This window comes from Phyllostomus hastatus, unplaced genomic scaffold, assembly GCF_019186645.2.
Source record: "Phyllostomus hastatus isolate PE091 unplaced genomic scaffold, TTU_PhHast_1.1 phas_contig_17, whole genome shotgun sequence".
Taxonomy (NCBI): Eukaryota; Metazoa; Chordata; class Mammalia; order Chiroptera; family Phyllostomidae; genus Phyllostomus; species Phyllostomus hastatus.
In genome coordinates this window covers 9,247,851-9,390,645 of record NW_025333664.1, presented here as the reverse complement: position 1 = coordinate 9,390,645, position 142,795 = coordinate 9,247,851, and the positions used below count along the sequence as shown (strand labels likewise).

The following is a 142,795-nucleotide window of genomic DNA, read 5'->3' as shown; positions in this document are numbered from 1 at the left end:
AAGGTAACTACCCCTTAACTGCTAAGGAGCTGAAATTACACTGGGCCCTTTGAAGGCAACCGCAAGGCTGATGTGGGCCCCGGTGAAAATGAGTTTGACCTCCCTGGTCTAGATAAAAGTCTGTGACGTGAGTGGAGACAGCAGACAGCTCTGCCCACTCGTGCGCACGTGGCTCCAGCCCACGGTGGCCGACTGTCCCGGTTTGCTCTGGACTGAGGCGTTTTCTTGGCACACAGGATTTGGAATGCTAAACTGGGAAAGTTCTGGGCGAACTGGGATGAGTTTTTCTAGTCTATTTCAGCCACACTGGCCTCTTTTCTTTTAAAGATTTTATTTTTAGAGAGAGAAGAAGGGAGGGAGAACGGGAAGGAGAGAAACACCAAAGATACATCGATCAGATGCCTCTTACACGCCGCCAACTGGGGACTCAGCCTGCAACCCGGGCATGTGCCCTGACTGGGAATTGAACCGGTGACTTTTCGGTTCGCAGACCAGCGCCACACACGCCCGAGCCACATCAGCCAGGGCGGCCTCTTTTCTTTGCCGTAAATGGGCCAAGCACGTTCCTGTCCCACGGCCTCTGCCTGCACTCTCGCCCCAGTCCGGAACGTGCTCCTGCCGCTCCTCCCACAGGACGACTGGGTGCCCGGAGCAGCGTGGGCATCCCGTCCACGCGCCTCACGCCACCAGACTGAGTCTTTCTACCCCTCCGTGCCCACTCCGGGTCCAACCTCTCCGTGAACTAGCAAGTCGTGTTCTCTGCAGCTCCCCTTCCCGACAGGCTCGCCTCCTTCCTGAAGGCTCGACAGGGCTCGCGTGGTGCCTGCTGTATCTGTTGTCCATAGCGGTCCAAGACAAGACCATGCATTGGGTTCCAAGATTATGATCTAGGAAACGAGGAGTTTGAGGAGATGGGTAAGCCCACTAAAGGCAAAGGGTGCATTAAAAGGAAGCGTTCGGTGGAGACACTTTTCATTAAATAAAGCCACACCTCTTGGCACCATCTTTCTGGAGGGCGATTTGGCCACAACGAGAGTGCATAACTTTCTGCCCCATGTTCCATTCACAGGCATTTGTCCCAAACAAATAATAATAATAATAATAATAATAATAATAGGTAAAGACAGGTCTCTAAGACTTTTTAGAAGAGGAAAAAAGTGTAAATGCCTCAATGTTGGTTGCTGAGGCAGCAGAGACTGCTATCTTCTGGACTTATATGTTCTTCAGACGAGGAAACAGGGGCACAGAGAGCTTAAGCAACTTGCCAAAGGTCACACAGCAGGATGTAGCAGAGTTGGGTTTGAACCAGTCGGCTCTGCTGCCTCCTAGGCCTCCAAAAGGACTGAGAATGTCTGTGTGGGAACAATGGCCTCATGATCACTACGCGACACCCCACCCTGGGTGAGACTGAGAGGAAAACCTGCCTTGGTAGGTAAAATCAGGCTAAACCTGGTTGTAAATAAGCTCATCAGGCCCTGGCTGGTGGGCTCATTGGATTGAGTGCTGGCCTGTGAGCCAAGAGGTCGGGGGATTGATTCCCAGTCAGGGCACGTGCCTGGGTTGTGGGCCAGGTCCCCAGTGGGCACACGAGAGGCAGCCGCACATTGATGTTTCTCTCTCTCTCTCTCTCCTTCTCCCTCCCTTTCCCTCTCTAAAAATAAATAAGCAGACTCTTTCAAATAAATAGGTCCATCAGAAACCAAGATGAGGGAACATAAGGATGACGGGAGGTGGGCAGTCCCTCCCGACAGCAGACTCGTCATCCCGCGGAGAAGTGGCCCGTGAGAAGGGAGCCGGTCCCCACGGTGGGTCAGACGGAGCCCGTGGCCCCGTGCTGGTGGGTTGTGTGGCGGGTACTCTGGAGGGTCAGGTGCTGTTTACGGTCATCATTACCGCCCCGGCCACCACCGGCACCAGGCCCGGAGCCACGTTGCACCTCCGAGGGCCACGTGAGCCGGGGTGAGGTGACGCTCGTGGGACCCAGCGCTGGCCGTGGGGAGGCAAGCTGACGGGAACCACAGGGCAGCGGTCAGGGCAGCTCTGGCCAATGGCGTTGGCAGCCGCATCCCGCCTGCTTCTCTGTCTGCAAGCTGCTGAGAGCTGGGACACCGGTTCGGGTCAGGGGATGGGTGCGGGGTTCTGGGGAAGGGGCGGCCGGCCGGCTCAGGGCCTGCTGCCTCCTCAGGGGTGTGTCTGGGGGGCCTGCTCCCTGCTGGGTCCTCAGGGCTGAGCGGCCACAGGCCGCTGCTGCCTGGCTCCGGCCGCCTGGCCTGTGCCTCTGGGAGGGACGGCCCCACCCCGACACCAGCCACCCCCACGGCGCTGCAGGTTGTGACCTGTCAGGGTCTCGTGGGCACAGCCCACCCTGTGTCTCCCCCACCCGCTGTACCCCCTCTGGAGAAGGAGAAGGTGCATCTCAGGTGAACCCGGCCCCTCACTGAAGGATAAATGGCATCTGGTCGAACACTCCCACCTGTTTCCCAGGGCAGAGACGATCGGATCGCAGCTGGTGATGCATTAGTGGGTTTGAGATCAATGCAGAGGCTAAGCCGGCATTTAAATCCATACTAGACTGGAGCGGACTGGATCAGGAAAGGTCAGAGTGCGGGCAGTGTCAGGAACGGGTGTGGGGAACTCTACACGGACACCTGCCCGTGTGCGAGGTCACATGGTGCGACGGGTGTTTCTGACTGCGGGTGCACTAATCTGAACAACTCTGCGTCCTGGCCCCGGTGTCCCAGGACCTGGGAGGCCCCCGGGCCCGGGGTCTGGGCTGTGTTGACTCGGGGAGGAGCGTGTGGAGGCTGCAGAGGAGGAGGGGAGGTGGCAGGAGGGCCCAGCGGGGAGGCGCGTGTCTGGAACAGCGCCGAGCCCTGCACCTCCCCCGCCACTTCCTCCCTGGTGAGGCCGCTCTGACCCCTTGTTGTCACCGCTCTGTACCCCACGTCCGTGCTCTCCCTTCCTCCCGGCACCTGTCCTGGTGCTGGGAAATCAATGGAGGGGCTGGGACAGCAGTGCCCCAGGGTCCCAGGCTGGGTCTGGAGGAGTTGGGGTGACCCTCCGCTCTCCTGGTGCCGGATGGGGTGACCCCGCGGTAAGCCTCTGTGCTGCGGGATCCCCAGTGGGACTGGGCTCCGTTTCCCATGTTGGGAGCTTGCTGGGGGTGTGGACCTCGTGGGGCTGGGCCCCATGGCCAGCAAACAAGCCCTTGTCTGTTTCCCAGAGAAGCAGGAAGGATGCTTATCAACGACATCCCTGCCTCACCTGACTGGTAGTGTGTGGGGTCATCTCCCAAATAAAATACTTGAACTTGAAGTCTTGCTTGGAGGTCTGCTTCTGGGGAAAACAAAACTAAGGCATAGGGTAGAGAGCTTGCTTCTGGCCTGTTTACATTCTGTGTATGCGAGCACGTGTACATACACATGTGTGCATGTGCATGTATGTGTGCACACCCACCCACATGTGTGCGTGCCCGTGTGTATTCCCTTAAGTTGGGTTAATGTGTAAGACAGAAGTGGGCACACACCCGTGTCAGGGTGGTTCCTACAGGACAATGGCGGGATGCGATCTTCCCCTCCCAGGACCCACAGTGGGGGGCGGGGCACCGCAGGACAAAGAAGGGCGTGGCCAGAGATGTGAGCCAGGGAAGGGGGAGGCCAGGAAGGCTCATGGTGGGGGTGGAGAGGCAGGTGCTGATGTCTGAGGGAGGGAGCGGGGAGTGAGGAGGGCACCTGTGGAGCCCAGAGGAGCCGATTACCTCGGCGCCGAGTCAGCAGTCCCCGAACAGAAGCGGGAATTGTCCACTCAGTGACCCCTCAAAGCCTCAGCCCTCGGCTAGAACAGGATGTGTGTCCTGCAGATCTTTGGGGCCATTCAGTTTTCACCCTGTACATGTGGGGTCTGCACATATGTGTGCAAACTGACACACACACACACACACACAGGTGTGCTCTCTCACCCCTGCACACACTGGCACACTCACACAGCAAGTCAGGTGTTATTGAAATGCCAGGTTGTGCCCCGCTCTCAGGTAGAAGAGAAAGAACTCTCTTGCAAATGTGATGACATCTCTCAGAAAACTAAAAATGGAACTGCCTTTTGACCCAGTAATTCCATGGCTGGGTTATATCCCAAGAACCCTGAAACACCAATCCAAAAGAGCCTATGCACCCCAATGTTCATAGCAGCACAATTACAATAGCCAAGTGCTGGAAGCAACCTAGATGCCCATCAGTAAATGAGTGGATCAGAAAACCATGGTACATTTACACAATGGAATACTACGCAGCAGAGAGAAAGAAGGAGCTCCTACCCTTTGCAACAGCATGGATGGAACTGGAGAGCATTGTGCTAAGTGAAATAAGCCAGGTGGTGAGGGACAAGTACCATATGATCTCACCTTTAACTGGAACCTAATCGACAAAAGAAAAAAAGCAAGCAACATATAACCAGAGACATAGAAACTAAGAACAGTTGGACAGCAACCAGAGGGGAGGTGGGAGGGGATAACGAGGGGAAGAGTTTTCAGGAGCTACTGTGAAGGACACGTGGACAAAACCAAGGGGGAGGGTGGGAGCAAACGAGGGAGGTGGGTTTGGCTGGGGTGGGGTGGGGAGTGGTGGGGGGGGAAATGCAGGCAACGGTAACCGAACCACAATAAAACATTATTAAAAAAAATTGATGACATCTCTGTGTAGCCCTGAGCTTGCTGGGGGATGAGGGCTTACCACCCAGGGGTAAGACGCGCAAGAGAATCTAAACGTGTCCCCTGGAGGGTCTGCAGTGACTGGCGGTGGCCAGGCCTCTGGAAATGCGGACTCCCGGTGGCGGGCTCCCAGCTCTGCTGTCCTCGCTCTCGGGGTGTGGGACACGTTGGGTGGAGGGGCTAGGGCGGAGGTAGGGAAGGAAGGCGGGAGAGACAGGGCTGCATCGGGTTCCTCCGTCTGCAGCAGGGCCTCACACCCCAGGGCAGTGACAACAGGAGGGAGGGGCCGGACCCAGGGGGCCAACAGCTGGGACTTCTTGAGGGACCACGCCCGCCAGGCGGGCTCCCGGAGGTTCTGGGTGCTGACTCAGCCAGTCCCTGGCCCTGGGGCGGGGAGGTTTATCAGAGTTTCCGTCTTAGAAGGGGCCACAGCGGGGAGTGGAGGGGCTGTCTCACAGCCGCACGTGCACAACACAGCGCAGGAGTGTGGGTGACAGGTCCTGGGCCCCGTGTTGGGTGACAGTGAGGAGGGTGCATCATGTGCCACCAACTGCCGATTTGAGAGGATGTGGCCCAGGGTGGCCCCATCTCCTGAGGCCTTAAGAGGATCGAGGAATGAGGAATTCTCAAAGGAAATCTCAGGTTTCCTGGGCATCGATGTTGGACTCGTGTTGTTCAAAAACTCCGAAACCAGACGTATCTGCCGACTGGTGCTGGGCCACGAGTCCACGGTGCGGCCTCTGCCCCACGGAGAGAGGCAGTCGTTCCAGAGTGTCCTGGGCGTCAGCGGTGTGCACAGTGCTGGCTGGCTGGCGGGGTGCAGGTGACAGACACAGACAAGGGGAGGACTCAGGGCTCCAGGGGTGTGACAGGACAAGGCCCTGTCCTGAAGGACCTGACCACCCTGGAGTGGAGAGTGACGGCCCCCTTCCTGGGGTTTCCCGAGAGCCCAGACCCCTCCCCTCCCGGCCTCCGCCCCTGTGTGAACCCCCTGCCCCCAGATCATCTGTTGTCCCCCAGCACCCCATGCAGAGCCCCCAGGCCCCAGTGGCCAGGGCAGGGGCAGGCTCAGGACCCTGTCCTCCTCCTGCATTGCGCCCCCCATCCCATGTGGGTGGAGCTGACCCCGGCAGAGGCCAGGATAGAAGCCCCTCAATAACCGTCTCCCTCACTCCCGCCATCTCTCGGTAAAGGCTCACTTCCGCAGAATGCCAGGTGGCAGGCGCCAGGTTTTGGCGTCTGGCCTGCTCCCAGGTGCTCCTGGGACCAAAGCAAGGTCTTTCATGCTAAGCTATGGCCGCCTGCAGGGCCCCATGGACGTCCATAAACGGGCCTGTGCACTCTGTAGCTCCCTGCAGACCTGCAGGGGTTCCCCTGAGGCCCAGGCGCAGCCCCCAGCCCCAATCTGGCTCCCGAGCCTGAGTACAGTTGCCAAGAGAAAATGCCAGTCAGCCAGGACTCTTGGCAGCCATTCAATTCAGCAAATTATTTCTTGCAAATTACTCCTTAAAACCGAAATCCGGGCAGGACTCCGCAAGTTCACAGCGTCTATTATCTGCTGGTTTTCCGCCGCCTGGGCCCATCCTCGGGCAGGCTGCTCACCTGTGTGTGGGAGTTTTGGAACAGTGGCCACCCTGATCAGCCCGCGCCTTTCCCTCCGCTTCTCAGCCCTGGTGGAAGTGGCGGTGGCCAGGAGGAGCGGCACCGAGGCCCCTCTCCTGCCCTGCCAGGAGCCCGGGTGTCAGGGGTGGTAGGAGCGACTCAAGCACCATTCCCTCTGTGTCATCTGGAGGGGCCACCAGCTGGGTCCTGGGTCCTCCCAGTGCTGAGGGGCGTCATCTTCTGAGGCCGTGCACAGGCATGAGGTGGGCCAGGTGTGGGGACAGGAGGCAGGGCCAGGTGTGGGGACAGGAGGCAGGGCCAGGTGTGGGGACAGGAGGCAGGGCCAGGTGCAGGGAACACAGCTAAGGATGCTGGACATCAGGGCACAGGTTGCGAGTGCCCGGGGCTGGGAGCACGGTTGAAGTCCTCGGTGCTCACCCAGGTCACAAAACCTGGAGAGAAGGAGAGGCTGGGAGCCCCCGTGCCTGGGCCTGAGATGTGGGGCTTCAGGGCAGCTGGGGGCTGGGCTGTGGGGTCCCAGGGCAGCTGTGAGGGGGCTGCATGGAGCCATCCCCTGTGGATTCTGCTGCCCTTGACCCGATGTCCTTGGAGACCTCCTGGGAGGGAGCCCACGGGCCATGAACCTGCTGCTCTCCGTCACTTTCTCCCTCTTCAGTCACTACAAAGGCAGATGCTCCCGGCCCCGCTGGTGTTTCCCACTCACTGCCCTCTCCCCGTGCCCCATGCCCTGCTTGTTCCCTCTGCTCCTGGTTCTTGGTGCCTGGGCAGCAACGACAGCCCGGCCCAGCGCCCAGGACTGACGCCCGCCTCCTGCAGAGAGCACCACGGGGACCCGGGCAGAGTGGGGACTGGTGGGAGGGGGGCCGATGGCTTGTCATTTCTGTTTCTTCCCTGTATTCCCATCCGCTCCTCCCTTGGAGCCTCTGCCCCAATCCTGGCGACTCACCCCTGCACACGTGTCGCCTCAGCCCAGCCACCAAGGCCAGGGCACCTTGCTCAGCTCTGCTGCCTCTGCTGAACCCCCATGTCCAGCCCGCCCCCACCCTCCCCTGTGCTATGGGAAGGCGGGGCTAGTCCCAGGGGAAGCCAGAGGTCCACCCCCACAATGCACCAACCCCCCCACCCCCCAAATCTGCACAGACCCCACCTGCCTATTTCCTGCTCCTGTCCCGTCCACAGAAAACACCCCCGCTCCAGGTCTTTGGGTGACACATTAGTTTCCCTTCACGGGGCTGATCTGTGCAGATGGGCCAGGAAACAGCTCAGTACTCAGAGCTGGGGAGGGGCCGGGCTGAGGGGCCTGAACAGCTGGGCTGCGTGAACCCTGCGGCCCACCCGCAGCCCGGCACGGGCAGTGGACACCTCAGGGACCCTCTAGGGGTGTGGGGAAGGCAGAGTACAGGTTAAACAGAGAGCGTAGGGAGGGGCAAATAGCAGGGGTAATTAATTTTTTTGAAGAGTTGCCAGGCTGCCGTTAAATTCCTTGTCTGTGGAAAAATGCAGCGCAGGCTCCAGGAGCGCTAATGTTCCGGCGCCAGCTGTGCTTGCCTTTCAATTACACCCTTGGCTCGTCACTCGGGACACCCCGGCCTACTCTTGTCGGTTTTGGGGGGACCCTGTGCAATATTCTGGACTTTTCCACCCAAGCCATAATGGTGCAGAACACGGACGAAAGACCAGGCTGGTGTTAAGTGCAGGAAGTCATTTAACCCCCCTACAGCCCTGCATCCTGCAGATGAGGAAACGGGCACGGAGAGTTCGGTAACTCACCCACGCTCACTCAGCCAATGAGCGGTGGAGCTGGGATTTGAACCCCGGGGAGCCTGGCGCCAGAGTCTGTGTTCTTAACTACTCTTTGAAGGGGCCCTTAATGGCCTCAGATGCAATTGTAGGGACTTTTGTCTGGGGCAGGTTCAATGTCGCTTCTCTGTGGGTCCCACTGCGGGACGGGCGCACTTGCCTGTGACACAGGTTCCACCCTCCCGCTGTCTCCGCAGAGAGCCCCCTCCCTGGCCCCTCCCCCCATCTGTTCCTCGCCCTTCTTCAGGATCCGGGTCTAATGTCCCCTCTGAGTACCCCCCCAGGCCCCACCCCGGCCCACCCACGCCCGTCGCCCCACCGCGTCAGCCTGCTTAAATGTCTCCCTGCACGTTTCACTCTCTGAAGTTGTCTCGAGGGTTGCTTGGACTTCTTGCTCGCTCTCTGTCTCCTGCCACAAGTGCAAGGTCTGTGGGGAAAGGACTGGGGTCGCGGTCACGGCCGCACCCCCAGGGCCGGGAGCTGGGCCTGGCCGAGAGCATGTGCGCAGCGAGGCCTGCTGGGGGAATTCCACGCCGGCCGCTGAGGGTGCTGGGAGAAATCGCCAAGGTCGCCCCATCCAACTGCTGACTTGACAGAGGAAATGGGGGCAGGTGGGAGCCCCAGAAGCTGCGTCCCTGACCACCCAAATACACTGCCACATGGGGACACGTCTTAGACACATGTGACGTGGTCGCCGTGGAGCCTGATGCCGTTTGTATCCAAGACAAACCTCACCTTCCAGAACCTACTCCATGTGGACACGTTGGTCAGCAAACCATGGCCCTACACCCTCCAATGGGCACTGAGGGGGAGGGGTCAGTGCGGGAGAACCCCCACACCCTTCCATGTGGGAAACTGAACGTAAATGGGGGGGACAGGTCACCCATCCCAGCCAGGATGGGGCTCCCGTCCACCCAGTAAACTTGGCTCCTCCCTCCTGGGAGAAACCCTGGTCTTTCTGCGTTTCTGCCGTTTCTTCTTCTGGCTCCTTTAGTCTGAGGGGTGATGGGCACAGGCTGTGGTGGGACAAGAACCTGGAAGACTTTGTTCCCTTGTCATATCCTGAGCCCAGACCAGGTGGCTTCCTTAGGAGTGGACAGCCAACGGCATCAGTGTGGCTGTCACCAGAGGGACGGTTGCTCTCAGGAGAGGAACGTGTTTGCACCCACGGAATCCTAGTGGGGGGACTCTTTTCTGGAAAGGCCTCAGTGAGACTCTGAGCTCAGCTGCTGGTGCGGCAGGACCTTCTCTGGTCAGAGTCTGGGGCTTCAGGAGCTGGTGCTCGGGAAGCTCAGCTGGGTGACCTGGGAGAGTCTTGCTGAGTCACCGTTTCTTCACTCTGACCCTGTCCTGCTCCTGCGCCTCCGGGGCTGCTGGGGAAATACCTGAACTGAGTAGCACAGAGATGTACCTGAAATACCTGAACTGATGTAGCCAGCCGCTTCACGCCCACAGATCATTCCACACTCTGACACTGAATTTCACTTCATGACACGTTTTCATGGCTGTTTTTAGTGCACACTGCAAGTGCAGTTTTCCATACAGCCAACCCCGTCATTTTACGATTTACTAAACTCTGTGCTTTGTTCAGATTTCACTGTATTTCCCCGACGGCCTTTTCCTGTCCTACAATATCGTTCAGGACACCAAATTATAGCCACTGGGTTTTTCAAAGTTTTTTGAATGTGACTCAGAGTTAGAAATAACATTTTGCATCACAGGACAATGCACATGCTTAACTAACACAAGACTTAACTTTTCCTACCTGTGATACTCCCTGGTGTTTTCTATTCTGTTCTTTTCCGCCCCATCCCATCCATCCCAAACACAGAAAGACCCTTCACAGTGTGATTAGTCGAACAACCCACAAATGGGTCAGTATCTGCAGGATAGGACCTCATTGTGCATGAAGATGCTTTCTGCCATTGCTCTTCCGCAGTGGGTGATAATTCTGTTTATCTCCCGGACCCACTGGGAGCCCCTTGCACTGTGGGAGCGTGCCTTTATTCTTCCTTGGGCCCCCCCAGTAGGCACCGTGCGTGCTGTGCGTGCTCTGTAAGTGCCTATTGCATGATGGCCCCACGTGTGGGTCCTCATTTCCGTTTTCTCACATTTTGGCCTATCCCTGCAGGGTGGCACGCTTAGGAAGCAGCATGCCCTTCCTTTGGAGAGAGGCGTGGCTAGCCAGTAATGGGACATCTGCGGGGACCAGAGCTCAGAGCGGACTGGGCCTGTCACGAGCCTCACCCAGCCAGCGGAGCCACAAGGCTGGGGTGGGGTCCCCTTGGAGGCTCGAGGCAAACCCAGAGATTGGAAGGGCACGCGTGTTTGCTTTCGACCATCACAAGGATTCGGTAAACACGAGCGTCCTTCAGTGCCTCAGGGCGTCCCTTACGATGAATTGCCCTGCACAGAGTGCCCGTGACGGGCCCTGTGGAGACGCTCGGACCAAGACCGCACTGAGATCAGAAATAGAGAGGATGACGGGAGTGCCTGTTTCGTCCTGTGTCAGCTTTCTTGTTTTCCAAATGTCAGTCAGTGGGGTTTCCACCCCGGGGGGGAGGGTGGGGTGGAGGGGGGCTGGCCCTGGGACAACGAGCAGGCACGTTTTCGAGAACTGCCTGGCCCTGGACGGCCTGGCGAGGCTGCAGGAGCCCCGCAGATCTGCCCCGACAGCTCCCGGCTCCCCAGGTTGTGGGTGGAAGGAATGTGCTGGGAGCTCTCATTACTGTGGGGAGAGGGAACCACGGGAGCCCCCGCTCCTTTGGGGTGAATCTGCCGCGGTCACACCCCGGCATGCCTTTCTGATCGCTGCCAGACCACAAAGAATGCACCCTCCTCCCTCCCCTTTGAGGCCAGCCCTTGGCATTGCAGAGGGAGAGAGCCTTCCCACTATTCCACTTGGTGAAGAGCCCCAGCCTTCTGCTGGCTGGGACTCACCCTCTGTGTATCAGAGGCTACTGTAGGCACGTTAAAATGTATCAGCCAGGCCCCTAGGTAGAGTTAGGAGCTGCTGAGAGGGTTGAATCCGAGGGAACGGCTGATCATCCCTCCCCTAGGATACACATTCCTGCTCTTTGTTAAGGAATTAATGCACCATACTTTAATCTTAGCGCAGGTAAATAAAACTGATCTCTCTGTGGAAATAGAACCCTGAGGGAAATACATGTTTTACAGCTCCGCTATCTGGGATCCTATTAATGCATTTCATTTTGTTTGTATAATATGCTGTACTTTGCAAAAATATTTTCTCTCGCACAAGTTTATCGAATGCACGGGAGGTGTTTGCATGTCATGCGTATTTGTAATTGTTCTCCCAATCAAATAAAAAAATGAAAGAAATAAAGACAGTGGCTGCACATCCTCAGTTGCACACGCTTTCTGGTAAGCGCAGTGAACTCACATTTGGGGTTCCCCCTCTATCTCGCTCTTTTCTTTCTCCACGGTGTGTGTCTCTCACTAGAACCCAGTGTCTCCCCAACCTCTTTCATTAGTAAACTCGGGGCTGTAGGGGACTGCTGCTTTTGTGCGCCCAGCATCCATGCCACCTCCTCCTGGTAGGCCGCCTTGATTTTGTTTTGGCCAAGTAGTCCCTCCCCTCTTCAGTCCCTGTGGTAGATGTGACTGGTAGCCTCCAGCTCTAGATTTGACCTTGACAGTCAGGGTAATCTCCCTCTTCGCCCGCACCCCCACTTCCTTAGGTCAAAGAGATTCCTGGGTGGCTGATGAAACTCAGTGCCAGACTTGCTTTGATTTATTGGAAAGGACACCTGTTCTTTCACAGGACTTGTTTCTGTGAGGACGTGAGCAGGGCCACAGAGGAGAGTGGTTCTGCTTGTGTGTGTGTGAGGTCAATGTGGAGGAAAATGGCCAAGAATGGGAGAGAAGTGGAGCCTTGTGCATAGGATTAGAGCTCCTGGATTCAGCCATGCCTGAAGCTGTTGCCCTTGAACAGGTCTTCTCAACCACGGAATCGTTAACAGTTTGGAGTTAGATTGCTGTTGTGGGCTCTGTCCTGTACATTGCAGGAAGTTTAGCACCATCCCTGATCTCTACCCACTAGATGCCAGCAGCATGCTCCGCCCCAGCCTCCTGACAACCAAAAGTGTCTCTAGACATTGCCAAGTGTCCCTGGGGTGGGGGTGGGCAAATACCTTCATTAAGAATCACTACCTTAGACTGCCTTTAAGTCATGTGGGTCAATAAATGTCCTTTTTTTTTCTTCTTTTTAAAATTTATTTGCTTTGTTTTGGTTCGAGTTGGATTTTTCTGTTCTTGTCTCCAAAGGGCATTCTGCCCAATAGAGGGCTGTGCCTTTAAGATTTAGGGTGACACCTAATAAAAGGGGCTGGACGGCTGCAAGGAATGACGGGACCCCCTATTGCCAAGGAACCAATTCTAGACTGCAGCTAAGTGGTTTAGTAGTCCGCTGCAATATTCTGAAGGGGTGAGATGGAGCACCTCCCAGCTCACCTGGTTGGTGATGGAAAACTGTCTGGTGGCAGCTCCCCAGGGAGAGGGCAGTGGTGGGACGTGCCTGGGGGTCAGGAGATGTTCTGCCAAGATGCAGATGAGCTCGTTCCGGCCCTGCCCTCATCCATCTGAGGGCTGCGACTGAGCATGAGGGACCGCCAGGGTGCCAGTTATTAGGAAATGAAGGGTCATGTCTTTTGGGTGACTAAAAGAACATTCTGCCACTATAATAATACCCAGTCCCAAACATGCACAGGGGGGGGAGGGGAGGAAATCACTGATCTGAGTAGATATTTCCAGACACTCACAAATATCTATATGTCAGTGTGTTGGAGGGCAGACACCCAAGAGTTTCGGTGGATAACTTGTGCCGATATAATAGACACTTAAGAACACCAAGAGAGCTTGCTTTGCCGGCACACACACTAAAATCAGAACAATACAGAGAAGATTAGTGGGGCTCCTAATGTGCAAGGAAGACACGCAAATGGGTGATGCATTCCATATTTTTGTGCAAACTAATAAAAAGAAGTTACAGGAAGAAAAAAGAACACCAAGAGGTATAAAGTCAACGTTCACGTCTGTCTCAGAGCCAGGCTGGGATAGGCTGTCGGGGATTGCAGCCGACTCTGAAATTCTCGCCTGGGAATCCCCCCACCTCTTTCCCCCAGGCCTCCCGGGGGATCCAGTGTGTGCACAGTAATGACGCTGGGATCCTAGTATTTTGAGGTTTCATCTGAGGAACGCCTGGCACTCAGTTCTGGTTTGGGATGATGCTGGAGGGGGGATGCTGCCTTGTCTCACTCAGGTCACGAGAATGCAGAGAGAGGGGAGGAAAGAGAGGGGGAGACAGGCGGGGGGCAGGAGCATGGTCCTGCCAACGACATGGTCACACGGCACCTTATTCTGGGATTAATTTCCTGGTGTTTAGGAAGGCACAGGCAAGCTGAGCGTCTGGAGCCAGCTTGAGACTCTTAAGTCTTCCTTTTCTCCAGGGAAGACCCAAATCCACCATCGGTGATGAGGAACTCCCCCAGCTCACCATTTCCTTGGGCTTGAGGTGAACTCAGGGCAGGGCCCGGGATGAGGCAGGCGGGCGCTTGCCTCGGGCACAATCCTCCTGTTGGCGTGTCCCCGACTCAGTAATCAAGTCCATATGATTTTGATGCAATACTTTAACAACCAAAATCGATGCCCAGAAAAGTCTGTGTGGAACAATATATCCCATTTTCAAATGAAGACAGGATGGGTTTTTCCAGGAACTAAGATTTCAGACGTGTGCCCCTGCTTTCCTGATCTCTCAACATTCCTGTTTGGACAAGGAGCAGGATCAGAACTGTGGCTTATTTAAAAAAACAAACAAATGAAAAAAAACACCAACAAACAAACCAAACCCCAGCAAGGCAGTTTATATCAGAAAGCAACCTGTGATGATTCTTCTGAAACAACAGAGTCAGATTATGACAGTATTTTATGACCTGGATAGAGATTATGCCTGTGCCATTCATGGACGAAAATGCCCAGCTGAGTAATTGGATAATGGGAACCATCAAAACAATCAAATCCTAATCCCAAATGCGACTGCTTTTAGGGTTCCATTCATCTGGCCCCTGAAGTTCTTGCAGGCAGCTCAAGACCCTCACTTCCTGTCCCAAAGGACCCCCCCTCTATGTCTTGCAACACATGTCTCAAGTCTGCAGGAGCCCAGGGAAGAGAACTTGCTTTACGATCAGAAGGGACATGAAAAGCATGTCTTAACAGGGTATTTCAAAAGCATTCCGTGCTCATCACAGAAGCATCCAAAGGACACTATTTAGAAAATGGCAGGAGCAGGAATAATGAGTGCAGAATATGAGAACGATTCCGTTCGCTGTTAAAAAAAACGCAACCGAGGCAGAGACAAGATAAAATCTCTGTTGTTTGCCAAGTCAAGGCAGTAAAGAGATGATTAAGCGAAAACCAACCTGAGATCTGACCTTAAAGGAACTGAGCATTTTAATTTTTTTCAAAGGTGGAGAAAATGCCTGAAGAGGGTATCTGAAGGTTAGGGAAACTGTTAGGAAAATGAGAATTACGCGCTCTGAGCTGTTCACAGCTCCGTCCCTGGAGTGTGAAATTAGCGACTGAAGGCGGATTTCACGGGCGCTCGGGGGAGCGTGTTGGTGCCGCCGCGGATTGGCGGAGGGGCTGCTCTGCCAAGTCCCGCCCACTTGCAAGCTGCTGTGGTTATTCATGCAGAGCACAGAGCGTCCTGAGTGTCTGGAGCGGTTCGCGTTTCTATCAAGCGCAGCCTCTCCACTTCCACCGGAGAGAGTCTAGTGCCGCGTGCCGGCGGAGTGCCTGGGGCAGGGGGCGGGGTCGGATCGCACAGAGCAACAGTCTCACCGAAGTTGGGTCTCTCTTTTTAAGGAAAAAAAAAATCCATCCACGTGGATTACATTTACCGGAAAGATTGGGAAAATGTTTAGAAAATGGGGATATGGTTTAAAATGTTAAACCTTAAAACATCTCCAAGGGCGACAAGGAATTCTCTGTGTCTGGGTTTCCGGTCTGAAACAGTTGATGGTACCCACCTTCCCTGTCACACCGGGATTCTGGACAGGTGGGTCGGGGAAGTTTCACGCCAGAGAGAAAATTCAGGACGCCGTGAACTGAGAGAGGAGGTTGCATTACCGATTCAGTCCACATCTGTCCCGGTCTCATCTGCATCACACAGGACAACCGAACAGTGTGATTATGACCTTGCACGCCTTTGCCATAGTCCTGGGGGCAGTCCTGAGCTCAGCCTCCGTTAAAAAGATCCTTGTTAACTCAGCTAACAGGCCCCAGCACACAGTGAACCCAACAGCCCGAGAAAGCAATCGTCTCAGGGGGGAAATCTTGAGTCACTGGAGCATCTTCGGAAGCATGTTTGGGCTGTTTCACTGATTGACTTGGGGGAGCAAATGCGTCTCTCAACACGGCCCCTTATCAACCATTAGCAAATCACTTCCGATGGGATGGAAGCCTCCTTGGCGGTGGGAGGAGTTTGGCCCCCCTCAAACGTGGTTTGAACTTCCAACGGTCTTGCGGAAATTTGAGAGAATGTAAGAACTGGCTTGTAGCTCTGCAACGCACACTGTAAATCACCCGCAGATTGGGGTGCTTTCTGGTACAAATAACAGGAACTCATACTCAGATCGGCTCAAACGATTGTCAAATATGTTGGTCCCCTCCGTCAAAAGGCAAGTCAGCGATCTGAAGATGTCTTCAAGGATCAGATACCTTTCATCCCTGCCCTGGTCTTTGTTGGTGGGCGGGGCGGGGTGGGGTCAGTCCCTGGCTGGAGACTCTCTGGTGTTGGAGGTCATTTGCGTTCAGAAGAAGGCATCAGGTCATCGAAAGCTTTGGAAGTTTCTCAGAAGAGTGCTCCGGCTGAGCTGGGGTGGGGCAGGGCTGTCTTCTCCGAGTCTCATGGGATGTGGAGGGGAACAGGAAATTCCTGAGAAGTCAAGGGTTGTGTTTTGTGAGGGTGGGTCGTGGATGTTGGAAGCTGGTCCCCAGTGTCCACGGCTGCCTGGGAAAAACTCGCCGTTTCCTCTCCCTTGCCCTCACTGAAGGAAAATTCTGCTCTTCCCACTGAGCGCTGAATGTCAAGGCTGCAGAGTAGCCACCAGTGTTTAAGGCTGACGACACCAGGACACGGGGCACCAGGAGCTCCCGTGCATCCGTAGTGGGAGTGTGAAATAGTGCAGCCACTTTGAGAAACTCTTGGGCGGTTTTAGAAAATTAAAATGCACCTCTGTCCTCTGATCCAGTCCTTCCACGCCGAGGTAAGGACTCAAGAGCACGGGAGACGTGCCCACAAAGGAGGCGAACGAGAGCGCTCAGAGCAGCTTTATTCAGAAGAGCCACGTGTCCATCAGCAGGAAAATGAGTAAATGAACTGTAGGCTGTTTGGACAATGGAATACGGCTCAGCGGTAAAAAAGGACACGCTGTTTTAAAGTGCTATCCTAATATTTTAGGTAGATGTTCAGTAAGACTGGGGCAACCTTCTGTTGGTTTTATGTTCACTTTGTTTTGTTTTGTGTTGGGGTAGGGACTCTTTATCACCAATAGGAACTGACTCTGTATAACCAACAGCAACACTTGAAGCTGTTAGAACCAATCAGCTTCGAGTGTTTTTGATATTTTGGTCACATGCTTAAGACACAGCATCTGAGAAGAGAACGCTGATTGGCCAGGGACGGGCTGCCCTGTGGAGGACGGGCGCCTTGATTGGCAGGTGCTCTAGGCTGTGCCCAGTGGGGAAGAAGCCTTTGTTCCCTCTGAGAGAATGGCGAGGCTGTTAGCGGAGAAAGAGAGAAACCTGAGGGCGGTGTTCCTCCAACACAGCGGCTCTCAACCCTACCGACGGACTCAGCCGACACTCACCTTTGTGACAGACACTTTGTATAAGGCTGCCTTACACCCCTGAAACAAAATTCATGACCACTGTCACCTACCTAGACACATAATAAAACCATCAGAATATTGTCCTGGCTACTATATCAAGGAGAAATAAAAGGAAACTAACTTGTAGAATGCTGCTTATAATAAAAATAAGGAGACGATGGAACTGTGCAACATTAAAGTGCAATTCACCATGCGCTTGGGAGAGGCTGCCCAATAAGATTTAAAGAGTCAGTGAGCTGTTTGCTTCTGCTGTTGATGAGTAAGACTGGATTTGAGAGCAGCGAGATGACCAGAAGTCATTCTGTATAAGAAATACAGGACATAAAAGAACAGTTATAAGCCCTGGCTGGCGTAGCTCAGTGGATTGAGCATGGGCTGCGAACCAGGGATCGCAGGTTCAATTCCCAGTCAGGGGCACATGCCTGGGTTGCAGGCCATGGCCCCCAGCAACCGCACATTGATGTTTCTCTCTCTCTCTCTCTCTCTCTCTCCCTTCCCTCTCTAAAAATAAATAAATAAAATCTTTAAAAAATAAAAAAAGAACAGATATAAACCTTTTTACTGAGTAAAACCTGTTCCATGTACATTAACAGATGCAACAAATACTTTTGTTCCTATGGACCTGGGGTTGCATCTCAGTTCATGATTAACAGCTTTTACTTGTGAAAATATGCGCAGGGACATTTAAAGGCCACGGGGACCCGGTGGGGCTGTCTTGCATGTGGCAAGAATTGAGATACACCTGGGCTTCCCTCAGCTGAATGCCAGTAGCCCTTGTAAGGAACAAATTGAAAAGGCTTTGAAACTTCTTGGGTGTCTAAGTGCTCTTTGCCTTTCGTTGTCTTTGCATAGACTGTTTTACAACTTTGTAAAGACAGAAGGCAGTTTGTAGAGAACTGATAGTGAGGCAAACAATTCCTGTCCTTAGAAATGCACATTACGTCCAGTGGGGGGTTAATCGGCTCTCTTCCCACATTAGGGAAGAAGCCAGTTTTGTATCTATTAATCCAGTTCATTCCGGCTTTCTTAATAGCCGATAAATGTCTGCACTCTGGATTTTCCTTTGAGTTGGTTTAAAAACCTTTCTGGTCCCCTTGCTCATTACTGAGTTAAACAAAACCTTTGACACATTCATCTAATGTTTGCAGGATGGTCACGATTTCACCTTTAGAAAACTGTGCCTGGGCAATCCCAGGTACTGGGCAACCCCAACGTGCCCCTCAGCTGCTCAAACTCCCTGTGAGAAGGCACCCCATACATGTTGTGAGTCCCTGTGCACACACACATGGAAATCACAAACCTAAGCCATTTTCTCTTATGTTTGCCCTGGCGCCACAGTTGACCAAAAGCTGTATCATTCCCCCTTCACAGCTATTCCACTGTCAGCTTTTAGGGGTAAAACCCCAACCTCAAGAGGGGCGGCCTTGAGATCACACTTTATTCTTAGCCATTTTTGCCTGACCCAAATCCTCAGCTTTTGGGCTTGTGTACAAGGAAAATCCCAGCTTCAGAGATGACCCACCACCTCCCTTTGACACGTATGTGAAAGGGAATCACCTCCTGTGTAATTCCAATCTGCTCGGTCTCAGTTGTTTCTTTGGTGTCATGGGTATTTTTAAGCATCAAAAGGAAAAAGAAGGAGAAAATCCAAGGAGACCACCCCCGAGTCTGAAATCCTGTTAACCCTCAAACAAAACCAAACCCACCGGGGCTTGACGGAATAAGCGCATAAAGAGAAAAGAACAGGCTCTTTGTGGGCGAGATTCTGCGGGTCCCTTTGTAAACCCGATTCCTTCCATCTGGACCGCAGGCGAAGGTAGGAGGGTTTCCTACCTTCCAGGTATTCTGGTCGGGCTCCTTGGAATGGGAGGGACCATCCTTTGATGTTTGGGTTTTGTACTCCTTTTCATAGCCCTGCTCCTGTTAAGGGGCAGAAATCGTCACCAAAGGCACACAGCAGACACAGAAAAGGGGCTCGGGCCTGTGAGTGCTCTGCTGTGTAAACTTAGCGTCCTGACAAATTAGGGTCATGCCAGTAGATCGGGAAGTCAGGTGGGGAAATGAGATCGTCTTTCTGTAATCCTTGTGCCACAATCAATATGGAACATATTTCCAATACAGAGCAGAGCATCTGTCTAAAGCACTTTTCTGAAGGGTTTTATGATACTAGAATAGTAAGAATTGCTGTCAAATGCTTAGATGCGAAAAATAACCCAAAGTGAAATTGGAGTGCATGGCAGTGTACAAGGACTGCGTTCCTTAGTTCTCACCTCTCTCCGCTCCCCACATCCCTCCCGTTCAGTCTCAGGCTGCCTCCCCAGCTCCACTCAACCACGTGGCTCCTCTCCTCGCCTCCCCCCACTCCCTCAGGTCTCATGTCTACCATCTTTTCCCTTCTAAGACCAGCCCTGACCACTCACCTAAAATAACATCTCCATCCTCCTCCATCTTCCTATTCTGCTATACTTCCTCCAAAGCACTTTTTACCTCTCAACATCATACTGCATTTCTTTTTTTTTAATTGGTTATTGTCTTTCTTCCCATTAAAAGGTCAGGTCCAAGAGGGTGGGGATTTTATCTTGTTCACTGTTGTAGCCCCATGTCTATGACAGACCTTAGCACATAGTAGGTCTTCGGCTAGTATGTGTTGAATGAACAGGCGTCCACCGTTCTTTAAAGCACCAGTCTGGGCTCGCCTCCGCCCTGAGGCTTTGGGGACACCTATCAGAGTCAGTCCCTCCTTCTCACTGTCTCCGTGTTGCCTTGCATCTGACACAGGTGTTTTGAGCCTCTGGGTGTGAGGTTCCATACAAGCCAAGGGGGTTAAATCAGGAAAAACGATTCAGAGCAGGAGAGGATGTGATTGCATCAACTTTAATAGGGCATGCTTGTCCTAGTCTACAGACTGCTTTTGTCTCAGTGACTACTTGGCAACACCTGCCCTCGTTAGCCTCCTTGAATACCCCAAGCAAACTGTCCATGGTGACAGGGACAAGGCCTATTCTTGTCTTGGCAGATACGTCCAGCTTCCAGCATATTGCTTGGCATATGGCGGACACTCCATAAAGGCTTGTCAAGGAAGGACAGGAGGGAGGGAGGGAAAGTTTAGTGCAGACACGAGGGCAGCCCCTTCTCTGCCTGTTTCCCCTTCTCATACGTGTAGCGCTGAGTGGACCCCATGGTCTCCCATGCGTCCGAGTCTGAGGTTGAACATGTAGAACTCTTCCAGGCACAGCCGCATTGATCCCAAGGCTGGCTTCGTGCCGAGGAAGAAGAAGTAATGATCAGAGCTGCACTGATGACAAGTCAGCCGTCTCTTCATTGCTTTAAGGGAAAGAGGCTAAAAAGACAGAGGCTCTTGGGGAAGTGGTGGCAGTGCTGCCTGTCACCAGGGAGGAATGACATAACTAGAGGATGATTTATTGCCACCTTCCGGTGTGGGAAAGCCAGGGCTTAAAGGGAAAGGCGGCTCTTCCGTGGCCAGCTGAAGAGTTGAGTGAGCACTTGTACTTCCGTTAGCTGCACTGAAACTCTGCACCGGCTAACTTGCTGCCTTTTGCTGTGACTCCAATTACTCAGCTAGGGCGGGGGCAAGTGCCTCTGGTTGCACTCATTATCTGTACCCACATACATTTTTTTAAAGGGAAGAGAAGGAGAGAGAAACACACACATTTATGTAAGAGAGAAACATCGATTGGTCGCCTCTCTCATGCACCCTGACATCTGCAACCCAGGCACGGGCTATGACCAGGAATCAAACTGGTGATCCTTTGCGTTGTGGTGCGATGCCCAACCCACTGAGCCATACAGGTCAGGGCCCATATACCTAGGTTTTGAATTGGAATCTTGTCACTTTAAGAAGCAGAAAGCTCATGAAATCAATGCTGGGGCTAGCCCATCCGCGCTCTGAGTGGCAGGAGCTGCAGCATCTGTGCACAGAGGTACCTTCACGTGAATAGCTCTGTGGGATGATTTTTGGACCAAGATCTTAGCTATGCAGCCTCTCTGTCTGGTTTTCCGGCCCTCTGGGAAACCTCCTACCCACCCACTACGTTTTAGTAAATTCCCTCTCTGCTTACATTTACAGGCATGAGTTCTACTGTTTTCGACTATCCACAGAACAGGGTGGGGGAGGAAAGCTAACTAAAGATGGAGAGTAACTACATCCTGACTCCTTGGAGATCACTGGACCCCAACTTGTATCCCAGAGTCGACTCCGACTTGAGGCAAGGGGGCTGGCCTTGATGTCCACGTCCCTCCGTGGTGGGCTATGGGCTGCCCTCGGCTGTGCACAGGGGTCATAACCTCCTGGGTGAGGAAGCTGCCTTCGGTCCAGGGCAGTGCTCTGGTGGCGGCGGCGGGGGCACCTGTGAGCCTTGAGCTACCAGCACTCAGAGCAGCTGGAGTGGGAGGTCAGGAAAGGCGATGCAGGCGGGGCACCCACAGCATCACCAGCCCTCCCCACCGTGTGCCACTAGGTGGGCGGCCAAGGTGGTCTTCTTCCTCGGGTTCAGGGCAGAGTCAGAGATGGACTCGTCCTGGCTTGTGCTGGGGACAGCAGCATTGGGTGAGCTGCTGTACTGTCTGCCAAGGTGTGCGGGGGGGGGGGGGGGGAAGGTAGGAAATTACCCTGGAGGCAGGTTTAGACTTCCGTTCCAGCCACAGCATTCCACTTAAGCACCGCCTTTGCCCCTTGCTGGCTGTGGGCTCCTGGGTAGATTTTTTTCCTCTCTCCGAGTTCATCTCCCGGCCTGGGACCCTGACAGTGGTCTTAGGGGACTAATTCCAGAATCAGCTCCCCCAGCCCCCAACACTTACTGGTTCTTCAGGTCTCGGCACTCATTCTGAATGTCCCACCGGATGTTCGGGTGGACAAAAAAAGCTGCTTAAAATAACCTGAGCCTAGCACCAAATTCTGTATTACATAGACTCAAAAATATTTTTTTTCTGTTTTAGAATAGACTGAGTTTCTCAAGAATAAAACCAGGCAGGGTACACACTCAGAGAAGAAGCCCTCGGCCCAGGACTTCACCGAGGGCTCTGGGACAGTTCGAACCATCTCATTACCAACGGCAACCCCTCTGGAGGCAGCTGAACTGCCCCCAGCAGCGCAGCTGTTAGCGGTCTGCACTTGTAGCTTCATTCATTGGGATTCCACGTCCAAGTTCAAGCATCCGATGACTTTATTGCATCTTCTAGTTAAGACATACCAGAGCATTTACATGTTGAAATGTGTTTTATTTTCATTATAAATTCCTTTCCTCTCCTCTTGATATTATAGTTGGGCTATTACCTTGGTTAAAAACTATGCGTGCAATAAAAAATATGCATGCAGGTAGGTTATATTGTCTCTGAGTTTCATTTCAGCGAAGTGGAAATTATAAAATATTTGTTGTAAAAACCAATAACTGTCTCTGATAGACTCGGGAAACGGACGCGAACAAGGTCCTGTCTTTCCTCGGAGAACCCGCAGCCTCCCGGAGAGACAGCTTTCAGCCATTGGTCAGCTCGGGCAGAACTGTACAACCGCACTGGGTCCTTTCTGTTCTTCTCTCCCATCTGGGCCTCCTTGGCTGGGATAAACACCCCCTCTTAAGGAGTCTGAGGGTGACCAAGGTATTTTATCTCATAACCCTGGGCCGTGAAACTCTTCTGGAATTGTCCCTACCCCCCCCCCCCCCCCAACTGTGAATGCGGCTGCCTGGCTCCCTTTGCCGGAGGGGCTGACCTGGGCTTCCGCCAGACTCAGGTCCCTGCCTGGTGAGCAAGTCATTTGTTCCCTCCGCAGGAGACTCCGCAACAAGCAAGAAACAAACAAACACATTTTTCAAAAAGGCAAAAAAGCTTAGTCATGCAAATCAGGGTGGAGGAGAGAGGGTAAAGAAAGAACCTCATTCGTATTCTGCAACCTCAGCCGGGCCCTGGCCCATGGGCCGATTTCTGTTAAAACCCTCGGCCCAGAATAGCAAACACCCTGGCCCGTTAACGCACATCAATAACAGACTGTCCTCACTGGAGCAAACACCACCCGTTCCCAGGACACCAAAGAAGCAGAAAACTAACCACAGGTCAACTGTGTCATTAGCGGCGGCACAATGTGGGTCCTTCTAGCGGTAATTGAGTCTCTTTAATGGAGGCTCCGATAAAGCCACCAGTTCCCACAGCGGGGGGCAGTGACTGAGCAGCGAGCCCAGGTCTCCTGGATACCAGGACAGAGCAGGGTGCCTCCGACATCACCGGGTGTTTTTGTGCTGCAAGGTTACATGTTGTCTGGACACACACGAGGGGACCCCGGAGAACAGGTGTGTTTCACTGTTACGGGAATACCTGCAAAACGGGACACACGGCGACAGAGTGCTTTAATCAGGGGCTGGGGTCTGTGTTAACTGGTTATGGTGAGAGTCGCAGCCACAGAAAGGGGGGTCATGAAGGAAGTTATGATACTCACGGACCTGCAGGTCACGCAGGGCCACGTGAAGAAGCAGCAGGGTCGGTGAGGAGGCAAAGGCAACCTCGTGGCGAGAGCCTTCATTGTGGTTTCTGCGGAAGGAATGGGCGGGGCAGGATGACCCGGGATTGGCTAGTCTGAACGATTTCCGTGGCTCTGGGCACAGGGGCTGTCCCTGTGCCCCTGGGTGGGTTCCGGCTGGGGCACCGTGGCCCAGAGTGCGAGAGCCTGGGGGCCCGGGCTCCCGATTGTCTGCTTGGTATTTGGCAGGCTCGCCCCAGAGGGAGCTGTGTTCGATCTCTAGAAACTGGCTCACTCTGGGTGGGGCAGTCGCTCCAGAGCCGGCACCGCTCTAAGACATCAAAGCATCAGGACGGAGAAGGAAAACACATGGTTCATACAGAGACACGGCAGGACACTTGTGTGCAATGTGTGTGCACACACGTGCGAGTGAATAGCTGACTTAGAAACGCACACCCGGGATGAGTGACAAACGCCTTCCTTCCTCTCATCCACCCTGGGACAGCGACAGCTTCCTGCCGTTGCTGACGTCTGCGCCTCAGCATCCCTGTTTGCCTAGCAGCCCGGATGACGGATGACTCTGGACACAGAGGCCCTGCGTGAGCACCCTGGGAAACCGTGTGGGCGAGTCTGGCCCCCGTGCCAGCCCCGAGCCCGCCTCCTCCTGCAGGTACTTAGAGGCCTCTGTTAGGAAGCCCGCCACGTTGCAAAGACATGCAATCGGTGGGAAAGTTTGAGGTTGGAGCCATAATTATTTGGACATCAAAGCACATTTACATACGTTATGCCTTTTGCTCTTGCAACATCGGCTCTAAGAAGCATGCAGGGCAGGTGCCGTCATGCCTGTGGTGGAGACGGGGGACCCGCGGCCGAGGCTCGGGAAGAGCAGGGTGCGTGCAGACACAGGGCTGGGCAGGTGTGGGGCTGAGGCCGGAGCCCCTGCGAGGGAAACTCTCTGGCGGGGGTGGGGGGGCCCCGAGGTGGCCTTGGACCTCCGCTGTCCCTCAATACCTGGCACAGCAGCAAGCCACACATCTCAGCACACACTGTGTGGGTAAGTCGGGGTGTCCCTTCCTCTGAGAAAACCCTCACTGGGCACGCCGGGGCACAGGACACTGACGTCCAGTTCCTGAGGGACCAGTGTGCCCCCTTGGAGTCACTCGTCCTCCTTGGAAACAAACATAACTGCCTCTTTTCAGGAGCCACCGAACACCGGGACAGATGAGCCCAGCTTTCCCCGGTAAGAAACGGAAGGCCTCCTGCAGGTGCTGCCCTCCACCTGCAGCCTCCTCGCGTGCCCCCTGGGGACACTCACGTGGGCATCTCCGACATCAGGAGCCCCCGGTTCTTGGGGTTCTCTCGAGGAAACTGGGTCTGTGATGTCAGCTGTTTTTAGAGCTTTTGGGGTCTATTAGAAGGAAGTTCATATTTGCCCTGTATTCCTGGGAAACCTTTGACCTGAGACGAAACCGAGATGGCATTGGATGCTCTACTCAACCTGGCACCTGGTGCCCAGCTCTGTGGGCACCTGAACCAAAGGTGGGGGAGGTGCCTGCCTGGAGGGCGGGGGTGACAGGGGTGAGAGCTGGGACCTTGGACAGGCCAGGTGGAGGCAGACAGCGGGGCGAGACCGGAGAACACAGTCGGGACTGACGCTGAGTGTCGTCGGGTCCTGTGTGTCCTCCCTGGTAGCCACTGGCCACTGTGGCTCTTGGAGTTTACATTTAATAAAAGTAAATAAAAATAAAAATTCAGCTTCTGAGTCACACTGGCCACATTTCAAGTGTCCCGTAATGCTATGGGGCCAATGGTCACCACACCGGACAGGGCGGATAAAGAGCGTTTTCGTCATCACAGAATGTTCCCTTGGAAAACTCCAGCCAGACAGACGAGGCTTCGAGCCCAGCAGGGAATCAGGGAGCGGTGAGGCTCCAGGGGAGGAGAACTCGGGAAGTGTTGGAGCTCTGCCCCAGAGACCCCCACTCCCCACTCGCCCAGCCCCTCCCTCACTCACCGATCCATTCCCATGTGTGGAGCTGCTGCTGGGGCCCCGGGGAAACACGGGAGAGGTGGACACAGCCCGACCTCAGGGGGCTCACGCTCTTGGTCTGGGGACACACCCAGGAGGGGAGCAGGTGAGTCAGTCAACACGCAAGACAAGTTCAGCAAACGACAAGTGTCACGTGCACAGCAGAGTGGGAGATGTAACAGAGGCACCACGTCCCAGGGGGCAGGGCGGGCCTTAGTTTAGGGAACGTCATCTGTGGGCACCCAAATCACGTGGCCTGGCATAGGGCCAGCCTGCCAGGGCGGTGGGTGAGGGTGACCTCCGGAGACCACTGCCCAGCGGGCTGGGGAGCCCTGGTGCGAGGGGAGCACGGAGTCCCAGGACTTCCCACTGCTGCGTGTGCACGGGGCGCGCGCACAGCGTCTCGGTGTCAGCACAGACCGCGGTGAGTTCTCCCGGCAGGCAGTGAGCACAGCGGACCCCAGCCGCGGTCCCCACAGGTCACTGCAGTGAGCACAGCGGACCCCAGCCTCGGTCCCCGACAGGTCACTGGGTTCGGCCAGAGGAAACGACCCACCTGGCGGCGGGGGAGGCCCACACAGGACGGCCGTGAGGGGAAAACCCAGCAGGTGCGAGTGTTCTCTTGGTTTTGGGGCAGGCGGGAGGTTCCCCAGGGTGGCCGGGGGAGTTTCTGTCCGGAAATGAACCTCCCCCTGTGGGATGCTCTCGGTGACAAGGGCCAGAAGACCTGGCTCAGTGGCTCAGGCCGAGGGCAACAACAGGCCTGTGCACTGGTGCTGGGTCGTCGGGCAGAGCTGGGTCTGCGGGCTCAGCGGTGCCCCCTGGACTCGGCCAGCTCCACCCGCCTCCCCACCCCCCTGTGGTGCTTGCTGGGTCCCCTGCAGACTCCACTCAGGCCCAGGCAGCTGGAGGCATCCTGGGCTCAACTCCAATGCAGCTCAGACCACACTCTGCTCAGGTTCAAGTCCAGGGACAAGAGCAGGACACCAGGAGGGCTCACTGTGGGGACAGGCAGGTCCAGTATGTTATTGAGCCCGTCACTGGCGAGGCCTGGCTTGTGTGCCTCATCCCCTGCCCCAGGGCCTGGGGCTCAAGGTCAGCTCATCCCAAACTCATGGGCTGAGGCAGGAAGGTGAACTTCGAAATGACGATCAGGTTCAGTTCCTACGGCCACAGATCTGGAAGAGGCACAGGACTGGTCACTGGTGGAGAGAACACGCACACCCCCGCACATTTCTGAGACTGCGAGGGATCGCAAGGTTGGTGCAGAACACGTCCCGCCGATTCAGGATTCATTATTGGACGCTTCTACCGCATGGGAATTCCTGCCTGTGAAGGTGGTCGTTATGTGCAGGTGGGGGCTACATTCTGTCTACACCCCAGAACAAGCGAGTTCGCACGTGAGTGGACTTCAGGATCTGGTTTGTCAAGGGCCAGCCGTGGACGCTTTCCCAGCCAGGACGGCACTCAGTCCCAGTGCATGGAAACCAGTTGCACGAGCTTACCCGAGGGTGGCTACTGTGGTCCAGGTCCATCCATCCAGGGCGGGGATCCAGGGTGGGATCCAGGGTCGGTGCAGGTGCCAGGTGACGTCCCCAGGAGGCGGGCCTGCTCCTCCTGCCCTCTGCCCCTCTGCCCTCCGCCCTCAGCTGGGCCTCGGCTCTCATGGTGTCCTCGGCTGCCGATGCTGTGCCCCAGCCCCTGTCTGCCCCAGACCAGGAGCAGAGGAGGAGGAGGTGACCAGGAGGAAGAGGCTAACAGGAAACTTTCCCAGAATCCCCAGCGGCTGTCTGCTTCCACCTCGAGGCTAGCACAGGGTCACATGGGCACAGTGGCAGGGAGCTGGATGGGGTCTAGGGAGCCGTGACCTCGGGTCCTGTGAGTGAGGGGGGCGCCTGCCCTGGGGGGAGAGCCGGAGACGGCCGTCACAGGCCAGGGAACTGGCCAGAAAGATGTGCGTCTCCGTGCAGAGGACATGTGGAGCTGTTCTGATCAAAGGAACATAATTCACATCTTCACAAACACAAATTCCTGCTTTTGAGTAATGAAGGCAACCGAGCCCCATGGTCCCGCCTGCAAATATCCCTCCTGGGCGCTGAGGTGCTCCGGTTAGCCATCCTGCGGTTCACATCCAATAGGAAATGTGGAGAGTGCTCAGACGCGCTCCCGCAGCGGCCTGCTTGTCGGTGCCCGGCACGGGTCACCCGAACACCTGGCCACCTCCATGGGTGGAGCCTCAGCTGTCCCCCATCTGCAGGCAGGCCGCCGAGGCACTGAAATCTCCTCGCCGGCCGGGACGCCTGGGATGGTCTCCAGCAGCTCCAGCCTGGACGTGGTCCCAGAGATAAATCACAGCTCTTTAGAAAGCCACGGTGGCCCATCATTTCTGCTTGAAAACACCCCTGGATCTTCCCTTGAGTGCAGGTGACAGGTCCCAGCTGTTGTGCTCAGCTCCGCACAGAACTGCCACCAGCAGGTCTACTGCTGTAACGAGGACACTGGGAGGTTCAGACGAGTGAAATGAAGTTCCTTCCCCGGCGTCCGGAACCTGGACAGAGGTCTCAGAGAGTCCCGTCAGCAGAAGAAGCGGGGGTGTCTGCAGTGGAGGAGTCCCCCCCCCCATGAAGGGTGCCCTGTTCGGGCCCCGTTACCGTGGGGTGAGCCAGAGCGACAGGTCGCTGGTTTGCAACATTCTGCAGGACCCCTCAAGTCAACAGCAGCCTGAAGCAATAAACCGAGCACAACCCATCAGTGGTTGCGGACACTTTCAGCAGGAGAACGTGATGAGCCACCACATACCCGTCACCCAGGCTCAGTCACTGTCAGGATTTGCCCCGCTCCCTCCAGCGCGCCCCCTTCTGCCGTGTTTTAGAGCCCACCCTAGCCCACTCGCGTGGAGGTTGCCTCGCACGGCCACGATGTCCTTGGCGCTTGAATGGTGCAGCAGCCCCAGTTGTCTCGCAGGGACTTTTCTCACTGCTTTTCCGGATTCCGGATGCAGACAAGGGCCACCGGCCCTGGAGGTTCAGGCCCTGCAGTCTCCTGCAGAGTGCGATCCACTCCGTCTTCCTCTCCATGTCCTTGCTGTTGAACTCCCTGACCAGTGGCCCTGGGGGCGCCCACCCCTGGCTGTGTCTGTCCGCTGCCTGTGGAGTCACATGTTCACTCCCTCCGCCTGGAGGACAAGCAGAGCCCCTGAGCGACCCTGGGAAGGGGGCGTGGTCTCATGAGATGCAGCCTGGGGGGTGGTTCTCTGGGGAGCCTGTTGCAAGCGTTTTTTGACAGTGACTGTGCTGCATGTGTTAGATCATTCCCTGGATTTCCGTGGAGCCGGCAAAGCCAGTGTTGGCCCCCAAGCCCCACCACCTCATTCCCCATCAGCTCTGTTCCTGCGGGAGTCGCTTTAATTAGCTGCCCTGCCTTTCCCAGGAGAGACGGGAATTAGAACTCACAGTCCCCACGACCATGGGCCCCCACTGGGAAGAAACGCTAACTGTTGTTCTAGAATGACACACTGATGAAAGGACCGTGTTATTCCGCACATGTACTTGGCCAACCTGAGGGCACTTATTCTGGCCTGAGTTACCTACCTCCTGGGCCATGGGTGTGACGTTGGGAAGGTCAAGGTTCAACTATTATAGTTATAGAAAGACCCTGATGATGCGTGCTGGGCTCCGCCACAGGCATCATCCTATTAAATCCTTGATTGTCATTCCCTGATTCCATGAACAAGGACCCTGAGGCTCAGGGAAGATAAATTTGCTCAAGGTCACGCAGCTTGTAGACCTGGGTTCCGCCTGGATTCCTGGCAGAATTCTACTCTTGTCTCTCCAGTGGCCTCCCCCAGTAGCCAAAGATGGCTCCGAAATGCAAATCGCCCATGAGGGCCAGCCCCATGTAAGCTCCTCCACTCCCCGCCTCCTTCCCGTGAACCCCAGAGTCTCTCTGGCCCTGGAGGCTCCTGCCTCCTCCCTGCCTCCCTGGAACCCACTCTCCCCCGCTGCCCCAGGCCACAGCTTCCTCTCCGTTCCTCGCGCTTGTCCAGCCCGGTCCCGCCGCCAGGCCTCCCCACGGGCTGTGCCCTTTGCCGGGACGCCCTCCTGACGGCCGCTCTCGGGCTGGAGTCCCCTTGGTCTTCCTCTCCGCTCAAACGCCAGCTCTTCGGAGAGGCTGTCCTCGCCCTCCCTGTCTAATGTGGCCTTACGTACCTTTTGTCCTTTCAGCTTCTGGTTTACTTCCTGTACAGTAGTTTCACCCTCTTTACCAACCTTGTCTGTTATTCGCTTGTCTGTTGTGTCTCCTTTACTAGAAAGTTCATCTGTCGGGGCCCACGATCGGGCGTGCCATTTATACCTCAGAGAAGGCGATCAATAGATATCGCTCGGAAAATAGTGGATAAATGAATGAAACGGGGCTGAATAAGTGAATACAATTCAAGGTTAATGTTCTTTCCCAAGAAGTCATATTGTTATGGCCAAAAAGAAGCAATAACTCTGTCTCTGGAAAGCTGTCCTATGACCGTTACTTCCATTCTGCGTGAAGAAGTAGGAATGAGATGCGGGGATTTTAACTGAAGAGATACATCTATTGCTGATCCAGTCGCCGGAGCAGCTGTCCACATTACAAATGACAGGACCCTGCCTTGCCAGTCACTTCCTGTCCCTCAAGGGGCATCTGGACCCTTGGTTGTTGATTATCTTCTTAATCGTTAAGGTCCAAAGGGCCTCGGAGAAACGCTTTATTTTGTCCCTTCACCTCAGGACCTTCCTGGCCCCCTGCCCGCCCCAGGGCATGTCCCGAGGACTCATTAAGTCACAGGGACACTGATAAGTGTCTGGGCAGCCCTGGACTTGAAGGAGACCCCATTGTTCCCAGTCACAGGGGAGCCCGGGCCTGGCAGGCGTTTTCTTTCCTTCCTCCCTGCGAGTCAAGTCTATTAAAAATGCCTTTCTTCCTGCTTCCTTTCAGCTGTCCCTTCTGCGAAGTCAGCTTCACCTGCTGCTTTGTCTCGGTGACCTCACGCTGCTTGCAAGTTGTTTTTATCCCAGAGCCACTCAGCACCTGCGAGGAAGGGGGACCGGCTGTAAAAAGGAAACACTTCTCTTAATGACTCTTCAACTCCCGAGTGACCCGCTCAAGGTCAGGAGCCAGCCGCGGAGTGTCTGTGAAAGCAGGGGCCTCCATCGCACCGGCCTCACTGCTGCCGCTCTGAGCTGCCTGCCGCAGGCCACGTCGCCGTCACCGATCCCTGCCGTGGTAACTCGTCCGTGGCTGTTCCGGGAGCCCTGAGTGATGCTATCTCGGGTGTGATAAGAACCCACCAGCAGCTGCCTCCAGAGGGAATGTTCCAGAGGGGGGCGGGGCCTGGGCTCTCCCTCTGACGGGCAGGGAGAGAGGTCACAGGAGATGCTTTGGTGTCTCTGCAGGTAGACCAGATTTTGTCCAGGTGGGCAGAAAGGGAAAGAGCCTCTGATGAGGCCCCCAACTCCCTCCTGCCCACTCGTGGCCACTGCTCTGCCATCGCCTCTCTGCGAACAGCAGGCTCTTCTTGTTCCCACTTCATTCCCTTCAGGTCAGCCCGAAGAGGAAGCCCTGGACCCCAGTCCTCCCAGGTCCCGACTCTAATCTCCCACAGCCCTGACTCTCAGCAGCTCTGGGAGAGGGAGCAGCCCTGTTCCCACCATTTATAAGTGGGGTCCCGAGCAGCAGGCATTCGCGTGGAAGGGCTGGGGTGGGGGTCGCTGTCGCAGGGGTCTTGCCCTGGCTCTGTGCCAGGCGCAGCTCCGCACACCCTTGTCCCTGCTAACCAGGGGCGAGAAGGGTGAGGAGACACTTGGGTCAGGGCCCACGGTGCGGCTGGCCCCTTGCTTTCTGCACGGGCCATGGGACGGGCCAGGTAGAGCCGCGTGCACGAGGACGTCCCCCGGCACCAGGTCTGCCTGCAACCCGGTTGCTCATTCATGGAAAACTGTATCCGCTCTGGGCGGTCAGTGTGGGGACAGGACTCTGAACTCCTGAGGGTGACTGTGACTGTAGCCGGTCCGGGTCCTCGCCCAGGGGTTTACAACTGCAGACGTTTGTCACTGGTTTTGGGTGTGTGGATATGGATATCGAGTTGGTAGATGAAGCCCCAGTTGTCTTGTCACAGGTGGTCTCTTGTACTGTGTTAACCTAGAAATACGAGCGGCCGGCGGAGGGAGGTCCTGCCCGCCACTCCCTCCCCTGGGGTCCGGCGGTCCACTGCTGTCAGCCTGCCTGCCCGCGCCAGGCCTTTCCTCCGACTCCAGAGTTCGGATTTCAGGAGCCAGGCTGGGGTGGGAAGGTGTGTGTCGCACACACAGAGTCAGCGAGGGAAGTCCTTGGTTCCGTCATCTGCCTCTTTCCCGGGTGACTCTGTGCAAACAGGCAGCTGGCTCGTGGTGGCGAGGAGCAGAGAACTGTCCAGCCTTAGACAGATCTGGAGGTAAGAAGGCTTCGGGGTGGTTCGATCAGGTTCGGTCTCCCCGAAGTTCTCTTGGTTCCCACCTCTCTCAAGGGCCAGCGCTGACGTGGGAGCGAGAAGAGGCTGCAGAGGTTCTGGGAGCCGCACCCATATCCGCCCTGTCCGGAGAGGGCCTCAGAGAGCCAGAAAACCAGGCTGGCGTCTTCTCACACCTGACCGCCCACCTGGGCAGGTGGCCAACCTGGAACCAATCAAGGTAGCAGGGTGGGATGAACTGACTGATTAGGCCAATCATGGCTCACCTGCTCCTGGAGCTGGGGTCGGGGTGTCAGGCCCCCTAGGCTACTGAGCTGGGACTGTCAGGGTCACGACATAAAGAAGGGGGTGGCCAAGAGTTGCCTGTAACCCCTCAGTCAGTGTCCATGGCACAGAGGAAGTCACCAGGTCTTCTTTGGAAAACCAGGAACACTGATAATGAGATTGTCTTATGGCAAGGGTGTCGTAAGAACCCAGTGAGATCATGGTGGGCAGGCGCTGTGGAATCGGCAGCGCCCTGTGACACCGTTACTAGGAGGAGCAGACGTCAGCAGCAAGACTGTTGTCATTATTAATGCACCAACGTGTGTTTGCTCACTGCAGAGTGGGTCCTTCAGGATGATGGAGCGCTAGCTGTGCGATGTCTCAATCAAAGGAACCGAAAATTCCGTCTCTTTATTGTAAAATCATTATTGTGTGAAATTGGTTTTCTAATTAGAATTAATTTTTATTACCCAAGCAATCCATACGTTCCTTTCCTCTGCAGGAAATTCAGAACATTAGAGACGAGTGCACGTCCCTGTCACACCGCCCCTGGCGTCCACCGGCCTGCCCGTGACCCCGGTCACCAGCTGGATGTGATGGAAAACCTCGCGGGGGCTCTTTCCACGCAGGTGTCCGCGTGGTTTCTTAGGTAGAATACGTAAAAATCTTCACTCCTTCAACAAATGCGTGTTGACCACCCACTGTGTGCCAAGCATGGCCCCCATGGAGCAGAAGTTAGATGGAATGAGGCAGAAAATGAACACATGAAATACAGAGCAGGGTAAAGAAATAGAGGGTGAGTGGTCGGGGGGGCCTCTGGGAGGAGGTGGCGTTTGAGCGGAGGGAGCAGGTTGTGAGGCTGCTCCGGAGGAGGACCGCTAACCATTTTTATTTTAGTTTTAATCACTGTTATGCCACCGTGTTTCTTCAAGAGACACTCTTGGAAAGGTGCCACCATGGAGAATTTTCTCAGGCTGCCCAGGACTGCTTGTGCCCTTGGCCTTGGCCTAAGAGGGTCCGCACTGCCCCACGTGTCCCCCTATAACCACTTGATAGTGATAAAAAGACACCAGGACAGGCCAAGAGAGAGACTGCAGAAGACAAGGAGAAGCTTTCTTATCCTGGCTCTTGTCTTGGCATTTTCTTCCTGCTCCTGAGCACGTTTCCTTCTGCAGAGACCCCGCAGACAATGACGCTGGACCTGCCTGGAGAACTGTGACAGATCTCACTGACTCCGCCCCCTCTCCACGCTGGTTCTCCCAGCCGGCCGGAGGGACAGGACGAAAGCCCCGTCCTTGCTCCAGTCTTCCCGCCTCCATGCACAGCAGCCCGTCCGACGCCCGGGCGTTGTCCTGGGCTCCTCCTTCCCTTCCACACTCAGGTTCCCGGCAGCGCCACCTGCCTTGCCAGCTCCACCTGGAAGATACCCGCTCTCACCTGCTCCACTGTGACTGCGTGGCTCAGGCCATCTTCCCCCTGGTCTCCCTGATCCTGTCCTTGCCCTACCCCCAACCTGTGCTTAGCCAGGTAATCCTGTTAACACACAAACCAGATCAACCCCCATGACTTTACCTCCTTCAGAGTAAAAGCTGAAGTCTTCTCAGGGGTCCTAACTCCCGGGACGATTGATCTCCTGGTCTCCACCATCACCTGTCACCTCTCTAGCATTACCTCTTGCCACACTCGCCTCTGCCCACTAGGCTCCGCCCACACCCGTCACCTTCTCTGCCATGTCCCCTGCGCCCAGAGTCTGCACCGGACACACATGTACTGCACGTTCCAGTGAATCCATGAATGGACGAGAAACAGACATTCTCCACAAGGCGACACCGCTCCCCAAAGGGTGAAAGCTGGTTCTTGGGGAAGAAAAGATTCTATCCTCTTTATGCGAAAACACAGACGCACCTACAGTACATAAACCATCGCCCCGTGTTTCTGCAGCATTAAAATTCCATGAGGGACGATGAAGGAAAAAATGTCTGAAACAGCTCCTTAGAGGGCGGTGACGAAATGAGGGCTGAGAAACACTGCACTGGAGGAGAGGCGGTTGGAACTACAGCCGCTTCCTCCCGCACACTGCCCCGGAGTTGGCAGGAGCGTGGAAGACAAGTCACGATGGTTAGCAGTATGTAAAACGGTCCCAGGAATTTCAAGGGGAGAGAACAGAAGGAAGGCCTCATCGCTCAGGAAAAGCATTTTTCTTCCCTGCCCAGGGAGGGGCTTGCAGAGGGTGATATTTACATGTCCCCGAGGCCTCTAATTGGCTCATCCATCGTGTGTCGGAGCCCGAGGCCCTTCCACCGCTTTCCACCGCCCGGGCTGTTTGCTCGCGTCTGACGGCTCCTTTCCCCAAACGTGCGTCCCAGTCCCTGCGAGGAGGTGCGTCGGTGCTGCTGAGGCTGCTCATGCCACCCATCGGTGCTGCACTGGGCCGTCGCAGCAGGGTCTCAGGGCACCTCCTGGCAGAGGTGTGTCTGCTGAGCTCCTGGAAGACAAGGGGGGCCGCGGACACCGCCCCCGGCGCAGGGTGGGTGAGAGGATGAGCCCGGAGGTCGGGCGCTGCAGCCCCAGCCACTGCGCGGAAGGGCACTCGGACAGGGGGCTTCAGCAGCGAGGGCTGGGCTCGGGGCCTCACCCACATCGAGGTCACAGCCCGACCCCCGCTTGCAGACTCACCCAGCGGGGACTTCAAGGAGGGGCTGTAAGCAGCCCCAGGGAAAGGCAGGGCCGCTGGTGCCTCTGCTCCTGGGACGGGTGCCAGGTGCCAGGTGCCAGGCGCCAGGGAGGGTGCACCTCAGGGCCCCATACACCCACTTTCCTTTCCTCCACGGCAGCTCACCCCGCAGGGCTGGCTGAGGAGCCCAGGCCTCTTCAGGGAAATGCAGTTCGGGCCCCAGGGCCCTAGTTCCAGGTCCCCGCTGACCCCGCAGGGAGCACTCAGGTCCTGCTGGGTCCCGGGGTCCTCGTGCCAAAGCGACATGGCGAACAGCAAACCTCTCTGGATCCGTCCTCGTGAGTCGGTGTCAGCCGCAGCGGGCTGACCAGCTGCCCGATTGCACCAGCGGAATCTCAGAACGTGCACAAAACTCCGTCGCTAGGTGGGCACGCGTCCCGGAACTCTGAGAGGGGCTGGAGCCCCCCAGGCTGGGTGTCTGTCTGCGCGTCGGGACAGGTGGGGGCCTTCTCCCCGAGAACCTCTGACCATCCAGAGGGAAGCCCCCCCACCCCTCGTTCGGTGAAAAGCTGAGAGGAGCTCACTCTGCATGAACCGGCAGCTCGGTGGTCCAGCCGCAGCTGCGGGGCCCCGTCCTGGCCTCGCCGAGGCCCCCACCCAGGGCCTCTGACGCGTCCCCGTCCCGGGCTCTCCCAGACGTGGCTTCAGGCACCCGTCTGCTGCTGGAAAAGCCAGTGGCCGTGTGGGATCCGTGCCTGTGAGGGGGCCTCCTTGGCGGTGGTTTGGCCGCTCAGCAGGTCGGCTTTGGAGGGTGACCCGTGGGGGCCGAGGACAGGCGGGCCAGGGGGCAGCAGCAGGGGCTGCGTGTCCACTCTCCCCAGGGCCCATCATCACGCCCATTTCCTGGCCTGCGGAGCCCCCCAGGGTGGGGGCCCAGGGACGCAGCCGTGTCCTTCTTCAAGCTCCGGGGGGGGCCTTTCATTTCCCGCTCTGCCCAGAGTCCAGCCATCAACTCCCCTCCCCCCACACCCGAGTCCCACATCCATGTCAGCACGGCTCACGCGTGGCCTCCCGTGCCCACGGACCTTCGTGTCTGTCTCTGACTCTGACGAGCACACGAGGCCGGTCCGATCCCTGTCCCCGAGTCACAGGTGGAGGAGCACAGAGAGGGAGCTGGCACGAGTCCCCGGGGACGGCCGATGGGACACACGGTCCGGCGTGGACAGACGTGGGGGTTCATATCGAGGGGAGTCCGAGGCTGGAGACCGAGGGGAGGTCGACGTGGCCGTCTGTTGGGGACTCCCCCTCGGTCCCCGGAGAGTGTTGGACAGAGTCGGTGCAGACCCCGGTGTGCCCTGGAGCTCGGGCACAGAGCGAGGTTTCATTCAGAAGGGCACTGTCGTCTCCCCCACGGCTCCGAGGCGGTGACGCAGCCCCATCCCCATCCACGCTGCCTCTGGTCCTCTCTGGACCCTCCGGTTCCTCGGGGCCCAGGCTTCCCGGGGGCAGGCTGGTGTCACACAGGAGCCCGGGGTTGCTGGGACCCACCACTGCAGACGCGGTGGATGCTCAGACGACCCCTGACCCGAGGCAGGCGGGGGGCGTCTGCGGAAACAGGAGGCCAGGGCACGTCTGAGTCGGATGTGGGGGGACAATGGAACCTTCTGTGCGAAGGATCCTGGGGGAGGGGACGGGGCGGGGAGACCAGGGGCTTAATTGCAGGGTCTGGGACACAGGCCTCAGTGAGCAAATTCAGACGGTGACCCTCGGAGGTCAGGCCGCAGCCCAGCAAAGCAGCTGTGAAATATGAACCCAGTTAACCCGGGAGTCAGGTGGCCGCTGTGGGAGGGGCTCGGTCTCTGTCAGAGATGCAGGGGGAGGGGCTCAGCTCAGGTGTGGGGTGGGGGGCTTCGTGCAGAGACCCCTCGGTGTCAGGAGTGGGGGCTGCGCCGCGGAGGCCTCCGTGTTTCCTGGACTGTCGGCCGGTTCCCTGGCGCGTCCCTGAGAGGAAGTCTGTGCCTCCGACCTCTGACCCAGCTGCGTCAGTGCTCCGAGGTCTCTCGTGTCACCTGTCCTCGTGGACGTGGATGCCAAGGACAGGCTGCCCATGGATGAAGCTGAGAAATGGGAGACGGGTCCCATCGGGCCTGGGTCCCCAAGTTCCCGTCACTCAAGGGCCATCACCCTGAACCCGGGGTTCAACCACCGGCCTGGACGCTCTGCTCCGACACTGTGGGCCCGGCCGCGCCTGCCTTTCCGAGCAGCGCACGGCCCGTTGTAAATGCGGGACACGCGGCTGGACTCGGTCGATCACATCCCCAAATGGCCACAGCACGTGCAGTCAGCTGACACCCATGACTCACCGTGTGGGTCACGTGGGGGCAAACACGGACACGGGGCCCTTCCGGGTCCACTCCCCACCGACTCCGTGCCGCCCCGAGGACGAGGACGGGTCTGTGCCTCCTCGGAGTCATTGAAAACCGGAACCATCGGCGGCCCAGAATGACTCTGCCTCTCTCGGACGGGCTCACCAGCACATTACAGCAGCAGTCAGCTGGGCCTGTGCAGCTGTGATTGAGACGGGCCATTGACTGTCACGTGGGGGCATGTCCCTGACACTGTCTCAGCACTGAGAGCTGAGATGACGTCCGTCCATGGAAAACAATGACCGCAGATGCCACCAAGGCGACTAATTGGCCAAGATGTGTCAATCTCTGCATGGAAACCCGTGTCACAGAGACGGGTCTGAAGTGCACCCGGGAATTCCCTCCCTCCCATGACAGCGAGAGACGCGCACCAACTGCCCTGTCCCTGGGTTTCCGAGCGGCTTGTCGTGCCAGCCTCAGGCTGACAGGTGGGCAGGGCCGCCTGGGCAGCCGCCCCTCCTCCCAGCCCAGGGGCCGTGTGCGCGCCTGGAGCCCCCGGCAGAGAGGCCCGTCCTTCGCTCCAGTGGCCAGAGTTTCACATCACAGAGCAGCGGGAGGACTGAGCTGGTGGGGACCCACAGAGGCGACAGGAAGGGGTCACAAGGCCGGTCAGTCAGGACCCACGGGCATTCAGGTTTCTCTTCCCGAGAGCCACCTCTCAGCCACCCTGAAACGGCGTCCCCACACCTCCTTGGGCGCCTGCACGGGGTCCCCGGGAGCCGCTGCGCTGGGCGGGGATCCGCCTTTGCGACCCTCCCCCTGTCCTGCCTCCCTGGTCAGTGAGTCCCAACCCTGCCTCACGTCCGGAAGCTCACTGAGACCCTGGGACGTGGGGTGCAGGGGGGCTCCGGGCAGAGAGGAACCAACTGTGGTTGTCTGCGTCGCCATCCTGAAACGGACCATCCTTCTGCCTCAGCAAGTTCGTTTTCAGAGAGCAGTTCGCAGCCCCTTTAGAATTTGGATCATCACCCTGGTGTCACAGGTCCCCGGGGGAGGCTTCAGTGGACGCGTGTCTGCAGTGGCCCCTGTAGTTAGACCCGTGTGTCCTGCAGTCCAGGTGGGTCCCTCGCGTGGCCGGCCGGCCCGAGTCCCGGAGCCGCAGCTGCAGGGCTGGGCTGGACGTCGGTCTTCAGGGGCCGCTCCACCCCTGGGTCCCTCAGTCCCTGGGCACACGCGTCGCTGCAGGTCATGGTGGTCACACTTGCCCGTTAGTGCGTCCTGTGCTGGGAGGCAGATTTCACACACATGTGCTGCTGTGTGGGTGGGTGGGCTGGTGGCGAGCCGGCTGGGAGAACGCAAAGGCCCGACTCCATGTGGTTCCACCTTGGGGATCAGAGGCCGGGAGACGGAAACCTTCCCTTCGACGGTAGAACAAAGCTGAAGGCCAGGCCCCCGGAATTGGTGGTTGACTCTGAATCCCCCCTCTCTCCGGTCTGGCAGAGAGAACCTGTCCACGGAGGTCACTGTGGCTCAAGGTCAAGTTCCTGTCTCCAAACCGGCCTCGAGAGCCACAGAGCTGAGGTCTCCTTGTCCCCGGTGCGATCCCGGGGTCTGTCTCTCGGGGTCTGAGCCAGGAGCGGGGCGGGCATGTGACTGTAGCCAAGTGACACAAATGACCCTTGTGACCGGACCCACTGCGGCCCTCGTAGCCCCTGAGTCTCCTCACCTCCAGCTCCAGGGGAAGCAGCCCGTCTTCTTCGTGCCGGACCGTGGGTCCTGAGCCCCGTGTCGCTTTGTCACATGTTCTGGGGAGGGGGACACAGGCATCTGAGGGTCCGTGTTCGGTGAAGCCCCAGCTCCGTGCGCACACCCCGCCCTGGTCTGTCTGTCTGTCCATCTCCTCTGATCCGATCTCCAAGGCTCAGTGAGCCCCTCTGGCGCCGAGACTGTCTGTGTGGGTGTCGTTACGTCAGCTCATCGCTGCTTTCCGGTCGATTCTCACAGCACGTTTGTCAGCCCTGGAGGTGGCCTCTGCCCGGGGACCGGGGACCAGCAGCGCAGGCCTGTCTCCTCTGAGTCACACGTCACTCTGGTTCCTGTGCTTCGTCCTGACGTCTTCGCTGGAGAGACTCCCACGGTGTCCCGTCCCGACGACTGTTGTTACTGTGGAGTTTGTTATCGAATCACCATCAGCGTCACCGCCGTGGCTCCTCTTTGGGGGCAGAGTTACCCGGGGGGAGGGGCAAGCTCTGTTCCTGGCCCTTAGGAGTCGAGAGAGAGTGGGCAGGACCTGCCCACCAGTAAGTGCTCCCCCCGAGGCAGAGCGTGCTGGTCGGGCAGGGCGCTCTGTCTGTGTGGTCTCACGGTGTCGGCTGTGACAGTTCCACAGGACATCGCTGTCAGCCACTATTCCCCCTGGACAGGAGTGGGAAGTGAAGCGCAGAGAGGTTATGCGACTAGTCTGAGGCCACACAGCTCCTTCTAAGAGGAAAAGCCACGTGGGAAAAGTCATTCAGGGTTAGCTCTATGAAAGGGACAATTCAGTACTAAGCTATCAGGCTGGAAGTTTCAGCTTTTATATCAAATCAAAATGAGTTTAAGAAGGTGTGAGCTGATTTCTTAGGGCAAAGACCTAAGGCCTATGTCAACTTCAAACGGGAGATGTCCACCGAGTTTCCACCGCCTGCCCCCCCGTCTGCTGCAGGAGAGTGGGAGAGAGGCGGGGCCCTGGGAGGCTGGCTCCCACCCAGCAGCCCTGGGAGCCCCGCGGCCCCTCCAGCTGCTCACGGTGGGGACGGAACGGCCAGAGAGAGGCTGCTTCTGCCTTAGAGGAGCTTCCGTTCCCGGACGGAGCCCAGAGCCTCGTGGACCTGCCCAGGACAGACACTTCCTTACACTGGGCCAAAACGTAAGGGAGGAACAGATTCTAACAAAATGAAATTGTAGCAAATCATTCAGCATTTCCCATGGTCCAGGGGTTCCTTGTGCTGAAAGTTCGGATCCCGCAGGTGCCCCACCCTGGGTGTGTCCTTGAGGAGGGGGCACCCACCAGGGGATGGCACTGGGCAGAGGTGGGGTCCTGTCCAGGTGATGCCTGCGGCGCACAGGTGGGCACCTGGGCGGCTTCTCGGGTTCTACACGTCTCCCCGCCGCCCCCCCTTCCCCCCCGCTCCGAGCCTCTGCAGACGGAACCCTGGGGAAGCTCTGAATCCCCCTCCAGTGCAGGCTTGGGTTTCCCTCTCCCCCAGGAAGGTGAAGGGTCACCAGAGAGAGGGATATTCCCCGAGGGTGTTCGCCACCGCGTTGTTTGTGCTGACCACGGACAATGGGGACAAAGCAGAACAGAGAGAAAATCCCCCCGCCCAGCGCCCGGGGCTCAGCACACGACCAGAGGACGGACACTGTGCAGCTGCTGGCGCTGACGTTTCTGAGGACGCCTGGACAGTGATGCTGCGTGGGGTCAAGGTCAGGCGGGGTCTGAAGGGCACATGGGCAACGGAATCCTGAGTGTGTGTCAGGTAGACTTTTTGTATGTGCAGCAATACACTGGAGTTGAATTTTGTTTCTCTGTTTTCTAGGAACATTTTGTAAACGTTTTATTACTTTTAAAATCGGAAAAAAGATGGGCACCGTTAAAAATAAACCCATTGCAAAGGCACCGAGCAGCCTTCAGCCACGACCTGGCTCTGTCTCTTTGGCTGCAGCATCGTTTCAGCCCCATGAACCGTCCCTTCCTCCCGGGGAACCGCCCCCCCCACTCCCCGGGCAGGGACCCCGTCTCCTTTCTGCCTCGGTGGCACCAGAGACACAATCAGGGCTCGATAAATAATCGATCATCACGGAGACGCCAGTAGGAGCCCGCGCACGTCAGCCCGGCAGCCCGCTCACTCCCGAAGACGTTCTCCCGAGTGCGTGTCGTTTGTTTCTGGTTTTTCTTAAATGGATGGAAGCGGAAGCCAGGGGAGCGCTGTGGGCTCGCTGGGAGCCAGAAAGGGAGACACACAAGCAAATGGAGTGGGCCCCCAGGGCCCCCGTTCAGAGTCTGAACCCCAGGCACCTGCGGTGACTGACGCTAAGTCCCCTCTCAGCAAATGGAGGGGCCTTTCGTGTCTGTCCCCACACAAGGCGATGCCACCTTCCAGTTTCCGCGTTGGAAACGGGTGTTTCCTGCCCAGCAGGGCTCCGAGGCTCCGAGCCCAAGAATCAGTAAAGAGCGTGGGTGACGCGTGAAGACCCAGTGCCAGCCAGCGCCAGAGGGGCGGGCCCGTGAGGGTAGAGGGGAGGGCTCTGCTCCGAGCCCTTCATTCACAGGCATTCCAGAGCACTTGTCCCTGCCGGGCTCTGGGTGCTGGGAAAGGATAGGGGACAAAACAAGCCCCTGTCCTCCTGGAGGTTACTCTGTCATCTGAGGACAGGCAATTGAGCCATCCACGGTGCGACGTCAGGGAGGTGACATTGCTATGAAGGACAGTAGGGCCGACAGAGGCAGTCACATCAGAGGCCAGGGTGGGCCTGTCCGAGGAGCTGAGCAAGGCTGGGCGGGCACACCACGCAGAGGGGACAGCAGGTGCCAAGGCCCGGAGGCAGGAGAGGCCTGGTGACCTTTGTTGCTGTCATCTCCTCCTGGAAGGCTTCCCCTCCCGTCTCCTCCCAGCCCAAGTTCGAAGCACTCCCCTGTCCAATGAGCACCCATCACGTCTGCTCCCCCGGTCTTGGCTCCCCCCACCAGCAACGCGGGCGCTCTGAGCTGCCTTGGTCCCCACTGTCGGGGGCTCTCCTGTGCATGGCGTGTTAAAATGGTTGTTTTAAGCTCTCACAGTTTGGAGTAATTTGTTGTGCATCAATAGTAAGCGGAACTCCTGGGTTATTTTCTACCGGCCTCGCAGCCCAGCCAGAAAGAGGGTCTTTTTTCCATTGTTCTAAGGCCAAGTGGTCCTAGGACCAGGCCGGGTCACATTCCACCCCAGACCAATAGCTACGGCAGGAAAACAGGGTGTCCTGATGGGCTGGGGCTGGGTCCCTTGCCTCCTAAGAGTGGGGCCAACACTGGGAATTGCCATAAGGTTTGGGAATGAGGAGAAGGAGAAAGAGGCTTCTTCAAGGAAAAGTGGAATAATGTGTACCCTGGCCAGTGTGGCTCAGTTGGTTGGAGTGTTGTCTTGTAACCAAAAGGTTGTGGGTTCGATTCCCAGTTCAGGGCACATGCCTAGGTTGTAGGTTCGATCCCCAGTCAGGGTGCATGTGGGAGGCAGCCTCCTGATGTTTCTATCTTACATTGACATTTTTTGTCTCTCTCTCCCTTCCCCTCTCTCTCAAATGAGAATAAAATTAACGTTAAAAAAAAGAAAAGAAAAGAAAAATTGAAATGATGTGGGAAAAAAAAGTGGTGGCTGGAAGCTGGGCAGGCAGAGACAACAGCTGTTCCTTCAGCAATTTACTATGATAAATGAGTTTAATTTTCAGAATGAATAAAAGCCATCTCACCACGTGGCTCTGAGAACTGCAGCCGGGGCTCTGGGGGCTCCGCACTTGGCAACTTCGCCACGATCCCGCTCCGAGCATCCCGCTGCTGGAATCTCACTGTCCCCGAGGGAGTCCGGGGGAGGGATGTCAGTCTACCCATTTGGCCGACAGGGAGACCGAGCTACAGAGAAAAGGGGAGTCTTGTGTCAACCCTGAGTAGAGGGGGTGGTGGGTGGGGGCTGAGCTCCAGGGGCTGACTCAGGAGCCCCACTCGAGGCCAGGCAGACGGTCAGCCACGGGGACCTCCTGACCACCAGGACATTGGCAATCATCGACGACCTTCGTGTTCACCCTGCTGTTGGGCCAGTCCTGGTCCCCCTCTGTGGGGAGGGTCCCCTAGGCCCCCCAGGCCCCCTAGGCCCCCAGGCCCAGGTTTCAGCAGGTCCACAGAGCCGTCACAGCCACACCCTGCGTGGAAGGAGGCTGGCACGCTAACCCCCAGGGGAGGGAGGGCTCTGAGACAGCCGGAGGAGAAATCGATGCCCATCGCCTCTGAGATGTAAGTGCTAATAGTCCTCTGAATGGGCCTTGGACTCGGCCGACTTTGGGGCCCCTCCCTGCTCCTCTCCGCTTCCCAGACAATCGTCTGTTAATAATCCCACCGACACCGAGAGGATGGGGAGAGAGGCTCCCAGCACCCGCCTCTCTGGCTGGGCTGACGCTCGGGACCCGCTTCAGGAAGACAGCAGCAGCCCCTCTCCAGGGCGTCGACGTCAGAGACACATGGACGGGTTGTGACATGTGCCTGGACACCCCTGCTCATTAAATCACCTCTGATTGTGACCGGAGTCGATGTGACACGGGGCTGCGATCACAGTCCGCTCAGCCACCTGCCCCCAGGTGCCCCTCTGGCATGTCCGCCCCCCCCACCCCGTACCCAACCCGCTGGCCAGGAGTGCAGACAGGGGCGTCCCTTCTGACCTCCCCCAGGCTTTGGGACCCTCATGGGAGAGGGGGCCAGCAGGGGGCATGGGGGCGTGCTTTGGGGAGCCTGGGAAGGCAGCCGGGATCTCAGAGAGGGATGATTTCAGGTGAGCTGGGGGTTTGGGAACACGGGACTGGGGACAGCAGTGACGGAGGAACGGTGACTTGGCACCATGCTCGGCGTGAACACGGTCTCCTTTCTGTGTGTTAATTTTTTGTCAGCACACACCCCCTTGTTGCCAGGTGTATATAGCACAAAGGGAAAGGTTGATAGTGTTTGCTTCCTGTGCGTAAGCTGCCTAATAGATATTCTGGTCCACAGAGATCTCCTGGGGCTTCACATTTCTGCTCATATGACTTAATTTCTGAGATATGATATAAATGCCCTTTTTTGGCAGGCGTTGGAATAGGGGGATTGCACATAACAGCATAAACAGGTCACTTACTTTTTTCACTCTTAGAGATTATAAATCGTTTGGGTCTCTTTGGGGACAAGGCATTTTACAAGTACAAATTGCATACCAGTTCAAGTTCAAGCGTCCTTCATCCTTGACATTGATGTAAAACCATGCCACATTTCACTCAAAAGCTGCATGCGTGTAAGCAATGTCAGCTTTCAGGGAACCGAGCCTCAGTTAAAGGCAAGGTAGCTATTGCGTGAGTCTGCTAGGGATACCAAAACCAAGTTCCACGGTCTGGGTGGCTGAACAACAGAAATTTAGTTTCTCATAGTTCTGCAGGCTGGAAGTCCAAGGTCAAGGTGTCAGCAAGGCTCTTTCCTCAGAGACCTTTCTCTTTGGGTTGTTGATGGTCATCTCTCCCTGTGTCTTCATGTGGTCTTTCCTCTGTGCACGTCTTAATCTTATATAAGGACACCAGTTGCATTGATTAGGGCCCACCCTAATAACCTCATTTAACCTTAATTACCTCTTTAGAGACTCTGTCTCCAATTACAATCATATTCTGGGGAACCGAAGGTTAGGACGTCCACATGAATTTTTGGAGACACAATCCAGCCCGTAATAGTTATTTTTCATAAAATCAAGGTTTTCTCTGCCCCCGCCGTCCTGGTCTATACCCAGACCTGTCATTTCCTGATTCCCAGAGTCATTCATCAAGCTGTCAGCAGGAATTGACTGAGGACATTTTGTTCTCGGGTTCAAGGGATAATGGATGTTGCTAAGACCTAGGAAGGAGACGTTGAATTCATAACACATTTGGTCTACCTGGAGGGACAAAAATATTTAATGACCCCTCCCCCCAACTCCCTTTTCTTATTGCCAGGAAAAAGCTACAGGAGAACGACCATTCTTGGGGAGTGTTGGAGATTCCTCTGGTCTGCAGCGTTTATCATCGCTAGTCTCCTAAGGCATATGCTGAATGTTGCTCGCGTGCTAGTTCCAGAGTTCCCATTTTTCCCACGTGTAATTGAAAATGTGGCCATTTCTACCCTAGTGACTCAGCACTAAAGGAGTCATCAATCTCAGGTTTTTAAATTAACTCCAAAATGTAAAAGAGACAATTCAGCATAGGGGGGAAGGTAGGCAGTAAGCTCATTTTAGCAAGCTTAAGAGCATTTTGGAAGGAGAAATCATATTTGGAAAGTTGGAAGCTGGAGGCAAATTCTGCCAAGTTGGCTGTAAAAAAAAAACCCCACTTCATTATGTAGCTTAAAATTGTTTAGGAATATTTTATCCAATGATCCATTCCCAGCAATGTTATTTTAAGGATCCATTTGATACCAGCTGACATGCTTCTATTTAGTGTTTCACTGACTTTGAAAATCACAGCAGCCAAATTGCAAGTCTCTAATGAAAGAAGGTGGCGCGTCTGCCACTGGAGCCTGATTAATATATTCATTTCTTTACCCGTCTCATTCTTGCCTTAGATGATGGGTGAACATCCGTTAGCTATTTATTTTGGAGGAAAATAAGGGAAAACGAGAGTGCCGTGGCTGCCAGGTGAGCGCACACTCTATCTATTGATCTTCCTCCGGCCCATCCACATAGAAGCAGGTCACTGGGTACTGGCCTGGCTCGTGGAGATGGCTTATGAACTTGGCTGATCTGTCTTAGATGAGAGAGGTCCTGTGGTCCCTTGAACCAAGGGCAGGAGCAAGTCTCCACAGGGTGAGGCCATCTTGAGATGCTTTTGTGAAAGCTGATGTCTACTCATGATGTATGGGCTACTTTGCAGTGGGTTCCTACTCAGAGCAAATACAGAAGTGTTCATTTTTTAAGAAGGAGATTTCTACCTACCCGGTGTGCCTTTAGGCAGAGTCTTCCTTCCCCAAAGCTCTAGAGTTGACCCAACTCAGGAACGAATGGCTCCCCTTAGGCTGAAACAAGGCTTCTCCTAGAAACCTCTGTGACAACCCCTCCTGAAACAGCATTCAAGGAGAGGCCCAGCTGGTAACGTGACCTCGATGTTGGGTTGGCAGGACCCACCTGGGTTCAGGTGTTTCTGGCTGGCGAAGGCTCTCAACTTCGGTTCTTAAGTTTTCTATGAATACTTGAATACGGTTAAAATTGTAAGCACATGCACTAAGGAATTAAAATATGAAAGGAGTATTTTGTATTAGTAACCTATCTACAGTTAATATCTCCTGTCTTCAATGAATGTTTCCCGGTGTGTGGGGAACAACCACCACCACCACCACCATCACCATCATATTCATCATTATCATCAACAGTGTCACCATCACCTTCACCACCACCATCACCATCAACATCCCCACAACCAATAGCATAACCACTACCTTCATCACCACCACCACCTTCATCACCACCACCACCAACAGCACCATCCCCACCATCAACAACATCACCATCCCCTTCATCACCACCACCACCACCATCACCATCCCCACCATCAACATCATCATCACCTTCATCACCACCACCATCAACAGCACCGTCCTCACCATCAACAACATCACCATCACCTTTGTCATCTTCATTGCAGGTACAAGCTCAGTTAAAAACTATTATTCTAGTTGGAAATATATAGGCAAGTGCTTTTATAAAGTAGACTTCAAATGAAGAAAACATATGGGTAACAAAACAACTGGTAACTTTCTCGGACATAATTCTAACTCAGTGAAGATGTAAAGTATGCTAAGCGCTTTTTATTATGAAAACGCTGCAAGCTACTACTAAGAAAGGGCAGGAACACGGAGCCTGCAAATGGCCCTCATTAATGGCGAATACTTCAAAATGAATTGGTGCTATGTTTGATGTATGCTGAATTTCATATGTTCAAGATGGATGAGAGAAAAATGAATCACCTGCAGCGAAAACAAATATAAATTTCTAGAGGACTTTTTTCCAAAGAGAGGGGCCGCTCAGATGTGCTGAAGTCGGAGTCAGTCCAGACCTTTCCACGTGGTCACAGGGTTTGTGAAGCCAAAACAGAAGAGAGGGCGTCTTGCACCTCTGTGAACACTCACGTACCCATCATCATTCTCGTCATCAAACAGAGAATTGAAAGGCCATTACAAAGCTCTCCTGTGTATTGTGCTGTCTGGGGAAAGCAGACAGCTGCTGAGTGGTAGAGAAATAAAGCTGGAAGACCCAAGTAGTGCTAAGAACGAAAACAGAGCGTGTGATTACGTTGGAATAGAGCCTGAGGTGAGTGTCCTTGGTTTCCAGAGACCATCACAAATTCTAGTAGGAGTGGGCTGAAACCCACTTGCACCTTATAAGCCTGGTGGGTCCCCAATATTTTTGAGGTTGAAACTATAAACAGTGTCATTGCTTGGGTTGCCCCAGAGCAGAACCAGAGACAAGGACCTTTCTCTCTCCTTCCTGCTCTATTTACCTCCGTGGTGTCTAATGCCCTCTATCAATTTTTATTTGGGTTGCTTCTTTCTGCCCCTAAGTAAAATAAGAACTCCACAAGGGCAGCAATGTTTGCCCATTTGCTTCATGCTTTATCTTTGGTTCCTAGAAAAATGCCGGGCCTATGGTTGAGCATGCCACAAAAACTTGTTGGATGAAGAAGACACAAAGTGAGATGGAGAATGTTGGGAGGGAGTATACTTTAGACATGGTTATCAAGGACATCTATTAGAGGAGGTGGCGATTATGTTGGGCTTCGAAGGATGAAGGGGCTAGTTGACTGCAGGTGTGGAAGATAGGGTATTTCAGATGGAAGGACCAGCCTGTGCAAAGGCCCTGAGGTAGAACAGAACTGGTCACATGCAATCCCTTAAAGGTGGCCAAAGTGGCTGGGGTTCTAGGAATTGGGGGGTGAAGGGTAGGGACGTGAAATGAGGCTGGAAAGATGGCGGGGACCTCCTTGTGCAAAGTTTTGAGTCTATCCATGATCTACTAGAAATGTATATTCATCTTTATTGCTTAAGTATTCAAACAACTCTTCCTGGTTGTCTTTTAATCACTCATCCAATTCTAACTCTCAGGTTATACATCCGTTTTCCCCATTGTCCTGTGAGACCCTTGGGGACAGAAGACCTTGCCTGATTCCCCTGCACCTGTCAACTCCGAGCACACACCCAGACCCGCTCATGACCCAGTTGTGTTTGCGGGTCCCCTTAGGCAGTATCCCCCCACTGCCCGGGGGAACACTCCAGCTCTCTGTGGACTCAGGGCTGCGCCAAGGAGCAAGGAGATGAAAGGTGTTTGACGGCAGTTGTAACGGGTTTGGGGAGCTGGTGTAGCGTCTACTGTGTGCCTGCTCAGCATCCGCTCCCTTTTCTTCGAGCATCAGTCCCTCTGCTTTCCGCCGGGGCCCCGTGACGCCTCACCTGTCCTTCCGCAGGCAGTGCAGGTGGCAGCTCTTCCCAAGGCCCTCGCCCTCCACCATCGAGAAAGTCCCATGCCCCATGTTCTACAAGTTAAAGGTCTCAACTAGCAACGAATTCTTAATTCGTGTTCCCCTTGGCCAAGTACTGAGACTTTTATAGATTTTAAATGTGTTCCCAGAAAAATATTGCAACTTCCTTTCAATACACATTGTCAGGGCGCTCTTCAAGCCTTTACGAAGACGCGAGTCTGTGACTAGAGGGCCACTCTCCCGTCCCCTGCTCTGCCTTCTTCCCCACCTGACAGCCACGCCCCTCCTTTCCAGGTACAGGTGGCAGGGTCTTGGGTAGACTCAGGTATAGAAGAAAGCGTGATGTTTTGCTGTATCAGGGGACAGGGAGTGCTTGTCCCTTCCTCCCCGAGATGCAGCTCTTACACCGAGTCACATCCTGTGTTAGACGTTGGAGACTGAGGACCTTCCACCCCAGTGTGAACGGTCAGCACGCTGCCCTCTTGGCCACTGGGCACAGAGACAGACAAAGATTTAGTCAGAGTTGAAGAGATTTGATTCTTCCATCCAGACTGCGGGACACAAAAGTCGTGTTTCCGTGGGGGCTGCTGAGGCTCAAACCTGGGCCTTCCAGGAGACGGGCCCGCAGAAGGGGCTGCCCGAGAAGGGTGCCCACGGAGGGGAAGGTGTGCCAGGGGTGGGGAGAGGTGCCACGCGGGTCCAGACACTGGCTTCAGCCATGCCTGAAGCTAGATAGACTAAGACTCTAAAAAAGACGTAAGCTAGTGTGGATCCGTTTGTTTGAGCCATTGGATGCAATGTCTGTCTCTTATAATCGGGAGTCCCGACGAACACAGAGACAAACCAGAAAAGATGGGACACGCAGAGAGAGAGGCCACTCTGTGGTTTCAGACTTCGCCTGTGCGGCCTCGTAGACGAAACCAGAACATCGCCTTCCCGCCGGGGTGGCCGCGGGCCTTCACGCAAACGTCGTTCTCGCTTCTGCAGGGCTCAGTGTGGGTCGAGGCGGCCTGGCCGAACCCTGGGTCCAAAAACCCGGCAGAAACACAGGGACTTTCAGACTGAACCAAGACTGAAAAATCCTTGCCTCGTTATCATTAATCTCTCCCCAAAAGACAAAGAAAAGAGAAACACAGCGTGTGTAATTATTCATGGTTGGCAGAAAAGACACAGCATTGAAATTGAGATTGTACATTGTTTGGAAACTTCAAGGAATGTGGCTCGATCCAGACTTCCCCCTCTGTGTCCACACGGTCCCTTCTCAGTTTAACTCCGTGCCCCTTCCCCGGCACGGCTTTCACGCTGGGTGGCCCCGTGGTCCGCTGACGACACTGCAACACGACCTGTTCAAGGTTACCGACGACGCGTTGAGTCTTTTCTTAAAGACTGTTTTGGTTTTGGCAAGACTGAGAATCCATAAACACATTCTGTTATGTATTCTCTTCCTGACTGTTTACATATTTCTTTAAAAAAAAACACACAAACCCCGACTTCCCTTCTGTTGTCAAGTTATGTTCATGCCCTTCTTTCTGGGCCCCCTCCTGGGCTGTCACAACACGCGAATTTGTTTACGAGGAAAGAATGATTCCTATCTGCTTCCCCCATGGCCCCTAAAGAAGTAATTTCCATCGGTTGCTATCTTCTGCTGTTAGTATATGAGATCTGCTTTTAGCCGGGACATGCAAATGAAGCTTTGCAAGGCCAAGCACGACACGTGCGTCTTAGGGAAGAAAAGACCGTCACGCACTCCTACCTGCCCCACCAGAGGTGTCCGTAAGCCGAAGTCACAAGGACCGGGGTTGTCTGGAGGGAAAGGTCAGGCAGGGTCTGGGCAGAAATCATTTTTTCACTGAAGCCGGCATTTGATTAACGTGCATACTGACGGCCCACAGCTTTGTGGAGTTGTACACAGGTAACAGAGAAAGAAACCCTGTAAGAACATAATGCACTTTTTGGGGGTTTGTTTTAATTGTTTGTTGCCAGGGAAGATCTCACAGCGAGGAGGCCTGAGATTCTCACATACAGGCCGGCTTTCGCTCCTGGACGGCGGCGGAGCTCATCTTGAGGGCCGGCTCCCTGTGGCTGGGATAAAGAGGCCCCTCTGTGTGCAGCGTCCACTCTGTGCCTCTGACGGGGGTTGGGGGGGCTGCTGTGCAGGGCAGTGGTCGGCTGGGCGGGGTGGGGGCAGTGAGGAGCCAGAAGGATCAGCGCAGCGTCTCACCTGGGAGACAAGGGGAGCTTCCTGGTGCCAGGTTCCTGCTCTGGCTCCACCCAGAAGTGGGCTTTTCAGGGAAAGCCAGACCCACCCTCCTTGAGCACCCTTTACGTAGGTCCAGGTTGGGTCCTCCGAAGGCCAAAGCCAACTGGGAACGAATCATCTGTTTGCCCAGAATATGAAACAGCCGGCTCCTTCATGTTGCCTCTTTGGAGAAAGAGGGGCTGGTGGGCGGGGAGGCGTTGGTTCCCCATCCCTGCTCCCAGGGCAGGTCCGACCCGGGAAGGTCCTCCAGTCCCTGGGAGTGGGGCCGAGAGCAGCTCTTGCTCCGCAGAGGTCCTGGGGCGGGGCTAGGGAGGGGGCGGGGCCAGGGGAAGGGGGCAGGCGGTGGCGGGGGGGGGGACACGCACCGCGCGGCCCAACTGTGTGGCAGAGCCTTTCACAGAGGCGCCGCGTGCCACTGCCAGGCCTGAGGCGTCATTCTGCTGTACCGACTGCAGGAAGGATTGCTGCCACGGAGGGAGATTCTGATGCCAACGTGAGAAAGTTACCAACGTCCCCAAAGGGGGAATGCAGACAACCCTCGCTTCTTAGCAGCCTGTGTCTCTGCCCAACGTCCGACATCCGACATCCGGCAGCGGCTCTCCGTCTGGGAAACTGAAACCAGCAAGACGGGCTGAACGTGTGCCCTGCGAGCGCAGCACCTACACAGACCCCGGAACCTAGCGTTCCTCACCTGGAGGCTGACAGTCCTCCTCCTCCTGCTCGCTTTTCTTTTCCTCCCCCTCCCTCTTCTTCCCCCTTTCTTTCTGTCTCTAAACTGCGCGCTCGCGCACACACGCACGCGCACAAGCCAGTGTGTAAGCTGAAGGCCCAGAGTCTTCTGCGAAGTAGTAGAGCACCTGGACCAGTGAAAATTGTGCCCCTGATTAAGCCCAGCATCTGAAATTTGACTTTTTTTTTGGCAGTTCAATTGATTTCCCAGTGTCTAGCAGGGACTCAGGGTGGAGGCTGGGGCTGGGACGCAGCCCCGCTCAGATCCAAAGGGCTGGCCTGCAGTGCACTGTGAGAAGGCAGTGCCTGGAGACTCCTCCTCCCATGGTGTGGGGTCACGGAGGATGGTGGCGCGCGAGGCACTCTTTGAAGGACCGCAGGCCCCTGGGTTTCCTCCATGAATCTCGGGCTTGGCTCTGGCCGGGCTGCAGCCAGATGCTGGCTGGACTCCCTGCTGCCTCCGCATCTGGATGGGGTCAGTCCCCAGGCCGAGGCGCGGTGCGTGGTGACCGGCATGTGGGTCCCTGCGTGCTCAGGCTCCAGTTCCAGATGGCCCTGCGGGAGGGCTCCCAGCTGCTCCGTGGGCAGGGCTGTTCAGGCCTTCAGGTCTGGCAAGTTTCCAACAAAACAACAGAAGACTCAGTGTTCCCTTGCTCAGCAAGTGGTGCCACCGAACACCCAGGCACTCAGGCCAGTGACCCAGCCTGCGTCGTCCTTGGATCCGCCCTCCATTGTATGCGGGAAACACAAGACCTGCTCCTAGTCCATCTGACCCTACCATCCCGGTGGGGATGGTACTGTCCCCTGAGTGGGACACCCCCCTCCTTCCTTGGGTCGCTGCAACAGCCCCTGAGAGGGGCCCCTCCGCCACTCCTCTCCCCACCCGAAGTCCACCCTCTGCATGCACCCAGAGGGAGAGTGAGCTGTGTGAAATCCTAATGAGACCCTGTTGCCCCTGAGTAAGCGTTCCAGTGGTTTTCTGTAACACACAGGAGAAAACAGACGCCCCCTCCTCACCACGTCCGAGCAGGCCTGGCACAGTGACTGCAGGTCCCCCCAGACTGTCTCCCACCACTGTCCCCTCACTCCCTCCACTCCGGACACACCGGCCTTCCTCCACTGTTCCAAGGCTTCCTGCCTCGGGGCCTGGGCACGCGCTGCCCACCCCCTTCCTGGGATGCTCTTTCCCCAGCTCGCTCTCAGACCTGCTTCCTCACGCCCTTCCATCCCCTTCTCAGGCGTCACCTGCAGAGAACAGTCCCGCCCGACCACCTGCGTAAAGAAGCCCTCGGCCCCCCCGTGTCCCCATGTCCCCCTGTCCTGCACAGGACTTGTTCACCGTCTGACATTGACTTACTCATATCACGCCCTTCTACTGTCATGTGTGCCCGAGGAACGGCAACCGTGCGAGAGAAGGCAGCCTGTTTGCCTGTTTGCTGCTGGATTGCTGCTGTGAGAACAGAGCCAGCCGCAGACGAAGTCACTGATTTGTATTTGTTGAGTAATTTAAAAGAGCGAGCAGAAGAATAGAATGGAATCTTAAAAATTCTACAATAAATGCTTGCATCATAGGATGTTCCAGTCACCCGCGGCTGTTGGAGGCCACCTAACACCCGCTCGTTCTGCGCGTGGTAAACTGAGGCTCAGGGGGAAGGCGACTGTTGCCACATCTCAGGCTGAGGGTCCTGCCCGGTTGGGAGAGGGACCCGCTTCATGTGTCTTGTATATCCGCTGATGTGTGGCTGCGAGGGCTTCTTTGCCCTCCACGCAGTGCCCAGGAACACAGTGACAAGAGGCACCGATACGTCAAAGGATCGATGACTGGACGCAACGCGGTTCAGCCGGCGTTCGCATGGAGTGCGACACAGAACGGCTCCCCTGAGGACAGGACGAGGAGGCTTACAGAGCAGGTGCGCCCCAAATTTGGTGGTCAGCTCGGGGGAGGGCCTCAAGCAAGAATACAGGGAGGTGGACCCTTTAAGAATGTAACTCCAAGATTTACTGCGTGCCTATCCCAGCTAGAAGGCCTTTCAGAATGTAAATTACATCGTGTGCTCCCTGCCTGGAACCTTCTGCTGGCTTCTGTATCAGGCGCCTAAGGCTGCGTCAACAAATGACCACACACCAGGTGGCATGAAGCAGGGGTGATCTGTCTCTCCCAGTTCCAGCCTGGCATCGAGGGGTTGGCCGGGCTGGTCCTGCCAGGAGGCCTCGGAGCATCTGTTTCCGCCTCCCTTTCTGCTCCTGGCACTTCCACGACGTTCCTTGGCTTGTAGACCCATCAATCACTTCCTCTGTTATTACTGCCTGTGTGGTCACATGACATTCTCTCTGTGTGTCTTCACCTGGCCTTTGTATTTAGGGCCCGTGCCTTATCTTAATCTTAACCGTTCTACCTGCAAAGACCCTCTTTCCAAATAAAGTCACTTTCTGAGTTTCTTGGGGACATGGAATTTGGGGGAGATGCAGTTGAACCCAGTGAAGTTTCCCATTGCTCCCAGGTTAAAATCCAGACCCCTGCCCAGGACTATGGGGCAGTGCTGCCTAGTGGTTGGTAGTGACGACTGCGGAGCTGGGCCGCCCAGGGGAGCACCCAGCTGCGTCACCATACCCTGTGCCTGTGGTACGGGGGTCGCGGCTCCCAGTTCTTCACCTCCCTCTTTGCCACATGATGTCACAGGGCTCCCCAATGATGTGGGGTGACCATGTGACCTGTTTTGACCAATGGGGCACTTGCGGGCTTAATCTAGGGAGTGCACTTGTGGAGTTTGGCTTGCTTCTTGGCTTCTAGAAGGTCCTATCCCAGTGAGCTGCCTCGTAAGGCTGATGACAGCTTCACAGGGCTGATGTGACCCTGCTCCCTGCCCTGGGGCCAAGGCCAGGGCCCCTCAGCAGAGTGCCCCAATCGAGTGCAACTAGGATGAGCGGAACCGAGAGGACCGGCAGCTCTGGGAGCCGAGATGTGCGGATCATTGCCAGTCACCGTGTCGAGAGCATTGCCACATCACAGAGCATTATTGCAACAGGCTGAGTAACAAAGACGAGTGACAGTAGGCACTTACTTAACACTAACCCGTTTCTTCATCTGGAAAATGGGGCTGATAACACCACCTCCCTTCTCAGGGTGTTGTGAGGGTTACAGGAGGTAAGCATGTCAAGGCACGTGGCCGATATCAACGAGCATCAGCTGCTATTGTCATTGCCCAGCCCAGCACGGCCCCCGCCACCTCACACGGTCCCCCTAGGTCATGGCCAAAGGCAAAGGCCTCCTCCTCGTTTTTGGAAAAGGCTAAACCTTTGCACTTTTTACCCGGTCTTCCAGCGGGTGGATTTTCTGGTTCCTCGGAGCTCCCTCAGGTGGCTCCTTTGCAGATGGGTTTTCCCCACGGCTCGGTCCGCAGCTAACGCTGTTCACCTTCCCGCCTCCTCGTCTGGTGTCTGTCCGTCCACATGCCGGAGGTCTGGTCAGCCCGTGATGGCAGGGCTCTTTCTCTTTTCTTCTCTGGTGCATTCCAGGAGCTAGAACCGGCCAGACCTATAGTAGGTGCTCAATTAATGCTGGTGAACTTATTCTAAAAAGCGCATGTCAAGCTTTTCTCTTCATGTATGTCTTTACCCAGAAAATCACGTTGCATGCATGCCCGGCACTAAGTCCTCTTCTAGGAAGCAGAGAAGAGAAGCACACAAGGTCCCTGATCCAAGGAGCTCACACATGGCCGGGGAGAGAGACCATGAACGTGAGTATGATTAATGACCGGGGATATACCGGGCCAGGGCTGATGACAGCTAGAAGCAAAAGACAGCAGGGTAATGAGGGAGCAACAGGAGTGGTTAAGGGGGGGCACCCAGAGAGGGACTGTGGTGATGGTGACATGGGTCAAGTGTCCTGAGAAAAGGAGCCAGGGGCACATGGACCCAGGGGGAGCTGGTTAAGGCAGAGGGCACAGCTAGGGCACAGCTAGGGCACAGCCGAGGTGTGAGGAGCAGCGAGGGCCAGAGTGGCTGTGGGGAGGTGGGAGATGGGGGGGCCAAAGGGCCCAGGTCAGGGAGGTGACAGAGCCCGGTCCATGGACGACCTTGTGGGCCACTGCAAGGACGTCGGTGTTCACTGCATGACCGGAGCCATTGGACAGGTCTGAGCAGAGGTGTGATGTGGTCTGAGTTTATGTACATGGACTCTCAGGCCGTGTGTGGAGACAGACTGTGGGGCCGAGGGCAGAGGCACTGGACCCACGAGGAGGCCACCATGGGGTGGGGACAGCAGGTAACACTGCTGGGTCACCACTGCCAGCCTTGGGATTTATCTGTGAAGGTCGGGCGAATGGATGGACTAGAGGAAGTAGGAGGACAACCCCAAGGATGAGGCCTGAGCAGCCGGAGAAGGGAGGTGCTGCTTGGTTGGGTGTGGGAGGCCTCAGGAGGAGGGGAGGGTGGGGACAGCCAGGGGCTGAGATGCAGAGAAACAAGGGAGGGGCTGCGACCCGGGGCCTGGAGAGAGCCCCGGGGCCTGGGAAGGGCTGGGGTGCTGGGTCGACTTGCACCCCTTCCCGCCCCGAGATCTTCCTTCATTTGAGCTTCGAAGTGGACCACCTGGGTTGTCCCTGAGAAGGTGAAGTCAGCCAGAGTCTGCACTTGGGCCTCCCCCGAGGGACAAAGGTCAATGTCACAGCAGTCTGCTCTGAGGCTGGCTACACGCCAAGACCCTTAATATTCAACGAGACATCTGCATTGATGAAATTTTCATTAAAGAAACATTATCCCTTTCGCTCCCCTTGTTATTCCGCGGCTTTGAGGACCAGGCTAATTCGGGTTTGATTGCCTCGACGATCTGAAGATTGGAGCATTATTAAAAATTTAGATGAGCAATGATATGTCTGGGCCTCCCTCTCCTCTCTCCGCCGGAGCACAGGGGCCCTGCTAATGATCAGGACGAATTCGGGGCCGACACGCAATTAGAGAAGCAGCTACAGTCGGAAGGAGCGCCGACCTCTCTGCCAGCAACGGAAACGAGCCGCTCGGCTTCCAGGGCACACGCACTTAATTGATGAAACGCATCCAAAGGAAATTCCAGTCCTGGACCCAGTTTCAGGGCTAACGAGCTGCGTGCATGCCCGAGCAGGCCCCTTCCCCTTTCCGTGCCCCAAACGTGTCCCCATCTGCAGAGTGAGGAGGTGGGACCCGGGCAGATGCGAAATGCAGCCCGTGGGCTGAAATCGGCTTAAAGAGGGAATCTGTCCTGCAAACTGTTTTGTTGGTTTAACGAACATTTCCCTAGGCACGCGATCTCGGGCTCTGTGTATTTCACGCATATTAATGGACTAATTCTCCCAGCCAGTCCCTGAGGTAGATGCTCATTACACCCACTTTACAGATGGGGGAACTCTGACCAGGGGGTGTTGCATGACTGACTCTGGGTCACCTGCTGGGCAGGATTCAAGCTCAGGTGTCCTGGCTCCAGAGCCCGTGCTCCAAATGCTCGAACTCTGCGCGGGACTGTTGTTATTCCTGCAAATTTTGGAAGCATAGTGTTTAGGCAGTAATTAATGCCAGAATTTTAGAAGAATGTCTTTTCATGCAAAACATAGCTTCTGTGTTAAAATGTTTGAGTTCTGTTAGTATTCAGTTCACTTTTCCAGCTTGCCACGGCAGCTAGTACAATGTCTCTCAGGCTGGGGCGTCCTTCTGGTCTACCTCAGGCCCACCCACCCAGTCTGCCCTCCACCAAGCCTGGGTGCCATTCGTTTTGGATTATTGAATTGTCCCTGGTCATGATGCTCGTCCTGCTTTGCTCCTTGACTGCCTGGGCCTGGCAGACATTTGGGCTTGGACCCTCTAAACTAGATACACTCCTAGTCCTTGTCTTTGCTGGAACCCTGACATTTCTGGTTCCGTGAAGAACTAGTAACCAAAGCAATGTACTATTTATCTAATTAAGAGGTATGGGGGAAAAAAAATCTCTCCAATCCCAACTTTCTAGGAATTTCTGTCTAGGTTGGTGTGATACTATATTATCAATATGTTAACAAAAACGATGAGCATCTGAACAAGCATGAGCAAAAGAAGGAGCATTTGATCAGAGAAATGCAATCCACAAAAAGAATCAGATGAAGAGCCTCACACTGAAAAAAAAATAAGTAAGAGTTAAAAACACAAGAGATGGGTATATCAACAATTTAGACAAAGGAGAAATGGAAAATATCCATACGGAAGCATGGAATAAAAACATTAAAAATTTGGAAAAGGGCGCTAGAAAATAGGGACTATTGTAAAAAGGTCTAATAGCGGTGGATGAAATTCTAGCAGTAGAGGAAAGAGAAAGTATTGCAGGGGCTCTATGGAAAGAGGCATTAGTCGAGGAAACACCAAGGCTGATGAAACACCAAGTCGCAGCCTCTGCAATGCGTAAAGACGAGTACCCGCCGTTGCACTTTTACACAGAACAGTGTCACTGCCCTAACACCCCCCTGAGGTCTGCCTACTCCCCCTCCTTGCCCCAGTACCCCCGGCAGCCTCTGATCTGTTGCTCCATAGTCTCCAGAGTTTTATCTTTTCTGCAATGTCACTTAGTCAGAATCACACAGTGCAGCCTTTCCGGATTGGCTCCTTCCACTCCGCAATGTGCTTTCGAGGCTCCTCCGCGTCTTCTCACGGCTTGGTAATAGTCCATGGTCTGGAGGTACCGTGGTCTTCTCATCCGTCCGCCGACTGAAGGGCGTCTTGGTTGCCCTCAGGTTTGGGCAGTTATGAGTAAAGCTGCCCTGAACATGTCTGTGGAGGATTTTGTGAGGACTTCAGTTTCCGACTCCTTTGGGTACGTGCAAACAGGACAGTCCCTGGGTCACCTGGTGAGGGACCGTTCAGTTTTGTACGACGTGGTGGAAATGTCTTCTGAAGCCTGTTGCCTTCTCTTTTTGAACTTTAAAATTGATTTATAATTACACTTTCTGTCCTCCCTCCCCATAATTCTCTGGACAATGAATTTTAAAAGACGCTGTACTGGAAACACCCTCATGAATTCACAGAAATCCATGAAGAAGAGAAAACCCCGGGATCCCCCCTGAGAGAGGGTATTGATCTCAAAGTCAGGACCACGGCTCAGAATGGAACTCCGCAAGGGGAATGGAGCCAGGCCTTCCAACCTGTTGGGAAGTCTGCTCCCAGTGTCGAGCGTGAGCCCTAGTGGCCTTGTAGATGGAGGGGAAGAATGGGATGGAGACATTCAGACCTGCAAGGTCGCAGAGTCCTCTCCTCCGTGCCCTTTCTCAGGAAGCCACGAGAGGAGGTTGTGCTCCTCCAGGGAGGGGTGGGTCAAGAAAGTCCACACTGTGGGGTCCCACGCGAGGCCGTGGGCGATCCTTCCCAGGGGGAGGGGCAGTCTCCAGGTAAATCAGTAGCACCTGGGCAATGTCGGGGTCGCTGCTGTGAGGCAGGTCTGGAGAGCAGCCCTTCCCTGCAAGGTGGTTCCAAGAAAACATAAACCTGTCCCCTTACCTAATGATGCGGCCACGCTGAGAGATGAGTCACAGGCCGGGTTGCGACTTTAAGCACGGGTCGTGGAGCGATGAGAAATAAGGAAGTGGGAGAAGTGCAAGATAATGACTCAGTGTACGGAAACAAAACCAAACCAAACAAAAATTTGTGCAAGGCGGGCAAACGTCACATCACACGGCTCCTCCGTGGATGCTTTTCACCCAGGGTGGCTAGGGTCGCTGCCTGCCTGCTCCTCATGGGCCAGGAAGTGTAGCCACGACTCTGCCAGGATGGTGGGGTGGGCGAAGGCGTGAGCAGGGCTGGTCTGAGAGCTAAAGCCCCCTAATGTTCTCTCATAGAAGGAAGGCGGTAGGTCATGACCTTGAGTGGCGAGCAAGCAGCAAAACACATTACTGAGAAAGACAGAGGCAGACGTTCATAGAAACATTAAAATTGCTAAAAATGGTTATTTCTGGAGGACAGAAATCAGTGGTGAGTGGTGGGGCAGGGACTTGCAACTTTTTTATTATCAACCCCATAATCCTACAATCCTACGATTATGACTTTGATACAAAGTATAATTATCGATAAATAAAAAAGAACAGGTATTTTTTTTTGGTGTAGGTTTTACATGTAAATGGCAACATGCCATGTCATGTTCCTAATTGCTTTCCGCACTCAATGGTATGTTTCTGAGGTCTATGTTGATATATATGGCTTTGAACTTTTCTTTTATTCCCTGTACAGTGTTCCTCCGTAACGTCACTGCCGAGGTTATTTACTCATTTGCTTGATAACAGACACCTGTGTTCTTCCCAAGTTCTGCCTCTGTGGGCAAGCCCACAGGGAGCCCCTCTGCAGAGGTGTGCATGTCTAGTGTCTTCTGTCCCCGGGCTGGGGTCCTCGGAACTGCTAGACCCTCGCTGGATGGGTGGGATTGATGTTTTAGTGCATAATGCCGAGTCACCAAGCACTCGTTCCAAACAGCCATAACAACAACAACAACAAAATGCTTTTTAAAAAAAATCTGACTTAAGCTAGATTTCTTTCTCTCTTATTTTTTTTTTGCTGAGAATTTTATAGTTGGTTGCATCCACTACCGGTCTACTCAGCCTCTCTGTGCCTGCCGTTTATGTCTTCCACAAACATGGATGGCTCTATTTTCCAGGCCCTGGTTGGGACACCAGCCACGTGGCAATGGAGGGCACAGGTCCGGTCCTTGAGAACCCACAGCTGGGAGAGACACGTGAAGGGACGACCACGGCACAGGGCAAGGGAGGACACGGCGGAAGAGCGGACACTGGGCGGAAGTGTCTAGTCTCCACGCTGCTCCTCCAAGTGCCCAGCCTGCTTTTTGCCCTTCGAGGTTCTTCCTTCATTAATGAATGTTTTGTATTACGTAGAGCTCACTTAGGACAACACAGACATGTGAGATTTTGGAAGGGTGTTTATTTTTAATTTCATAAGTAATATCAAAATATATTCTAATTAAAATGGAAATGATTTGGAAGTGTGTAGTGTAAAAATATTCTCTTTCGCAATCATATTGAGCTCCTCATACTAAACACTATGACTGTTTCAATATGAATTATTCTAGACTCTTTCCTCTACACATATGTACACAAAAATGCACATATGTGTAAGATATGTATATACATAAATATTCTTTTTCCACACAGTAGACGTTTTGGATATAATTGTGCACATTGGCCTACCTTATTTCTCTACATGGTGGCATTTAGTACACAATATACGTAGTATGTAGTATACAGTATGAATGGGCCGTATTTAATGTAACCATTGTGTTGTAAATACGTATTTTCCATTTGTGTATTCATTCATTTAATTTTGCTGTTAGAAATATTACTGGAGAGAATAACTTTGGGCATATATCTCTAAATTTTTAATGGTCCTTTACTATGCGGAAGGTTTAAATTTTAATGCAGTCAATTATAAGAAAAACTCAACCCCGATTTAAGAAAAAGTACAATGTGTTGATTCGTGCACCTGAAGGGTTGATGGACTCAGAGGTTCAGACGATGCCGTCAGGTCCTGTTACGTCAGCTCTGTTCGTGACAGCATCATTCTTGGGCTCTCGGGGGTGGTTACATGGCTTGCAGTAGCTCCCAAACCATCCATATCTTTATTTCACTTAAGATAATTTCACCGGGATAATAAAACCTCAATCTAGAAAGTAGCTTAAATACTAGTTTCCTTCCCCCTGCACCCACTCCACCCCACACACTAACATGAGTGATTCAGAAACTCGAAAGGTAAGGTTCTGAGTAGATTTCTTTGTAATCCTGTCAACCTTTTTGGCATATCGCCAGATTGCTGCATCTCTAAGCCTGTTGTGTTTGCGAGTAGCATCCAGTGAAAGTAGGAAACAAACCCTCTCTTTGGCAAGCACATCTCTCTTTTTCCAGATCAGGCAACTCTTTCCCAGGAGTGCCCCCATCCCACTCACTTCCCCCCCTCCCTTGCGCGAGATCCCCCAGGTTCCACTGGCTGGGCTAGGTCATACGACCACAACTCACTGCAAAGGATGATGGGAGAGCAAGTAATGCCCTCTCAGCCTCTAGACTTGGGGTGGGGCTCTATAGGAAGTGGGGGGAGGGATATCCAGCAACACCTGCGCCAGGGAGCATCTCTCCCAGTCACCCCCACTGCAGACACAGGATTCACTCTGTTTGGATCAACCCTTAGGTGCTCATCCTTCCGGGTCTGGGGAATTTGCCATCTGATTGGCCGGGCCAGGTCACATGTTCTACCCTTAGACCCAGATCTGAAGGTCATCCTGAACCCCAAGAATGAAGAGTGGGAGAATGACTTTATTGATCAGGGTATGGTTACCAGATGATGGGGGAATGTGTGCGGGAAACTCAAACCAGGAGGTTTGCACATGAACCTGTCATAATCACTGCTCAGAGTGATGTCAGTTTCTGAGAACGAATTTCTGGGAAACTTGGGCTTTTGCTTTCTCTCCACTCTCCTGTCCCCTTGGAGTGAATGGTGAACGGACCCCTTAATGAGCGCTCTCCTTTCTCTCTGCACTTCCCGTGTTCTCACTCCATCCCCCGGAGCCGATTGCCCACTTAGAAGTGATGGTCTTTTAAGCGAGAATTTAGGGAGCCCTCTCAGAGTCTAGTGTCAGTGTTGGCCAGGTTGAGTGCCCATTAAAACCGGAGACATCTTTAAAGACCGCATTCCAGCCTGTGTCTGCCCAGGGCCCCCACAGCGCTGGGTGTCATTGTGAAGGTTAATTACATCCCTCCATCTTCTAGCAGACGTCCTTTTGCTGCCGTCTGAAATGGAAGACATCCAATCATGCCTTCCTGTCCCCACGTACCTATCAGCAGGCTATGAAGAATCAGTGCTGCTCAAAGGCTCGAAATTGGTGTGTTTCAGCACGGGCTCGGCCACGAAAGCCATTTGAATGTTCCCAGCTTTCAAATGACTTGACAGTCTGTCTATAAAATGTCCTGTAGTCTGAAAGGGGTGGAAACATGCCCGCATACATTAGTGATCCATTGATTGTTTCTGGAGCTCGGTAACCTTTGTCACCCAAGTGAGAGGACAGCTCAGACCTGATCAATCAAAGCGGCCATTGGGAGTCCTGCCTCGTGCTCGGCCTGCTCCAGCTCGGGGCTCCTGGAGGGAGAAGGGAAACGGGAAGGGGCTCAGCCACCCGTGCAGGGGATGCGAGGACAGGCTGGACAAAGGCTGGCGAGGCTGGCGAGGCTGGGGACCGTTCTTTGTGCTGGTGGTTTGTGACTCTCCCTAACCCCTCCTGGGTTGCATGCAGGGGAGCAAAGGGCAGAGTGACGCTGGGGCTCTGAGACCAGGGGCCGCCCTGCCAGGTGACTGACTGCCTCGCTATTTCCTGCAGCGGCAGCTCTAGCGGCAGCAGAGCTGCACGCTTATGTCAGGTCAGATACGGCGGGGGGCGGTTGCGGGGGGGACCCTGAGTTCACAGAGAGGGCCTTGTCTCTCCGAGGTCCGTCAGGCCAGGACCGAGAGCTCTCACCCCCCGGCCAGCCACCAACTGTGCCCGTGCCCAGTTCAGCCACAGCGTCACAGGGAGGACGGACGGCAAGCCCCCGCAGCTTTGTATTAAACTGGGGCGATGGATTCATAAGGGGCACCGTGTCTTGAACCGCAGGCATCCAGACTTCTGAATGAAATTTTCTTCAAATTCAGAGAGCAGAATTTTCATTTTTCAGAAAGTTCATTTTCGCTCTTAGGAAGGAACGTTTTATCCAACACGTCCTTTGTTTCAACGTCTAAGTGTGGGAAACACCCACACGTGTCGGGGGAGGCGGGGAGGAGCGTTCCCCGGAGCTCCGCTGGTCTCACAGAAAGCACCGGGAGACGGATCAGCTCCCTGTCCGCAGGGACAGAGGGCCCTGCACCGAGGGCCCCGAACACCAGTCTGTTCGCGCACAGTTGTGGGGGTTGGACGTCTAAGGGGGGGCCGGCAGGGCCACTGCAGGGACGCGTCGTTTCCTCGCCTTTTCTGGCTTCCAGAAGCTGCCTGCTTCCCTTGACTCGTGCGCACCCCCGTGCTCACCCCAGAGGCGCAGCACCTCCGCCCCCCCCCGATTCTGGGTCACATCCCCTTTTCTGACTCCGACCTGCCTTCCTCCCTCTTATGAGGGCCCTCGAGGTTATGCTGGGCCCACCTGAATAATTCAGGTCCATCTCCCCACCCCAAGACCCCTCACCATGTCTTCAAAGACCCTCGGCCACGTAAGGTGGTGCATTCACAAGCCCCGGGGGTCAGGGGTGGACAGCTTTGCGGGGGGGTGGGGAGTTATTCAAGTGACCGCAGGAGGGTCTGCATTTGTCAGGACAGACGAGATGCTGCTGCGGCAACAAATACCCCCCCCAAATCCCCAGGGCTTAGCCGGCAGCAAGGCTTCCCTTTAGTGGGGGCCCCTGTTTGTGAACCAGGGAGGGGCCAGCTAGGAGCCTCGCCAAGGGCCGCACAGCTGCAGAGTGGGCAGCTGGACTCCCACCCGAGTCCTCGACTGGACCCTGTAGCTGTGACTGTTGGCAAACACGAGTTCTTTCCGTCCCCCCGCGTCTCTCCCTCGCTCTGAACGAACAAGTAAGTGACAGAGTCGGGCTGGGCCGGTTGGACGCCCTGCGCTCTATTTACTTTCCAGCATCTGCTTCATAAGCCGTTGGACGTCCACGTTAATTCTCCTCATGGCCGTTACCCTCGCCTTCCAATTATGCAAAATGTTCCAGCACAGCAGCCCCTTAGTACGTGGCCGTCTTCGGCTGACATTTGAGTCTGTGTATCTTGGCCTTGACCGACAGAGGCAGCGACTTCTCACGTCGGCCTCGTTGTCTCCAAAGGGCACACGACCCCGTGAGCAGACGGGCGTCTGGGGGCCCAGGGGCTCCAGTGGCTGCCGAGCAGGCAGAGAAACGCTTGTTAAAAGAGAAGTCAGGACTGACGGAACTGGGCTCGCTTGGTTTCTTCAAAGAGCATGGAGATTGGGGGAGGTAAGGAAAATTCATGGAAATCTGTGGTTTTGGCTTTTTCTTCTTAGGGACTCTTTAAAGTTCATGCGGCCCGTTTCACTTGGCACTGGGGCCTCCGTGAGTGCTCTGTTTTGCCCGGGTTCCCAATTAAACCCTGAGTCATTCATTCATGACCTAGTTGCTGAGTGTCCGTTACATCCCAGGAGCCGTTCTGGGCTCGATGCACGGAGCAGGGGGATCGATGAAGGTCCCGACACTGTGGAGCTCGCCCTCTCGCCGGGGACAACCAACAGAAGCGTCAAGTGTGTCTAGCATGAAGGGGGGGGTGGCTGGTGCCGAGAAGGAGAGCAAGGCAGGAGTGGGGGGCGGGGTCTGGGTTCCTCAGAGGATGCTGACCTGGAGCAGAGGCCTGAAGGCCCAGAGGGAGGGGGGGCAGTCTAATTTCTGGGGAGGGTATGCGTCCCAGGCAGAGGGAACAGCAAGTGCAAAGGCCCTGAGGCAGGAACGCGCCTGGTGTTTCTGAGCAGCAGAGAGTGGCCCGTGTGACCACAGCGGAGTGAAGGAGAGAGGCAGGTGCACGGGGAAGGCCAGAGCAGTGGGGAGACTGGACCACTTCTAGTCTGAGCCTCAGTGCAGGTCTGGGTTTCGTCTGAGTGAGGCAGGCGGACTGGGGAGCGTTTTGAGCAGAGGAGAGTGAGTGTATTCGTTTCCTATGACTATGTAATAACAACTGATCACGAGCTGAGTGACCTAAATGAGCTCATTATCTCACAGTGTCTGGCGGGCCGGGAGTTGAGCACGCTTTAGCTGGGTCCTCTGCTCGGGGTCTCACAAGGCTGAAATCAAAATGGAGGCTGGCTGTGCCCTCATCCAGAGGCTGTGACCTGACAGTATCCACTCCCGGACTCCCTTGGGTCATTGACACAACTTGTGTTCTTCCAGCTGAATGACTGAGGTCCCTGCTGTCCTGCAGTTGTGGGCTGGACACCACTCTTAGCTCGCCCATGGCCTTCTCCATAGCTCCTTCAGGAGGATCCAAGTGCCTTAAAAGACTCACCTGATTAGGTCAGGCCCACCTCCATAGCTTTTGATTAGCTCAAAGTCAACCGATTACTCCCTGGTCACCAGGGTGACATCATAGTATATTTCCAGCTTCTGCCCATATTTTAGGATAAGCCATTATAGACCAGGGAGCAGAAATCTTGGGGCCATCTTAGGATCCCGCCAGAGACTGAAGGAGTGATTTGACTTGTTGGTAAAAGGATCACTCCGGACATTGCGTTAAGAACAGGCTGCAGGATGGGATAGGGCAGGCGCAAGTGCACATGCTGGGAAATCCGCGAGGAGACTGTTCTAATAGTGGCTTTGACCAAAGCGACAGCAATGCGGGGGACCAAGGCGCTTGAAGTTTGACACAGGCCTCCAGTGTGTCTCCATGCTGGCTGGTCTGAGCACCTTGGATTTTGAGCTCTGACAGCTTATCAGGTTTACCGAGAAGTATAGTGATTTCCAGAGAATTCCTCTGTGTTCGTGGAATTAAAAGAAGACATACTCTGTTTTGTGGTTTCTTAATGAAGAGAGCAATACCCGATGTATGCAGATGCAATGTATTGTCCCGTTCGGATCTCAAATTGTCATTTTTATCTTTTAAGAAAATGACACAGAGAAGAAAATGCGATCTCCTTCAACCCCATCAGTATTTTTCCCCAGCTATTGATTCCTGAAAAAAAACCATAGCACAAGAGAATCAGCGACAGTAATTCGTGGCAGAGTTACAAATAGGCCAGGCATTGGCTCGCTTTACCGGTTTTGACTTGAATTCGATGTAAGACAGATGAGCGGAATCAGGCTGTTATGCGGCAGGAAAAAATCGCAATGTCACATGGAGCAATGAAGGTGTAAAAACTGAGCAGAAACATATGTTCTCCAGATATTAGCTGTTAGGCCCGCGCCTCTCTCTTGTTGATGCTATCGGTATGAAATCCAATATTATCCCGGGGACAGGAAACAAGGCCACTAACTGTTGGATGACAGGCTGTCTCACACTTCATCAAATCCACTCGTTAACTTGACACATGGCTCGCCCGGCTCAGGAAGACAAGAGAAATGATATCTCTGCCTTCCCTCATGGCGTGTTACGGAAGAGATGCCAGCTCGGCGGGCTGGCCACGGGGCGTGCAGTGGTCCCTGGGGCCGGGTCCTCGGCCCAGTGTTCTGTGTTTTTCCAAACACAAAGGACGAACTGATAAAGCCACGGCACCCCGACAGATGTCAGTGCCCGGAGCTCCCTCCCACGACCACGAGAGGTCTCCTGGCAAAAAAAAAAAAAAAAAATGGTGTCTTGCTACTCGATGTCTTTCTCCCCTTTTCAAAATAATATTTCTGTTTTAACTGTGGAATAAAGGTTGTTGAGAATGCCCCCTGGTGATCCACTCCGTGTCAAAAACAGGTCTTATCCTCAGTCAACACTGCCAGGACCCACTGCCCCAGAAGCCTTCCGTGGGAAGTCACCCCGCTGTCCTTATCTGACCCAAAGGTGAGGGATTTCCATTTCTATGGCTCCTGGGATGAAATCCTAATGGTAGAGGGTCAGAAAGGAGCTCGAATATCAAACCTCAGATAGCTGCCAGTTTTACTTGAAATGCTGGAATTTTCCAGTGAGTGCCGGGGGAACGGAGGGAGGAGGTCAAGTCAGTTGTCGTGCTCCGCAGTTCGCCATCGCTGGGTTTCACTGAACAAAGGCAAACTCCAGCAACGTGGTCACAACTCAGAGGGGCAGCTGAGCAGGGGGGCTTCCCCCGCGGTCCCCCCTCTGCATCCTGCGCTGCAATTGTGGTTTTGGGTATTTATGACTCTTACTAGACAGCGACTGTCTCCAGGAAGGGCCCCACGCCTTGTTCGTTCCGGAATCCTCTAAGCCCAGCGTGGCGCCAGGCACCCAGGACACGCCGCACTCAGGGCGAGCACCGGTCCTGGTCTGAGTGGGGAAGCCCAGTGTGGCCTGTTTGCCTACCGACTGCGCCTGTCGCTAAGCTTGAGAACTGCCACCTAGCTAATTTGAACAGAAGAAATTCAATGCAAGGATATGGAGTGCCTTTATCAAGACATGATGTTTTGGGTCTCATGTGGTGAAGAAAGTCAGTCACGAGTCGGGGCATCGTAAGCCCTGTCTGCCCAGGGTGGTTCTCGTTCATGCCTGTTGTTCCAGCACAACTGTGGATAACGTCCCCGACCCTCTCCCACGTGCCCAGGGTGGCATAGTGAGTTACACGGTCATCTTAGACGTGACCCAGGTACAGCCAAAGTCAGATATCAAATCCAGTAGTCACCAGGCCTTACAGGTGTTGGCTTAACTCTCTGGGGAACCAGGTGGGGGTAACATGGCCCCAGCAGTCATTTTATGGAGTTTTTCGAACACTGTAGCTTTCACAAATCCGGAGGTAAACTCTGATTGGATCAACATAGGTCAATGTGACCACCTGGTAATGAATTCCTGTTGTCAGGACAATACCTGTGCACCTGGTTGAGTTTAACCCGGATGGTAGGTCCTGTCTCCCAAGTCTGGGGTGCCTTTCCCTGAACGCTGCCTTGACTGGGTGTCTAGTGGAGGGTGATGTTTTCTAAATGGAAATTAAGTCGTTGCCATACACTTCCCCCAACAGAATACGTGCCTTTTTGAAATGGGGACTTTTGTTCATGTTGTGCAATACCCTATTTTGAGCATCTACAATAGTACCTGCTCATAGGAGATGCTCCTGGAGCACCTGTTGGATGGATAAATACGGGAAGACACGTAGCGAGTTTTCCAGGGGCAGTCTCGCATGCAGATACGATACCTGTCGTTGCTGCGGATGCTCTGAGAAGCAGCCTGGCAGTAAAGGGGAGATCGGTCATCCGAGATAATCATCCTTCGGTGTTGGAAACACATACCTGGGATCACTGACTTACGTGGGTCTTTCATCGCTGATGATACGAACCCTCCCGAGGTCTCAAGCACTAGATCGGGTGGAGCCTTGCTTGTAGGAGTTCTGGTGCTTCCTTACAAGGTGGTGTTCCTTTTCCCAGTGAAACTGGGGTCCTGGCTATGAGAGAGCCCAGAGGCAGCGGATCTCCCACAAGCCTCTGCGGGACTGAGTCAGTCCCCCACAGGGACCCTTCCTTCCCTTGTGAAGTGCACACTACGGGATTTTGTCAGCCGTGCCGATGCTGATGAGCTGGGATCTGCTTACCACAAACCCATGCACCTGTCCTGCTTGGCGTGTTCCACGGGTGGCCGTGTCCATCAGCCAGCATCCACTGGCTGCAGACAACAGGATGCGGGCTTTGGCCAGCCTCATCACACCAGGAATCTGTGGAACAACGTGAGGTGATTCTGGGAACCAAAGGAAGGGCTGGGCTCTGGAAGGACAAGACTAGGTGTCACCTCCGGGGCCCAGGGAGCCTGGGAAATCTCTTCAGGGCTTACGTTTTAGGGTGATACCCAGTCATGCCTTTCCTTGTGTCGCTCATCTCAAGACAAAATGTCCCAGGGGACAAGTCTGACTTTGAGCTTCAGGCCCACCCTCTGGCCAAAGCACTGTGACTGTTGGTTTCACCATTGATGGCAATAAAGAGGACATGGGATCCTCAAGGGAAAATGAGGTCCCGGGGCAGAAAAGCGGGAAAACGGATGCTGGCCAACCCCCAGCACCAGAAACCCACCCCGGCTGATTTTCACATGACCCGTCTTCGGGCTCTCACAGCCTGGAATGTGCCGGGCGCTTAGTAGGTCTTCCGGAAATGTTGAACTTGCCCAACTCCCCTCTACCTCTGCTCCCTGCACTTGAGGCGCTGTTGCCTCCTCCTTCCCCTCCATCCACAGCACTTCATCGTGACTTCTCTCAACCCGATTCACGTGCCTTGTTGGAGCCGAGTTCGGGGTTTCCTCCTCTGAGTTGGAGTCGTGTCTATTTGACTTGTCCCCTCCACGCCCACCTGAGACCCTGACACAGACGGGAGGTCCAGTAAGTGGTTGCTGAGTAGAGGAACGATTGGATACATGCGTTCAGGGTGGATATGGGCCCCTATCAAACCAGCAAACATATTTAACTTTGAGGTACAGGAGGAAACTTTGTATATGTTAAGAAAAAAAATATTCAGAACTGGAAAATAAGGCATCAAACGATTGTGAGACCTTTAAGGGCAGAGAACGGTGTGACAAGCCCATGAAGGGGACATTGACTCTAAGGAAATGGGACTTTGGCTGGTTAGAGCCCAGACATGGTATATCACTCTGGAAAGTTAGAGGTTAACACAGAAAAATTGCAAAGTACAACATTTTTCTTTTCTGATGGCACTAAAGATAATCCAAAGGTTCTAGTTTTATTGCCTGGGGAAATACTGAAGAGGTTGTCTCTAACTAAGTAATTGTGTTAGAACATTGCTTCTTTTTCATGGACTATACAGAACCTTCATTCTCATGTCTTATTTTAAGTCATCTTGTCCATCTTATTAGTTCCATCGTTAATTAATCAAGTAGATTTGACAAATTCTCACCACCTAGTTCATAAGAATTATGTTCTTTAACATTTTGAGAATTATACTTTGATATGTCTGTATAAACACACCCACCCACCCAGGGAACCAGCATCTTTCTCTTCTAAAACTGAGTGGTATTCGCTACATTAAAATAGCAAGTTTCTGCCAAAAACACCTTTTCCTGGAACGACATCTGGAATTTATATTGTGACTTTTCTCTACCAAGCATCAGCTCCTTTCTCCCGATTTCTCTACCAGGGAGCTGGGAATTTAACACAGCACTTTTTCTGTCCCTTTGCCAATGTAAAAAATGATGTAACCATGGTTAGGAACAGAGCTAGATAGCTATGCTGGGAGAGTAACTGGATGCGGACATTTGTAGTGATTTGTGGTTTTGCAGAACCTTCTGAAAACCCTTCTGTGTTCAGGAGAATGTCTCCACTTATGTATCTGCACACCCTCCCCTCCTCGAAGGAGAAGCAGAAACACACCTTCTCGGCTGCCCACGCAGCTGGAGAGCAGACACGAGGCGTGGACTCCACACGTCAGAGGAAGACAAAGAGACACCATCTCAGAAGACAGAGCGGTGCAAAAGGGCACCATGCAGGGTGCCTTCTGGGGAGGGTACTGAAGCCATGTGAGACTTTCAGAGGCCACTGGGAGACAGTCACCGTGTCCCCTGTGCTTACTGTCAGTAGTGGGAACTGCGGGGTCTGTACCCAGCACCAGTAGCAATGAGCCTGCCTTATTCTCCGTTATAACCTTCACATCTGATTCTCTGGCCTTGCAGAGATTCTAGGAGGCACTAAATAAATTCCTTTTTGGCCTGAGTAAGCAAAGGGGTTCAGGACACGCCATCTCGAAATGTGTCACTTTATGATATTGATTAAATAATGCCAAAGGCACTTGAGAAACTGCAGGTGCGGAAGGGCTATATGGTCCCCCATTTCCACCTAAAGCAGGTCATAAGATTTCCTGAGAGAAAGGTGCTCTCGCCTTTGAAGAGAAGGACATTCTTATCACGAGACTGGGAGTCGGTGCCCATGTGGACCTGCACAAACAAACCTGCCAAAATAACCCTTATCTTCCATGAGTTTCCCATGTATTTCCTAGTCAGTGTCCCAGAATTTATCACCTCTAGCCCAAGCCACTTTTTCTTGTCACATCCCTACAATTTTTTGTTCTTTGTTTGAAGAGGTATATAAGCTTTGGGGTCTAACAGTTTCTTTGGGTCTTAATGTCCTTCAGAAGATGCTCATGTGCACATAAAAATGCTCAGTAGCGTATGTATGCTTTTCTTGTGTTAGTCTGTCTTCTGTTAGCTCAACTCCCAGGCCCAGCGACAGAGTCTAAGAGGGAAGAAGGAGGTTTTGCCTCCCTTGCACGGCTCGAGTGGATTCCCTTGTTCGCAGTTCGGAGCCATGCCTCATGCAAACTGTGAATAATCGGGGCTTGGGAAACCCAGAGACACTTGGATCCGAGGTAGTGGGGTGGAGGGACAGGAGGCTGGCTCTCCTGGGCATGTGCTTGAATTCAGCCATTTTTCCAAGGACTGAGCGAGGCTTTGCAGTGCCAGGAGACCACTTTACAGACAGTGTCTGCAAACTTGTGCCCGATCACCGCATTTTTGGACTGTAAGACGCACCTCCCCAATTTGGGAGGAAAAGGGGGGTCCGTCTTATAGTCCCAGTGTAGCTTCCCTGGCTCGCTGTGGGGTGGGGAGGGGGCAGCAGTGGAGCAGGGTCACAGGTCATTAAATATTTTACCACATTTTTTGCTTCAAAATTTTTTCCCCTATTTTCCTCCTCTAAAATCTAGGTGCGCCTTATAGTCCTAAAAATACGGCACATTAGCAATGTTTCAACTCTAATTATTCTGGAAGTTGCATCCAGCTCTTTGATCTCGTGATTCTGTGATGCGCCTTAACAAACGCACACAATGGAAGGTTACCTGGAGTATGACTTGTCTCAATCTTAGGGAAAAAAACAGCAGTAAAATCGCCATTGATTAGCATGCCCACCAACTGGCATGCCAGCGGGAGCAGCAAATTAAAGATATATATATTCAAAAATTTGATGATGAGGAAGTGACTCCTGGGATGAGCGTTCTTGTTACTGACTTCAAAGAAGGATTCGTGAGTGTGGTGCAATGAAAAGGATACATTATAATTTCATGCAAATGGAAAAGTGTCAGAGATAGCTCTCATTTCAGTTCAAGGAAGGGCCCACCTGTAAGAGAATACCAAGAGGTGGTTTTTATGGGTGGTTGAAAAATAGGCATAACGATTGCTTTGGCTACAAGTTACAGAGACTCCCTAACCCCTCCTCAAATAATTTAGAGCTTTATTTTCCCCTCATGTTAAATAAGTCTAGAAGCAGGGAGTCTAAGCCTAGAACAGTGATTCCATGAGAACATCAGGGACCCAGGCTCTTTCTGGCTTTCCACTCTTCTATTTTTATTTCAGGCCCTGTCCTCATGCTCTCAGTATGGCTGCCAGAGCTCCAGCCAACACGACAGTGGTAAAGGGAAGACTCAGCTCCCTTTAGAGGGTTTTCCTGGAAATCCTACCAGAGCTTATGTTTAGTAACCATTGGCTGGATCTGTGTCACGTGAACATTAGATGCAAAAGAGCCTGGTTGCTTTTTTTAAAAGATTTTATATATTTATATTTAGAGAGACAGGAAAGGAGGGAGAAAGAGAGGGAGCAAAACATCGATCTGAAAGAGAAACATCGGTTGGTTGCCTCTTGTACTTGCCCCGACCAGGGACTGACCCTGAACTCAGGCACGTGCCGTGACCAGGAATCAAACGAGTGATCTTCTGCTTTTCGGAATGACGCCCAAGCAACTGAGCCACACAGCTCAGGGCTGAATTTTTTTTTTTAAAGCTGGGAATGGAACCTCTCAAAATAACATCGAGGTTCAGTGAATAAGGAAGAAAGATAGACAACTAGGGGTTTCTGACATAAACCCGATGGTGCCTCTTGATATAGAGTTTTCTCAAAGAAATGGCTTTTCTTGAAGATGCTCCCTTCCTCGTCTCCCTCATTTAAAAAATTATCTTTCAATTTGCATTACAAAGCATAAAACGCAGCAGAACCCATTCCTGTCCTCCTGTACCTCCTCCTTCCATCCTTGGACGACGATATATAATGGGGTCTGGCTAACGTGCACCCTGTGATCTCTCCTCTAAGAGACACAGCAGGACCATCATTAAGTCTCAAACTCCTGAGAGCTCCGTGATAAAAGCCAACCTTATAAATCAACCATCTGCATTTCAAAAAATTGCATTTGCATATTTTCTGAAATGTGGCTCCTTTACATATATATTTAGTTATATAAATACATAGTTTTAGTCACCTGAATTGAACTAAATACTTGAATGAACTAAGCTGATTGTGATGGCCGGTGCGCCATCAAAATCAACACTAAATGTTAAATTTTATTTCCTGATCCTGCCTCCCCTAAATAATCGGCTCATTCAAAAACTGAATATTCATATTTTCTTTAAAGAGTCAACTTTCAGAAAATGGGACCATCCAGTTATTTTCCAAAGAGCTTCTGATCCAGAAGATTGATTTCAGAGCTCAAAAGCCCAATTTAAATCAAGAATTAAAAAAGTTAAAAAAAAATCCTCACCTGATTATATGTTTATTTAATTAAGACAGAGAGGAAGGGAGAGAAAGAGAAACATTGATGTGGAAAAGAAACACTGTTTGCTTGCCTCCTGTACACGCCCAGACCTGGGATTGAACCTGCAACCTAGGCATGTGTCCTGACCGGGGGTTTGAACCTGCAAACTTTTGGTGTACGGGACAACACTCCAACTAACTGAGCCACTGAGCCTGGGCTAAATCAAGTATTTTAAAACGTAGATTGTATTTTTTTAAAGATATTTATTTATTTATTTATTTATTTTTAGAGAGGGAAGGGAGGGAGAGAGAGAGAGAGAGAAACATCAATGTGCGGTTGCTGGGGGTCATGACCTGCAACCCAGGCATGTACCCTTGCTGGGAATCGAACCTGTGACACTTTGGTTCGCAGCCCGCACTCAATCCACTGAGCTATGCCAGCCAGGACTTATAGATTGTATTTTTTAAATGCTTATAGCAAAATGGACCTTTGGCGGGTGTACAGGTCCATGAAGTGTAGCACTTATGGATACATGTCTTCACCACCACAAGCAGGATACAAAACGACTCATCACCCCCGAAATTTCTTTGTACGGCCCCTTTGTCGCCAACCTCTCCTCTCACCTCCGACCGCTGGCGACGACTGGTCTGACCCACAGACTTGAGAGTTCTCATCTCATTCATTTCATACCGATGGCATCATACAGCTTACGGCCTTTTCAGCCCGGCTTCTCTTGCTGAGCTTTATGTCCGTGCGAGTCGCCCAGGTGCTCACCTGGTGTGTGTCCACGGGTTGTCCCTTTTTGCTGCCGAACAGTGTTCCACCCTGTGGCCGCACCAGGGCTGTCTTGTGTCTCTAATCCATCCTCCAGTTGATGGATGCCTGGGTTGTTTCCATTTCTTGGCTGCTATGAATCATGCTGCTGTGAACACTCACATGTACAGCTTTGTGTGGACATATGTTTTCATTTTTCTTGGCTTGCAACTGCGGGGTAGGGGGTGGTCCCCTGGAAAATATATGGGGAACATTTTATTACTAAAAATAACGTGAGTGGATGTGTGTGATGGGGCCAAAATGAACACTTGTCTACTATGCTGAGCCAAGTTAGCTTTTTTTTTTTAATAAAATGGAGTCAATTTTGGTGTTTCACACTTGCAGTTTACCAAACTTCTCGTATCTCTTTTTAGCTCATTCTTTACGGGAACAAAAGATGCTGTTTTGGTTTCTGTAGGCGTGGTTAACCCATGTTGGTCAGACGGTGAAGAACATATTTTATCCATGTCTTTTTTCCTCCCACTTCTTAATAGATTGACAACGAAACAGACTCACAACGTGGATGACAGCAACTATGCAGCTCCAATAGTCCCCAAATGGCAGCACACACCCAACTCCCTCTGGTTCCTTCCCACCTGTCACTAGACCACTTCTGTTTCTAAAGTTAGATCTCCTTTGACAAAGCCGTTCCAGGGTTCCTCCCTGATGGCGGCACTTTTCAATGTTTGTCTCCCTTCCCTCAGATTCAATATCAGAGCAACAGTGTCCGATCTGCTGAAGTCAGCAGCTATCTCATCCATAACACTTCTGATTTTTTTTTTTTTTTTTGGCCTGGAGAAACTTCAGAACCAGTAATACTTTGAGTGTAAGTTTAGAAGAAGTTACAGGTTTTTAATGTGTCCTTTGACAGGATATTGCGGTGGAAGTTTTGGGGGATGTTCATCAGGATTGACAAGGTTATGTCGCAGTAACAAGTAAGACCCAAATCTTGCTGAGCACAATAACAGTGTTTCTTACTCTCACTTTATGTCTCAGGAGGGTCATAGGGGGAGGGGGTTCTGTTTATCACAGTCATTCGGTGGTCCAGTCTGAAGAAGGCTGCGCCATCTCAGTACCTGCCCCAGGGACCTTTGGGACAGGGGAAGGGAGCACAGAAAATCACATTTCAGTTCTAATGCTTCTCCTTTGCACGCAGTACCTGCTACTTTCTTTTGGATTTTATTGGCCAAGAGTGGTCACGTGTTCATCCCTAAGGGGTGGAAAGTCTGATCCTCCGAAGGGCCTGGAAGGCATGGGGACCCAGGGATGTTAGTGAGTGAGTTCTAGCAGTGTCTACCGAGAGGGCCATGGGGAGAGAAGAAAAAATTGATTCAATAAACAACTTCGTTCATGTGATAGTTTCTCTTTGACACTTTGGATCTCGGCAAATTATTGGCTTTCTGAGTGGACGGATTAAAGGGAAGCATTATTTGAGGTTGGGCACTTTTTGGCACTCAATATCCCTACAATCTTATTTCTGTCTGCATGAAGGCATTAGCATACGTTTTCTGGGCTCTGACCCAAGATGAGTCATTTGTCTGTTTCCTCGTCTCCATGGTGCCCTGGTCTTTGCCAGGACCAGCCGCCCCAGTCAGAACCCGCTCCAGGGATCCCGAATCCCCCCAGCCTGGTGCCCAGTCCCCCCTCCTGCTCGCTCGGTGGAACCCACACTCAACAAGTGCCACCGGCAGGGCGAGGCGCCAGGCACAGTGCCGCTTGGAGTCTGATAAGTAACGCTTGGTGCGGTGCCCAGATCAACATTTCATCACCTTCGAAGCAAGACGGCTCGTGACATTTCGGTCTCCACTGAAACCCGCAGGGGGGCCCTGGTGACCACGGGGCGGGGTTGTTGTGTGCGGCTCTGCTGGACGGACCCGCCCCCACCCCAGGCCCCGTGAAGATCAGAGAGCGGAGTGAAATGTCAGGTTTCTGTCCAGGATTAGGGAGCACTCAACTCCAGCTAAGCTTTCTTTTTCTAAAGGAAGGAAAAAAAAAAAAAGGTGTAAGACAAATTCTCCCACTCAACATACGATAGAGGCATGAATTAGAAGGGGGGAGAAAAACAACAAAAAGAAATCATTTGGCCAAACAGCCAAGATGGCTTTGCCCGAAACAGTTTATAGTTTTCTGAGACTCTGAGGTCAGCACACGCACGAGTTTCTGGGACCCGTCTCTGGTACGAATGTGGGCTGACTCCAAGGGATGGAGATCCCCTAAAAGTGGGAAATGGAAGAATGTGTGGCCACAATTTATTCCATCAGCTCTCAAACTTTGGTCAGAATATTTGCTGAGCAAAACAATAGGTGGACTGATTGTTCTCCCCCCTGAAAAGCGCAATTTTGACTTCATGTAACTCCAGCCTAGACTCAAGGAGGCATTCTCAATTCTTTCCAGGGGTTATCATTGTCTTCCAAGAGAAGATTTCATAAACACTCCATGGGTACAATAGACCAGACACCCAACCACCCTCTCTGAATCTCATGGGCCCAGTTTATTCATTTTACGAGTCCTTGGTATCAACTGGGGACAGTCCCACTCGTGAGAGAGCCTCTGGAAACACGAGGGGCATTTTCGGTTGTCACGGTAACTGATGGCTGGCGTCGTTTCCAGCGTTTGGTGCGTGGGATCGGGGATCTGCTCTGTGGCTTGCGATGGACAACCCAAGCCCTCACAACAAAGAACTGTCCTCTACACAAATGCCCTATGGCCGCCGTGATGAAACGCTGGACTAAAGGCCTTAGTTGCCTTTCTGGGGCAGGAGGTAAGAAGCGCCTATTCAGTGCCAGCCTTAGCCCCTGGTTCCGGGTCCGAGGAAGCACGGCCCTTCTCTCACCCCAGAGCACAAACACGCCAGAAGCTTCTCACCTGGGCTTCCCTGCAGCCATCCCCCCTGGGAGAAGGGAATGGTGGGAAGCCCAAAGGGAAGGAGTCTCTGACGATGGAATTCATTCCAGGCCCAGGGCAGGCTGGTGGGATGACGGGCAGATGCGCCGCCCCCATCAGCCTTTCCAGCCAGAGATGGACGCAGGGCAAGGGTGCCGGGTCCCCTCTGTGCCTGCCCCTGTGCATGTCAGAGCCCCCTCGTCCTCCAGCCCAGACCTGGAGGCCCATGTGGTCCCAGCACGATCAGACCTGACAGCTGATCTCCTGCTTCCCCGCGGCAGGAGGACATCCGGGTCCCTGTGGGGAGATGGCTGTGCCTGCAGCGCATCCCGAGTCCCGACTGGTGGTCACTGTGTTGACCCGGAGGACATATTCCTCACCCTTGGAGAGGCCCAGGTAGAAGCTTGCACTGAATGCTCACAAGGGACCACAGGTCACTGTCTCCCTTCCTTCCTCTGCAGAGATGCTCTCGAGGGCTGGGTTTCCACCCAAGGACTGTTCTGTGCTGGGCAGGCCTCAGGAACTGGGGAGAAGGTAGGGTCCCTTCTTCGGGGGCAGACGAGGTATTTCATGAACACAGGGCCTGACCTCGCCAGCGCACGGACTCGCTGGCCGTGACTGGTGAGCTCACGCGTCCAATAAATCAAGAGACCCCATAGACAAGGTCAGCGATTTCAAATTGATTTTCCAAACACAAACAGATGAGTCTGGAGACAGATGACACGCTCGGCAAGAGGTCGCTGTGGGTTGCATGCATTTTGTTTGCTTCTAAGTAAAATAAAAAATAAAAAAGAACTTTTCTCTCACAGGAGCCTGGGTGTTGTGCACGGTTGTTCCTGATCCCCTGCATCTCCTTCACTTCGTTTTGAACACAGATCACCTCCCCCCCTCCTCCCACTTTCACATGGAGAGCCTTCCCTCCCCAGCTTGAATCCGTATGCTCTGGGAGTCAGGGGTCGGCCCCAGACCAGGGCTCCCTGGCAACAGCGAATCATTAGGCGTGAGCGCATGACCTAACAGCTTAGACCCAATCAGAATGAGTCTCAGGTCTTCCCTGGAAGCTTCTGGCTCTTTTCCCCTGGACTGAACCTGGGGATGAGGCTGGAGGTGTTGCAGACACCTTGTCACCCGGAGCCAAAGAAGGAAGTGATCTCAGCTGAAGACAGCACCCAGGCACCGGAGAAACCGGGTCTCGGTGAATTGAGTCCAGAATCTCACCGTGCCTGAAACCAGCACCATGCTCTGGTGCTTTGTTCGGAGAACAAACAAATTCTCTTCTTGCTGAAACAAGTTAGGTTTGCACTGTCTGTCACTCGCTACCAAAGGGGAGGAGCCCTGAGCAACACCCTGGGGTGGCGGAGTAGCCAAAGTATCGAGGCCTCAGTTTCCCCACCTGTCACTAAGAGGGCATTGATCTAATGGGCATCGCCGTTCCCTTCCAGCAGCACCGTCCCAGTTCTCTGGTTCTGGGCGGCTCTTCGCTGCCCCTTCTGTGCGAGTGAACTGGGGGCACGTCTGCCTGCTTCCAAATCTCAGTGTCACCACCACGAGCTGTGGCTTCGGACAATGTACTCAAGCCCTCCGTGTCTTGGTCGTCTTGCCTGTAAGGTGAGAGGAGAGGCAGTCTGACCTTCATAAACCCACCGCGAGCTGAGCCTGTGGGTGGGTAGGACAGGCCCTGGCACACGGTGCACGCTCTGTCGGTGGTCGTTCCGGCATCGTCATGTTCTTCTTCAAGTTGACGGTCTCTGTCTAGACGTCTCCCTCCATCCTGTGGGATGGTCTCCACCCTTCCTCCCTCCCCCTGTGCCCCAGGGCCTTGCTGTTTTGATCAGTACTGTACCTTGGGGCCTTTTTATTCCGTCCACCTGTCCAAACTTCCCTGCCCCGTGTCCCCGCACTGGGAGGGCTCCTCTGCCCAAGGGCACGGGCCTCTGATCTGAGGGGTCAACCCGGTAAACGGGTCATGGGCTTCACCTTCAGGCAGAGGACAGTGCGACTTGGTTTCCGTGCATCCCGCTTCAGTTTATGACTCTCTTTAATAAATTTGATTTTTGTCATGTACACCATTTTTCTGGCTACCCAGAATTAATTTTGGGGTAACCAAACCCCGATTTCCCTGGTAAATCATCTCCCTAATTCTTCCACAGAAGGCTTGCCCAGCCCTCTGCGCCAGGTGGACTAGGACCTCAGGGCTTTCCTTCCCCAGCAACTGTGATTGGTCCAGAGACAGGCATGTGACACACCAGGGACCAATGAGATGAAACCAGATTGCTGTTGTAGTGCCTGGGGTTGTGGCAGAGACCCTCTCTCCCGTCCTGCAGCCATGGCAGGAGATGCCCTCTGAGAATGGACCTGAGAGGAAAGGAGGGGCTGAAGGCCAGGGGACATGAGTCAGGACCTGATGATGTCATTTGAGCCTCTGGATCCCCCTGTGCCTGAAACCCACAACTACTCCCTGCACTGCTTAGTTATCTGATGCTCTAAGTCCCTTTGATTTAAAGCTATTTAACTCAGATTTTCTGTTGCATGCCACCAAGGTCCTCCTGACTGATGCAACATTTCAGTTGTGTGATGTGTGCATTTAAAAGGGGGTGTTCAGTGTCTCAGCCCAGAAGGAGCAGTGAGGACAGGATGGCAGACACGTGGCAGTCCAGGGAGGAAGGCGATGGCTGGCAGAGGGGCTCCGACACTGTACTGGAGAGCTGGTTGCTGCCCAGTCTCTCGGTTCCGCTGGTTCTGCAAGAGGGGTCACCGCGCTATCAGTCCTCCCCCTTTGTTCCTCCAGCATCTGGCCCTCTGTCCCTTTAAGACAATGCGCAAGTAGCCGAGGATAGCTTTAATTAGTCCAACAGGGAAGAAATGGAGAAAAAGTCAAAGCCTGAACCATTGGAATGTGGTGATGTGGGGCTTAAGGATCGCCTAGGTGGGGCTGACTGCAGCTCGGACTTTGATGCTGGGTTGCATGGCCTGGTTTCCGTCAACTTGCAAGAATGTTGGACGCCTGCACTGCCAAGGCCCCAGACAGATGGGGAAACATTTGTATGCATGAGGGGGAAATATCTTTCCATCACAAAGTGAGAATTTCAGTTGCTTTACCACCATTGACCCAGAAGAGCTAGGTCTGAAATGAAGGTTTGAAAAAGCGTATAAATGAGCTGCTTGGTTGACTTCATGCAGCAAAGGTTGCCACGAGGCTCCAAGGCCGCCCATTTGTCAAGTGCACTGGCACCTGCAGGATGGGGTCTGGGTCTGGATGGGCTTTGGTGGACCAGCCGGTCGTATCCTTTTGACTCGCTAATCAGTTTCCCTGAGTTTCCTGGCCTAATGAATCACTTTCTCTGGTCTTCATGGGACGTGGCGTTGCTGTTGCAAAGACCTTCATGGTTTTGTTCTTATTTGATGCCAGATGTTGATGGACACCAGGCCTGCTTATTGCTGCGAGCCTCTGGCCCTGGGTCAGAGCAGGAAATGGACTTCTTGAGCAATGTCACAAGGGTCATCGAGGCAAGCGTAAAGACGTGATCACAGAGGCAATGCACAAAGATCTATGGGAAGTTGCAAAAAACCAGCTGGGTGTTGTGTGAGTCAGGGCTCTCCAGCAAAACCACACCAATGGGAGACGTGTATGTGAGTGTGGGCGTATGCACAACATTGTAACAAATTGCTTCCCATGGTTCTAGAGACTAAGGAGTCTCATCTGTACCATCTGCAAGCTGGAGACCCGGGGAAGCCAGTTCCAATCTGAGTCCAAAGCCTGAGAAGCGGGGGAGCCAGTGGCCCCAACCCAAGGGCAAGGGAAGACCGAAGGCCCAGCTCAACCGGTCAGGCCCAGGGAGCAAATGTTCCCTTTGCCAGGCTTTTTGTTCTGTTCAGGACTTCAGCAGATTGGATAATTGCCCATTTACATTAGGAAAGCAATCTGCTTTCCTCAGTCCACCGATTCACATGCTAATCTCATCTAGCAACACCCTCCCAGACACGTCCAGAAATAACATTTAATCAATTATCTGGGCACTCCGTGACCCAGCCACGTTGACACGTAAAATTAATGATCACAGCGGGTCCTTCCCGACGACGAATCAGAGGAGAGAATGCAAATTTGTCAGTTTGTGGGATGGACTGTAACAAGGCAGAGACAAAAATTTGACTTGACAGAGGGCTGCAGGTTTTAAAGATGAAAAAGAAATGGTTACAAAGATGACCTGAATGTAGAATAACTTAGCGTTTCACAGACTTAACATCTGAAGTTCCAGCTATGTGCAGATGACGCTCGGCACCGCTCCGGATGGGTGAGGCCATGCTGCAGTAACGAGCAAGCCCCGAATCTCCGGGGCTTCACATGAGACACAGTTCATTCTCACAGAGGCTGCCTGCCCAGGTCAGGGTCAGCTGGCCCTGCTGCTCCCAGGTGACTCCAGTCCGGACCCAGACTCCCAGAGGCTCCACCTAGGCACATCCTTCTACAGCCACTGCGGCGAAGGGAAGGTGGCATGGCTTACCAGAGACTGGCTTGTGACAACATTTGCCCGCGAGGGACACTACCACTTCCTCCCACGTGTCACGGGCAAAGACAGCCACATGGCTTCCAAGACGAGGGTCTGGAAGGAGGCTGGGAATGTTGGGTGGACAGCACTTGCAAACAACACCCCCTGTGACGCGCAGCGATGTGTAGCTTCGGGAGGCATGGATCCCTCCCTCTTACAGCACAGCTCGGGGGCGGCCCAGGCCTCCGGGCTGCCGAGCAAAGCCCGGCCAGCTGCCCACTGCTCCGTGTCTGGATTCTGGAAAGACTGAGGGTCTCTCTCATCCCCTTTGTGTGTAACTCTCATGAACTGACACAAAGGCAGATGCTTTGTGACAAGTTAGTCCTGAAGAGAAAGCCAGAAGTAAAGAGCAAGAGAAGAAGTTTAAAGGGGTTGGATTCCTGGGAAAAAGCACCTCTGGGGGAAAAAATACAGACAGAGATGTAAGGGACAAAAATGACAAAGTTGTGTAAATGCCAGAGCAATGCAAATGTTGCTTTTTGCAATAAAACTGTTGTGTCATCCTTTTGAGTGTATCCAATTAAAGCTGAATCTCACAGCTGTTTAATATCCACTATCCATTTTAAAAAATACATTTAGTTTTTCTTAACCATGAAACATGTATCATTCCCTTTTCTCCTTCAAAGATCCTTTCCACTTCCCCCTGGTAGTTTTATCTTATTTTAATATATTTTACCCTGTCAATTATTCTACTTACAAATTAACTGCATTTGAAATTTCATCGGGATTGAGTTATTGTCGGAATTATTTGTAACACCCAAGTGATCAAAACAAAATAGATAGAGAATACATTTGGCTAAGTGATTATTAAACATCAAGGCAACATTTTATTGGAAATGCATGTCTTTATGAGGTGGACAGAGGGCTCGGGGAGTCTTATTAAAAGACTCTCGCCCCAGACCCCAATATTACCAACTGCCCCCTTGTCGAATGTGTGGGAGTCTTACCTGCCTTGAAGCAAGGCACTGTGGGAGATCGTGGCTGGGCGAAGGCTGTGCCCTTCTCTCTAAAATGGGACAAGGCCCACTGTGGAAGGGGAAACGGGAACCAAGGGCGGGGAGTATGATCTCAGGAACATCCACACAGGAGTGGTAACACACGGAGGAGTTTGCGGTCCGTGCCCACGTGTTCTTGGAAAGCGGGCGCCTCCGGGAGCTGGTTGGTCTCCGTTTGGGAACCCTTCCCTGACTTGCTGGTGTGTTTCCCTCCCCTGGCCCCTCGGGAAACGGTAGTACTGTGCAGGCAGCTCTGGACCCTGCCCATGGCGGCCCTTACTCCGTGTCTTATTTGTCCCCTGGCAGCAATGCTAGGAGGTGCTCTCAGCAGGGACTGTCGCCAGCACCACCCGCCATGTGGAGGCGAAGGAGGTCTGTTTGTGTTTGCTCATGGGTGACCACATGCGGCTCCCTCCCCACACTCTCTTCAAATCTCTCCCCTTCCTTTCCAGGACCCCTCCTCACCACGTTCCTCTTCCCTCCTTTCTTTCTCCCCCTCTCCCCCACCCTCCCACGTTCTCTTCCCTCCTCCAGCCTTCTTTCTCCTTGAAATCATTGCCACAGAACTCAGGCTTGGATGTTATTCAAAGGGGACGAGAGTGACATTGCTTTGTGGGCCTGGGTCCAGGCCTTTGGCAAATGGAGCCGATATCAGAGAGAACAAATTGTGAATGCCGTATCGAAATTTCACTGCGAGCACTGGGTATTTGCATGGGGGGACCAAATATACTCGGGTTGGAACAAATACATTTCGTTCCAAACCCGCTAAAATGAAAAGCCAACTGCAAATTAGGTTTGAAATGGACCTACCTGTCTCCAGAGATTGCGCGGTGACAAATGAATTTGTCCCCAGGTGGAACACAGACCTACTTCGTTTTCGTGGAAACAAAGAAGACTAATAAAGGCGGTGTCTCTGAGCGGCTCTGACTCAGCCGGGGCTCCGCCAGCCTCTGTCTAATCGTCTGATGCCTCTCAGCTGCGCTTCTTAATTAAGTCGCAATAAAAGGGTTGACCCTTCAGAAATCCCCAAACACCGGAGTCCTTGAGCTTACTTGTTAATATTTAATTTTCTCTCATTTGAAATTAAATGCGTTTAATTATTGTATTATTATTACTTTAATTAACAGTAATCCCAAGGAATGGCTCAGAAAGGGATGCTTTAGTGCCCTCCCAACACCCATCGCCACCCTCTCAATCCCAGCGCTGTAACAGAGCACTAAGAAGAGTGTGCAAGAAGGCAAGTAAGGTCATCTGTAGGAAGGTGTGTTGCTACATTTTAGCTGGGACATCCTCTCCGCCTCAGGCCAGTATCCCGACCTCCTTCCTTGTCAGTCAGGAAGGACTGGGCTGCGCTGCACTAACAAATAAGCCCCGAGTTGCAGTCATTTAGCACACTAAGATTTATTCTTCTTTCTCACACAGACGTGGCTGCTGGCCCAGAGGACCCTTGAGCACGAGCTCCCGTGTGGACTCGGCCATCCAGAAGGCTCCACCTTGAAGTGTCAACCTGGCCACCCCAGCGACTGCCATCACAGGGCAGGGTGGGAGCCCTGGGGCTCCTGCCCCTGCCGTGAAATGCTTCCATGAAGTGACATACCACATCTCTTCCATCTACATCAATTGTCCAGAATGTGTCTCTCTGCCCCCCGACCCCAGCTCCAAGGGGACAGGAGGTAGGATCCCCTGTGATCCCTGAACCAGGGGAGAATCAGCTATGCATGAAAACTCAAAATTTCTATCACTCCTCCTCCCCCCAAATTACCACCTCAAAGATCCTCCTGTAGACAGAATCCTGGAGCCACAGATGCTTGTCACAATAAGCAGCACACATATTTCCCAAAAGAAACAAGCCCTTAGTCTCCCCACCCCCACCCTCCTTTCTTGTATACAGGGCGGGGCCCATGTCCTCCTACCCAGAACAGGGCCTGATACTTGCTGGGCAGCAGAAATGTTTGCAGAGCGAGGTCGTGAGTCAACGACTGGCAGAATGAATGAGTAAGGGCCGTGTGATGCCTCCCTCCCGGCGTCAGCTCTCCTCTTGCGAACCGACAGTTGTGCAGGGCGCAGCCCCGGGAGGATGGGGCATCCGGGATCCAGCCTTGTCCTGCCGGCAGCTCTGTGAGCTGGAACATGAGGCCGAGCCCCACGGATGCTGGGCGTGAAGGACACTGGGCATGTGCTGTGCACACAGGACCTGGAGCTCTGTAGCCACTGGCTGCTTAATAAGGGACACCAGAGGGGACAGTGCCAGTGTGGAGGGTGGGGGCTGGGGAGGACAGAGCAGAGCAGAGGGAAGCACCACAAAATGATCTGGGGTTAGGGACCCAAGGAAGGACTGGGATTTATTTATTTTATATTTATTTTATTTATTATTTTATTTTATTTTGTTTTGTTTTATTTTATTTTATTTTATTTTATTTTATTTTATTTTATTTTATTTTATTTTATTTTATTTTATTATCTTCTCCCGAGGACATGCTCGTTGACTTCAGAGAGAGAGAGGAAGGCAGGGAGAGCGATAGGGAGAGAAACATCCTTCGGTTTCCTCTTGTACGCATCCCAATCAGGGACCGAATTCCCAATCCAGGCATGGGTCCTGATGGAGAATCGAACTGGCAACCTTCTGCTTTGTGGGACAAAGCCCACCCAACTGAGCCACACTGGTCAGGGCTAGACAGTTGTCTTTTCAACATGTCCTCACGTGGCAGAGGATGAGGGCTTTCTCTGGGGTCTCTGTTGCGAGGGCACTGATCCCATTCCTGAGGGCTCCACCCTCCTGACCTAATCACCTCCCAAAGGCCCCACCCCCTAACACCATCACCCTGGGGTAGGATCTCAACACATGAATCTGGGGGCACACGGACCTTCAGTTCATAGTACAGCTTTCACCATAACTCTTCCTGTTAGGCTGGCACCAGGATTAGCATCTCCCCATTTTACAGATGAGGCAGAGAGGAAACTGAGGCCCAGAGAGGTGAACCCACAGTGACACACCTGGGTCCCCTTTTGGATGGAGGCCTCCACACTCCAGAGCCCAGGCTCGCAGTGTCACCCTTCACCCCAGGTCAAATGTCATGACCTCCATGTAAATATCCTTGACCCTCTCAGGCAGAATTCAGGACTACCCCCGGGGCTCCTTCGGGTCACTCTCATTCCTCTTGGAGGGCGCTGCTCACATGGTTCTGTGGTTTTATTTGCATGTCCACCTTCCCAATAGGCTGTCAGCTTCTTGGGCTTTAGTTCCCAGGGACTGGTGCATGCTGGGACCTCCCCCATGTCTGTGCGCGAAGGAACGACCGGATGGGTGGGCTGCCCAACGTCAGTCATTTCTCTGAGTGTCTCGGGCACTTCCTGCAGCCCAGGCTTGTGCCCCTTTACATGTGCCCCTGAGAGAGACACAGGGCGGTGTAGACGGAGACAGAGGGAGAGAGGCACAGACAGAGCCCCAGGAGGAGAAGGGGAGAGAGCCACAGTGGTGGGAGAGGCAGGGAGGCATAGGGAGACCCCAAAAGAGAAAGAAAAGGGGGGAAAAGGAGGGTGGAGGAGGAGCCTCCAACTCAGATTGAGCCCCCAGGGCAGGGGCATGCATAGAAAGGCTCCTCTCCACCCCCCTGGATTCTCTCACCTCACCTCACCCACCCTAGCCAATCACTGCACACGCAAAGCCACTCCCCCAAGACTGCATAGCAATCTCCCTGAGGCCAGTCGTCATGTGGTCGATTCTGACGACAAAAACAGTCCATTGAAACCCTAAAATTTGTTTACTGTGAATGCATTAAGGTACCACTGATCAAATTGGAATGGTATCACCCCTTAAATTACCTTGAAAACAAAATCAATAGTTTATTTAACCACAGTCCAGGAAAAAAAAAGTAGGAGAAAAATGGCCCAGAGCAATCGGTGTTAGAAGATTTCCTGGGAAGGAGATGTGCGCAGAGGCGGAGGGCAAACAAAGTATGTGGGAGCTTGGAGGAGTAAACCGACCCCCAGCTTGCGATTGCTCACCTCTGGGCTCCTTCTTGCAGAAGTGCTCCACAGGCCATCGCCAGGTCTGAGCTTCTTCCTACGCACGTGATTGGAATAAAAGCGCCGTTGACCTCACAGGTGGGCAGTGTGCATATTGATGCTCTTTCTTTTTTTCAATTCAATGTATTCAGGTGACATTGGTTACTAGCACGACACACCCTCCAGGTGTACAATTAATTCCGTGCACATCCTCTGTGTGTTGCATTGTGGGCTCACCACCCAAAGTCTAGTCTTCCTCTGTCACCACATAGTTGACCCCGCACCCTCTTTGTCTAATGCTATTTCCTTCACATTTGAGCTCATTGATACATTAATACAGGGACCCTCCATGTGGATTCCAGGAGGGAAGTGTGAGCTCGTTTAGATACTACCACCTGAGCTGCTTTTATTTCTTTTCAAAAATCTCTTCTTTAAATGTGAAAGTTCCCATGATTCTTCGGCCTATAGCGGGTTGGCAGCACCCCATGGGACAGTGCGTGCAGCAGCACTCCCAGTGGCGTAGACTCCAAGGAGCCTGCCCTCCAGAAGACAGTTTGTTTTTGGGGTCCCCCCTCATATAAATGGTTCTATTTTTTGACATGTAAATATGGATATTTTAAAAGAAAACTGCAGGACAACTTTCAAAAGGTGTCCAACTGAAGTTCAATACCACTGTGCTTTGACCCCCACCAGCACAGATTTAAAATATATACACAAACATCACTTTAATTGGCAGGGATTCTGCATTGTTCTCTTTTCTGCCAGGGGAGCTTGCACTCCCCTGGCAGAAATTTGGTCCTGAATTATTATATGTTCATTCTTAAAAAAGCTTTTATTAATCACTCTATCATCTATCACTGCCTGCAACACAAATAGGCTCATAAATAATTTAAATTTAAAAAATTTCATTGACTACAAGCCTTTCCATTTCAAAGTTGCTTTTAATTCAATTATCATTATGGTTGTTAGAACGCAATTGATCAAAACAATGTCAGTGTCATAGCTTGCGATAAAGAATGATTAATCCAAAAAAGAGTAAAATATTTTGGGAAATACTTCTCCTCCTATGACAGATGGGGCTGATTTTTCAATTAATGTATTCACGGATGAATACTGGTATTTTACAGAGACAGGTCTGGGCATCAATTCCACTCACACCGTGTCGTTTTCATTGGTGCCCGCACGGAGGGCCCATTCGCACAAACCAGCAGATGGGAATAAAGGGCTCCTGCTGGCGGCTGCTCACGTGTTGGGGCTCCTTTCAAGTTACGTGCCCAAAATTACGTAGTGTTTTTTGATCATCCACGAGCGGACATCCACACGACGTTCTTCCATTTCAGCGACAGGGGAGAACTGAGCCATCTGCCTCGTACAGGGACGCGGTTCCCGGTTATCAGAGACGTATTTCAAAAGGTGCCTTTGCTTGGTGCCCTGAAGGACCTTTCACAGAAGGAGGGGTGGCTTTCTCTGCCGGAGGAATGGGCGGCGCCTTTTCAGTGGGGATGGTCTCCACGCGCCACCCTACCCCACCCTTTCTCCGCCAGGGGGAGGCCGACTGCGTGGTGGACGGATCCCTGCGCTCTCTTCCCCTGTGGCTTCTGGTTGCGTTTGGCCAACGGGAAGCCCCGGGCCACGGGAAGAAGCACCGTGAGGACAGTAAGGTCGGGCATTTATTCCCGGGCCGTGCAAGCGGAGTGCCCCGGGGCGCTGCCTTTTCTCCAGAAGGCCACCGCTCCTTCACATTTTGCACAGCCTCTGCTGTCTCCAGATTCTAGAAACCTCTGCTTCCCCTCACCCAACTCAGGGCCCCACCACCCAAGGGGCTGCGCTACCGTTTGTCATATACTGATCGGGAGGTAAAGGTGGGGTATACCTCCACCCCATCCACACCTTTATCAGTATTCCCTCTGTTGAACCCTCTTCCAAGGACCCAATTGGAGCGCACTTCCTGTTTTATGCTGACACTCTAATAAACCTGTTTTTGTTTTTTTTTAATTGATATAGAGTGGAAAAGGACATTCGTGAAGGAGTAAGTGGCAAATAGGACACATGTCAGCGGAGGGTGTGGAAATGGATCCTCTGAAAACTGCTTGGGCCAGTGAACCCTCAGAAAATCTTCATGGCCCCCACGGGGCTGGGGATTCCGATTTGATGATGGCTCATCTCCTACCTGACCACCCATCTCTGTCCCCTCCCCTGTTTAATGACAAGGACTTGGGAAACGAGTAGGCTTGAAAGAAATCTGGCAAGTGCTTCCTCATGAGTGCCGACGACACAGGCGAACCCCACCTAGCCACGCGGTGCGCCCAGCACCCGCCATCCTCTCCTGCTGCCCAGTCCCCTCCCCGCACTGGCCTCATATGCAGGGGAAGCACGAGTCCTCCCTTGAGCTGATGTATGAGGTGAGGGCTGGTTTCACGAGGCCAGGACCCCATGATCACCTGCCGGGGTCTGGCATCCATCACCCTGGACAGGGAGCCTGCCTGCCTTATCTGCCAGCCTCTCTGTGGCGCTGATTTAGAAATTCCAGACAGCCGGCCCATCGAGAATTCTTTATTGCAGCAGCGGGCAACTGATGTACAATAACATGGAAAAAGATGAGGGTCCCCAGGCAACCACGGCAGCTGCAGTTTAATTTGAAATCGGGGTTAAAATGTGTGCTGTGCTGGATTCACCTGCTGGAGAAGAGCAATGATCTCTCGAATCTTCCATCCTGGAATTGGCTAGAAGCCCCCTGGGGGGCAATTGCCATTATTCTTGGTGCCACGGAGCCTTGGGGCTGCTGGCAGATGGCTGTGGGGCGTGTTTGCATTAGCTGCCTCTGTGATAGTTTAACTTCAGGAGGCTATTTCCGATCCCAGCATTTATTTATTGTTTGTTTGTTTGTGTGTTTGCCTGTTTAGGGCCATGGCTTATGCAATCGTTTGAATTATTGTTCAGCAAATGTTCCCTTTCCTCCCTTCACACTGGAAGGGGGGAGTGCTTCACACCCCAGGGATGAAAGTTTAGCCCCGTGAGTTGCTTTGACCTGTTGAAAGTTGGTGGAAGTGACAAGAGCTGAGAAATATGTTCCTGCTTTTGCTTGTCCCACTCTTGCTCTAGGGGATTGGACACGAGGAACCGAGGAATCGGGCTAGGGAGAGCAAACAGGGAGCAGACCTGAGTCCCAGCCTGTGTCTGATCAGAGCCGTGGGGGCCCCGGGGACCTGTGAATGTGGGAATTGGTGCTTCTTGTAAATCAATAAGGTGGGTTGGCAAAAACTGACAAATGACTGAATTGGCAAATTCTGCTCTGCAGAACCCAAGGGAAATCGTTTTCAAAAGATCTCTCTGCTCAAAATCAGCTTTCAATCCATTCAGGCATTCATTTCTTAATGTACTTGTTTATTCTGCAAATGCTTTTTGATAACCCCAGGTATCAAGCACGGTTCTAGAGAGACTCATCTATCTCTGTATATCTGGGTTGTCTCTGGATCTCCGTGAGAGGAGCGAGGTCATGGAGGTGCACATTCTTAAAGCGCCTTGGAAGGCAGGGTATAAATCAGCCCGTTTCCCAGCTCCCGCCTCCTGCTCCGCTTGCCGCAGGGCCTTCGTTGAGGCCAGGCTGGGATGGGGGCGGGGAAAGGAATGATCCCCTGCCTCCTCCCCTGCACGAAATCAGAGGCAAAAGGCAGAAAGGGTGGAGAAAGGGGGTGCTCACTCCCGCCCCTGAGGGGCCCAAGTGTTTGAACCTCTTGCCTGGGTTCATTGGCTCAGCCACTTGTGGTTGACCTTGATTCCCTCTTCAGATAAAGAAACTGAAAGAGAGAGGGTCAGAGAGAGAGGCAATAACTCACCTAATTATTGGCACAGAGGAGGAGCAGTAAGTGTTCACTATTATTATGCTGAGTCCCCATGATCAGAGAAGTCAAAAAGACCCCAGCGCAAAGACCAAACTCTCCAATGTCTGTGCAGAAGACCGTGGCCGTAGGAGGTCTGGCTGCTGTCCCTTGGAAGGGCTTGTTTGCGGAACTGGCCTTCGGTGGTGTCTGAGAACCTGACTGATAGGAGGCGCTCCTTGTAGGCCTTCACTGTTTACAAAACAATGTGGTTTATGCAGAACACCTGCTTTCCTTCTGGGAGTCTAGAGTTTTGGTTTGTGCCAGGCAGAGGCTGCCATGGGACCAGCCTCCAATCAAAACCCTGGGTCTCTAAGGAGCTTCCCCGGTGGGCAGCATTCCACAACAGTGTTGTCACAGCTTGCTGCTGGAGGAATGGGGGGAGTCCTGTGGCCTTGCAGTGGGAGGAGCCCCTGAAGTTTGCTCCTGGTGTCCTCTGGGCTTCACCCTGTGGCTTCCTCTTCCCTTGCGGATTCGTTGTGCAGCCTTTTACTGTGATAAAGTCACCCGAGCATTTCATCTATGAGTATGACCATGCTGAGTGCTCCCCGTGCATCCGCAAACCCGAGACTGGTCTTGGGGACCCCCAACACAACACCCCTCCCCTTTTCTTGACTCCAGGCCTTTGTCTGATAGGCCCTGCATCCCGCCTACAACATCGCCCTTGACTGGTAGGATTATCTCACTGATCCCTGGGACTCTGTTCAAATGTCATCTTGACCGTGACTTTTGAAGGGTTTTTACCTTGAGATTCCATAGCATTTACTTCCAGAATCACCCATCAGGCGCTGTGTCTGAAATAATTATCAGTTCCTCTCCTAAGGACTGTCTGAGTTTTGTGACATGTGTCAGTTTATTGCAGCCCTTAGCCTGGAAGCCGAGATAAAATGATATAAAATGAATGTTTTGACATTGGTTTGCCCTGTCCTTAATGCTCTGTGTTCACTGAAAAAAAAAAACTTTGGAAGATAGAATCTTAATAGATACCAAATTATTACCTAACTTCAAAATATTTTGACAGTCCTTCCTAGACACAGCTTTAGCAAAGCGTGTCTCTCGGCTGCAGAGTCTGCCGCTGAAATTGGCCCCAGGACTGTGAATCCTATTTTTAAATGTGATCAGGGTTTTATTTCCTGTAGCCTGATGGCTTTAACTCATTAATCCAGGCATCAAAATTTGATTGAGTGCGTACAGAGTGCCATGCATTGGGAATTTGTGGAAATTCAAAATGAAGACACTCTCTGCTTTGGAAAGACTCGGTTCTATGTTTAATATCTTTTGTGGGTATTTTTCTGTGCCCACCCAGCCCATTTCCCTTCCATGGAATACCTTCAGGGGATGCTCACCCTTCTCCCAGGCAACCTGGATCTCAGGAACCCTGACCCCATGCCCAGCTTCAGCAGTGGGACCTGAGTGCTCCAAGATAACTTGCATAATCCCATCCTCTTTGCCACGTGATTGGTTCAGCAAAACCAGGCATAAACCAATCAGCATACAATACTTTTGTTAGGCACAAGGTGGCCCAATCAGTGCAGAGTTCATGTTTTCCTTGAAAACCTCCTTCTGGATGTGGAAGAAGTGCGGATTTGAATCCTAGAACTGCTGGGTGGTTTGGAGAAGCCAGGCTGGGCAGAGGAGCAGAAAGGCACCCAAGGAAAACAAAATATGAAATAGAGAGGGATATTAATCAAGGCACTCCTGATGTTCAAACCTCCAGAAAGATTGCTTTCGTGAGCCAACACATCATTTAAAATAATTAAATAAAAATGAGTTAGCACTTCGGACGTTTGCATTCAAAATTAAGTGATTTAGCTCCATGGCATCTATCTAGCCATCTGTCTTTTCCCTATTGTCTCTGCCTGATTTTCCTTTGGGAAAGTCATTCTTCCTGTGTTCCCAGACGCGTTTTGGAGGGGACTGATGCCACACTCAGAATCAGAGGGGAGCTCGAGTGAGCTTACACCCAGCAGCCCTCTCCACCACGTCGGCTTTGATCATTGGCTTGGGAATACGTTCATAACCCAATTTGGGGATAGCATATGGATAAAAATTTTAAGGCTAAGAGACCCCCTTTCTTCCCCTAGTTTCTGTGCCATCAAGATCTATGTTCCAGATACCTAGGGACAATTCTGCCACCCAGTGAGAAGCCAGAACTGCCAGGAGATGGAGTCACGGGTAAAGCCAACATCAGAGGAAGCAAAGCTGAACGGGGGGAACTGAGTCACTGAAGATCCTGGATCAAACCTGCCCTGAAGCACGCTGCCTCTGGGACTTCTCTCATATGGGCACCAAACCAAACCAAACCAAACCAAAGCACAACAAATCCGTCTATTAATTAAACTAGTCTGGGCTGGAATTTCTGACGTTTGCTACGTACTAAAGTTAGGTTCTGCTTTCAGTGTCTGCTCCCCATCCCATCCTGGGCGTGGTCCTGGAGCAGTCTCTGGGACGAATGAATCCAGGCGCTCGGGTGGGAGAAGCTCCCATCCCAATGAGACAGGCGGCAAACATGTGTGGGGCTGCGGCACAAGGAAAACTGTAGTGACCATGTTGAATGGGTGAGCGGATCCTTATTTAAAAAGAAAAGATGTTATCCCTTTCTGGTTCCGGGTAAGATGCAGTAGACACTACTCTGTCTCTCCCACGGAGTGAAGCTATCGAACCCGGAAAGGTCCCACGGAGCTGCGAATGGAGGACTCAGAACAGAAACTCGTTGTCGGACAATCAGAGAGGGAGACCAGAGTCCAAAGCCCCAGCAAGGCGGTGGTGAGTTTGCCACATTTCGCCTCTGGTATCACATGACCCGATCTGAAAACCTGGAGGGTGGAGGCAGAGAGAGCTTGTGGAGAAGCCCAGAGGGACCCCTAGTCTTGTTCAGGGAACCAGTCCTGGTAAAGGTAACGCCTAGCTCTTAGAGGGAATGTGGACCTCCCCAGTTTTTCCTCCCTTTCCTCCGTTCTCTCATGCCCAACTTCTCTAGCAACCTCGTGGTGTCGGTTCCCAGGGTTTGTACAAGGCTCCGAGTCTCCTAACACAAAATACAAACTGGCCAGAACAGTATCTAAAATTACTTGGTGTATAAAGAGCCAGGAAAATCACAACACTCATGCGGGGGGACAGCAAATAGACACCAGCCGCAGAATAACACAGATATTAAAATTTTCAGGCAAACATTTGATTTATTTAAATTTATTTCATTCTCATGTGAGGACATTTTTTCATCACTTTTGGAGAGAGAGGGAGGAGAGGGAGAAACACCAATGCGAGAGAGAAGCATTGATTGGTTACCTTGTCTGTGCTGGAACTGGGGGTCATACCCCCCAGGACCACATGCCTAAACCATGCACCAGGACCAGGGATCATGTCCACCCAGCCAGGGGATCGGACACATAACCTTCTGGTTAAGGGAGGTTGCTCCAACCAACTGAGCTAGCTATAGCAGCCAGGGCCAGATGAAGACTTTGAAACAGCTGTGCTAAAAATCCTTCAATAAGCAAGTAAGCATGCATGAAACAAATAGAAAAATAGAATCTTAGCAAAGAACAGGAAAAACTTTTGTGATCTGCAGTTAGGAAAAGATTTGTGGAGAAGATAGCAAAAGCATAATCCATAAAAGAGACAATTAATACAATTGACTTTAATTTTAATAAAATTAAAACTTGATTCTGTAAAAGATACTGTTAAAAGAAGACACTGTCAAAAGACTGTTAAAAGAAGTCAAGTTTGTTACTGGGGAAAAAAGTATTTTCCAATGACATGTCCAGAGTATGTAAAAAATATTCTCAAAACAGTAAGGAAACAACCCATGAAAGAATTGGCAAAGACTTGAACAGATGCTTCATGAAAGAGGATATACAGGTGGCAGCCGCACATATGATAAAATTTTCTATACCATTAGCCATTAGGAAGACGTAAGTTAAAGCCCCAGTGATATACCACTGCACCTCTATTAGAAGGACTACGGTCACAACCTCACAATGTAAGTGCTAGAGTGGATGGAGCAACTGAAACTCACATGTTGCTTTTAGGAATGCAAGGTGGTCCAGTCACCCCGGAACACAGCTTTTCAGTTTCTTATAAAATTAGACGCCAGATGACCCAGCAACTCCATTCCTGGGCATTTTCCCCAGAAGAAAGAAAACTTCTGTTCATGCGAAAACCCATCCACACACACTTCTAGCAGCTCTCTTCACAGTGCTAAAACCTGGAAACGACCCAAATGACCTTCAGGGGGTGAACGGTCCAACAGGGTGCGCTGCACCCGCAGGACGGGATACTGCTCAGCAGTAAAAGGAACGCAGTATCGACGTGCACAGTGACGTCTTTGAATCTGGAAGGCATTATGCTGAATGAAAGAAAAACAGTCTCAAAGATTACATATTATACTTTTCCACTTATATGACTTCCTAAAAAAGAAAAAAAATAGCGATAGGGAACAGTGCAGGGTCAGCCAGGGGTCATATGGTGGTGGGGGCGCGGATTGTGACCACGAGGGAATAACTGGGTGTTAGACTATTATTTTGGTGGGGGGGCAAGTGATAGAACAGTGCTGTGTCCTGTTATTGGTGAGGGTACACAACACACATATATACACCACAATTCATGGACGCATACACCACAATAGGCTGGTTTTAGTGTATAATATTTTTTAAATGACATTTAAAGTGACACACAAAATAATCGATGTCTCTAAATGCACTGGTTGGATTTCCCTTAAAAAACAAACGAACAAAACACAACCCTCCCATAGACCTGCTTTCGTCCAGGCATGGCCTGACTTTCCAGACTCAAACCCCAGCAGGAGGGCGGCTCTGGGAGCCCTTCCTCCAAAGACACCCAGCACTGTGTCCGCCCATAAAAACACAGTCCACGCAAAGTCCTGGTCTTCGTGCCCAGCGCTTTTCTCTGCCTCCTCCCAGCTTTGACAGGCAGATGGAAATTATGTTAGAAATGTAAACTTGGGACATGAATGGGAATTCTATTTCCAGGGATGTTTATAACTTTTTTTCTCGTGGGCTGAAGCCCTTATTCAGATCCAAATAAATTATTTGAGGGTGTTGATAAGAGGATAAATCTTAGGGGATTTTCACAAAGGTCTGTATTCAGAAAACCTGCCCTTCTTGGGGCTGTACTTTTTATAGGGAGTGAGGATGGGGCGGGGGGCTGTGTGGCAAATCTCAATGTGCTGTGCTTCCCCCCTCCTCTTATTTACATGTTCACAAAAGCCTCTGGATATCCAGCAACCACAAGTTCAAGGTGGGAAGAGAGATAGGCTCTTCCAGAGACAATTGCCTTTCAAAGCACATACAAGGATTCAGCTTGTTCCTGGAGCCCTGCCAAAGGAGACAGCAATGGAGACAGCAACGGGCCGAGCCTTTGTTTGCATTTTCTAAGCCAGCATCTGGGAAATATCAGTAGTACGATAGGGGATACCTGCTATCTAAGTTTAGCTTTGCGTCTAGGTGGCCAGGGCCTCTGTTGAAATGGCTGATGAGTGAGGATGGCAGAGAGAGGAGTGTCTAAGGAACTGCAGTTTTAAGATTTTATAGAATAACTATGGTTTTTGCTTTTCTACATTTCTCCCCAAATTTTGACAGCACGTATATGTACACTAGGCGTTGGCTGCAAGCGATAGCAATCCAAATTAAATTAAATGAGAAGGGGAATTGGGTCAGGATGATTTTTTAACTGGCAAGTCTGGGGGAGGACTGCAGGCATGGTGGGATCCAGGGGTGCTTGTTGGTTATGAGTTCATTGCAAACCGGAGAACCCATCTAAATCTTGTTTAAGGGTAAAAGGGCTTATTGAACGTGCACACGTGGCTCACAGAAGCTCTGGGAAGAATGAAGCATCCGACTTGGTGGCTCTGAAACCAGGAGTGACATCCAAACTGCAGTGAAGAGCTGCAGCAGAGCAAGCACTGCTGTCCCCACCCTTGGGGACACTGAAGTTGAGCCCAGGCCTCAGCACGAGAGCCTCCTACTTTGATGCCACAGGAAAGGTGTGTGTCCCTGTGGCCTATTCCAACAAGGATCTGAACGGAGCCTTCTCTAGGTTACAAGGTGCCAGATCACGTGGTGCATCTAACTGCTTGAGCACGGTCAACTCCCAGCACTTTAGCTGCAAGGGAGTCTGGGAAACATGTTTCTGACTTCTTCTGTAAAGAGATATGAGCCCATGAGATGGGAAATTCTCTAACGTGGGAGGAACAGTAAAGGCACTCGGGGGAAAAGAACAATGAAAGCAACAACAACAGCATCATCATCAACAATATCTAACACATTTCAGTAATTTTTGGTGCGCCTGGAAGTCTTCTAAGTATTTCACACGTCGATTAATTTAATCCTCACTCTATCCCTTTGGAGACTGGTATTCCTCAGATTAAGAATCTGAGATAGAGAGACCTAAAGTAACTTGCCCAGGTCTAGGGTGACTACCCATCCCAGCTTGCCTGGGATAGCCCCCAAATAATGATTGTAAGCACCCCCATTTACCTTGGAAAGTGGTCTGATTTGGCCATGAATTCATCTGGGAAGAAGAGAAGCTTGGATGATAAGCAGCCACAAGCGGGGTCCGCTGATGTCACCAGACTCGGTCTCCCTTTTTCTCCATCTCTCGGCATTGCTTTCTCTGTCTGGGTTCTCCCGTCCACGCCTCGGTGGGTCAGGTGGAGACCCTCCCACTTCCAAGGCCAATGGACAGATACACAATCTCCACACCTGCTCCACCAAGTTTTCCATCAGAAATCACAGCATTCCAGCTGACTGGCCCAGTGCGGGTGTAGAACTCCCTGCTCGAACCTGGGCTGCTGCCCCAGGAGCCTCAAGTGCCAGGAGCAGGGGGCGCCACCAGACGGACACCGTGGTGCCGGGTCCGGAGAAGAGGAAGGGGTGCTGTGCAGGGGCAAGGGCACACGTCACGCTTCACTGCCAGAACCAACCGTTCGCTGTGGCCGTTGGATGTGAAGACCCGATGCAAAGGTCTGTTCTCCGCGTGATCTCTAAAGCTCAGGGCGTGTGCTGGTCATCGTGGAGGTCTGACCACAGCAAGAGGCCGTCAGACCTTGCCACTGGACCGCACCCAGTTAGAGACATAGAGGTAGAGAAAACAGAAAGCCCTCCCTAAGATGGCTAATCATTGGCAAACCTATTCTGGGAAGCGCCAGAGAGTAAGCATTTTAGGCTTTTCAAGCCAAACGTGGATTTTGCTGTACATTCGCGCATGTGCACAGATTTGTGTGCACAGAATGTGAAAAACCACCGTTAGCTCGGGGGCGGCACAGAAAGAGGCCACGTGGGCGGATTCGGTCCAGGGCCCTTCGTTGCCAACCCCTGAGCCCTCAGAGAAGGCAAGACGTAGATGGGTGACTAGAGAGCACAGGTGTCTTATGTCGCCCACGCTGACCCCACGTGTGTGCCTGCAGAGACCAAGTGGAGGGACGGGCATCAGGAAGGTGGCTGGCCGTGGCACTTGAGAGTGGGCGTGAGGGCTGCTAGAGAGGACCCCCGCCAGTTCAGCCATCAGGAACCCATGCATCTTCTCTTGTTGGCGGTGCTTGAGAATCCCTGTGCCCCCCAGCTCAGCTCAGACCTCAGCCTACCAGCGCCCCCCACCGCCAGTCCCAGGAAAGAGCCAGGAACGAGCACGTGGCCCCAGAGACCCTTGAGACTTACTGCCGCCACAGGGTCCTTGGGTGCAGATCCGAGCTTCTCACGCCAGCTCTCCGCCTTCCCCTGGCTGCTCCTTCAGGCGCAGGGTGAAGCTCAAGCTCCTCCCACAACCCGATCAGGATCCTGCTCGCCTCTCCAACCTCCGCCACTCCCGCCTTTTCCGCTCATCTCCAGCCACCCCCACCTCCTGGGTTTCCACGAGCACACCCAGCTTGGTCCTCCACGCTGTCTCTGCTCTTGCTGGTCCCTCCGCCCGAAATGGGGTCCTGCCCAATATTCACAGACAAGCCCTGCTTCACTAGGTCTTGTCTAAGAACTGACCTCCTCAGGAAGACTTCCTGGACCAGTCAAAAATAGTCCTGTCTGCCCCTCTTCATCGCTCTGCCTCGCCCTGCTTTTCTTCATTTTGTTTGTCCCTATCTGACATTATTCGTGCATTTATTTGTTAATCCACTTATTGCCAGTCACCCTCCGGGCCTGTGAGCTCGGGCAGGGCAGAGATTCATGTCTGTTTTGTTTCAGGTATCCTTGGCACCTAGAAAAAATTCTGGAACAAAGTGATGCTCGTTTAATATTTGCTGAACGATGAAATTAATATTGGCAAAAAGATGCTCACTCCTTCCCACAAGCCTTGAGTCTGAGATGAGATGAAATGAGCTACAGCTGCAAAGGGAAAAATCTATCTGAGAGCAGACCTGAGAGAGAGAGAGAGAAACCAGACCTGCAGAGACAGCCTTTAGACAGCTTGATCAAACTGTACCTGAAGCCAGAGGCCACTGCTGCTGTTTTCAGTGACAAAAGCCAGCACATTCTCTTTATGCATAAGCCATTTTGGATTAGAGATCTTATTGCTTGAAATAAAGGAGACTTCAGAGTGTCATTTGGCTAACCAGGGAGGAGAGGTCAGGGGGCAAAGGAAGGGAGAGAAGGGAGCTGAGTGGTTAAATGCTACATCGGGAGAGGCAGCAATTCTGGCCCCTAAACAATCAAGTTCTCTGTGAACCTCAAAGAAAACCTCTTTATAAATGTAGCAAAGCAGGAGTCAAAAAGGAGCTTAAAGGAAGTGTTGCAAAATTTAGGACTGAGCTGGGCCTATGTGGAACACGTACTCTCTACAAAGCAGGAGGAATGTGGGTGGTGGAGGAAACACAGGTGCTGGGGTCACGTGGCCTGTGAGCGGTTTCGAAATGCCGAAGCCTCTTCCCCGCAGTGTAACCTCAAGCAGGTACTTGAGCCTCGAGTTCCCACCCCCAAAATGACCGATACAGATTTTAAGTGTTAAAATGAGCATTAAGTAAGGACACATACGTACAGGCACCTGGCATAGGAGGAGGCCCATCGCTGGCCTTCAGTAAAGGCCCGCCGTGATTTGCATGACGGGGTCAGGACTGCCTCGCCTCTGAGTGGCACTGCAATCCGGAGAGTTGCTGAAACTCCGCCGCCACCAGCATCGAGGGTCAGAAACAGAGAAAGCCAGGGATGTGGTTTACCCAGAGCTGGTGTCCCAGTTAGCGCCGTGAAACAGTAACAATGACCATAAAACCACTCACATTTTAACATTGTGAGTTGTCCTGATCCAGCTCATGCAAAAGCCCGGGGTGGGTGGTGGGGCTCGCACGTCCATCCCCCTGCCCTGGTCGTTTACACAGTGCTTCGGCATCCACTCTCAGGGGCACCCAGGGAGAGAGTTGAAGTGACGGTGGATCACACAGTGACGGAGTGACTGTCTGTCTTCCCCTTTCCTCTCCGCCCTTCTGGGTAAGCCAAGGACAGAGTCTCAGTTGGGTGCTAAGAATGACTTATCATCTCTCCAGGGCTTCCTAAGCTCCATGTTGGGACAGAAATCCAAATCACTGATTGCACAGCCAATACATTTATTTTATTTGAAAATTTAACCTCTTTTTTTTGGAGGGAGGTGTCTATAGCCCACTTTTATTTATTTATTTAATTTTTTGATTGTTGACACTATTACAGATGTCCCCCATCCCCCCATTCCCCTCTGCCAAGCCCTGCCCACTCCCAGCCTCCACCACATTGTTGCCTGTGTCCACAGGCTTTGCATACATGCATCTACGTTCTTTGGCTAATCTTTTCCAGCCCCCCTCCCCCACTCCTCTGAGCACTATCAGTCTGCTCCATGTATCCATGCCTCTGGTTTTATTTTGTTCGGCAGTTTCTTTTGTTCATTAGATTCCACTTATGAGTATGGTCATACAGTATTTGTCTCCCTCTGACTGGCTTATTTCACTCGGCATACTAGTCTCCAGGTCCCGCCACGCTGTTGCAAAGGGTAAGAGTTCCTTCCTTTTTACAGCTGCGTAGAATTCCACTGTGTACCACAGCTTTCTTATCCACTCATCTACTGATGGGCACTCAGGTTATTTCCAGACCTTGGCTACCATAAATAATGCTGCTATGAACATAGGGGTGCAAATATTCATCATTCTTTTTGATGAGTATTTCAGGATTCCAATGCACCTTTTGCACATTCATCGCCCAGATTAGCTAAGCTCCAGAAACAGCGTCTTCATGGATGAGATGGAATAAAATGCAGAGTTCTCGATGGGGAGGAACACGGGAGACTTCCCCACCTGGGGTGAGGAGCCCAGGTGCAGTGCCAAAGGCTGGGGCTCCGGGGGAAAGAGGGGGCGGAGGGAGCAAGGCTGTTAGAAGACCATGGGATGTAGCCATCAGGAGAAGAGTGATGGGGACACGCTGAAGCCACAGCCATTTTCCGTCCCAGTTTTACAGAGGGAAATACAGAGTGATGTCCAGATCCTTCTAGAAGCTTCTGTTCCAGTAGGAGGGTGTACCGTGGGGACGCATGCCGGCCCCGTCTGCCATTCTGAACCCCTCCAAGTCTCCTGCAGCTGGCAGAGTCCCGGCTCTGCTCGCCATCCATCACTAGCTGGTGGTGGATCCAATACGTGGGGCCTGCATGCGCGGCGCTAACAGAGCCCATCTGTGTGCCCTGCTTGGCACCGGGACACAGGCCCGAGCAGACCGCCGATGGAGGAAGGGCCGGGGCTGGCAGCCACCCGTGTTTTCCCTCTGCCTCGAGTTTCTCCATCCAGGAGCAGCAGACAGCCTGGAATGCACCCCTCCGGAGAGCGGGGAGAGCTGGTGCCCCCTGGGGCCTGTCCCCCTCCCTGGACACATGGAAAGGAACCTCGAGGAGAAGCCTGGAGAAGAAGGTGGGTATTTATCAGGGTCCCGTTCACCTCTTCCTAAGGACACGAGACAACTTGTTCAGCCACTGCTGCAACACCTTCCCATTCCACTGGGAGAGGCTTCCAGAAGCTGTGTGTTAGCCAGCTGTCCACGAGTCAAGGTCAATGCTGGATCATTCACCTTCCTTCCTTTTGCCACCTCCTTCGGTATCAGCAAACCCCGGTGGCTCCGCCTCCATAACAGACCCTGCATTGCCCGCTTCTCCCCATCTCCACCAAGACCACACTGGTCCACGCCACCACCATCTTTAACCCGGACCACTCAGCACCCCGCAGGCCTGTCTTCCATTCGTACGCTCCAACCCATCTTCCACGTGATGGTCAGAGAGGTCATTGAAAAAGATCCATCAGACTGAGCCACTCCCCTGTAACGTCCTCTGGGGAATCGCTGCATCCACAATAAAATCTCCTCTCCTTCCCCGGCTTCACTCCCTGAGTTCCTTCCCACTTAACATGCTTGCAGCCCTCCACCCAGACTGAGATTCGTCTCTTCCTTGAACATGCCACGCTTGTTCCTGTCTCAGGACCTTTGCACACGGGAGCCTCTCTGCCTGGGTAGATCTTTCCCTGGAACTTGAAAGGGTTCTCTCATTCATTTTCCTTCCTAAGAACCCTCTTCAGTGGACACTACAACTTCATAAACTTCTCTCCCAACATTGAAGCTCCTCTCCAGCTGCCACCATATTATGCTCTTGCCTGAGGGCTGTGCCTGCTCTGGTCTTGATGGCTCCTAATGGTCTGGCCTAGTGGGGACACCCTAGGACCAGGAGGAACTTAGAGCAACTTGCCCTGGATCCCACCGCAGGTAAGCAGTGGGGCCAGACTCTGAACTCTTCTTCTCGCTTCCCCTTCTCCATTCCCATTTTACTGCCAAACCTTAAATCTTGCAGTGGGTGGAAGTGTGGGCAGAGCTAATGAGGACGGGGCCTTCCCATAATTCTACCCCAGCCCTCCTCCCTCGGCTGGATACGCGAGGAGACGTAATCAAACATGGCTGCATGCACACGTGAGCACAGGGAGTGTGGCTCCTTCCTTCAGCAGCAGCCTTGCCTCAACGCAGGGCCGGGAACGCGAATGACTTCTCTCTCCTTGCTTGTTTCTCTCATGGACGTGACCTTCTTGAAGTTCTAGCTCCAGCAGACATGGTCATTCCGTGATCAACAGTCACCGCATGCGCGAAGTGGGTCCACCCTACGCCAGGACCCTGGGGTTAAAAGGAGTGGCAAACCGCAGACTTCAGCCCCGGCAAGGATCCTGAGGCTTATCCCTGCCAGGCCTCAGCAGCTGCTATTTCCTTGCAAAGCAATGCCTGAGCTGCAGAACAGTAAAGGAGTGCCGGCTCAGGAGCAAGTGTCCGCTACGCGTAGGGCTGTGACACCGCCCCCCTCTACATGTCCCGCCCCAAAAGTCAGCCGCCCCGAAGGTTGGCATCCTTCCCTACGGTGGTGTGTTTGCATAAGTGAGGTGAGAATGCTCTCAAACGCTGGGGTCGCCTTTGGTCCCATCCGCGCGCTCCTGATGGCCTGAAGTCCTCATTTTTAAGTCCTACTGATTCTGCCTCCCGCCTAAGCCTCAGGTCCACTGCCAGCAGCCAGTCCCCTGGCGTTCCTCGCCGCTCTCCCTCATCTTCAGTCTGGTCCTTCTAAAATCTCAACCCCGCCTCCTGCTGGAGAGCTCCGACTACAGTGCCGCACGCCTTCCGGACGCCCACCCTGTGTCTGGAGAGTTTCCCATAGTGCAGTGCCCGCCTCCCCGGGGGCATCCTCCCAGCCTCCCTTGCTGCGGGAGGCGGTCACGTGCCTTTGGCTTCTCCAACCAGATCCTCTGCTTTAGAAAGGAAAATGCAGGGGTGAACAGAATGGAGGTTTTGTAAAGCAAGGCCGTGGGTGCGTCCGGTCCTCCTGGGGGGCTGGGGTACACTTTCCGGTGTCCAGTGCCACCGGATCGGGTGCAGCTCCCGGCTGCGTGTATCCTGACCTTGGCTTTCGGGCTCTTTGGAAGATTCTCCGTGCTGCTTGTTATCCATTCATTGATTCTCAGTTTTGCTTGACCCGGTCGGAGAGGAGTTTGTTGTTTGCAGTTAAGAAGCCTGATCGATACAGACCATGTTACTTGCCCACCTAAACAGTTCTCCCTGTTTTTCTGCCCCACCCCCCGCGGCCCTGCTCGCCCCCCAGCTTCATGACCTGGCGCCCCGGTTTACCCTGGGTACCCCAAGTTTACACCAAGCGTGGACTCCTCGCTTCTCACTCTTGTACGATATCCGGTGCGTGGACCTTTTCATTTTACTACAGATCCATTTCCCAGAAGAGAAAGCTGAGTCTCAGTGACGTGGTCACATGTTCATCACGGAGCCAGACCCAGAACTGAGATTCATGGACCACCCACAGCCCGCACCCTCACGGTGCCGTGCACCCTGGCCCATTCCCCAGCCAGGCACAGGCACCATGCCACGTCCCGTCCTTTGCCCTGCAGCCTCCTCTCTCCCTGTGCCTTCGGTCCAGCGGTGAGGTCACAGGCTCTGAAGCCAACCAGTCCTTGATGAGAGCGCTTCTCATGCCTCTTCTGAGTGCTACAGGCATCGAGGGGTTAAGGGCCTGGACTCTGGAACCAGATAGCCTGGGTTCGTATCTGGCTCAAGCTGTGTGACCTGGGGCAAGTGGCTTAACCTCTCTGTGTGTGCTTTAGTTTCCTGGGGAAATGGCAGTGATAAAAGGACCCACTTCACCAAGTAGGTGTGGGGACCAAATGCATTAGTCCTGAAAACAGTGTCTGGCATGTGGGGAGTGCTGAATAATGGTTCTCTTATTTGTTGTTTACTGTCTGTCCCGCTCTCCAAACCGTGAGCATCTTCAAGGCAAGAGCCAAGCTGTATTTATCTTCGTGTTCTTGGCACCTCCTATGGTGCCTGGACCCGGTAGATGTCACATTAGTGCCCTGTGCTTGCGGCCGGGTCTCAGGACAGTTATTTTATTCTTACCTCCTGCATGAAGGGCCCTGTTCCAGCCTGAAGCAGAAAGAGCGCTTCCATCCAAGTCTGGCGTTTGGGAGCTGTTGGCCCTAGAACCTAACAAGACCCAGGGCGTAGGGAACCTGTCAGCTGTGGGGACTGGCAGTCCCCAGCAAGGGCTCTGGGGACCACCCGCCCTTGGCAGGGGGCATTTAGGATCTCATTTGGAGGCACTGGCAGGGGTGCGGGGACGCTTCGTGCAGAGGGCCACAGCACACGCTGTCTCTCGGGCAGTGCCAGATGGTGGCGGTTTGGCTGGGTTCCCTCTCTATCTGTGAGCCCGCTGACCCATCCAGCGGCTCCAAAGCGCAGAAGAGAATCTATAACGGTGCTTTGAAATGCCTGGAGCTGGGAAGCCTCGGGGAGCTTGGCACAGAAGGAGCGTGGCCTCGTCGCTGGTCCTTGAGTGTGTTCACGCACCAGAGGAGCCAGCTGGCTTCCAGGCCACTTAACGACCGCCCTGGCTAGCTTTCTGGCTCATGCCGTCTGACCACCATGCACAGGGTCTGCCATAGAATGCTGGTGAAGAGACCGGGACCTGGAGCTCCACTGGCTGGGCTCAGATCCCAGCGTCTCCGCCCACCGGTTATGCAAACTTGTGGCCGATAACCAGCATTCTCTGTGCCTCGACCTTACCTGTAAAATGGAAGTATTGTTGCCATAACAGCAGAAAAACACATTTGGAATCAACAATGTTGTCTGCCTGTGTACCAACATGACGACAGCTCACTCTTCTGTAGCATGTAGCAGACGCCAGGGAGTCTTCCTTCCCCGTATTATCTCATTTAACGTGTACAACCACCCCCTGAGACAGGTGCTCTTGTTAAATCTACTTTTAAAATAAGCAAAGTCCGGAGAGTTTAACTAACGCACTCAAGGTCATGAAGGCAGAAACTGGCAGCCACAGGATTCAAACGTAGGCAGTGTGGCCCACGGGCCGCGTTGTGCTGCCGGACGTGACACAGTATGAATCAAAGGCAGAGACCGTTGTCCCTCGAAGGAAATGTTTATGACCCACTCCAGAACATTAAAGAAAGAGTGTGTGCAATGATCAAAGGCAACCACACAGGATCAGCTAAGCTAATCGATGATGACTGGGCAATCTTTCTCCCCGTCACCTACAAGGCATCCGTTAGGATGATTTTGGGCGCAAGGCACAAGCCAGCTCTGGGTCAGAACAATCACTTCAGTGATTCCTACTTTACACCTAGCAGTTTAGGTGGATGCTGTTTGGTTAACCCAGTGGCTCAGGACATCATTAAGGAAATCTTCGGTTCTGTGGGGCATCAGCTCTGTCCACAGGCCAACTCCCCTCTGGCGACAAGGTGGCTGCCCACAGTTCCAGGCAGTCCCACACGTGAAAAAGAGTGTCTGGGAGAGAGGGCCAGGGAGGGTTTTCTCTTCGTGAGTCTTTTCTTTTTTTAGGAGTCTGAAAACATTCTCTAGAATCTCCGGTAGACTTTCCCTCAGGTCTCATTGGCCAGTAGTGGGTCATGTGCTTCTTCCTCAGCCGATCACCGGTGGGGGTGGGGCTGCCAGGACTGGTCGTCTGGAGTCGACTGGAAGGCGGAGCAGCAGCAGCCCCGGCCACCGCGCAGACTCCGTGCTCCTCCACTGTACCTCACTCACTTCGGCCGTCCCTCCTGTGGGAACGCCTGTCCCATTCCTCAGTGTCATCTTGGCAAACCATTTGTATCTTTTAGGAATCCTCTCAGTTGCAGATGATAGGAAACCCAACTAACAGTGACTTAAAGGAAGATAGGTTTGTTTTTCTCACATCGCAAGAAGCCCGGAGGCAGGCGCTGCAAAGCCAGCTCTGTGTCATCATTGACGACCGAGGGACCAGGCTCTTTCTGTCTTTCTGTGCTGCATGCTCAGCACACCTGTTTTTCATCCACAGGCTCATCCCCTTCTGGGTCTACAGCAGTGGCTTCACTTCCAGGCAAGAAGGAGAGAAAAGGAAGTAGGGTTGGTTCATAGGACTGTCCTGTAGACTTCCATTTATATCTCATTGGCTGGAATGGGGTCATGTGGCCACCATTAGCTGCAAGGGAGTCTGGGAAAGTGAGTGTCTTAGCTGGACCCCATGCCACCTTGAACAAAGTCAGGGTCCTGATGGTTAGGAGGGAGAAGCGGATCCTGGGAAGGCAACTAGTAGTGTCTGCCATGCCCTTGCTCTGTTCACACTGTAAATCATTCCCTTTTTATCCCGAGTGAACGGGCTCTCCCTCCCCTTCTGAGAAACTACAGTGAAAAAGGAAGAAGGGAAAGAATCTGATGAAATGTCTTGCAGATGTCATCTCAGTCATACCTCAGGAATTCTCACAGGTGGTGCTGACATGTCTGTTGGCCAGGCAGACAGGCTCAGAGGGAGCAGTAATGGCTTGCTCAAGGTCATAGCTAAGTATGGAGCTTAGCAGGAATGTGAACCTGGGTCTGTCTCGCTCACAAGTTCACAGGGACCTCTGGTTAGCCTATGTGGTTGCTGTCTGCTCACCGGCAGGTCTCCTGCCCATCACTTCATCTCTCCCAATTATACGACACGTTCCTTAAGGTCAGGGCCGATGGCTGCGGGGTTCCCTGTGTCCCCATGCAAGAGGGAGAGCACCCCTTCATCGATACTTCCTTCCTGGCGGAGGACAGGGGAAACCACGTGGGCTGGCGCTGGCACGTGAGCACCACTGGCAGCCCCTGTGACTCCACAAACACTTCTTCCAGCCCTGGGGAGAGCGCTGAGCTTTCAAGTGGGCACGGTGCTCCGACAGGTGCAAACGCCGAGCGTTCCTCCACCGCCTTTCCCTCCCCGGAGTTCTGCCGCCGGCAGGTTCATGGGAAGTTGGGTAATTGGAAGTGTCCCTGCTGCCCCAGTGAGAAATGGGACGTTGCACACCATGTCCCCTGGAGAAAGTCTCCCATCTGTTCGCTCTACGAGGATAATTATGTGTATAAATGACCCGCCTGCTCCTCCCTCGCCTGCCTGGGTGGGAGGGGGCTGCGCTCATGATGAAGTTTCCCGAGTGACCTTTGAGCTGGAGGAGTGTGACTCAGCCAGCTGGGGGAACAGCCATCTGCCCTGGGCACGACTCTGCGGTATCGACTTTCTATTCTAGGGGTGGGCGAGGCACATTTATTTTGAAATATTTTCTGTAGTGAATCTGTGATTTGGGAAGAGTGCATCTACAGTTATTAATGTTGAACTCGGTGTGACTCCCGGCAGTAGAGACAGTCGCTGACTGTCCCTGGGCTTTCTTTGACCCCTTACTACCAAGAGGGAAGAACCTGGGCTAAGCAGCTTGGGAAAATATGCCAGGTGCTTCCCCCCACAGCAATGCAGTAAATCTCTCTCTCTCTGAATGTTTTAGCCACAAAATACTTTGCACAGAACTGTCTGCAAAAGCCTTGGAGGTGAGGATTTATGGGTGGAGTCTGGTCACTGCCACCAACCAGTGATAGTGCCTTGGGCAGATCACTCCGTCTTCAAGGGTCTCAGTGTGCCCACTTGTAAAATGGGAGGACATTTGCTTCTAATTACCCCTGTGGTGAGCAGAATCCTCATCTCCCAAGATGTCTGCATCCTAATCCTTTGAGACTGAATATGTTAGACTGTGTGGCAAAGGGGAATTCAGGTTGCAGATAGAATTAAGATGCTAATCTGCCAACCTTAAAGCAAGGCGATTATCCTGGATTATCTGGGTTATTCTGGATTGTCAGGGTCCGGATAAGTAGACGAGGGAGGCAGAAGATGGAGATCCGGAGAGACGGCGGCGGGAGAAGGACTCTGCCTGACGTCACTGACTTTGAAATAGAGGAAGGGGGTCCCCAGCCGAGGAGTATGGAGCCTCCAGCAGGTGGCAAAAGCAAGGGAACAGGTTCTTCCTCGGGGCAGCCCTGCTAACATGTTCGTTTCTGGCGTTCGACAGCCACCTCGGGCCCGCGGTGGTGAGAACCAGCCCTTGCAGGGTGCAGACCAAACGCCAGCAGCTCGAGGAGCTTCCCAGGCGCCGCCTCGTCGCCCCTTCAGACAAACCCTGAGAGGCAGGGATTATTGTTGTCCCCACCACTCGACAAAGGAGGCCACGGAGTGTGTACAACTTGTCAGGGCGTCACAGAGCCGGGACGGGTGGAGCCTGGGTTTCCACTCCAGGGGGTCATCAGCCCACCCCCGTTCTTTGTGCACCCAGGGGGCATTTTCTCGGTCTGATGTACAGTGCTGTGCAAACATGCCGCCCAGCTAGGGTGACCACAAGTCCCAGTGTGCCTGGGGCCAGCCCTGTGCCCTGGAATAATGACTCATGTGCCCCCGTGCGTGCCCAACGGAGGCCCAGTTTGGGTGTCAGTCAGATGGTCGTCTCAGGCTGAGCCCTCGCTTCCAGTGGTGACAGAAGCCCCAGGGAAGGGTGTACCAGCTGGGCTCGGGAGCATAGAAGAAAGCCCTGGAGCTGGGTTACTTGTGTCTGAGTCTTGGTTCCTGGACCTTGTTGTTCTGTGACCCTGGGAAACAAGAGCCCCCATGACCAGCCCTCATCCCCCCGAGGGCCACCTAACACGTCCTCTGTCTTCATCTTTGTTACTCTTCTCCCTCCCTTACCGGCTTCCTTGGGGAAGCCTGGACATCAGGCACCCACCTGGCCCAGGCTCTTCGCTCTTATGCATGCATACCACCTCCTTTTCTCCCAGAATTCTCTGCTCAGATGTCATCTGCTCAGAGAAGCCTTCCTGACCACGCTGTTTAACATTGCAGATTACTCCTTGCCCCAAACATACCTCCTTCCCTTTTTGTGTTATTCTACACAAGTCCAAACACAATCTGACACGGTATGTATGTTCCTACTTACCCTGTTCATACTCTCTCGGCCCCACTCAAATGCAAGCTGCAGAAGGTAAGGATTGCTGCTCCCCACTTCCTTTTCTGACTACCGTATCCCTGGCACCAGCAACAGAATCTGCCTACAATAGGCATAAATGAATAGTGAATAAATGAATGAGCGAATGAATGAATGAATGAATTCAGGAAAGGCACACCATCTTGGCATCAGTTTGTGGAATTGAGGAATGAATGAATTTGAGAATGAAAAGTTTTTCATTTGTGTTTCACATTCAGCCAACTTTTCCCCTGTGCTTTTTTTTTTTTTTGCATTTATTGTCTAGTTTACATGTCCCCCGATATTATATAAACATTCATCTATTTTCTTCCAGGACTTTGATGTTTTTTACGTTTAATTTACCAATGCCTCATTTTGATGAACGTAATGAGATATGCATCAGATTTAATATTTTTGTCTAGATCATTAGGCACTTTCCAAATGGGCTGAATATCATTTATTGAATAATCTATCTTCCTGCAAATAATGGAAATGCCAGCTTTATCAGACTGCGAAGTCATGTCTATGCGATCTTTTCCTGAACTTTCTGGTGAGTTCTGTTGCTGTGTTCCTGATCAGCCCCACACTTCAGGTCTGCAATGCCGTGTGTGAGAATGCCGGATACAGCTAACTCCGTATTTCACTTGTTTCCAAAATATTTTTAAGACTTAATTTTCCAAATTCACTTTAGAACCATGTTTCTCGTGATAACTTCCTAGAGCTTCACATTTTATAGATTAAAGTCCAGTTAGTCAATGTTAACTCTCCAGGAGTATGCTATGTATCTTATAATTTGAGTATTTCTTTCCCTAATTTATTCACATGGATCTTAAAGACTTATTATAATAAGATCTAATTGTTGTATATTACTGCTGTTGAATATTGGATTTATTCCAGTTTTGGGTGTAACCACTTATTCTCAATGCTTAGGATACATTGATTTCTGCATCTGGATTTTCTCCCGTTAAACTTTTCCCTTATTTCTGAATCAAGACCAAATTTGGTAGAAGAAATTTCTCTTGAATGTCCTTCTTTTTCAACACACTTCTACGTGTTCTCTCTATGGAAATGTTATAATTGACTTGCTTGGCTCCCTAAGTATATGCTGATTCCATAGTTCCTGGCACTTCTGGACACAATTATAAGCTCTGAAAGTTCTAGTTGATTCTCGTGGGTTTTCCAATCAGATGATATTCTAATCCCCTGTGCAAACCCCTGTCCCTCTCACAACCTTTCCCAGTGTCTGGTCATTAATCATGTGTCGCCCTTTGATACTACCCCTGTCACCATGCTGCATGTCCCTTGCACCTCTCTTCCTGTTCATTAAGCCACACGTGCGTGTCTTGGCTCCACGTCTTGATTGGAAGGCCTGTGCTCCCAGCCCAGCGCCGCCCACACCGCAGGCCTGCAGGAGTTCACGCTCATGCTGAGTCCAGATGTGTCCCGGGTGGTTTTCCAAACAGTAGGCTGGAATTTGCCTAAGGGCTCGAGGTGCCCCAGGCATCGTCCTAGGGACTTCCCACCTGTTTACTGATATACGGCTTAGAACAAACCTACAACATGGGTACCATCGTTGCACCCGTTTTTGATCTGCAGCTTCTAAACACATAGAGGGTTAAGTCACTGGCCTAGGGGAACACAGGAAAAGGAAGTGGGTCTCCGGAATGCTCACTCCCAACCAGCACACCCACCACTCCCGGAGGGCTGCAGGCCGGCCGAGGTCTCCCTGCTGGTCTCGTCAGCACAAGTGCGTGGGCAACTTGCCAACTTGGACCTTTTGGGTGCCAGGCAGTTAGTTTTTTCAGTCCATTCCATAAAAACCCACCCAACCTATTTCTAGTCCCCATTTCATTCCACTCTTTCCGAAAATAGCCTGCATGACCCGGAAACAGAGGATTCCCCATTTCCAGGACCCCATCGCTGAGGCACCAGGTAGAGACACCACCCAGCTCGGGCGGATGTTTACCCACCCGACACGACCCGCTCACCGGCAAGGTCATGGAAGGAGAGCAGTGCCCTTGTTGATGAGGAAGGATGTGGCCAGCAGGAGGGCTCCGGGTGCATCTGTAGCCCCCCGTTTTCCTGCTGGTGGAGCAACAGGCTGCAAACCATCTCCCAGTGATGTGATCACAGAGAGGGCTTACCCCGCCGGCCACTCCAGTTCCCCTGGGAGTCTCAGCTGGACTGATTTTTCTGATGGTTCTGATTTCATGTTGTGGAAAACTGGAGACGACCGAGGGCTTGCTTACTGATGCCACCAGCTTTGCAGCTTGGAGAATGGGGGACGTCTGACTTCTCGTGGTAGGTGCACGAGCGTCTGTGGAGTCTGGTGAGAGCCCGTGCTGTTACCACCGACCAGGAGAGAGGACGGGAGGGCCCTGAACCAGGGTGGTGGCAGTGGAGGTGGGGAAGTCTGGAGGTGGGATTCTTCTACCTGTGGTGGACGGCAGGACCAACGGGATCCACTGCCACTGTGGACTGAACATGAGCGAGAGGGGAGCAAAGTGATGCCGATGCCTCTCTCTCTGCCATGATCCTGGTGAACATGGTGGCCAGCCAAAGGCATTTGTATGGATGGGATGGAGGTTTCACAACAGTGCCAAAGAAGCAGCTATTGCCTGTGGGCGGGTGATACCCATCCAGGAGGGAAGAAATGATGGTGGGGGGCACCCTTTGCTTTGGAAAGCTGTCATGCCTGTCACCGAAGCCCCTGGTGGGAAGTCACCACCAGGGATGGGCAGTTGCTGGAGGCAGCACAGCCCAGAGGTACTTCACGATCTCAGAGACTTTGAAGAGCACAGAAATTGTCAACCCAGCTCGTTAGTTCTGTGTTTCCCTAGAAACCGTGGCCTCCAGATACCGCCCCCCCTCCACCATCCACAACACACGCGTCTATCTTTCTCACTTCTGAAATTCAAGTTACACAAGGCGACCCTTTTGCTGGAGCTCATTATCCAGTGGTTGACTTGAATAATGTAGCCTGTGTCCTTAAATGTGTCAAGTTCACAAAATGAGGGATCCAAACACTTAGATAATTTAAGGGAAAATATTATCAATAACCAACTCCCTTACATTTATTTCAGTAAATGCCACACCTAGATCTGCAAAATAGCAATGTGCAAGTATGTGTCCTGTGACAACCTGCTCTGTGGCAGTTAGAATTCTAGTTCTCCATTGTCTTCTGTGAAGCTTTCTGACATGTGTAACTTCTCTTCTGCTCCCCTACTAGCCATGGCGTTCCCCAGGCCTGCCCTTCCACATGCACTATCATCTTGAAGCCAGGATTCCCATGGACCAGGGGAGTTGTTAGAATCTAGGTCCCCCCGTCCCCACCCCAGGAAGGCATGCACTGGGAGCTGAGTTCCTTGCAGAAAGGCTGCCTGCCGCTTTAAATGGGTTCCCCGGCCTCGGGTTCTGGGAAGTGTGCAGCCAGCCGCACTAGCAGTGAGTTATGATTCAGTACCCAGAATTCCTAACGAAGTCTCCTGAGCAGAAAGGGCTCTTATTCCACCTCCCTCACGTCACATTTCGAGTTGATGCATGAGCAAAAGCCCAGGAAAACCGCTGGCTGTGGGGCACCGAGGAAGAATGAAGTCATTGCTGTTTTAGGAAATCACCGTGCCCCAATTATTTTATTTAAGAAAAAGCAATTTCATGTTCCATGTATTTTCTGCCCTAAATCTAGATTCAAAGCTCCTTTCCCCCCAAAAAAAGTAGATTTAGATCTATACCCCCCTCCTTTCCACCTTCATCCCTGCTTATTTGCTTCAAGATAGAAAATTCAGTCACGCCCTTCAGGGGCCAGCTGTCTCAGCTCTTTGGGAGCTGTTTAAATCCCATCTAGTTTACGTGAAATAAATCTGCAACCCCCTGATGACAGCTGCGGCCTCCTGGCTCAAATAAGCAGCCCCACGAGAAGCCTGGGCTTGGCTGAGCCCAGCCTGACCCCTGCCTGGTTCATCTCAGCACGGGGACGGCTGGGGCGTCCCGGACAGCTGATCCTTGGGAGGAAGTCGCTGGGCACCATCCGCTGCCCGATATTGGTGCCTTTTGTGGAGAGGCCTAGGCTAATTAAAAGTCTCGCTGTGTGTGATTTTAATTAGGATTCACATCAGGCCGGGCGAGGCTTTCAAAGGGAGAGGAAACCACACACTGAGCGTTCGGAGGGTGGGGGCCGCAGGGAGGCGGGGAGGACACTTATTTATAACCCTCCCTGCCACGTGCGCATGGTGGAGGCCAACAGACTCGTGTTCCGTCCCGCAGGGCAGAGGAGCTGGAACGCGGGAGTCCAGTTTGGCCTGCTTGGTTCAAGTCTTCATCAGCTGGAGTTTCTGGAGCTTCCTAGAATTCCCCCTCATTCCTGCTAAAGACTGCACACTTTGTTTTAGGAAAGACAAGAAAGAGTCAGGGCTTTGGATCCCAGGCCCCTGCGGACCCCCAGAGTTCTCACGCCCTCGGCGTTCAGCCTGTAGACTCACCCTGGACGCGGGTTTGGTGTGGTGGTGCTCTCTCGACCAGCGGCGACCGCCCAGGGCCAAATGAGTCACCCCACATCGAGTGCTCAGCACAGCGCTTGACACGCAGTGCTAGGAGCTGTTATGAATACCACCACTGTGCACGTTTCCTCTCTTGCGTTTTCAGTTTCCATGAGATCAGAGATGGGGTTCCATTCATCGTTGAGTTCTGAGATCCTAGAGAATTGCTGGTCCGACATTGTGGCTGGATGAAACGTTTGTTGATTTCCCCATGAGGAAATGAGACCCTCCGTCGGGCAGATGCTTGCATCAACGGGAGAGCCCTTGGCTGCTGTTTACAGAGCACCTGACTAACTCTGTCTTGGGCTTTAAAGACGCTTTGTCTCATATGAGCAAGACATATGCCGCCAAGAGACCCCAGGGCCAGTGGGTCAGCACTGTGGCATCACCACAAATGCAGAGTCTTTCCACGCTTCAGCTCTGCCTTCCCCAGCTTGTCATCCTCATGGTCACAATATGGCTGCCAAGATCCTGCACTTGCATCGTTAGAAGGGAGAAAGAGTCAGGGTCAAAAGATTTGTCATGAGGCTTTGTGCATTTTTTTCAGGGTGAGCAGCCCCCAACATCCTCCTTCTGTCTCATGGCCAGCTCCCAAACCAGTGGCTGGCAAATGAAAAAAGGGGGGACACTGATGGCGATAGCCCAGATTAATCCTCTGGGACTGAGGGTAGGTTAGCATCCCTGAACTCGTGAGATCACTGGCTCCCTCAACACAAAACCAGGGATCTGTCTGCAGGGAAGTCAGGTGAAGTGATGGCTATTGGGTAGACAACCAAGAGTCTGCTTTTACTGTTACCGTTGTAACTGTTACTGGGATATTTTGCTAACTGTATGGAAACTTGAACCTTATCTTCAGTTCTACTGTAACAAAGTAGATGATCACCATCTAAGGAGCTACGGGAGGCCTGGCGGGGTAGCCTCGGCCCTCCAGGTAAGTAGGTTCCACACTGCCAGTGGGGGAGAGAAGTGCCTTCTCTCTTCCCGTCCGGCATCATTAGCTGCGTGTGCCCTGTCAGCGTAAGGTGGCTGCTGCCGGGCCCAAAGATGAATCTGTGCCCTTCCCCTACTAGCAACGTCTGATTCTGTCTCCTCGGTCACCGGCTTAGCTCTCAAAGACAGGGAGGCTTTTAGAAGCGTGCTATTTAGATTTGAATACCAACCTCTTCAGCAAAAAGAGTTGAAAGCAGACATCCTAGGGTGCGAAAAGATTGGGGCAAAGGGAATAAGAAGATGCCTATTCCGTAATAACCCTTCTAAAACGATTTGATTATTTAATCTGAGCGCACATGCCTTTGATTAAACGCACAGAAAAAGTGAAATCGGGGTCATCCGTGAAGCGTTCCAACCTGACTCCACCCCCTGGGAGGACGGGCCCTCATTCCGACCCAGTTCCCCTCCCCGCGCCTGCAGTTTGGATGCAGTGTCTCGGCTGGGGCTTAAAGCAAGAGAAACGATTTCACCTAATCACCTTGGCCATTTTCTCAAAAATTGATTTCATTTTAGCGTTTTTCACGAGGGTCAGAAAAAAAAAAAAAGAACCTGAGAGGCAGCCAAATTGCCGTCCCCAGCGGCTCTCGCTGGGGAGAGGAGGGCAGCCTGGAGAGGGCGGCCGCCTTGGGAGCAGGCTTCCATTTGCACGGCGGCCTCAGTGCCGCTTCGTGAAATGAAATGGCTACTTCGAAAGAGGCACGTAAATTGGAGTGAAATGCTTTTGACGCAGGCGGGAGAGCGGCTGTTAACCTGGGTGAGAGGGCCCCGAAGCACCTCCTAGGAGCTCCTGGGGCGCCAGTTCTTTGAAAGCGCCCTCAGGCTCCGCTCTGGAAACCGGGAGTCAGCGCGGCGGAGGAGGGCGGGCGTCCGAGCCCACCCCGGGGCTGACCGTGAGGTGGGGACCAGGGACAGCCATTCCCCCTCTCTGAGCCTCACTGCGCCGTCCGTCCAGCACGGCAGAGTGACTTCTACTCGGACGGCTCGAAGGGGCCTTCGTAGGAAAAGCAAATAAAATCATAGGCATTGCCCCACATTGTAAGTTATTTTATGGGATATATAAGACATTTTCTTGGGGTTTCTGCTGCCCAGTCCTACCAGCAGCCCTGTAAAGGAGCCAATCCGCTGACCCCGCCCCTTGGGACAGGGGGCGTGTCTGCACAGGAGAGGGTGTGCCTGAGCAGGAGAACCACGCAGTTGAGGGGGCGGGCTGCTTCTGCCGGGACCGAGGCCAAGCGTGGGGGTGGGGGATGCCCAGGGGGCTTCAACTCGCTGCTGATACCTGGGAGGCGGCCACGTGGACTCCATTACAGTAGTTTTCACACCTTTTGCGTGTTTGCACCAGACTTTCTTAACCTCTGTGCTGTTGACATTCCGGGCTGGATGATTTCGCGTTGCAGGGGGCTGTCCTGGGAACCGTCTGATGTTCAGCAGCATGCCTGGCTTCTACCCATTAGATGCCAGTAGCTCCCTCCCCCCTCCCAGTTGGGACAACCGAAGGCACGTCTCCACACAGCCCCCAACGTCCCCGACAGGCACCACCGTCCCCAGCTGAGATGCTCGCCTACGCACAAAAGAGGACCTGTGTCTCAGAAATAGTAGATGACTTCCGCGAAGTCACACAGCACGCACATGGACGAGACAGGTCCAGCATCTGGGCCGTGTCCTCTCATCCAGGGCCCTTTAATGTCTATCGAAGTGTCCTCTAGAGCAGACATTTTTGCTGTTAGGGTTACAGTGGAGTTGCATCAGGCGGGCGTGCAACTGGATACACGGGACAGAAAATGGAACACGGGGAGATTACCTTCAGTTTTACAGCAAAGGAAGGAGCCCTGATGCTTGCTCCAGCCTGACTGACGCCTCCCACCGATGCATTAGACACGGGAACGCTGCTTCTGGTTCACGATGTGGCTTGGCCTTCAACAGACTTCTAATGGCTTTTTAATCTGACGTTTGCCAAATGCATCCCAGGTATGCGCCACGGAGAACACAGTGGGTAATCACACCAGAGCTCCTCTAACTCACCGACAAGTTCAAGTGCCCTCGTGGCGGGGGAGGTAAGTGCAGAGAAGGGCTAGACATAGGTGGGGGTTCAGCCTGCCTATGGGCTCGCGGGGGTCTGGACCAGCAGGGAAAGCTCGATGCCATGATGTCTGAAACATGTGGGAAATCTTGAAAACCTGTAGAAAGTAGAAGCTAGCTATCGCTGTTGGGTTGCCCTTTAACTTTCACAGCACAACTGACTTCGCATCAGATGGGACTCCATTTACAAAAGGGAGAAATTGATTTGTCCCCGATGTTAGGGAAAATTTTTGAGGCTGGATATTCTGGGATAAAAAATTACCTAAAACATTAGACGAACAAATGCTCATGTAAACAATTACATTGCACTAAGGAACTATGCCGTAGAGAGACGGGGTCACCTTGGGGAGAGATCAATCCAGGGGGGCTTCCCGGAGGAGGGAGTTCCCAGCTTGTCTCCAGGAAATTCAGGGTGTGGGATGGGAGGAGAGCTGGGCCAAGGACACCCAGGAAGAAAAACAGCACTGTGGAAAATCCACTTAACTGCAATGGGCAAATCCTGTGCTAATACCGTGAGCAGGAGATGGATGGCCTCCTCTCCTGGGACGGGCCATCAGCACCTGACAAGGCCCCCTGGTGTCCATGGGCAAGAGACAAATCAGCAATCACAGGTGTGAGCAGTTGCGACATGCTACGATCATGTCAGGGCCAGGCATCCCAAATGTTTATGAATATTAATAACCATTTGTTCCCAAAGGACCAGAGATCAGTTAATTAGGGCCCTGTCAACCTGTTTATATTATCTATAAATGGAAACCCATCAGCAACCAAACATGAAATTAAGCAGGCCGTGTGCGGGCCGCCGCCGCTTCTGGATACATTACACAGCCCTCCCCCTCCTGCCCGAGCCCCCGCTGTTGGCACGGAGGCAGGTATTTCTCCTCCCGTTCCCATTTTAATCGAGTCGGTGGTTACAGGAGGCGCAAGATAGATGGTGCCTCTTCTTGCTTCGTGGCACGGGAGGAGGGGTGATTTAAGACTGTCGGTAAATTAGCTGCAATCCAGAGCCTTGGAGGAAAATTACCTATAAATCAAAGTTCCACAGACAGGTCATCAGGCCCCCAATCTAGCACTGATCAGCATGGGCCTGGGTCCATCCGTCTCCTTCCTGCAGTGATGGGCCTGGGTGGGGGTCCAAGTCACAGCCCCAGTCTGGTTCATGCTCCATCTGGACAGCTCAGCGCCAGGGGTCTTGGGCGTGTTCCATGGAACAAGCTTCAGGGAGTCAGGGGCATAGAGAAGGAGAGAAGGGAAGGGAAGGGAAGGAAAGGGAAGGGAAGGGAAGGGAAGAAGAGTAGGAGAGAGGGGAGAAGGGGAGGGGAGAGGAGAAGAGAGAAGGGAAGGGAAGAGGAGAGGAGAGGAGAGGGAGAGGGATTCTTTCAACCACCAGTCCGTGCCCCACGCTGAGCTCTAAGCTGGAGACGTGTCTGTGAACGAACAGAGAAGGTGGGCACACGGACGGGAGCAGAGAGAGACGGAGCCCAGAGCACGTGCTGCTCTAATAGAACTGAAAAACCCAATCACCCCCTCATCACACAGGTGACTCCTCCCGAAAACCTCCTCATTCCCCAAAAACTCCTTGTAGGGCAAACTCTTGTGATATTTTTCCCTTTGGGCAAAGAAAAAAAAATGTGATCGGTGACTTCCTGATCACACTGATGCTAAAACAACACTGAATTCCATGAGGTCGCATTAAAACGTGCACACTTACCTGAAGAGTTAGGAGCAGTTACCAAAATAACCTGACCCCTCAGTGGAAGTGGTAGAAGACTGGGCCCTTCTGCATGGGTGCTGGGGGTGCGGGGGTGGCCTTTCTGGTTCATACCCTGGCTCTGCCGCTCATGAGCTGTGTGACCTTGAGCAGGTTACTGAGGCTCTTTGTGCCTCAGTTTCCTCATTTGTAACAGGGTACTAGTAACAGGTCCGACCACTTGGGAGAGTTAAAGGTGTTCATACATGTGAAGTGCAACGTATCAGCTCTCTGCCAATCGCTTGCCTGAGGGGAAGGAGCTAAGCAGCCCATCAAAGCCAGCTGTGCATCCTTGGGAGGTTGCCTAACCTCTCTGTTCCCCTGCTCTCTCTGCGGGCTCCACACGCCCGTGTGCACTGGGTCCTGCACATGGGCTGGCTGGTCCTGCCCCCACGCAGGGACTGGGTGCGTGAACCAGGCCGCAGCAGGAAGCTGCTCTCACGTCTTCCCCAGCACACGAGCAGCATCCCCCACCTCTTCGAGTCTGCTCTGCTGTGCCTTTCTGCCAGGGCCGGGAAGCCCCCAGCCCTGTGCTCTGGGTCCCGCATGGTCTGCCTCGCCGAGGGCCCCTCTGTCCCTCACAGATGTCCGTAAACACATTTCCCAACTGAAAGTGCTCCAGAGTCAAGCCCGCGGGTCCTAGTGCTAACGCACCAGGTCAGGGACGGAAGGCAGTGGTACCCACCTCAGAGGCGACCACCTTCCCGCTGCTGGTTTCCTGGAGCTGCTGCAGCACAGGACCGCAGACCCCGTGCCTGGAACTGCAGGAGTTATTCTCTTACAGGTCTGGAGGCTGGTGGCTGCCTCACTCCCATCTCCACCCCCACCGGCACGTCGCCTTCTCTTCCATGCCCTTCCTCCTCTTCTCATAAGGACACTCATCATTGGATCCGGGCCCACCTGGTTGATTCAGGATGATCTCAAATTGAGATCCTTCACTTTACTACACCTACCACAACCCTTTCTCCAAACAAGGTCACACTCACAGGGACTGGGGATTCGGTCGTGGACATATCTTCTTGGAGGGCACCACCCGCCCCACTGCGCCACCCCCAAGGGTGAGGGGATGGTACGACACCCAGATGAACGTGGGAGCAAGGTGGTGACAGCTCCCAGGGCGGGGCGCTGCCTGTGTCAGGAGCCATTCTAGCCGCCTTGCGTGTACACGAACTCATTTACTCTTCCCAGTTGCAGGCCCTGTTAGTGTACCTGTTTTACAGATGAGGAAACAGAGACACGTGACAATAAGTCATTTGCCTCGTAGCCGGCAGTGGAAGCTGGCGGTCTGCCTGCAGAGTCTGGGCTCTGAGTCACTCCCACTCACTCGCTGCGCCAAGAGCTGGGCTCCCCACCCAGGTGGTGCTGGCACAGGCAGGGGACGCGGGGAGTAGGAGGCCTCCAGGGAGTGGAGAAGGCCGGGTGTGGCTTCTGGGCAGCAGCCAGCGGCAGGGTTCTCAACCTCTCCTATTTTTCAAGAGGAGTCTAAGAGGCTGACTTCATGTGGAAATGCCCAGTTATGAGATTTGGTGACTTGTCCACTTAAAACAAACAAACAAACACATGAACCGCATCAGCAGTCTAAACCAGCAGTGTGCCCGCCCCCTCCAGGGCGCGGGGAAGGGCCACCAACCCGACTGTGGGAGCCCAGGGCGAGGAGGGCAGCCCCGGCGCCCCCTGTTGGCAGAGCCCGCAGGTCCTTGCCCCTCTCCACGACAGCTGCCTCTGACACCCCGCTCTCATCTGTCCCTGAAGGAGCCATCAGCGGGAGGTGACAGCGACTGTAATTCTGTTTTCATTCTCGTGGAGCGCCGGTCATTTCTGGTTGAGTGGCGCTGAGTGACGGGCGGTGATTTAGGAATCTCACAGAGGGATTAGCGAGGTGAGGGTAACGGCATTTTCCTCCGGGGCCCAGGCTGGCTGCAAACAAGTTTCTGTGGAGGATGCTGATAAAAAGCAAATTATTTTATTCTGTTCAAAATCAATTTCAACTCCAGACTGCAGAGTCCCCCAAGAAATAAGGTATTAACACTTATCGTGTGGCGCTGAATTCTTCGAGGAATAGTAATCCTTAAATAGACGGAGAAGTCGTTTTTTAAGCATTAAAATCTAGCGGTGTGCACTGTTCGTCTCTCTCTTAACAAGCCGTGTCCTGTCTTGATGTGTTTGGTGTGAGAGGTGAATTCCAGTCACATACCGACTGCCTATCGTGATTGCAGAAACACCTCTCCTTTCTCCAGAACCTTCCGCACGTCCTCATCGCCACCTGAAGTGCCACTAGCAGAGAGCCGCAGCTCGAATTTCCAGGTGAAGAAAATTGCCTGGAGAAAAGCGCGTGTTCAACCTTATAGTCAAGCCTCTTTGATGAGGAGATGAGAATGTATTTTCCGTGAACGTTTGTGAACAAGAGAAGACTACCACGGTGGTAGAGTCCACTCTTCGGCCCAGGTTTAAGATATTTGGGGAGCATGTCAATCTCTGGGGATGGGACCCAGCAAGCAGTATAGAGAGATCACCGGAGACCTGATTTTTGATTCATTCGCCCAGCAGCGTTTTAGAGAACGCTTACGATGCACGACACTGTGGGCTGTGGGACTTTGGGCGGTGCGCCTTTCTGAGCTGGAGAGGTTAGGGCAGGGGCAGTACACAGCGTGATTCGTGTCTTGTGGACGGAATGATGTTGTCCCAGGTAGGACAAGGGTGCGGCATCTGAGAAGGAGGTTTGGTGGTGTGAGTGTGTGTGGGTGTGTTTTACAAATGTGTGAGTGTGTGTGTGAGACTCAGTGAGTGTATTGTATTTCATGTTTAAAGTGTATGAATGTGAGTGTGAGTGCAACTGTGTGTGGGGAGAGGGGTGTGTGCGCACACACACACACACACACACACTCACTCCTAACACTCCCAGCCTGACTGGCTACTGTGGTCACTGACCGCAGCAACCTGCTGGTGACCCAGAAATGCAGAGGAGGGGTGGCTTTCTGCCCCGGACTCAGAAGGAGAGGAGGCACCTGCCCCAGGAGCTTGTATCTGGCCTTCTGCATCGCCGGTCCCATCACGAAAGGCCTGGATGTGCCATAACCCGTCCCGGCCAAGGCCATGCTTGGGGCTGCGCAGACCTGGCGTCTGCCACGCTCCCTGTCCACCCCCTTCTGTGTGAAGGGGCCTATCAGCCCACGGAGCGTTTGCCTTTGGAGAGGCCACGCCAGTCGGGGTTGAGGTCCGCAGAGGGGGCAGAGCGGCAGGCTACCCCGCCAGACGCCCGCGCCGCCCTGGCTGCACGCGGTCGGACAGCCCGCTGGGCTTTCGGCGGCCTCATTCACATCAGGTGCCCGTTACACAGAACCACCCGGCTCAGAGTGCTTCTGGGGAAATGGACGGTGTTCATTCCGTAAAGCATGTAACCGGTTCTCGGTGGTGTTGGCTGTCCGTGCCACCCTATCACGGGGCGGGTGAAGCTTCCACACTCAGGCCCAGGCGACTCCCGTGGACAGCCACCCCTGCCTCCCACCTGTTCACAGGCCACCTTCTTCTCAGTCTCCTGACACTTTCCTTGGTTGAGAGTCTGCTCCTCCCTCTCTCCCCACTAAGGGCTGAATCTGGCCACCATCTTAGGGATTCTAAGAATCCGGGGTGGGGGGGGGGCAGCTGCTTCTGCCGCCCACTCTGGGGAACCCGCCTGGCTTTGGCCAATGACTCCTTCTTCTTGACACTCGCACTCCGTCCCTTAGGCTACCTCTGGTTGTCCCCAGCCCCCAACACTGTACCCCAGGAGGCCTGGCCACCCCTGCTATGTCCCCATGTTCCTGCCTCCTCCACTCACCACCAAACAGAACCCCATTCCTTCTGCAGAGCAGTGAGGAAAGCGGGAAGGAGGGAGGCAGAAATCAAGAGCTGGGTTTGGACCCGCTGAGCTCCACTTCGGGGCCCTCCGGTTCCCTGCCGGGGGGCCTGGCTGGTTTCATTCCACACGCCCGCCCACTCGCCCAGCCCTTGGTCACTTGCCTTTCCACGTGCAGCCCAGGGCTGTAAATCTCCAAGAAGATTCTAAGTTGGAAAAGTCCTCCAGCTTATACCCTCTCTCCAGGGAAGGGTAGGCTGCAAGGATTTATTCTTGACTAAATAATATATGTTAATCTATGCCCCACGGGAGGCTCAGGGGACCCTGGGCTGCAGTCAGAGCTTGTCCGTGCCCCGGCGGGGTTGTCAGACTGGCTGATGGATGGCTTGATAGGTTGGAGCCAGGCCCCGTGCTTGGGTGACCCAGCCCCTCTCTCCTGGTCCGCCCAAGTCACAGCCAAGGTCAAAGCCTGTCTCTGACCTCCATGCTTCCAGAGAATGGGGAACGGGGCTCCACAAGTGGTTCCAGATGCCGCAGGCCCCATGCAGAGAGGCTGCTGGAAACCAGATGCCTCCAGGAAGCCAGGGGCCTGCCCCCAGCACCGCCCCCCGCCCCCCCGCCATCCAGCACTGACTTCTACGGAGGAATTCAACCCCGGTCAGGCAGGATTGCACCAGAGACTCACCCTCCTCCCCTTGCTGACAAAACCTTCCACTGCTCGAGATGCCTAGGCAGAGGCTGCCCACGTAGGCTCCGGCCTTCTCTAGGTTTGTGTTCTTATACATAAATCCAGGCCTCTGACTTCCCTTGCCAAGAAAGACAGGGCACCTGACAACATCAGGCCGGCATCCCTGGGTACCCACTGGGAACTCGGGTAGCAGCCTTCTCTCGGGGGAATGGCTCCGCCAGGGCCCTCAGGCTGCTGCCGTGGCACCCCTGCCCGAGGCCATGTGCCTGGCCTTCATAGAGCTCAATGTGCAGCATCAGTTCCAGGGGAAGAATGTGAAGGTACAAAGTCTGTAGTCTGGTATGGAAACCACTTGTGGTGGCCCTGCTCCTCCCTCCCACTCTGAGTCAGGACCCCACCGCAGGTTCTGCCCCCTCCGCGTGTTCCTGTTTTCCCAGTGTGTGCCTGGGATGCCCTCCCTGTATCTTCCACTCTCCCAAAGTCCAACGGTGAGTCCTTCAAGGATAGGTTTCCAGGCCACCTCCTCCATGAAGCCCTCCCCAATCTGGCAAAGCCAAGCACCGACAGAGTTGAAAGTCTGTGTGGGCCAGATTGGCAATTCCTGGGGTCCTCAAGGATGCATAGGCATGTTTGTTCCTCTGGAAAATGAAGAAAAGGCGGTCTCCAGGACCCAGGATTTCCCGTCCCCAGGCCTGAGCCAGCCCCTCTAGACCCTCGTACTCTGCCCCTCAACCGCCAAGTTCAGGATGCACCCTCCACAGAGTCCACAAACCAGAGCTACCACCCCCATGTGCCTGCTCCCACACAGCTGCTGAGAGAAAGAACAGGAGCCTGTGACACCCCCGTCAGCCTTTGGCAAGTGGGACCCTTAATCACCAGAAGAAAGACCAAGGTCAGCCAACAATCTGCAAAGGCTGTGGCAGTGACCGGTTCCACCAGGGGCATGGCTGCAACAAACCACTTTCAGTGGCTTTGGAACACCAGCCAGAGGTCAGGAAGCCAAGGCCTGCTCGGCTGCAGCCATCCACAGGGAACGACACCTCTGTCCCACAGTGTAGATGAGCTCGTCCTCTGGACGCTCCAGAGGCACTTCCAGAGGCTGGGCAGGAGCTGACCAGGCCCATCATGGGGCACGCTGACCGGTGACCCTTCGTCGGGGGGCCATTGGCCTAATGACTCTTCCAGGTTTGTCTCCTCCCAGCTGTGTGACTTTGGACAAGGACTGTGCCTCTCTGTGCCTTGGCTTCCCCATTGGTCCACAGAGAGAGATCGGTACTGAGTCCCTGAGAAACAGCAGGCAGAGGACGCTGTAACCCCGGGGGGAGTCGTGACCTGCTCTCAAGTGCTAATCTCTCTTCTGAAAACAGAAAGCATCTGCCAGGAATGGATTAAGCGTATTTATTTTTATGTTTAGGACTCCGTCTGTCTCCTGGGGAGGATCTGAGAAGCCCGCAGGCCCTTAGTCGGGTGGAGTCCAAGGGAGGGTCTTGAGGGCGGGGCCCGCATATTTCTCTAAAGACAGGGTTAGGGCAGAAACCAGGTGTCTAGTTAAAAACACCCCAAACACACCTACATTATTCATAAATTACAGCCGGCATTATTTATTTATTTTTGTGCACATACGCAGTTGCTTGCTTTCAGGGGCCCTGTTGAGGAAAATACTCCTACACGTTTAACAGCTGAAATGATACTGCAGGAGGTGAGCCAGAGGCTCATCATCTGACTCGAAGAACAACCGTGCGTGTCTCCGTCTCCTGCTCCGTCAGGGCGCATTGTCACCGGGTTTGGAAACAATGACGACAGTGTCACGCTGAGTGCCCCATGTGTGCCGGCGGGCGGGCCTTCCGGGCATTTTCAACGTGGCACGCTGCTTCCTCCGCCCACCGCCCCCCAGCTCTGTGCGGCAGGGCCTGTGAGCGCCCCCGTCTCCCAGACGCGGACAGGAAGGCAAAGGAACGTGTGGAGACTTGAACCCAGGTGGTCCAGCGTCAGCGTCCGTGGTCTTAGCTGCCGTGTTAATTAATGGTGCAAAAACTCAGGTGTGCTATTCACATTTTGAAGGGTTATCTTTCCTTTTTCCTTTATTTCCCTGTGTTTTTCCATCTGTCTGTGTGTCTTGGTATCTGCTGAGCATATATGGGAGTCGTGTAGGTTAACTGCACCTATGTGTATAGTGGGGTCGCCAGTGTCAGGCCCAAAGACCCCTCCCCCCCCACCACCACCCCCGTGTCCCTGTCCCGGTCCCAGCTCCGTCTCTAATGAGGATGAACCATCCAGCCCCGCCAGCTGTTCCCTCCTGTGTCAGAAGCAGCAGCAGCAGCAGCAGCGGGGCTTGGGGGGTGGGGCGGGAGGGGGGCCTGAGGCTCCTTCCCTTCTCAGAGTCTATAAATCGCACTTGAATGATTCACTCGGGTTCGTCCCCGGCACACACAATCTGGAAAGGCCGCCCGGGCCCCACACTCTGCACCACCCTGGCCCTTCAGACACACTTGCTTCTCCTCCCCTTCTCCCTTTGTATCCCGCCTCCTAGAATCTTCTCTCACATCCTGGCCTTGAGGCCCAACAGAGCCCTGCGTCTGGGTCTCTGGGAAGGGCCATCCACAGGTCTTACCCCAAACTGCACTGCCCCTCTAGGCAGGGAGGGGACACTGACAGCCTGGGAGCGAGCGGAGAGGGGCATGCTGGGAGAAGTGCCACCCGCATCCGTGTTAACTCTCACCTCTTGGGCCATATGCCCCTGAAACAAGATTCGTAAATATTTTGTACCCAGAAGCCATCTGTGAGTCTAATAATGAGGAGCTTGGTACAATGTGTGACATAAGGTGTTTACTGAATGTGTGTTAATTACACTTGTAGCAAAACAAACTTTGCTCTTCAAAGAGGGGTGAAGGGCTTAGGAGGAGGTTTCCAGAGAGATGGCTGGACAGGGCAGGCTGGGTGCAGGCTGGAGGGAGTGAGGCTGGCCAGGACCCCGGGGCTCCCAGGAAGTGGAGGGATGGGGGCCGAAGGGGTCAGGGAGACCGAGGACTGAGGGGAAATGGACAGACTGAGCCGTGCGGAAGAAGAGGGGCTTCTGTGTAAAAGGCCCGTCCTGCTTTTTACCCCGTTTTCCCTTACAAGACACTAACTGAGCCACCCCAGGCATCCGAGATGCCCAAGGCCCTGGCTGTAGAGGGACTTGTACTCTAGTCGGGGGTGGGTGATGGGTAGTGACCAGGAAAACAACAAGTAAGTAAGTAAGTAAGAAACTGGTGGTGTCCAGGTGGTTGACACGGGTGTTAAGTGGAGAGGTCTGTGATGGCGGAGGGGTTGCAGCGAAGGTTTCCCCAATCGGGTGAATGAGAGGAGGAAGAGGAATATGATAACACCACTAATCATAATGCACGGCATTGCCACATGCTGGTCACTGCCCTAAGAGCCTTACTCCCCTCAACTCATTTATTCTCACGGCAGAGACCAGCAAGTTCTCATTAAATCAGCTTCTCCCGCACTGTCAAACCAAAGAACTACATTTCCCAGCCTCCCTTGCAGTTAGGTGCTGCCATGTGACTTAGATTTGACCAATCACCTGTGGCTGGCCCAGAGAAGCCTCCAGGGCACTATCTTGTTTGTCTGGGTGGAACCAAAAGGTAGGAACCTGGATCCCTGAATCACTGCATGGAAAGTGGCCACATAACACCCATGTGAGCCCCCCCCCACCAAAAAAAACCCAAAAAAACAAAAACCACTTCTGTTATGTTAGCTACTGAGATTTAGCAGAGTAATCATCTGTTCCAGTTTGCCTAGAAGTGTGCTGATTTTAGCATGGACAGTCCCACACCCTGGGAACCTCTCAGTGCTAAGCAAACCGAAATCTGACAACCTTAAGAGTTAGGGGCTCATTTAATACAGCAGTTTGTTATCCTGATGTGGTTATCACACCAGCCTTATAAGGTAGGTACTACTGCCATCCTCAAGATTTAAATGGGGAAACTAGGGCTGGGAAGAGATTAACTAATTTCTCTGAAGTGATGTTTCCAAAGGTCACACAGTTACTTAGGGAACCGGGAATTGAAGTGACAGTCTGTCTCCTGAGTCCATGCTTCTACCCATGGAGTCACACTGTGCTTGCAGGGACAGGTGAGAAAGAAAGGACCCGGTGGGGACACATCCCAAGAGCAGCCTGCAAACGCCTACTTATACTTCGGGACCCGTCTGTCACAGCTGTCCCTGTTCACCGTTCCCTGTGTGTTTGAGGCAGAGAAAAGCTTGTCTTTCTCTGCAGACTCTGCAAAGGGTCTTGTCTCTGTGAGATCATCAGGCTGCATCTCAACACCCTCCTGCTAGATGGTGGATTTCAGAGAGACGGAGTCCCTGCTGTTGCCAAGTTTGTATTCCACGGTCTAACACTATCCCTAGCTGATAGCAAGGGCCTAAGAAATCTCCATGTGAGGCCCCCAGTTGGACCGAGAGCTGGAATAGAGAGCAAAGGAGAGAGACAGAATGCACAGACTGGAACAACGGACCATGCTTGCTGTCTGTCTGTACTGCCAAGGGCCAGCCTCACGGGAGAAATCAGCCTCTTCCGAGGAGCAGTACTGACAGGCTCGTGGGAGAATTGTGTCAGACCAGCAGGATTCAGAAATGCATATGGAGAGACCTCCTGGCGAGACTCAGCTTCTAGGAAGGCCCACGGTTTCAGTCAGTGATCTCCCGGGCTCCCCTGTGCCTGTCCCTGCTGCCTCTGTCTCAGATCCTCGGCTCTGTGTCACAGGAAGCCCAGCCCCTGCTTCCCTGGGTCCCTTGTCCTCGGCTTTGGGTCAGGTTCAGCCAATAAAAAGCACTGTCGGGGAACTGGAGGCTGGAGGAAGGGAGAAGCCAGGGCATTGTCACCCTCCCTTCTGCCGGGAGCCAGCTCTGGTCTCTTAACCCCAGTCCGGCCCGTCCCTCCCCTCTCCAGGGCCCAGCCTGGCACCCCAGCTGGCCGCTACGTGATGATGAATGACCAGTTTCTTCCCTGGAAAAGTGAGGTGTAAGGTTAACTGTCCATCCTTCGCTGGCAGCTCCAGTGTGGTCAGGAGAAAACATTTAACCCATTTAAGAGCAAATATTTTGAAGCTGAACTTACAGAAGCTTGAGCCAAGCAGGTTTCCATCCCGTAGAAGCAAGCGTGGGCAAGCAGCATCCCGCAGGCCTGCCGTTCTGCTGCTGATGGAAAAGTGTCTGCAGACGACATCGGCGCTCCTGGGAATGGGAAAAAAGTCCTATTCGGAGCAATTTCCAGGACAGAGTTTCCAGTATTCTGGTTCACGCGCGTGTTATATGTTGGTTACGATGAAATAGGGCTGTGTCTTTCTTACGCCCGTGCCAGATGAACAGCCTAACCCTCGATGACTCAAGGGCCGTTTGGGGAATCTGCGTCCTCATGTGCCCCGTGCGCCGTAGCTAGATTCCAAGGAGGTAGAGGTGCGAGGGAAGGCGAGGTCAGATGCGCAACTGTTATTCCAGAGTAGCCCCCTGGTTGTGAATCCCGGTGCCCTTTACCGCCCCGGTAAACCGATGGGCATTGCCGCCTCCTATTTCTGACTGAGGCAGGCCCAAGGCACAAACACAGCGGGAAGGGGGAGCGGGGAAGGGGTGAGCAGTGAGTGTGGATTGCAGCCCGAACCCGGAGGTAGGGCACAAGGCGGGAGTGGCGCTGGGTGCCGGGAGGAATCCGTCATCATTTCCAGGCCTCCCTCCCTCCCTGGGAGACTGAGCAAGACGGGCTCCCCAAGGCCCCTTCTTCCCCGCCAGCCACCGTCTGCCTCCTGTCTCCCGCTAGTCAGGTGATGGGGGGTTCTGCTCCCGTCCACCCATTAGCCAGGCAGAAACTGATGGCCCGTGTGAGCTCCTCTCTGCCCAGGAAGTAGACAGACTTGAGCTTGACCCTGGCTGTGCCTGCTGCCGGCACGCGCCTTGCCCACTGGAGCCTTCGAACAATAGGATTAAGGACTGAGTTGTTTGATCTTTGAAGACTGCGGGTTCATTTCCGAGTACTGACCTCAGTGCCCTCAGAAAGAAGTGAGGAAGGGATGGTGTAATAGTCCGTGCGGTTTGGACGCTCACGACTTGGAGTTTGTCAGACTCCACGAGCTCAGGACACTGTCCCCAACGTGCTGCCCTCGCTTCACACACCGGCTGCAAGTTCGGGGGTCACCGGGCCACCCACACTTCTGACCAACTGGCTACCAATTCAGGGGTTCCCACGACCTACCCAGGTTTGATAATTCACTAGAAGGACTCAGAACTCACTTAATATAAAGGTTACCAATCAGGACCAGGCACATCCAGTCTGTGAGGGTCTCAAACAGAGTTCCCATGTCCCCATTAGCTTGGGCGAGGCATTTCATTTGCTTGTGCCTCAGTTTCCTCATCTGCCAAAGAGGATAAACAATGGTCCCGTCTCAGGTAGTTGTTGTAATGACAACACTCAATAAAGTGCATTCAATGCTAAGAACAACGAGAGACTCAGAAGCGCTCACTACGTGTTGGCTGAATTGAATGAATCATTACATTGCTCTCACCTGGCTGGCTGGAGGGGCATCAGTACCCCCGATGTTGAGCTGATAACACTTCTAAAAAAGCTTTGTGACTTCATTCTCGTGTCCCACAAATTACCATCTCAGACATGTTGGCTTATGCATCATTCAGAAGAAATGATGATGGAATTTAAGCCCATGCAGGAAGGATCATTTATTTATTTTGTAAGGAGACTTAGTACTGATTTCTATCACTGACAAAACAGCTCGCCATCCGCCCGTGGCAAAAAGCAATAATTCGTAGTAACAGGGGAAGGGGGGAGCAGGAGGGCTGCCGGCAGCACGCTCGGTGATCATCAGTGTGTGAGCCCCTTTTACTCCCACGATGTCCCGCCACCGCCCCAAGGACATATTTCCATGGCCACCTCGGCCCCACCACCTCCCCACCTCCTCCCAAAACCCACTGCCCACCCTGGCCCATACCGCCCACGTCCCGTCTCTGTTCCCTCCCCGCCAGGGTGTTCTAGCTTCAGATTTCACATCAGGACAGAGTGTCTGCGGACCACTCTTGCTCTCCCCCTTCAAGTGAGCTGCCATCGGCAAGAAGGATGATGGGAGGGGTTTCTTCATTAACTAAGAAATGATTTGTAGGGTTCCATGGAAGAGAAGGTACAAAGCAACCTTTCTTTTTCCCCAAATAACAGAAAATCGTCATTAATCATCCCACCCACCCTCCGTCCTGAGTGACCTTTTGCTCATTGTACCGTCTAAAAATGAATGCAAATCGCTAGATTTGGGGTGCACATTCGGGGTGGAGGGTCATCAGAGATGCTACGAGACCTTTGCCTTGCTTTCCCTAAGACACCGTGCACTGGAATTCCGGCCCCTGTTTCTTACTTTCGTACCTGGGCAGGAGTCTCCCAGACTGGAGGGTCCGTTCTTTGTGAACCCACACAGCAGAATTTAATACTGCGCCTGTGCGCCCCCTCCCCCCACCAGATCCCACACTTGCTGGCTGGGATGCATAATTAGGCCAGCATATGGAAGATGACATCCTCGTCTAGGAAAACAACCTCCGTAATGGGCAGGCCCATCAGAAAACAGACTGAAATTATATGCTGAAGCACAGTGGAAATTTCCCCCTGCATGTTTTATGTAAACAAGATCATTTGTTCATTCAATGAATCCACAGTTCTTCAAAGGCCCTGTTTATATGAAAAGAAAGAAGCAGAAAAAATTGGATTGGCTGGCAGCCAGCGCTACACCTACGGAGTTGTCAAGCTGTTAGGGCAACATTCAGAAGCTCAGATGTTTATGTTGAGATGGGCTCGTAAGCCAAGAGTAAAATATTGCTCTTGGAGGCAGCCGCCACATGTGTGAGCAATGGAATCACATCTTCAGAGACAGAATGACCAGTGTTTTTGCAAACGGGCCGAGAGGGAGCTGGGAGTGGGCCTCAGACCTGGCGCAGCCCCGCGGGCTCACGCTCCGGGCGTGAAGCGGCACGCGGGCTGTGCTGTCCCATCAGGCGATGGGATTAAAGCAACAAAGCAGAGAAAAGTGCCTGGTGTCAAGGCATGACCCTAGGAGGCAGTCTCCGGTCCATTTCCTTGGATTCTAAGGGAAAAGTAACCTACCCATCAAAGACTGAGTCCTTTCCCAGCCTGCGGTTTTCAAGTCACTGTTTATAAGATCATGTAGCAATCAGGGAGTAGCTTCAAGAGGGGGTTCAGGAGAGAGTCTTGTATTGTCAGGATTCTTTGGCTGCAAGTGTCAGGAACTCTATAGATTGTATTCAGTTTTGTAGCTCCTGCCAATACTCGTTGGGGGAAAAAAGAGGTCAGTGCCTCAGACTCCGAGCTTTCTGTGAGCCGCAGTATCAGGCCAGAATTTACCATAAATATTTTGTTTTAATTGCTTTATTGTTTACTCTTCCTTCTCTTGAGGAACATGATACTGTCTCTCCATTTTATGACGGTGGTGACGTTTGTGTGTTTCCTTTTTTCCACTTTTGAGTTAAAAAAAATACTCTCCTTTCAACACTGAAACTTTGTACCCACTGAACAGTAACTCCCCTCCCCCCAGGTCTTGACAACTATGTATTTCTTTTAAATACATATGTATTAATCAAACACGTAAATGTATACCAATAAAAATAGTGCCTCGGTCCCACTACAGATGGTCTTCAGTACTGAACACGTGGCTGTACCTGGAGGTAGAAACAGCCCCGGTGCCCCTCACCTAGCCTCACCCCCTTCCCAGCCGCAAACACCACCCGGGGCTGCCCATCCTCCTCCTTTAACCAATGGCCCTGGATTATTTAAATTCCGAAACCATGGCTACGGCCAAAGATCAGGGCTCTACTCAGGATTTCCGGCAGCCACTGCTACCTGGCACCTGTGCCAGATGCCGTACTAACTGCTTGACAATGCTACTAACTCATTTAATCTCCAGAACAACCCTGTCAGGTACGTCCCAGGACCCGTCTTCACTTTCGGGTGAGGAAACTGAGACAGAGGGCGGAGTAACATGACCAGGGATTCGAACCCAGGCAGCCTGGCTCTGAACCACTCCGCACGCGCTCATACCCTTGCGAAGAGCGCCGAGCCGCATCCCCCCGCCCCCTGGCCCTACCCACTCCCGCCCGCCACTGTGCCGCCAGCAGAACAACATGAATCTCCGCTGTCGCATGCATTGTTTGGACTTTCATCCCTTTCAAAGGTAATTCGCGCCCGTTTCTGGTCGGCTGCAAAGTCTCTCAGATCAAGCGCCTTTGATTTCAGACCTTGCTGGGGAAGCCTCTGAAGGACTTGGAGACCGTCTCTCTCCAGCGTCTCGGCTCTCCCCACTCGTGTCCCTTCCTTATCGGGCACACAGGGCTGGTGGCAAGGACCCGAGGTGAGGTCTGTCCGCCCTGTGGTGCAAATAGAAGGGAAAGGAAAAAAATCTCAGCCCCAGACTGGGAAGCAGCAGTTCCCAGACGAGAGCCGAGTCCTGCCCCGAGATAGCATCAGGTGTCTGCCCGCGCACGCCGAGGGACGCCGCGACTGTGATTACACCTCTTTATCTGGGATCTTCTTTTATTTAATGACTGATTTGCCAAAGTCACGCTACTGTTCGAGGCATGAACCTGGTGTGGGAAGAGTTCAGATGCCTCTCTCTCACTGGGCATCCTGCCCTCCTGCATCTGCTTTCCTGGGAGAAAACCGTTTCCAAACCAGACAGCTGCCTCCTCGCTCACCGCGCCCCCCCCCCCACCGCCCCCAGCCCATCGCCTCCAGGCCTCCACCCTCTTATCCCACACCCAAGGGGAAAAGGTCCTTTCCTGACTTCTCTAGCTGCAGAGTTAGCTAAGGAAAGGGGACACAAAACGTCCCTAAGAAAGCATGGGCGGTGTGGAAAGGAGGAAGGAAGGGGCGACAACTCAGCAGAGCCCGGGTGGTGTGGTAAAGCCAGACCCTCTGATACTATGAAAGATGTTGCATGATGACCAGTAGGAAGTCCATCTCTTCCTGAAGAGGGAACTGAGCTCACTGAACCACTGTCCTTAAGGAGGTTGCAAGGTGGACATTTTACTGGGGCCAAAATGGACTTTGATGAATTTCTGGAGGGAACGTCATGGTGAGTTAGGCAGCCAAAGGAAGGCTGCTAATTTATGCTAATTTCCCTTCAAGATCCCAGAAGAGACAGAACCCAGGGTCTAGGAGGAACTGCTTGTCGCCTACCCCACATCTTTAGAAACAGAACTGCAAGTTCAGCTGGGTACATGGCTCCCTGGAAGGAAGATTTCTTTGCTCAGCCCCCCTTGCCCTAAGGGAGGTGGTAGTATAATAAAGTAAAGGCCAGTGTCGCAGCAGGAGTCTTATGTGAGATGTTAGGGTAGAGAACAGGCACATGGGGAAGGTGTGCCTTTTGGGCTCTGACTCCGTTCCTCATCTTGGCTACCTGAAATATGGGCACAATGGCTGGCGCTCAGCAACCACTTTGGACCATGAGGTAGTCATAGGTATAGAAGCCATCCATGATGTAGCAGAAGTAAGGAAAGGTCTGTAGTCCCTGATGACTTCATGAAGCTTCCACATCAGGCTACGGACTGTTTATCCCCAAAACTTCTTTAAAGTGAGAGAATACAAATGCATACTTGTGTTTAAGTCATTGTTACATCAGACTTCCTGTTCTTTGTGATTGAATCTACCTTTATTGATACAAGGAACACATTCCTTAGGCCGATAAGAGTGAGGAGAAATTTTGAGGATCAAGTCATCACTTCTTAGTTTGCATTTTTAGTCCCTCTTGATCATGGGCCAACTCTGTCACCAAACGTCATGCCCACCTATCCCAGGACCCACCAGACCTTCCTCCAGTTCCGGCTTCCTCACCACTTCCTCTCTTCACTGTGCTTCCTCCCATCTCTCAACCTTTGCCCATTCAGTAAGTCCCGCCCAGGCCAATCTCCATACCTCCTCTCCACAAAGCTCACCATCCATCATAGTCCCAACGTTTGATTATCACCTCTATATTTTGGGAGATGCCCTTATGGGATGTCCAATTAGCACTGAATCTTGTCTCAACAGCCTGTGGTCGGAGAAGTTTCCCCTAAGTGTCTTAAGATCTGAACTGCTCTGGTGAGCCCTATATCAGGTGGTCCTGGCTGTGTCCCACCACCAGATGATGATTAAAGGAAACATCGTCCTCAGCCCAGTGCAGATCAGAACTCAGCTTCACCCTTAGTGAATGCAGGTCTGGGACTCCCTTGGCGAGTTTAATGGTATACAGAACACAGAGTCTGCACATTCTGTTCCATGGCCCAGCATGCTTGTCCCTTTCATCAGTCAGATCCAAACCTTCATCGCCACCTACAAGGTCTGCATGGTCAGCCTGGCCAGCCTCTCCTCCCTCTGTACCTGCTCCTTTGCAACTCCACCCTGGGCAAACCGGCCATCTCGATGCTCTGAGCATCCACCACGTGCACACCTTCCCCAGTCACCTCTTCAGGTGAGGCTTCCCCTGACAGCACAAAGCAAACAGCTGGCCTTCCGCCCCCACCCACCTCAGTCACCACCATAGTTCACTTCTTTCTCAGCACAGGCCGTGGAGGCAGGCCTACTTGTGTCCTTTTTCCCACTGTACCCTCCGGTGTCCAGAGCGCCCTGTGCATGACTAATAAACACATATTTACTGAGTTAATGAATGAGTGTGTGTGTGAGAGAATACAGGAAAGGCTCTACCTCTTTCAAGCTGTGACACGTGACTTCCAATGAGACATTTCACCTCGCTGGGCCTCACGTTCTCAGCCTGCAACGTGGTGCTAATTAGTTAAAGCTCTCCTCTCAGGCAAGACCAGATTATTTTTCCCTGCAGCTTGCACAAAGAGAAGCGCTTGCTAAACTGAGAATGGTCATGCAGAGGTTATCGAAGCCAATGATGGGAGACTTTCACACCCTTCCCTCCAGGACTTTCCCCGGCACGCTCGCCCATGACGCGTGGTGTCTGGCCCACTGTCACCCGGCCGAGGCTCTGCAGCACGGGCTCCTGGGCTCGTCCTGTGCTACACACAAGCCCAGGATGCCATGTACTCAGAGGTGCTGACGGAGCACCTACGTTATGCTAGATGCTGATCGAGACCCTGGACAAGACAGACCTCCACCTGACCGCAGGGAGCTCGGACTCCTGGAGAAACAGGTGCCGGAGAAGTGCAGGGAGCGTTACGCGTGGGAACATCCGTGAGCTGTGGGCACGGTCAGCTGGACAACCGGCCTCAGCCAGGGGTTTCGGGACGACCTCCCCGAGGAGGGGGCACTTGGCCGAGTCCTGAAGAGTGGGCTGAGCCAGGGAGAGGGAAGGGGACAGATCGTCATGCCGAGGGAACAGCATCATTGTTCCGGAGTGAAAAGAGAAGGGTCAGTGAGAGGAAGTGAAAGATGCAGCGGTTTAAAGAGGAGAAAGTCATTTCTGACTCCGATAAACCTACTGTGTGCAATGAAGGAAGCGTGGACGGAAGGGGGCCGAGTGGCAGCAAAGGGGCCCCAAGGAGGCCCCCCCACGGCGGTCCAGGGGAGAGACAGCGGTGCTTGGACCAGATGTTAGCAGCGAGTGTTTTAATAACAGTTTTATTTTTAATATAATTTGGATACCATAACGTTCACCCCCTTAAGGTGCATTCAGTGGTTTTTAGTGAAATCACGGAATTGCGTAACCACCATCACTATCTAATCCCAGAACATTCCATCACCCCGAAAGCTGCCCCATGCCCCTTAGCCTCACCCCCTCCCCCCTCCCCAGCCCTAGGCACCCACTAATCGACTTTCTTCCTCTGGGGATTTGCCTGTTCTGAACATTCCGTGTAAACGGGATCGTACAGGACGCGGCACTCGGCGACTGGTGTCTTTCCCTCGGCACGGTGTTCTCGTGACGCCCCTTCGTGCTGTAGCGGGCACCAGTGTTCGTTCCATTACCAGTGGAATGATTTCCCATCTCGGGGGTGCGCAGCACGGCTTACTGTCTCTCCGTCCATCAGCGATGGACAGCCCGGTGGCTGCCCCTTTGGGCTTTTACAGATACTGTTGCTGTGAACATGCGTGTGCAGGTGTTGGGGGAGACACGTGCTTTTGCTCCTCTTGGGAAGATACTAGGAATGGAGCTGCTGGGTCACATGGTAAATCTGCATGTGACCCTCTGAGAAACCGCCAGGCCGCCTCCCACAGCGGCCGCCCTGCTGTGCAGCCTCACCAGCCACGTGCGAGGCTCCCCACTTCTCCACGTCCTCGTCCACGCTCGTGGCCGTCCGTCTTTTTCAGTACGGCTGCCCCGATGGGCGTGACGGGCTATTTCTCTGTGGTACTGGTGTGCACTTCCCTGATGGCTAGTGACACTGAGCGTCTTCTCACATGCGTACCAGCCGTTTGTTCACGGAGCTTCTTTGCCTGGGCTTCTGCTCCCTCCAGTGGCTGCCGGTCTGGGGAGTTCGCAGCTCCGCAGGGGTGAGGCTGGTGGTTTTCAGGCTGCCACAGAGCAGGGGGAGGCAGAGGAGGGCAGGGCAAGCTAAAATTGCACTGCTGTTCTGAGACTCAGCCGTTTTCCCCGAATAAACAGCCCTGTGGCTGTAAGGCTTTGGTTACTATCCAGAGCTCGGACGAAGTTGATTTCGACGGGGTTCGAGGGGTCACTGTGCCACTGCTTTGACGGAGGAGTGGATTTTGGGAGGTGCTATCTCTGCCATCCCAGAATCGCTTCGGATGGAGGCCTCAGTGTGATAACGAGAGCTTACTCTGTGTCGGACACCGGAGCAGTTCACATGTGTAACGCCTCACAACCACAGCAGGGAGGGGTTATTACAGCCATTTTAGAGGTGAGGACACTGAGGCATTGAGTGCCCAAGGGGTTAAGCGACCTGCCAGCTCTCACACAGCTGGTTAGCGGTCCTGAGTGGGAGCTGGGAGGGGACCCTGGGCCTCCTGCTGGTGAGCCTGCAGCGTTGGCCTCCCCCCACCCCCACCTCCTTCCTCCATCTGCTTCCTGAGTCAGAAGGGGCTGAGAACTAAGGCTGGCTCTTCCCCAGGGGGGACGTTTGCGGCTGGGAAGCACAGAGCAGGACGCTCTGTTGTTGACTGAGCCGTAAACACGGTGAGGCCGCCCTGACCTTCCCACGGGGCTGCGGGGCCGCGTGGGTCAAACGGGGAGAGAGGGAGGCAGGGGGATGACAGATGGGCCTGCGAGTGGGCACGGGAGCTGCCTCTACGCCTGGGACGCTGGCTGCTTTCCCACTCCACCCCCACCCTCGTCAGCTGCCAGCAGACCGCCCACTCCTGTGTCGGGCAGTGCCGGGCGCCCGCTGGGTCTGCTGAGAGATTCTGGGAGATCTTGGTCTGAGCCAGAAAGAGCGAATTTTTAAGGAGATTTTACTGGGGTTGCTGATCTACGAGTGGGCACCTCGCCGACATCACCTCTCACCACGGTCTCTCTGGCTCATGCCAAGCACTAGACAGACAGATGGAGAGATGGACAAATGGATGGAGAGGTGAATGGATGGATGAACGGACAGGTGGATGGAAGGATGAATAGATAGACAGGAAGATGCGTGTACGGATGGACCAATAGACAGACAGACAGACAAGGGCACCACAGTGTGCTGTTACTGGTCCTGTGAATGAGCTGACCAGACCCTTCTGGTGTGCAGAGCTGAGGGGCGCTGTGCAGACATTTGGCACCGAAGCCAGCACCGTCAGGTGGCTGCAGCCCTGTCCCCAGCCAGGGTTCCCGCAGGAGCAGTGGCAGGTGAGCCCAGGGAAAATCCCGCCCCAGGATCATGTGCCTCAGAGTGGCTTCAGAAAAAGTGACAGGGTCACCCCCGGACTCCCGTGGAATAAAAACACCCAGGGATCGGCCTGTGCAGGAGTGGGCAAGCTGCCGACCTCAGGGGTCTCTGTTTCCCCACGTGGGGCTCAGAAGCACTGGGCTTGCACCTGGACTGGACATAGGAGTGCCACCCCGTGTAAAGGCGGGTGATGTGGTCCCCGGAGCCATGCTGTGGGGGTTCAAATCCCGGCTCCGTCCTGAATAGCTGCATGGCCTCAAGCAGGCACTTCACCTCTCCGAGCCTCAGAGAGCACAGCACTGGCCGCCTGGCATTGTGGGAGGACCCCCTGAATGGATGCTGGCAAGTTCTTAGCTCTCATTAGCAGTGCTCAGAACAGGGGCTGGATGGACACAGGCTCTCAATCCATGTTTCTGGAATGAATTCACTGAACGCATGTCCGCAAGCCTGTGAGTTAAGTGCTCTCTTCATTCCTGCTTTCCAGATGGGACACAGGGCCCAGAGACACCAAGGAGCTCGTCTTTCCAGTGGGACCCAGGGACCCAGCGTCCCACAGCCTCCCCGGCTCCTGGCTCAGGATGACGATCTCCTGCCCCACATCCAATTCAAACAGGGTCAGAAACCAGGATTTCCAAATTCAAGGCCTGAGGGCACTGCACATCATCTTCTCTCCAGTTCCTCTGAAACTCCCCTTCTTTTCAAAGCTCCCGAGGCCTCGCTGGAGGTGGAAGACAGACTTTACGCAGATGGCCCCGGGCTGGAAGGATTCTCAGAATAGCTGCGCCCCTGCCCGCCCCAGACCCCTCCAGCTCCCCACCATCTGGTTCCAGCCAGGAACCAGCACCCTCCCCAGCTGCGCCCCTCCCTCCGGCCTGGGGAGATTTATGGCTCCCCAGCCTCCACCGTCTGGCCTCGTGGACCTGGTGTGGCTGCGGCCCCCTTGGCCCCGTCCCTCCTTCCCTCTACCTCACAGCTCCCAGAAGGCCGCTTACCCAGTGTCCATATTCATGGCCCCTCAGCTTCAGTGGCTAATTCTCTGATTTCTCATAAAGCTGCCTGGAATTCAGCCCCAAGGACAGTGCCGAGGGAAGAGGCAGAGGTCATGGGAAAGTCCTTGGGATTCAAAACCCACATCTGCTTCTCCCTTCCCCGAGTTCCGTGCCCCTTCACCTACCCGCAATCCCAGCTCCCTGCCGCCGCAGCCCCCGACGGCCCAAGGCCGTCTGGCCCCAGCCCCTTCCCCACTCCCCGGGCCTCTGCCCCTGCTGCTTCCTCCGTCCCCTCGTCCCACTGCCGGGCTCCCCCTCAGGGCTCAGCTCCAACACCACCTGTCCTCGTCCAGTCCGGCGGCTCCAACAATGTGTCCTAGACTGAGCAGCTTATAAAGAAATTTATTTCTCTTCGTTCTGGAGACTGGGAAGTCCCAGATCAAGGCTCCCGCCCACTTTCTGGTTCACGAGTAGTCATATTTTCCTTGCGAAGGGCCGAGGGCTCTCTCTGGGGTCTCTTTCATAAGGGCACCAATGCCGTTTATGAGGCCCCACTCCCATGACCTAAGCCCCTCCCGACGTCCCCACCTCCAAATGCCATCACACTGGGGACAGCCCCTGTGGTCACACAGTCCCATCATCCCGAGCCATTGTCCCCAGGCCGCTTCTCGCTGTTTGACACTTTGTTTGTTTGATTCACTGTTGGCTCTGAACCCCAGGTCCAGGGGGGCAGGTCTCAGCAGCCTTGCTCCATGCTGAACGGAACCCCTGTACCTCGAACCACCTGCCCAGCACACGGCAGGTGCTCCGTGACGGTTGAAAGGGTGAGGGAACCCATTCATTCCCTGAGAATTCACTCTCTAAGAATAGGGTCAGCCCCGACAGTAATATTTTCACAAGTGAATAGAATAATCATAAAGACTAAGACCCACAGAAGGATCGCACTGTGCCAGGTACTCCACGTATATTATCTCATTTAACCCTCCAGTGGGGTGACACCGTTAGGTATGGCCATGTCCACCTCACACCCAACTCCTGCATTTGTGCTTTGAATTCCTTTGGAAAGACCCCTCCGGCATCTTCATCCTTGGTGTGAGCGTCACTCCAAAGCCCTGCTGGAGCATGCGGGGCCATGGTGGAGGTGTCCCCCCCGTGGGGGCCTGGGCCCAGCACGCGCCCCTCCCTTCACCGCTGGCTCCCGGACTGCCTTCCCACGGGAACCGAGTCTGAGGCTTGCTCTGAGGAACCTTCTACAGTTTAAGGTGAATAATTCTTTAAAGGCACACACACTCCCCATGGGCCCGGCACTGTGTCATTCCAGCACAGAGCCCCCACAGAGTAGGGATGTCACCCCTATTTGTTTCGATGAGGAAACGGAGACACAGAGCAGCTGAAGGTCTTGTCCAAGTGGCCTGGCCAGACAGCCTGGCTCCGACCACTGCTCCAGACGGTCCCTTTGGTGAGGCTGCAGGAGCAGGAAGGCAGAGACAGCGACGGGGCTGCAGAGGGTGACAGCTAACACTGGGGTGATTAAGGGGCATTTGGTTACCAGGGGCAGAAAGCCGTCTCCAACTGGTTTCAGCTAAAAGGAAAAGCCAGCCGTTACTTTACTTCTGGCATGGCTGGCTAGAGGACACCAAGCAATAGACTGGGTCTCTTTTGTAGTTCAGTTCTGATGATTTTTGTGTTGGCTGCAGTCTCTGGCTCCATGGGGTGGCACGAGAGGGCCTAATAGCTCCAGACCCATTATTAACTCTAGCTTTGAATCCAGTAGGAAGGAGAGAGCCTTTATTTCTAATCCCTCCAAGGGAAAAGCTAGGAATTAACCTCTCTTTGAATTTGATTGGATAGGCTTGAGTTATGAGCCCGCCTATGAACCAATCATGATGGCTAAGGGAATGATATAATTCTCTGATTGGTCAACTTTTTTTGTTGTTGTTGTTCAGGGTCTGGGACTGCTTAATTTGAGGCAGATAGAAGACAGAAGAGTGTACCCAATAATGATTCCATCCAAGACCTCATCTAATCCTCACAACTACAGGGTTGCTTATGATGTGATCCCCCCAATGGCAGATGAAGAAACTACAGCTCAGAGAAGGTAAATTACTTGCTCGAAGTCACACAGCAAATAGAGGGCAGAGTCAGCATTACTTATGCTGGGATCATGCCACAACCCTGAGCATCTTGCAGCCCCGCTGTCCTTCTGGGGCTTTCTTACACCAATTGCCCCCCAGTTCTGGGACAGTGAGGGCTGGCTGGCCCCACTCCAGACAACACAGAAGTCAGCAAAGACAGAAGTCCATCATCCTCCTCATTTTGATAATTGAAACGAGGACATAAATTCAGCAACATGTGCTTGGTCAGCTGCCCCATTTTTCTCCTAAGTAGCAAATTTATGGGGCACACGTGCGCACGGGTGATTATTTCCCGATGGTTTATAGTACCAAGGCTCCTTTATTTCCCTCCAATAAATCTCGTTTATATGGACTGGCAAATCAAACAGTGCATCGCCTGGCATCGGGAGGCCGTGAATCATTCGCGGTGATTTAGGAAACGTGGGAGATTAAGGTTTTGCATAATGCAAATCAGGCCGGGAACATATTTGGTCAGACTCACGGCGGGTGCAATTAGAGAAATGAACACCAGGAGAAATTCATTTTTCTGGGACAGAGGAAGGTCTGCTTGGTATGCGGAGGAGCAGAGTGATTCCCGACACAGGGGCTCCAAACACGGTTAGCCCAGCACCCAGCGACTGTGTGGTTTGCAGCTTTAAATAATTCAGGGATGCATGAAACGCTGAACTAATTGCCGGAGAACTGTCACCAGCCTGCATGAGATCCAGGCACCTTAGAAAGTACAAAGTAACCCCAGACGGGGCCTGCGGATGCCTACACCTGGCCCCAGGAACTGTGTTTGGTTTTCAATACTCGGTTCTGCCTGGAATTTTCTCCCATCATGATTCTGTCTCTCTCAGTCCCTCGGGCCCCATCTTAAGTCTCCTCCCCCAGAAAGCCCTCTCGGCTCACCCTGGCCTCTAGGAGATGCTCCTTTGTCTGACCTCCTATAGTGAGTGTCTCACTGGGCGACCAAGCCTCTACTGAGCACCAACTGTGTGCCAGCCACTCGCTGTTCTAGCTGCTGGCAGAACCTAAGTGAGCAAAACAGACGGCAATCCCTGCCCGCGGGGAGTGAGAGACGATAAGCAAAACAAACAAATCAATGCATTGGAAGATGGAAAGTGTTATGAGAAAAAAAGCGGGAAGGGGGAGAACAGGAAACACGAGGAGGTCGGATGCATTGTGTATTTCAGTAGGGTGGTTGAGGAAGGCTGGAGTGACCACGTTTATACAGAGACGTGCAGGAGGCCAGGGTAGGAGCCATCAGAACTATGTGGGGGAGGGCTTTCCAGGCCTATGGAAGAGCAGCAGCAAAGGCTCTGAGGCAGGAGTGTGCCCAGGTGTCCGAGACACGGCCAAGGCGGGGATGGCTGCTCTGACTTAGGGGGAAGGTGCTGCACAGTGAGTCCAGACAAGGAGCAGGCCAAGGTCATATAACACCCATCC

The 142,795-nt window shown here is 53.4% G+C and overlaps 1 non-coding gene across 1 annotated transcript; it reads left to right on the top strand.

The window, feature by feature from the left end:
- The first annotated feature begins 13,006 nt into the window (after nucleotides 1-13,006).
- On the top strand, nucleotides 13,007-13,112 carry LOC123815456. Its single transcript, XR_006785112.1, has one exon. It is a non-coding gene; the product is annotated as a U6 spliceosomal RNA (small nuclear RNA).
- The last annotated feature ends 129,683 nt before the right edge of the window (nucleotides 13,113-142,795 follow it).